General features: G+C 38.4%; 2 protein-coding genes across 2 annotated transcripts; one reads left to right on the top strand and one right to left on the bottom strand.

Annotated features, from left to right (window-relative positions):
* The first annotated feature begins 13,657 nt into the window (after positions 1-13,657).
* LOC103661476 (elongin-C-like) lies at positions 13,658-14,011 on the top strand. Its single transcript, XM_040625594.1, has one exon. It carries the CDS (start codon positions 13,712-13,714, stop codon positions 14,009-14,011), a length of 300 nt encoding a protein of 99 aa, XP_040481528.1. The 5' UTR covers positions 13,658-13,711.
* Positions 14,012-35,572: 21,561 nt separating this feature from the next.
* Positions 35,573-143,876, bottom strand: SLC26A7 (solute carrier family 26 member 7). Its single transcript, XM_008689134.2, has 18 exons — positions 143,608-143,876; positions 118,696-118,806; positions 116,733-116,905; positions 97,753-97,917; positions 85,132-85,284; positions 81,344-81,426; positions 79,095-79,242; positions 76,961-77,074; positions 68,814-68,891; positions 67,708-67,803; positions 61,086-61,192; positions 59,985-60,051; positions 56,295-56,432; positions 51,982-52,030; positions 41,703-41,803; positions 36,954-37,008; positions 36,768-36,871; positions 35,573-35,719 (listed from the first exon to the last, which is right to left on the bottom strand). Exons 1-18 carry the CDS (start codon positions 143,798-143,800, stop codon positions 35,684-35,686), a joined length of 1,971 nt encoding a protein of 656 aa, XP_008687356.2. The 5' UTR covers positions 143,801-143,876; the 3' UTR covers positions 35,573-35,683.
* Between the last annotated feature and the right edge of the window lie 303 nt (positions 143,877-144,179).

The raw sequence follows: 144,179 nt of genomic DNA, 5'->3' as shown, positions 1-144,179 counted from the left end.
TTTTCAGTGAGATTGCCAAACCCCTCAAATGGGGAAAGGACAGTCTTAAACAAATGGTATTGGGAAAGCTGGATATCCACATGCAGAAGAATAAAGTTGGACTTCTCTTATACCATATATAAATATTAACTCAAAATGGCTCAAAAACCCAAAAGTAAGACCTGAAATTATAAAACTTTAAAGAAAACATAAGGGAAAAGCCTTATGACTGTGGATTTCGTGATGATTTATCAGTCATGAAACTCAAAGCATAAGCAACAACAAAAAATAAATTGGACTAAGTTAAAATCCTTTGTACATCAAAAGACATTATAAACAAAGTAAAAATACAGCCCACAGAATGGAAGCGAGTTTTGCAAACCATATATCTGATAAAGCACTGGTATCCACAGTGTATAAAGAACTCCTATAACTCAACCATAAGCAAGCAATCCAATGGAAAAAACTGGGTAAAGGACTTGAGTAGACATTTCTCCAAAGAGGATATACAAATTCTCAGCCAGTGTATGAAAAGATGCTCAATATCACTAAAAATTAAGAAAATGTAAATAAAAACCATAATGAGATATTACTCTATACCCATTAGGATAGATATTATAAAAAAAAATAAGAAAACAACAAACATTGTTTAGGATATGTTGAAATTTGGATCCTTGTGCATTGTTGGTGGGAATGTAAAATGGTACGGGCATTGTGGAAAACAGTATGATGGCTCCTCAAAAAAATCAAAATATAATTACTATATGATCCAGTAATTCTACTTCTGAATATGTATGCAAAAGAACTGAAAGCAGGGACTTGAACAGATATTTGTTCATTATTCATAGCAGTACTATTCATAGTATTCATAGCAGTATTATTCACAATTGTCAAAAGGTGGAAGCAACCTAGTATCTATGGAAGGATGAATAGTTAAGCATAATATATTATATACAATATATTTTATTTTACTATATTATATATAAAACACACACATATATAAGATGATATATATACACAATGGAATATTATTCAGCCTTATAACAGAGGAATCTGATACATGCTATAGCATAGATGGGCCTTGAAGACATTATACTAAGTGAAATAAGCCATCACAAAATGATGAATATTGAATGATTCCACTGATATGAGATACCTAGAATAGTCAAATTCATAAAGAGAGGCAACAGAATGATGTTTCCTAAGGGGTGAGGGGACAGAGAATGTAGGAGTTATAGAGTTTCAGTCGGAAAAAATGAAAAAGTTCTGGAGACAGATGGTAGTATGGTGGGGATGGTTGTGTAAGTAATGGTTGTACAACAGTGTGGATATATGTAATGCCATAAAATTGTACACTTAGAAATAGCTCAAATGGTAAAATTTATATTATGCATATTTTACCACAATAAAAATTTTTTTATGTTTATTGTGGTAGCAAGCATGGAATTTACTAAATCAAAGATGGCGTCACTAGAAAACAGAGCTCAAGAAGCTCAAGAAGGTTATCCTTGTGGTAAGTCCAGAACTAGGTACTCAGGGAAACCAAGAAGAGTTGAAGCTGTAGGCAACACCCTGAAGTTGATATCTCATAAGACCCCATGCAGCAGTTTACGAAGGCTACCATAACAGAATACCATAGACTTGGTGACTTAAACAACAGAAATTTATTTTCTCACAGTTCTGGAGGCTGGAAGTACAAGATCAAGTTGCCAACAGGGTTGGTTTCTGGTGAGCCCTCTATTCCTGGTTTGCAGATGGCTGTCTTCTCACTGCCTTTCCTCCATGCATGCACACTCCTGGTGTCTTTTTTCCTTCTTTTATGAACACAGTTCTTTGGATTAGGGCCCCACCCTTATGACCTCATTATTTCTTAATTACTTCCTTAAAGGACCTATCTCCAAACACAGTCATCTTGGGGGTTAGGGCTCCAACATAAAAATTTTGGAGGACACAATCCAGTAGATAACAGATCCCTATGTACTCTCACATGGCACCATCATCATAGACAAACTGCTGACAAATTCTATTATTATGCTACCAATTATACAAAATTATTTGTTATTTGATAATAAAGTAACTGATTATGTTGCCAACTAAATAGATATTTTCAAGATAGTAAATTAGTTGAAAATGCAGTGTCTAGTTATTCTCTTGGGGAAAATTCAAGTTCAATTATTCAATAAGAAAGCACAGAGCATTGCACCTTTGCGAGACCACATCCATCAGACCAGATAACCGCATCTTCATCCATCATCTGGTACAGTCAAAATAACATTGTTATAACAGAACATCAATGTAGACTGCTTTGAAACTAAATACTTCATTTCAATAAATGTCTTGGCTGCTCCTACGATTCCATCTTACAACGCATTAACATTATCTGCGGTCGACATCCCATCCCTCTCCTATTCTCTGTTAATTAAAGTTTAAGAACATTTGATTAGATAGACAAAACAGAAGCTTCTTCAAACCCAGAGGCTGTATACTAAAAGCATATTTTCTGTCTTGGCTAGTTTTTTACTGTCCAGCTTTCAGAAAGCGGTAGGTTGCTATCTCGCAAGTCACGGATCCATGCCACATAGTCTGCCTCGTCTTAGCCGCATAAACCTGAGGTCCAAAAACACGGACTCACTCTTGTCACTTAGGACTTATCCAGTTTTTTTAGTTCATCCCAAATATTTAAAGATCCTAAAGTTATTCTCTATCATATCCAACATTATAATATTTTTAAATCAGGATTTGCCAGTCGAGTGTAGATAATTATTTATATTAATAAAGCAATTTTTAAAATTTACTTATAGGAAGAAATAAAATACAGGAAATGCTCCATTTCACAACTGACTTCTCACTACTGCAGCAAACTTAAAATATTTCTTTCTGGATAGTTAGGTTTTTTGAGGAAAACTTTTAAATGCTTTTTCTGTGGCTATGTTATTTAAAATAAGTTTATTTTGCAAACAAAACTAACACTACCACTAATATGCATCATTATGTTATCAAATTTTGGAGTATTGATAACAGATGCTTGCTGATCATTCACTTTTTTCCTAAGAAATTAACTGAGACTTCTGGAAAGCCCTATTATTATGAAGAAATACCCAGTAATATATGCACATTACAATGCACATTACAATTACAAACTGAAGGCACACTTGATAATTATAATAAAATAATTATTATTATATTGCTCTTTCATTCTGTTCTGTGACTAAGATTCAAGTAAAACATTATTTTTTATATAAAAAATATATATAGATACAGTTCCTGTCTTCAATAAGAAATCATTCGACATAAAATTACTGGGCGTCCACTATGAGCTAGTCTTAGCAATGACCCCTGAGAATAAATCAGTACATAAAACAACAGCTTTGGAAATGGCTAATAAAAAAAAAAAAAAAAGATTCATTTTTCTATTTACAGATCCTTTGGAACCCCCTTTGCCCTCATACAACTTAAAGCCAATCTGCATGACTTACAACATAATATTCTGAGTGGGATTTTTCCCTCAGTACTCCATCACCTTCACTAGTACAAAATTACTACCAGTATCTATTTCTTTATCATGTGGTTCTATCACTGCTGGAAAATATTAAAGACATAAAGATCTGGTCTCCATTTCTTCTTGAGGGCTCTTAAATTTGACTCACTCTTCTTCAACTCCTCCAGCACTTCCTGAAAGAGAAAAATAGAAGTGGTTGGCCAAAGGCAAGAATATCAAATGAAGAAATTGTGCTCGCTCAACTCTTTTTAGCTCACTGACATTTCACATACATTAAAAAAAAAAAAAAAGAGGAGAAAAGAAAAGTGATAAGAGAGATAGAAAGAAAAAACCACCTCTTCTGAGCTGCAGTAGCCCAGTTAAAAAGCATAAGAACAGTCAGCTCTGCTATAGTTCTCTTCTGAGAATTTGTAGTTGGAGAAAAGGAAGATCAAAAAGGAAGAAGTCCTCCTCCAACATTATGTTTTGTAAAGAATTTCCCAAAGATTTCCAGCTTTCCTATAGAAAAGAATCAGGGTTCATTGATTCAACTGGTCATCTCTGTCTTTGGGATTAAAATCCGAAGAACCTAGATCTTTATTTTAGCTAAAAACCTTAAAAGGTGGTGGTTGACTACAGATGAGAGGGGGTACTGGTTTAATTCAGGGCTTTTCTGCAGTTCAATGAGAAAAGTTTTCTATTATAATTCCATTGAACTCAGCACTGCATTGTATTACCAGGCCAAAAATATCTTCAGGCATGCTTTAAAATGTAAGAATGTTGTTATTAGAGTTAAATTATATAGTTTATTAGTATTTAATCTCAATCTAGTTGACTAAAATTATACACATTTATCAATTTGGAGATTAATTAATCTCAAGTACAATAAATAGCATTAAATCACCAAAATGATTTCTTTGGATCTATTGCAGTGAACAGTACGACAGAATTTGAAAATAAAATACAGAGGCTGTCTGATGCAATTTCACATGGACTAACTTAGAGTTTTGTTTTAAATATCAGAAAACTGACCAAAATTGGGATGCTACAGAGCTTTCTTTGAACGATTGCACAGAGGTACGCTTACTTATCATTGTTAATCTTTGAGAAAAATGAATGTGAAGCTTAACTCTTAGGCATTTATACATACCTTGTGAAGCTGATAATCACAAGGGTATTTATTCTGAAAACTTTGCCTCAAGACTTGGCTGAGTCTCCGCTGGATTGCTGCATGTTAATATCAATCTTCCTTTACAGTGCCCAGAAATCCAAGTCCTAAAGGAGATCTCCTTTCAGTTTTAGTCCCATTTCTTTTGTTAACTTATATTTTTGAAAAATTCTATAAACTGATTTATTTATACCTTTTATAAAATAGAAACAATAGCATTTGGTTTTTTTCTTTGCTCAGATAGAGCATAAATGAAATGATAAAATAGGGAGTTTCAAAAAGTACTATCCCAAAATCAGTAAGACTTTTCTCTGAGCACAAAAATGATCCCTCTCCAAAATAGTGAGCATAAATCATGAAATCATCCATCATTTAACAAATATGAGTTGAACACTTTCTCTATCTCAGACATTGTGATTGATGACATATTATACAAAATGAATAAGGCAAGGTCCCTTTCCTAAAAATATCACCACCTAATAAGGGAAATACATAAATAAATACAGGGTGGTAAATTCTATAGCTAAATTTAGGCCCTCAGAGCTTAATGGTAAGCTTAATCTGAAGGGATCAAGAGAGAATTTGGTAAGAAGTGATGTTCAGAGTCTTGAAGGATAATCCTCCAGTTCATCCACAAAACACGAGGAGGAATGTTGTGTGCAAAGGCACAGAGACACGGGGCATTGTGAATGCGGTGTGGTATGACTAAACATTAAGTGTGGGGGGGGATTGTATGAGTCAGTGCTCCTTTTTTGCAAGAGACAGAAATATAGCTCAAATGAACTTAAACATAAAAAGGAAACCTGTTGACTTAAAAGCAAAGGTAACCTTTGGGACAATGGGATCCAGGGACAGAATTTCTATTAGGATTCTGTTTCTCCATCTTTCTTTCTTTCGGTCTCTAATCTCTGCTTTGTTTTACATTTTGTGAGTCTTTTTCACTATACAGGGGGTTTCCCAAAGGGTAGAGAATGCAACCATGGGGAGTTAAAGGCTCACATCCTACCCATTCCACTAACAGAGAAGAAAGCCAGGTCCAGAAAAAGGATTTCCACAGAAGGACTCATAAAATAGGCCCAGTTTTGAGTCTTATAGAAGGGAGCAAACATAAGAGCTACAGCAGGATAATAGAAAACAGAATTCCAAAGGTAGGCCATGATCAGATCTTCGAGAATCTTTTATGCTACACAAAGTTTGGATTTCATCCTCTAGGTTAAAGGGAACAAGTGAAGGATTTTAAACAAGGGAGTAATATGATCAGATTTCCAGACTTAGAGCATGGAGGATGATAGGGGATGGGGAGAGGGTATTGGGTGATGAGGGATGGTTGCAATGATTTATGTGTGAGATGATAATGGCTTGAACTGAGAAATAGGAGTAGTAATGTAAAATACATAGAACACATGGAAATGAGTATTTACTAGTCATAGGTATCTAAGAGGGAAAGCTATATAGAATGACTAAAAGATTTCTGATTTGGGTGCTAGGTAATTAATGGTACCCTTAATCAGAATGAGAAATATGCAAAGAGGAGGGAGATGAATTCATTTTGAACAAGCTGAGAGTCATGTGAAATATCAAGGTGATGTCCAGGGTCATCTTGGATGTTGAAGTGTATAGCTCAAAAGACAAATCAGCTAAGTTGGGTGTATAAAATTGGGGAATATTCACTTAGAAGTCAAGGAGAAGGATGAGGTACCAGAAGAATATGTAAGTTGAGAAAAGAAGAGAACAAACTATGTAACTCTATAGACTTAAAAGATGAGTGTGATGAGCCCTCTTGACTAGACTGAACTTTATTTTCCAGAATTCCTTTCTCTCGTGTATTTCCAGTTGGAGTGGACTGGAGATTCTCCCGCTGTAGCTACGGGGCAGAAAAGAGGTGGTAATTATTTCATTTTTGTGGCTGAATGTGTGATCTATCATGGATAATATTCTCTATGTGCTTGAGAAGAATATTCTGCTCTCATTAGGTGGGATGTTGTACTTGTCTATTAGGACCAATTGGTCTATAGTGTTGCTCAAGTCCTCTGTTTCCTTATTGATCTGTCTGACTAATCTACCCACTATTAAAAGTAAAGCATTGAAGTCTCCTACTGTTATTTGTTGCTCTCTCTACCCCCTTCAATTCTGTCAGTATTTGCTTCATTCATTTGGGCGCTCTGCTGCGAGGTGTAAATATATTTACATGTGTTTTATCTTCCTCGTGAGTTGATTATATATGATTATATAAAGCCCTATTTTGTCTCTTGTAAAAGCTTTTGACTGATTTTGTCTGATATAAGTACATCCATCCCTACTTTGTTTTGGTTACTATTTGCATAGAATATCTTTTTCCATTCTTTCACTGTCAGCCTGTGAATGTCATTATACCTAAAGTGAGTCTCTCAGACAGCATATGGCGGCAACTTATTTTTTCATCCATTCATCTATTCTATGTTCTTCGTTTGAAGAGTTTAAACTGTTTATATTTAAAGTAGTTAGTGGCAGGAAAGGACCTTATATTGCTATTCTGTTCATTGGTTTCTGTAATTTCTAGTTATTTTATGCTTTTCCTCTCTCTTGTTGCCTCCCTTTGTGTTTTATTGATTTTTTTTTGTAATGACATATTAAATTCCTTTCTCATTTTCTTTTGCATGACATCTAAAGGTGTTTTCTTTGTGGCTACCATGCAGATTATGCAAAATATCTTCTAGTTATAACAATCTATTTTAAATTGACAACAACTTAACTTCAGTCACATGAAAACTCACTCCTTTTCATCTCCCTCCACCATAGTATGTTATCGTCACAAATTATAGCTATTTAATGTTTTGTATCCATTAACATAGTTTTATAGTTACATATTTGTGTTTTTTAACCTTTAAATTCTATACCTAAATTGAAAATGATTATGCAGCACCATTCGTGTTACGGGAGTCTTCTGTATTTGTCTATAAATGCACCTTTACTAGAGAGCTTTATATTTCATACCCTTTCATGCTGCTGCCTAGCATCCTTTCATTTCAGCTTGGAGGACTTCCTGTAGCAATTCTTGTAAGGCACGCCTAGTGGGGTGATGAACTCACTCAGCTTTTTTCTTTTTTTTTTTAATCTGGGAAGATCTTTAATTCTCCTTCATTTTTTGAAGGACAATTTTGCCCAATAGAGTGTTCTTGGTTGACAGGTTTGTTGTTATTATTGGGATTTTTTCTTTTTCTTTTACACTTTGAATATATCATCCCACTCCCTCCTGGCTTGCAATGTCTTCTCAGAGAAGTCTTCTGAGAATCTTATGGGAGCGCCCTTGTATGTGATGAGTCACTTTCCTTTTGCTGCTTTCAAGATTCTTTTTCTTTCTTTCTTTCTTTCTTTCTTTCTTTCTTTCTTTCTTTCTTTTCTTTCTTTCTTTCTTTTGTTATGATATGTCTCATGCATTTGTCCTCTTGAGTCGCATTACCTATGGATACACTGAAAAATAGAATTCCTGGACTTACAAACCCAAGAACCAGACCTACATTCCTCATCAGTTTACTTTCCTGAGTGGCTCTTTCCAAACAGCAACCTGTGAGCATCTTGAGGGTCTTCCTTCCTTTTACTCGCCTCCTTACTTCTCAGTCGATGTTTGTTAAATAAGGGAATGAATGAATGGCCAGACAGCATCTTTAAATGATTGTTCTGTAGTCCAATTCAACAATATGGATTATATTTGTAGGATTTTGAGCTTCTTTGAAAGAAGAATCATTTGAAACCAAGGGAGTGTAATGAAATAGGGCATAAATAATATTGTCCTAGAAATATTTTTCTAACATCTTGCTTTCTTTATGAAGACAGTTCTCGCAAAAATTGTTCAGGCACTGACAATCCTGTTGCTCTTCTACACTATTCTCAGAGAGAAGCACTGAACCAGAAGATGGTTTTAGCAGTTGTACGGCATGATGGTATCCTCTCCAAGTTCTGAGGTCTCATGTCCTGACGGGTTTTGCGTACAGTCATGGACTTAACAGGTTTGGCTCACCTAGGTATAGATGTTCTCCCAAGCTTTCCTTTTGTAGGAGGTTGCTTGATTTCTAAAAAACAAGATCTTATCATTTTCATCATATGCAAATAATACCGGTTGCCAAGTATTTGTTCAAAATATGTCCTCTGAAATACTTACCCTGGCTCTACAGTTCATTTCAGAGTAATATCAGGTTATATCTATGAGTAGATCAAGTGATCCACATAGTGATTTTCCTTAAGTATCATGACCATAGATAAGAAAATCTCTTATTTAAGTTTTAAAAATAAAATAACAACAGAAAACAGTGGTTTCTTGGTGATATAATCTACTTAATATCCTCAATCTTCAATACAAAACCCATATTGACCAGGATATAGATAAATTTTCTATTTAGAAAAAAGTCAAGTGCACATATTTTAGAAATCTCAGTCAATTTGTATTAAATGAAATAAATATAGAGATCAGGCTATCTAAACTCCTCTGGTTTAGTTAGTGTATGCAAAGTAAGTTGATGCAGCTGAATTAATCACAAACTCAAGCTAATTCTTTTTGCATCCTTATTAATCAAGTTAGGGTTTCTGTTCTACGAATGTAAACACAGAAAGGTCAACAATTTTGCTAGGGGCATGTTGCAGGGCATGGGAATTAAGTGAAAAGTCATCTTTCATTCCCTTGCTCGACTAAAAACAGCCTCAAACCTCAATACTGAATTTTAGATAATATGGAATGTGCTGTATTCACAGAGCATATAAGTTTCTGAGCAACAATGAAGATAATTTATTAGAGGATTGTCAGCCAAGTCCGCAATGATTCTTTGATTAGTGGAAAGTGGTTTTGCATGTTATGCCCTGGGATATTTCTTTAAATATTTTTTTTCCTCCAAGAGGATTCTGTGGATTGTACTAATGCTCCACAAGCTGATTTTAGTATAAGATTTGCTACATGATGTGCCAAAGGTGATGAACAATAAAGCTTAAATTAATTTGGAAAGTTTGTGTTTTTCTCTAAGGGAGAAAATATTATTTTAGAAGCCCTCATAAAAGACAGCAGTGGGAAAATTGTCTAAAACAGAGATCTTTTTAACTCTTAAAGTTTTAGAATGTGACCATTTTGAAAAAATTATAATACAGGGGGTAAGTTTTTTCATCTTAAACTTCTGCCACCTGCACCTTTATATACCATAAACCCATCAAACAACAGCTTCGCTTCTTCATTGTGGGGAGTACAAGGCTTCATCAGATCAGACAAAAGAATTTCAAGTGAGAACACTCCTCAGCTCCAAATCTGTGCACTAGCTTTAGACAACCTATTACTTTGGGTCAAATAATTAAGTATGGCTTCTAAGAAATACTGTCTGCCTTTTGGGTTGGGTTGCAATTCCCCTCTAATTTCTACAACATTATGGTTTAGTCCAATTTTCTGATATTCTAGTTATTTAATAGATCCCTGAACAGATAACCTGCAGTTAAAGTCCCCCAGGGCATTTGAAAACCAATATATTAGGGGTGCCTGGGTGGCTCAGTTGGTTAAGTGTCCAACTCTTGCTTTAAGCTCAGGTCTTGATCCCAGGGTCATGAAATCGAACCCCACATCGGGTTCCACGCTCAGCATGGAGTCTGCCTGAGATTCGCTCTCTCCCTCTCTCTTTACTCCTCCCCCGCTCACATGCACACTCTAAATAAATAAATAAATAGAATCTCAGAAACGTAGTAATGCTTGAAAATGATCCTTAGTCTATTGGACCCTTCATCAAGCTAGTCACCATACTAGGTATTTGAGGTATGGCTATGGATGTAGAGTCAAATGAGGCATTATTCCTATTCTCTTGAAGTTTATAAATTAACGGGCTTGCTAGTGAACATGTATTTTCCCAAAGACCTTCAGAATGCTCTTCCATGGGAAGTCTCAGTTCTATGTGACCCAAGTGGTTCCCTCAGTTTTGCCAAACACATGTTTCTCTAGAATCCTCAACACTGGTGAGCACAACTCAATAAGGACAATTGCTGCTGTGCAGTTGAAATAAGCTGTCTTATCACTGTTGCTACATTGCTTACCCAATTCCCCCTTGAGATCCAAAATAGTTCCCACAACTGAGCCAAAGGACATTCCCTTTATCTAAACAAATCTGTGGAGTCCTGTGTCTTTACTGTGCCCAATGAGCCATGAAGCCAAACGTCTGTCCAATGAGAGTTAGAGCCTCTTCCTTCCCCAGCTTCTAAAAGACACTTGCTAGCTGAGCTTCCACCAGCATCAGTACTAGTGAGGAACTATTGCTGTCTTGGGATGGAATCTGCTACTGCTGAGACAGATATCACAACTTCTGCCCTAGTGGGTCTTATAGCTTAGTTCAGGACTTCAGTGTCACTTCCACTGCCCCTGCTTTAGGACTTTCTCTCATATCTATGTCTAGAGCTTCCTGATACCCTGATTGGCACTCCCTCTTGGATCTGATCACTGGAATATGGACACTTTATCCCAGGGTTCTGTTTTGGGAGCAGACCTGATCTCAGACACTTGACATCCAGATTGGCAATATGGAATAGATAGACCTATGGGCAATTGGTCAAAAGGGATCTTTGCAGGCCTTGCACTAAGGCGTCCGAGTAACTGGCTCACTTGTCATGGGCTCTAGGAGTGGTACATGACCCCTCAGCTTTACTAGGCTGAAGGCAGTTCATCTGTATCACCCTGTAACCTACAGCAAATGTAGAGTGCTCACCTATTCAATGCCTACCAGGAGCCAGGCTCAGTGCTAGGAATTCAGCATTCATTAGTAATAATCTTCATTTAAAAATACTTTTTTTTAAAAAAAGATTTTACTTATTTATTCGACAGAGATAGAGGCAGCCAGCGAGAGAAGGAACACAAGCAGGGGGAGTGGGAGAGGAAGAAGCAGGCTCATAGCGGAGGAGCCTGATGTGGGGCTTGATCCCATAACGCCGGGATCACACCCTGAGCCAAAGGCAGACGCTTAACCGCTATGCCACCCAGGCGCCCCTCATTTAAAAATTCTTATACAGGATAGATACAGAGAAGCATTTGTTGCCCAAAGACACAAACCCAAGATTCAAACCGGCTTCAGTTTTCTGGTTGTGGTTCTAATTCCCTGGTGGGGACAATGTGCTATCAAGAAACCAGCCCATTTGCTCAGACATGTTTAACTTTCCTGGTTCTTGCCAGTTCCTTTCCCCAAGACTGAAACCTGTTCTCTAGTACCCCCAAGACATTCTCAAAGATCCTGCTTTCATTTGTAAAGACTCAATTGAGTCCTGGTGCTGCAATTTACCTGGCTGAAATTACCACCATCAGCTGGCAACTGCTGCTGAGTCCACCGCCCACCCTCTGCCGGATCTGACTCTTCGGATAATGTAAACGTGGGTGATATTGATGAGAGTCACTGGTGTTGTAAGTATCAGACTCTACACTTTACATTTAGGATCTTTACAATTAGTAGGTAATCAATTCCTCACAAAACTTCTAGATTATAGTCATTGTTATCTCCGGTTTACAAATGAGGCCCAAAAATGTTAAGCCATTAGCCCAAGACTTATGACTAGAAACTGGATTCAAACTCAGTTTAGCTTTCTCCACAACCCATGTTCTGACCCTTAGGGATTATTGTGATACAGGACTCGATGTAGGATTTAGGGTGGCAAATCATCCTTATTCTCCTAGGACTTTCCTGATTTTAACTGAGACCTACATCTTGGGAAACCTCCCAGTCTCAGGAAAGCCAGGCCTGCTGGCCACCCTGGCCTGTGTTAGAAACCTTAATTCTGGCCCATTCTCTCCTCTCGGTGGTACAACAGGGCCAGGCCTGCGGTAAGCCCAATGCAGCAGTGGGCATTTGAGGGCAGAAGTTACTCCTTCTGGGGGTAATTGAGGGAAGATTAGAGGCTTCTAGGCCTCTGGCCTTGAGAGTCACCAGATTTTGAGTAGTAACCTTCAGGCTGCCATGGCAAGGAACTCGGGGAGCGTTGAGAAGAAATGTCTCTTTACTCACATATTTGTTCTTTGCACTATTGGTTTATTTCTTCAGTAGTGAACAGAAGGGACAACAGTCTCCAGCTGAGCCCAAGTTGTCACTCTTGCCAGTCTTCAAATCTGAACCAGTCCTTAGTGAAATGGCCTAACTTACCTTCCTTTTCTCCCTTTCTCTGTCCCATGCAAGGTTAAGAAGGTTCTGGAATGTATTATCATGGACGCTACCTACAACTTCAGAGCCCGTATGCTCTTTGGATTGCTCATGGCTAGATCCATGCTCAGGTGGGTAGCAGATGACCATTTACCAAGAAGCTATTGTACCTGCAAGAGTCCTTTCAAAGTCCCCGAGAAAGACTTTGGTAATGTGTTGACGTGATGGAAGTTTGGGGTTCAACACTGACAAAAGTAAGATATATTAACCTCAGCTGATGAAGACTGGTGTCTCTTTTGTGCCTACTACTCCTTCATCACACTTCACCTTTAGTAGTTCACTTCATCATGGCTGTGACTATCTTTTGGGACCTGGATACAGAGAAATTAAGTTGGGAATAAGCCATATTAAATGAAATATGGAAGGATATTTTGGAAAGTTTCAATAAAACAAATGGAAAGTTCAGATAATTTGGCTTTCTATTTTTTCTGTTTTAAAATTTATGTACAAAGTCAATTTTAAAAACTCAGATAAAAATCAGTGGTGTAAGACAAAGAATCAAAAATATGTGCAAGGAAATCAAGAGCAAGATCCTACAATGAAAACTGAGTTGCAGCATGCAAAAATTCACATAATATCAAAAACCGTATTTTTTATATGAAGAGATCATTTCCAAATAGAAATAATAAGTAGGCACTTGGTTTGTTTGAGAATCCAATTAACTAAAAGAAGTAAATCATAATAAAACATTTTTTAAAAGCTGTGTGAAGTCTGTTATAACCAATGTGAACACAGCAACAAAGATAATAAAGTACTCAGACTTTCCGTAGATGGAAATGGGTGACAGACTCAGCGCGCCCCCACCTCACTTAGAAACTACTAAAGTTCCATGGAAAGGAAGTGGAATTTCTTAAGAACATAACGGGTGGAGAAGAGAAAACTTACTGTGGCTGTGAAGGCCCTGATGCCATGTCTGTCAAATCGATACCTTTGGATGGTCATGAATTTATTATAAAAAGACGACATGCACTAACATCCGGAACAATAAAAGCCATGTTGAGTGGCCCAGATCGGTTTGCTGAGAGTGAAATTAACGAAGTCAATTTTAGAGACATCCCTTCACACGTGCTGTCAAAAGTACGCATGTATTTTACCTACGAGGTTCACTACACGAACAGCTCCATGAAGATTCCGGGATTCCCAACTGCACCTGAAATTGTAGGGGGATGGCTGATGGCCGCCAACTTCCTAGATTGTTACACAAGATAAATTATAATAAACTGTTATCTTCTTTCAGTACTTAATACCTACAATTCAGTTAGTAATTTTTTCCTACCTAGCATGTTGCCTGTGTGCAGTTGAACCTCAAAGTTCATGGCAAAGCAGATTATCCTCTGTTCTTTTGCAGAGCAATCGAGTTGAAATTTGTTTGCTAAGTTCATTTTCACAAATTGGGAAATAAACCAATATGCCAATTTATTAAACAAAGATAATAAAACACTCAGAATATTACACTACAACAAGAGCGCCAATAACATAGTAGTTAATGCTAATTGTCAATTCGAAGACTGCTTAAGAGTAGTCATTGCACCAGAAAACTTGAAATGCCCTGAAATAGTTCAGCTGACACATGAAAGAAATTTTGATAGATATTTTCACAACTTTGACAACTATACTAAATATCCACATGACATTTCTAGTATCATATTGGGAATCTGAAGTATTCTAAATATTATTAACACAAAAATACAAATTTTACTCAACCATGCTGAAGGAAATAATGAATTTTCTTTTTTTCTCTTTAAAACAGGTTACATGACTGCTGTCATATGAGAAGGTAATCAAAGGGTACAGCAAAAAAAAAAAAAAAAAGTGTTGTAAAAAATAGTATGGACATCAATCCAGAAGTGAATTAATTAAAAATAATATTATTTTTCCGGTTCTGAAGGTATTTGTAGTTGTCAGTTTTGTAATATTTTAAAAATGTGATTTATTTTTTCCTCATTCTAAATATCTATGTTCACACCTAATTTTGTAATCTTTTTCTGAATTAAAGAGAACAGTTCCAACAGTGTCGGCTTCAGATCTCTTGGCGCCTAGACCTGCCGTCTCCCCGCGCAGCGCCTGAGCGCTGCAGACCCAAGCACGCAGGCAGGCCTGGGCTATTTTTGCATGCGGAGTCAGAATCCATCTTATGTAACTGGAACTCCCACGTCTCTTTTTTTTCAGGCACTGGCTTGAGAATTGCAAGTGCTCAAAACTTTCCAATTTTAAGACAGTGCTTCTCCAAAGCCACAGTTTCCAAGTATCCTTATTTGTTCGCAGGAGCGCACCGCCGCTGCTATGTCCCACAGTACATTTTAGAGTCCGTTGTTATTTCATAAAGTTTTGGCCTAAATACTACAGAGCCCCAGTAGAGGCTCAATCATGTATTAATTATTTGCATGCAGTTAGAAAATGTGATAGTAAGCAAAGTTCTAAAATGTAATCAGATTGACTTAGTGGAATCAGCTGGTTTTGCTTTATTTATTGTAACTATGCTATTGTAGCAGTTCCAGCCAGGGGCTTTAGAAATGGGGGAAAAAAAAGGCACAAAACCCTAAACATAAGATATCAAATATGCCCAACAGGACTCCTCCTCCCCATCCGCCTCAGGCCATCTGGTCCCTTGCTTGGCCTGGCTTCTACTCATTTATCTATAGCGTCGAACAGTCTGGCAAAACTAAATACTATTGTATGGAAAAATAAAGCAAATTAAATACACCATGATTCAGTTTATTTAAAATAATGTCAACCTTTTTGGGCTATCTAGTTATTTACTAGTATGAACAATCAAGTTTATTTGAAACACCTTATCTTTTTCATTAGAAACAGCCCAGGTCCCATGATACCCAAGGAAGGCTCAAATGATGACTTAAAATCCTGATTTTACTCCAAGTGTCTGACTTATGATTTCAGAACAACCATGCAGCAGAGTGAAAAGTGTGAAAGAGCCACCCCTGGAGGTAAAAGACTATACTTCTAAGAACAAATGTTTTAGCACATAAAATTTATATCAGGAAATAAAACTAACACTAAAATACTGACAGCAGTTATTGGTCTTAAGGTAGCTGAATTGGGACACTGGATTTAGGACCAAACAGACCTGGGTTCAAAAGCCATCTAATACAGGCAGGTTAGTGCATGAGCTAAGCCTAATTTCCCTGGTGTGCAAAAACAGCATAATAACACAGACCGTATAAGGCTGCTGAGACAATAAATGAGACAAATGTGCTCAACCGATTCCAGTAAATGGGAGTTATTTTTAACGCTGCTCTAACAAGTTGATAATAATTTCTCATAATAAGGGCAGTGTCTGTATTATCTATTTTAGAATACATTCCATTGTTTATTATACTTTGCCAATCTACAATTTTTAAATGTTTCGAATCAAAACAATTTTTTTGGAGGATCTTTCTAAAAACTTATTTGTCAGGGAAGAATCCCAACCTTATGGAAGAAGGGAGGGAACAAATCTGAGACCATTCCTTAGATGTTAAATGTAGATGAGACAGTGTATTGCTCACAGCACAGCACATAGCGGGAGCATCAGCATCACCGTGCCAGGTCCTGGGTCTCCAAGTCCCATGGGCGACACCGTGGGGCCAGATGGATGCTACACATGTAGTTGGTTGTACAGCAGCTGAGTGACCGGGAGCCAAGGGACCCGCAATTCCTGAGCAAGCAGCCAACAAGCCTGTCCCCTCCATAGGTGACGTGGAGGCCATGCTGTGGTCATCTGCACCTGCGTCGTGGCCCATGTGGCTAACTATGAGGACTGCTCAGTATCAGGCGATCGCTATACCTTGCCGTTTATGTACAAGAACACACACGGATGATCACGGCTCAGGATGAACTGCTTCCCCTAACAATGTTAGTTTCAAGAAACCACAATCTTCCTTTGAACTTAAACACTAACTTGAGATGCTATTGTTTACATAATCTGATTCCGATTCAATGATCTTAACTGTCTTGAAAATCTAAATCATTTCACCTTTGTACAAATTAAAATTTGTGAAATAATGAAGAACCTTCTTCTTCCATTCCCACTTATCCAGAATTCTCTAGCTAATTAGCCTTTACAGTGTAGTGCCATATTTCAAACTATGCTATTTGTAATACAAAGTAACCATTTCACTTTGGCTATTGTGTTACTCTCTAACATCTACACCTGTTTTTTCCAGATCAGTTTCTGCCTCCGTCCTCTACTCAGCCACAGAAGGGCATCATACCAGATGACACAAAAATACAAAAATCTAGTAAAAATCTACAAAACATTAACAGCCCCAAAACAAGTAGGTTGATTCTAGGTTTTCTCATTGCTCCTGTTCCATACCTTAGTAAACTGTTGACAACCAGAAAACACATTTTTTCCTCCAAAGTTGCTGGAAGACTCAGCGCCATTTTTAACTTCTACAAAGCAAAAGATGGAAAGACTATGTAAGATTATGCTAAATATCATTTAACACCATAGATTTTCAAAAGATCAACCGCCTGATATGATGTTAAATATAGTTGAATGTGGTCCCACATCTCTGTGCCACTTTGCCAAGTTTCCGTCGGATGCAATTTGCAACAAGCAACATATTAAACCCCCATAAATAGTCATTATAACGTAAACACTGAACACTCCTTATTGTAGCAGTGAAAGCAGCCTCTCCAAAAGATAAAAAACAGAAAACAAATCCTTGAATTTCATCTCAGGGCAGAAGGTGGATTTGAATTTGAAGACATGCCAAATGGTAATTTTGGGCACAAATATTTCAGACAAAGCTGATCTATTATGAGTAATAACAGCATATGTTAGTTTCTAAGTCAGTTTGCATATGTCACAGGAAGCACACCCAATTAGCACGTGAGACCGGTTACACTTCAGCAAAGTTACTAACAGTAAATCATAACAAAGTAGGTATGATCAAATTATACATTCTATTTTAAATATGCATGAAAGTCTGACACAAAAACAGCAAAATAGAGACAGGTAGAATCTTAAATGTATTAAATCAGCATATTAGCTTTTTTCATATTATTATTGATGATTATTATTATTATTTTCACATAGCTGGTTGCTGTAGCTCTTGACAGTTGCCTTTTAGCTAGCTAAGCCTCGGAGGATTAAAGAAGACATTTGGCCTTTATGGTTTTCTGTGTCTGAATGTGTATGTCCGGAGGAGAAAAAGAGCTGTGCAAGAAGCTATTAAGCACCAATGAGCGAGCATGGATGTGGAAAGCCTGAGTTATGTTCACTGAAACAGATGTCGCGTCCCACAATTCCCTGAGCTGCCTCAGGCTTTTGCTGGTGTCAACCCTGTGGTAAATGGGTTTTCATAATGAATTTACTGTGAATTCTCACACACACACAAACCATTAGAATCACATTAAAGGGCTGACTAAATGCCACCAAGACTCTGAGCAGGCCTGTCTTTTGTTCGTTTGGAAGAAGCTCTGAAGAATCCAGAATCTCAAATCAATCATTCATGAGAGTGTGGAGAGAGTAACAGGCCTCTCTGTGCCTGGAGTGGGACAAACACATGTTTTAGGAAGAGGAGGGCTCTTGAACCCCACTCAGTGCAGGGCTCCCAATTCCTTCTTCCCAGATAGCGACAGGAATGGTTACTACTCTCAATACCAACGGCGAGTATTTGATCAAACTAACCTGAGTTTTGAATTATTTTCTTTGGTCGCTTCTCTTTTAAAAAAATGTTTTAGTAAATAAACAAAACGAAGAACTTTGCAATAAATGATGCAAATATGTTGGAGAAACAAATCTTCCAAAGGGGCTCCCAACCATGCGTGGACTGTCTAGAGGTTACGACAGCTTCATCGCGGTGCTCTGAAGGGATGGATAAAAAGCTCCCGGAAGAGTCGGAGATTATGACGAAACAAAGATACATAAGAGCGTGATCAAAAGGAGAAACTTGAAGTGTGATCTGTTTTTCAGAAAATAACCAAGCTACATGTACTGCTAAAAATAATAACCCAAACAACAATATTCTCTATTGGTTGAGCACCTGTTATGTCTCAAGCGGCATACTCTATGTTTTAAATACATTGTCTTGTTTTTTCCTCATAAACACGTCAAGAATAAAAACTAAAAGCATTTGTAGACGCTTCCTTCCTGCCAGGCTTTGTTCTGGGGGCCTCCACTGATGAGGAAACAGAAAGCTGGCTGAAGACAAAGCCGAATCTGACACCCCCCCCCCCTTGGGATATATGTGACATTCCTCAGGCACTCCTGGCTGCCCTAAAGCTAAGGAAGGGAAAAACGAAGAGTTAATTTATAGAGATCACAATCCTGCAAGACGTGAGTCTCCCTCAGTTTACAAATGTGTTAGCAATCTACAAGGACAAAGCATTTCTATCAATTACCTAGCTTCCAGAAGGAAATGCAGATACAATTAAATGTCCTTATAATCTGCAGCCTTTGACAGATACTTGAAGCAGGCAGAGTGTAATGTTTCTCCAGGAAGTTCCCAACTATCTTCATGTTAATGCCTTGCTAGAGGGAAAAACAACCTTAACTTGACAATGGCAAGGCCTCCAGTATCCTGTGAGTCTTCTTTAAAGTTCGAAAGTACTTTCTCAACCTCCCTTTTTCCTTACCTCCCCCAACCCCACAGTATATAATCAGCAACCCCTCCCAACCCTGGGGCAGCAGCTCTTTCTGCCCATGGGTCCTGTTCCTGCACTTTAATAAACCACCATTTTGCACCAAAGATGTCTCAAGATTTCTTTCTTGGTCATAGGTTCTGGACTCCACCCCACTGAACCTCACCTATATTCCAAAACCACATCACCACCATCACCCCCGGGCTATACTGTTGTTCTCTCAGCCTTTTAACACTTGAGCTCTTTCCTCCTGCTGAGAGTTTGTGCCTCAGTTTTCCTCTTTTGGAATCCTCTCAGTCTGCTTCCCTTGCCCTAACCTTGCTTTATGTTTGGGTGTCATCCTTTCCTCCATAATGTCCCACTTAAAAATTGTCTCCTCCAGGAAGCCTTCCTGGAGTGCCTTAGTAGGAGTCGGTTCCCAAGTGTTTCACCTAATCCCTCCTTTACCCTCTTCCTTCCTGGTTGTGTTCTTCTCTACCTTGGCCATGCATTGCTTAGATCTCCAGGGCATTTTCTCAATTGGCAAGTATTTATTTGCCTGTTGACTTGCCTGATTTTTGTCTCTTCCTTACTAGGGTAAAGCACCACAAAGTCAAGTTCCAGCTCCTTTTTATTCGCTGATCTATACCTAGCCCATAAGCAAGAATTTGGCTTATGGCGGGCACTCAAGAAACATTCACTAGATGGAAAAAAATGTGCTAAATGCCTTGAATTAATTCTTTCACTTAATGAGTGATCCTCCTCTTAGCTTACTGAGGGCAATGCACCCTAAGCCTCACAAAGAGTAAATGCCTACGTGAGACCCAAAACCAGTTCTGCAGGACTTCAGACCATGACTCTAACCATCATATGCCCATTTGACCGGTCTCACAGACTTGCAGTATCAGTTTGATACAGACCTTTAGAATTGGTGTGTGTGTGTGTGTGTGTGTGTGTATTTTTAAGTCTCTTTCACCATCACAGTCTTGGCCAATGCACAATCCTTTCAGTGTTGCTTAATACCACTGCTCTTGGGCAGCCATCGGCTAGTCAGCCCAGTAGCGCTTCAGCAGCTGGTGGTCAGGCGGCTCAAGCAAGGAAAACGCAAAAGCCTCCCACCAGATCTGCAGCTCTAGGTGTACACACGGCCAAGCAAGAAAGACTTCACCCTGCGCTAACACCTTGCGTTGGCTTAAAGCCACATGAGTGGTAAGGGGGGCTTTGTTAGGTGGGGCCTTGGTTGGATCTTAAAGGAATCATCATTCCATTTTGCTGGGGCTTCTAACTAACTTTCAGCTACCATGATATATGGAGAAAGGAAGGAAGGAAGAAAACAAGGAAAGGAAGGAAGGAAGGAAGGAAGGAAGGAAGGAAGGAAGGAAGGAAGGAAGGAAGTTTCTGCTATGGACTGAATCGTGTCTCCCCCAAACTCATACGTTGAAGGCCCTAACCTCCAATGTGCAGATATCTGAAGGCAAAGCCTTTAGGAGGTAATTAGGTTTACAGGAGGTCATAGGGTGGGGCCTTAAGATGGGATTAGTGCCCTTACAAGAAAAGACAGCAGAGAGCTTGCTTCCCACATCTCTCTCACCCCCTTTGTGCACTAAGGAAAGGGCATGTGGGGGCATAAGGAAGCAGTCACCAATAGCCCAAGGAGAGAGCTGTCACAAGACACAGACCCTGCCTGCACACTGATCTTGGACGTCCAGTCTCCAGAGAACTCTGAGAAACAAATTCCTGTTGTTTAAGTCACTCAGACAATGGTATTTTGTGATAGTACCTCAAGTGACTAAGGCAGTTCATCTACCAAAAGTAAAACCCAGTAAGTGTGATTACTAGCTTTCGCTTCCCATTACATCATTTCTCTGTGACTTTGGGTCATGTCTTTATGGTGGTACATTTTCCTTCTAGTCATTGACCTTTGAGATATTGGGGAAATTTAAAGAAACCCTTAGACTACTTGTACATTGGCTTCTAAATATTTGTTTGGTAACAGAGCATTATCCATGTCACCGGACCCAAGCATATTTCTATGCTAGGAAATACCACATACAAAATTTCCACAGAAAAGTTGATATACCACAATATTATAATACTATCTCTTTTTTCTCCCCCAATCCCATCTTTATTTCACCACTAATGGGAGAAATGAGCAGAAGGAAAGATTTTTTTTTAAAGATTTTATTTATTTATTTGACAGAGAGAGAGACAGCCAGCGAGAGAGGGAACACAGGTAGGGGGAGTGGGAGAGGAAGAAGCAGGCTCCCAGCGGAAGAGCCTGATGTGAGGCTCGATCCCAGAATGCTGGGATCCAGCCCTGAGCCGAAGGCAGATGCTTAATGACTGAGCCACCCAGGCGCCCCAGAAGGAAAGATTCTTAAATACACTCTTATCTCCCCTAACAGTCCAAGATTTTTATCTCTGAATTTGTACATTATGCTTTGAAAACTAATGGTTTCAAGCTCTGTAAATCCATAACTTAGAAATTGGCCTCAGGTATAAACCAATTACATAGAAAGAGAAAAAGCAAAAACTAAAGCAAAATCATGTGCAAAGTCCAGCTAATTTTGCCCTTAGGGTAAATAGATACATAGACACAAGTACAGACAAGAAAACGTGGATCTTCTTGAAATGTTTACAGATGAATGTTCAGATTTTTGGACATCTTAACCAGGGTTTAAAAAGATAAACTCCAAATAAGATTTCTACCTCACGGAGTTGCTTTACAACTCTATGCTATATAATTTATTAAATCATATAATACTCGCCAAGTATTTAAGACAATGCTGCCACAGCGAGTCATCAATAAATGATCATTTATATTTCACTTTTAAACATTTTAGACATTGTCCTATAAGATGAATCACTTAGGTTTACCTCATAACCTAAGAATATATCCAACTCTTTGTATCTTCCACCAGGTTAGGCATTTTCAGTGTCTATTTTGCCTCCTCTTGGAGATGGAGGTGAAGGAGAGAATAATGTCTGGACAAGTTTTATTGCCCTTTGACAGTGGCTTAAGTTAGGGCTATTATTATTATTATTATTATTATTAGTTTTTCTTTGGTGTGCCTTTTCATTCTTTGTCAAGGAAGGAAGTGGGTTACAACGCAGATTTCCTGGCCAAAGGATTTTGCTGAGAAATTCATGAGATGGGGCAGTGGCAACTAATTGTTTATGTCAAAGATTGGAGAGTGGGAGTTAGCAGGAAGGAGGGGACCGAGGGGGCGGGAAGGTAGCTTTTTAGTGGCCGCTGGAGGAGCGGTGAGGAAGCACAGTCAGAGGCTGGTAAAAAGGCAACTCAGTTATACGGAGGCAAACAACTGAGACAATCTTGCCTGCGGAAACTTGGAATGTAGAAAATGAATTTATGGTCTGTCTAAGGGGAGTGTCAGGCATTATTGAAAGTGCCATTTGGTTTTTTGTTTTTGTTTTTTGTTTTAGCTGCTTCGGATAAGGTGGGGGAGAGAAAGATGAACCAAGAGAAAGCTTAGCAGTTGGAAAGTAGAATTTAGAGGAAATGTGGAAGAGCTAGGAAGTGCTGGGTTGAAATATAACAGATTCACATTTCCATCCCATAGAAGGTTCTTTGTAAGAAATGATCTTTGCACAAAGACCTGTTTAAGTCTTTATAACTATACTTACAAAACCCTTTGTTAAGATCGCAGACAGACTTCAGTTGGTGACTAGTAGACTTCTCATCAGTCAAAAAGGTTTCTAAAGTTTGAAAATATTGTCCCACAGCACTTCTGTATTCCCAAAGTTGATAGAGTTTGTCCACAAAAGAATCATGGATGTCACCTTTGGGGCATGGCATCAACCCTGGTAAGACTGATGAAAATTTTAAGGAAATGGTACTGACACAAACCCTGCCTCCTTGGACCAAAAGAAACAAAAATGGGGAAGAAAATTTAAATCATAAGAAAAAAAAAAAGTCCTCTGGATCTTCTACGAAAGAAGCAGGCTGAGAGAGCTACCTAGCTGCAAACACCAGCCACTTTTGATCAAAAAGAGAAGGCATCTTGGAGAGCAGAACCAAAAAGCCAGAGCATGGAGCCAAGATCTGAGAACAGTGGATTGATTCATGAGTCGTTCGCAGACTACAGGGCTGGACCCTGACCGAGGAGCAAGTCTTAGCCGCACAGAAGGGAAAACTGGTGATGTGTACCCAACGGCTTTTCCGAATGACTGCAAAATCCTGACTACTATATGCTTCTCACTCTTCACTTTTATTTATTTTTTTTAGGATTTTATTTATCTATTTGAGAGTGAGAGAGACAGCGAGCATCAGAGAGCATGGCGCGGGGCGGTGGCGGGGGGGGGGGGGGGGGTTGTTTGAGAGCCGGAGGGAAAGGGAGAAGCAGATTCCCTGCTGAGCAGAGAGCCCAATGGAGGGCTTGATCCCAGGACCCAGGGATCATGACCTGAGCGGAAGGCAGATGCTTAATCCACTGAGTCGCCCAGGCACCCTTCCCATTCTTACTTTTTGTCTATTTTTTTTTTTTTTTTGGTTTTAGTATTTCCTGGGAAAATGCAAAGATGATACAGAGTTCCCACATACTCCTCATCCATTTTCCCAAACTGTTAACATTTTACAAAACCATGAAGCATTTGTCTCAACTAAGGAACCACTGTTGGTACATTACCATTAATTAAAGTCTACAGTTTATTCAAGTTCCACTACTTTCTCCCTTGTGTCCTAATTTCCCTACTCTCCTAAGGCTCTATTTCAAGATACTCCGCAGGGTCCCACAATACATTTCAATGACACCTGTCCTTCACTTCCTCCGCTGTGACAGTATCTTAATCTTTCTTTGCATCAGATACCCTTGACAGTTTTGAGGTGTGTTTTGAAGGTATTTTGAAGACCAATTAGAGGTCTCTGACCCTCAACTTGGGCTTTTATGATGTCTGGCTTGTTTGTTTGTTTTTTACGCTTAGCCTGCTCCAGCCCTAACCAGATTCTCTAATGGAGAATCACCCATTTCTCCAAGGAGCGCTGGTTCCCTCTCCTGGATGGTGGTCTTTGAACCCAAGACCTGGGTACTGGGTGTTCTCCTTGCTCCATTCTTACTGTTTTTGTGCACAGGTGTCTATCGTGGTTACTCTGCCCCTGTCTTACCATTGTATCTTGAGTGTATAGCTGGACGGTCACTTGTGTTTCTAGTTGGCGTCTCTCAGCATCGGAAGAAGCTGCCTCTGAGGAGCTTCCCCCATACCGAACTAGACACCGGTCATGAGATCCTGGACCTCAAGCTTGTGCAATAAGTGGTGTGAGCCTTGGAGTCCCTGCATGAGAGTGAGCGTAGTTTTCATATTGAAGGAATGTGCATAATTGGTGTCATCAGAAGTGGACTCTGAAAAGACTTTGGTTTTAGAAAATAAACTAAAAGTAGGCATATTATTTCATGGCAACAACACTATCCACATCCCTCTCTGCAGAGTGGTTTTGCTGCTCCTTCCACCCAGAGGTGGAGTCTGTTTCTCCTTTTGCTTGAAACTGGGCTAGATTTGTGGTGCACGTGACATGTTTTGAGTTCTTGAGCTGAAGCCTCAAGAGGGCTTACAGCTGCTGCCTTCCTTCTCGTAGAAACCTGAGACCACAGGCTGATGAGGAAGCCCAAGTGCAGACCACGTGGGTGAGCGAGCCCACCCCTCCGGCACCCCAGCTGAGTGCAGCGACCTGGGTGAGCCCAGGGGAGACCAGCAGAGTCCAGCCACTCGCACAGTCATGAGAAATGATAACTCACTATGTTTTGGAGTAATTTGTTAAAAAGAAATGGATAATTAATACGATACAATTGACTGCTAAAAAGTTCATCTTTCTATTGATCCCAAATCTACTACCCAATAGGTTCCAATGACCCAGGTCAGGGTTGTTAGTAGGTAATGAAATATAGTAAATTGTAATGGTGAGTTAATACCTTGATTTTCTCTTTTTATATGACAAGTCCCCCTTTATCTGTGGTTTTGCTTTCCCTGGTTTCAGTTACCAGTGGTCAAAGTCAAAGGCTGTCCAGAAGCAGATGCTCCTCCTTCAGAAAGTCAATCCTTAGCCTAACACTATGGCTAAGTGTTGCCAGAATGCCTGGGTCGTTCACTTCTCTTCATCTTATCATGGTGGTGTTTTGCCATCTCGTGTCGTCTCAAGAAGGGTGTGAGTCCAGTACCAGGAGATATTTTGAGAGAAGGACCACATTCATATAACTTTTATAGAGTATATTGTTATAATTGTTCTATTTTATTATGTGTTGTTAATCTCTTACTGTGCCTACTTTTTAAATTAAACCTTATTATGGGCATTATGTACAGTAAAAAAAAAAAAAAAAAAAAACAAGGTATACAGGATGCGGTGCTATCTGTGGTTCCAGGTGTCCACTGTGGGTGTTGGAACAGATCCCCCCATGGATTCAGGGGGGTGGCTACTGTATAGTATTTTTACTGAAGACATATGGAATTAGTGCTTTACTAGAAAAGAGTTTTATCAGTAGACATGTTGAGAACCGTCACAAATTGGCAAAGTATTTGAAGAATTGAAGCTTCTGATTCCCACTCAGATGGCACCTTAGAGATAACTACTGACTCCACCTGAAAGTAGAGATTAGTTCTCTAGGAGGTAAGGTTAGCAAACTGCAATGTAATTGTGATTAAAAACTGGCAAGCTTAAATTGCTCAACAGAGATAGCAACTTTCTCATGAGGAAATTTCTATTTCCGTCTCCAGATTTACCTCAAGGCACTGACCTTGTTCAGCCTATCCTACATACACTGACCTTGAGTTTTCTTTTTTTTTTTTTAAGATTTTATTCATTTATTTGACAGAAAGAGAGACAGCCAGTGAGAGGGAACACAGGCAGGGGGAGTGGGAGAGGAAGAAGCAGTCTCCCGGCGGAGGAGCCTGATGTTGGGCTCGATCCCAGGATTCTGAGATCACGCCCTGAGCCAAAGGCAGACGCTTAACGACTGAGCCACCCAGGCGCCCCTGACCTTGAGTTTTCTAAAGAGAGATGTCAACCTCTTTTCTTTAGTTGATTCCTAGGTTTTTAATATCTTCATATAGTTTTAGTTTTGATAGATTGACCATTTCATTCATTCATTCAACAAACACATATTAACCATCACATTTAATGGGCAGGGAATACAATAATTCCTACATAGCTGATGCCTTTAAAAGCATATAAATGACCAGTTCGGTAAAATATTATCAGTGTAACATTAGAGGAAAGAACAGGAGGGCATCTAATGTAAAGTGAGTGAATTGTAATAAAGAATCTAAATCCATTTTTGATGTCTGCCTACTGCTGACAGCTTTTAGGCCCCATACCTCACTCTCCCTTCTGCCCCACATCTGGGAAAGCTGATAAGAAAGCCTGGTGTTTCTTCCTTTGTTGTGGGAAGTTTAACCTTTTCCCCAGCCACACCCCCTAACCACCGTAAAAATCTCGGGCTAGTCTTCTTCGCTTGATCTCTTCAATCATTTCTGACCAGCTTGGGAGGCCTGCCCTGCTCTCTTCAGGAAGCTGATCATGTAAGTAATAAACCTTTTCAAACCCTTTTGGTGCCTGTGTGACCTCATCATTCTTTAACCAAATTTTGGATAAGGGTAGCCATCTCGTCTCTAGAGAATGATGACAAAACAGGTGCTCATAAAGGGTAGGATTATAATTAGGATTTTAAGAAGGCGATCATGGTTGAGTATGAGAAACAGAAAATCAGTAAGAGGAGGGTTGAAAAGTAGTCACTAAGTTTGGGAATTTGGAAATGAATGATAATTTTTTCCAGAATCTTTTAAAAGTGTGATGGGGAACAAGACCAGATTGCAAAGGTCAGAGATGAGCAAGTCAAGGGAGAAAATGTTGACTCGTTTCAACAAACTGGAAATTATTGGAGTGGAAATTATTCAGCAGAAGCTGAAGATGAGTGGAGAGAAAAGGCAGAGAAGGAAGCAATAAGACAGCAAAGATTTCTTTATAGTCCAAGGTTACATTCAATCAAGTAAAAGAGGTTGAAGACACCGGAAAGAGGGATTGATAGAACAAGATGGAAAAGCAAGGTGAAAGTTTTGATTTAACAAAAAAACAAAATCAACTATCAAAGCAAGGCGGGGAGGAGAAAAACTCCATGTGGCAGATTTAATCTTGATTAGAAGAAAGAAAATTCACTGGGTGTTATACACAAACAATGAATCATGGAACACTACATCAAAAACTAATGATGTACTGTATGGTCACCAAGATATTATAATAAAAAAAAATTCACCCAGTGATACTCAAATAATACAAGTGTATAAGGCCTTGGATGTATGTATCTTTGGGTGGCCAGGATCAGTAGGAAATTGATGGAGAAAAATGCATAACAGCTTCCTAAAGGTGGAGGCATGGTTACCTCCGGAAGACCCTTAGGAATGGGATTTAGAAGGGGGTTAAGGATGTGGTGAGGGTTGGAAATACTGGAAAACAGGGATGGTGGAATGAGCAGAGAGGAGGGAAAGCATTGACAGACAGCTCTAAGGCCCACCTCAGGCCAGGGATGGGGGATTTTCAGACACCAATCTGCAGAAATGTGATCATTTAACTATAGGGAACAAACTGAGGTTGCTGGCGGGGAGGTGGATGGGGGATGAGGTAAGTGGCTTAATGGGCATTACAGAGGGCACTTGCTGGGATGACCACTGGGTGTTAGATGCAACTGATGAATCACTGAATTCTACCCCTGAAACTAATAATACACTATATGTTAACTAACTTGAATTTAAATTTAAAAAAAATATAAAAACAGAATTTAAAAAAAAAAGAAAGAAATGTGACCATCTTCCAGCTACTTCATCTGGATACCAAACAATCTGGTGGTCTGTGTATACCCCAGGGTTGGGATCCAGGATGTCAGGACCACACAGATAAGATACCCCTCCAGTCCGCAAGCCATTTTTCTAACAATTATTATGTTGTTTTATTTTACTCTCTCTCTCCCTCACACTGGCATCAGCCTGGATGGTTGGCCCGGGGCAAGAGAGGCAGCTGAAGTTGTGCAGTGGGGCCCTCCTCACAGCTCCTCCGGGACGCGGGTTGCAGGACATTGTTACATAACATTTACTTTAGAACAATTTCTGATTTCTTTCCTTTTTTTTTTTTTTTTTTGATTGTGAGATGGAGTCCAAATACGTATCCTATTAATTTTTGATCTTCGGCATATGGAGGGCAATTAAATCTATTACCCGTAGAAAGAGAATCACTTAAAAAGTAGATAAGGAAGACACTACAATAAGCGGATTCCAGAAAAATGGAACCCGAAGACATACATTCACACATCTGGCAGTGATTCATAATTGAATATTATTTTCTCTCTAGTTATGATGGTTTACATCAGCCTCAATCCCCAAACTGAAAGTAGCTGAGCAATATTGCTGGCACCATCTCTTTATCCCCGTTGCATATGTGCAGAATAAAAGGTTTAACTATAATTCACTCTGGTAGCATTACACAGGGAATTTCAATGAAGGTGTTGAAAGAAAATAATTACCCACGGAGCCCGAGGCTAGAAGGGAAATCTCTCTCGCTCTCTTTTACAATATGTTTCTAATGGCTAATGTGTGAGCAGCAACCTGGACGAGGGGACCATTTTCTTACGTGACTGCATCAGTACCTGCCAGAAACAGTATAAATTTGTGAAACGAGAAGGAGACTAAAATTTTCCATGATGAAAGGTATTAAACACAAACTTCCAGTCTTGGGAAACTCAGCCAAGAATATATGAATAGGAATAGTATGTTTCTGATACTTTATGAGTCTCACACGGTCCTCTGCCACGTGACGAAATGGTACACCCAGTTCTGCTTCCTTAAGAATGACACCACAGACGCCTGGGTGGCTCAGTCGGTTAAGCGTCTGCCTTCAGCTCAGATCATGATCCCAGTGTCCTGGGATCGAGTCCCTGCTCAGTGAGAAGTCTGCTTCTCCCTCTCCCTCTGCCTGCCACTCCGCTTGCTTGTGCTCTCTCTAATAAATGAGTAAAATCTTAAAAAAAAAAAAAAAAAAAGAATAGCACCACAGATCCGCTATATATCTAGAATACATAGTGACCAGTGCACAGTCCCAAATAAAGCCTACCAGAGTACAGGGTTTCTTTCAAATACCAGACTAGAGACAGCCTTTGTGACTAGGATTACAAACTGTAGGTGCGAAACTAAAGCAGATGATTGTTAAAAATCCTTACTCCCAAGCCCAGCTCAAAGAAATTCTGATTCACGAGATCTGGGGTTGTGTGCTTGAATCGGCATATTTAGCAAACACCCATGGTGATTCTGGTGCAGATATCATCAGGATCACATTTCGACTAAGATTTAGGAGAAATCTGGCACCATCGTTGGATTGGTTTTAATTGATAAAACCTCTACTCTGTTGAGCGAGACCCTTACTACTTCAATATTTTCATTGGCAGTATGAAGAGAGGCAACTGAAAAAAAGAAAAGGTTTACACAAGACAAGAATGGTATGTCAATCCGGTTTTTGGCAGCCACACTGCTATTCTCAAATTTTGATTCCAGAGCCAAAGCAGAAGGCATAGGTCCAAGCCCCAGGAAAAGCTGCTATGTGGGAAGAATTGTTTGGCTTCGTGAACTCTGCTTCCACTGTGTCTGCGTCTTTGGGGTGAGGGACAAGGAGGGCCCTGATTATCCCCAAACGCCAGGGGCATAAGGCTCAGCCTGCCTCCCAACATCACCCTCGGGACCCCCTTGCCACACCGCCTGCATCCTAACACCACACCAGTACTCCTAACCCTGCCCTCAGTGGCACCCTGAGCTCCAAACTTTCAAACCAGCCTTCCTCATCGAAATTATGACAGTCTTATAAGCTGATAAGATGAACTAGTCCTTCCTGGGGCTCACACAATGGGTGGCAAAATGGCTTGCATGTGTTTTTCCTTTCTTATAATATTTACTCCAGCTTAAATAAATGACTCATGATGAGAACTTCAGACCCCTTAAAAGACTGGTAAAGCAAATAACTAGACTCAGGAGACATCTAGATACAGCTGAAATCATACCCCTGTAGAGTCAATCATGTCAGCCAACCTCCTCCTCACAGACACACTCCCCTCTGCAAACCTGCCTGATCCTCCATCTTTCTTTCTCCTCCAAACCCATCTCGTGCCCAGGCACTGTGTTCCCTGCCCTCCCTTCCCTGCACGCTCTCAGGCTTTGTTAGCCCAAGTAAAGTCACCTTTATTTAAATAGTAACTCCCTTACTACAAATATAAGAAAAGAGGGAAGCTTGGGAACCCTGGCAGGATGTAAATCAAAGTGTAAGGAAGTATAGAAACAGGGGCCTTAACTGTGGAAGTTGACCTGGAAAACACATTATAGCCCAAAAGAGGCTCTCTCTCTTTCCTCACTTTTCTATCCTCACAAGGGCAGAACTTACTTCAAAACCAAGAAGGAAAAAAATAACTCTAGAAGCAAAGGAAATAAAGATAGAACTCTAGTTTTATTTTCATTTATTTTACTATTGAAGCATTTTTTTTTTTTTACTGTAGCAATTAATAAGTATACATTCTTACTGGGTTTATTAATTAGCCAATTTCTAAATGTGGCCATAAGAACCAGAGGCTCAAAATAGGAAAAAAATACTACAAAGTTTCCTATACTTAATAGAGAGAATGGTCCTTTGTAATTTAGGACCAAAAAAAGGTACATTTGAACAAAATGACCTTCCTGTTGCTAAATCCAGAGAAAATGAGTAAGCGTTTGTATGTAACACTTACTCTGAAGGAGATCATTTCAGAGCACTTCGCTAGTTTGTAGTCACCTAGCATCCTTTCCTTCTTAAAAAGAATAAACAACAACAAAAAACTCAAAGCAAAGAAACAAACAAACAAAAAAGTGGAGCCTCTCACTGCAGTTAGCATCCAAACTCTGTTCTGTGCCAGTCTCTCTGACAACGGGTAGAATTAAGCATGTCTCTGTTGGTATTTTCTTTAAAACAATATGATAGCTGAAAGGAAATTAACTAATTCAATTCTATCTTCTTTAATTAGATGGCTAATCATTAGGAACCATCACCAAAATATATGGCTCAACTTCTGAATAGCCATTGGTGTATTACAACCCATTTCTGACCGCTTCACTCAGAACCTTCTCTAAGTAGCAGATATGGCTAGCAATGTCTATGCTACCCTGCTGTCTCTAGTATTGGAGTGCTTTAACCACACAGTTCTCATTATCACGGTTTTGATGCAAAAACATTACATTTTATTAAACATAAAATTCTAGTCAGCCTGTTTTTTGGACATAAAAAAGAAACACAAAGTTCCTATGTTGAAGCCCTACCCCCCAATGTGTGATAAGGGTATCTGGAGATAAGGCCTTTAAGGAGGTAATAACAGTTAAATGAGGTCAGGAAAGTGAAGTCCTAAGCTGATACGATTAGTGTCCTTATACAAAGAGATAGCAGAGAGCGTTCTCTCCCCCTCCACGTGCAAGGACCCAGCAAGAAGGTGGTCATTTGCAAGCCAGTAAAAGAGCTCTCACAAAAAACCTGCACCTTCGTCCTTATCTTCTCAGCCTATAGAACCGGAAGAGAGAAATGTCTATCGTCAAAGTCCCATGGTCTGTGATGTTGTTACAGTAGCCTGAACAAACTAAGACACTCCCACTACTCACTGTTCCTGTCACCTTGTCTAGGACACCCACTTTCTGCCATTCTTCCTATCCTCTTTCCTTCCTTTATTCTTATTATTAGCACATATTATCATCTAACTTACAATAAGTGTATTTTACATTTATCCATTTACGTCCTGTTTTCCCTTGTTAGAGTGTAAGCTCCACGAGGACAGGGATTTTTGTTGTTTTATTTACTGCTGAATTTCCAACACCTAGAAGCATACCTTAGCTTCTGATCTTTGGAGCAGCAACCTTTAAAATGCTGAAGAATATGGCCTAAACACTCTGGAAAGACAAACAACACATAAATGAAGAACCCAAACAAATAGGAAATGAGTACAGACACCTTAACGACAATTAGAACGTAACGGATGGAAACCTGATGAAAGGCTTGTGTAGATGTTGTCCCGTAGCAGAAAGTGCCCTAAATATTATTAGCTGTCCATAAATGAAGGGATAATATCTTACCACCCTAGCTTGATACTTTGTAAGAACAAATTACCAAGCATAACGGATACTTCCAAGAATTTTCAACACACCCTGGTCAGTCTAGGAAAGCAATATGTATTATTTGCTTTGCAGGGGAATAAATACTTTGAAATAATGGACGCAAATCTATTCAAGCATAATAGTTATCATATTTCAATTTATTTCCATGTAAATTGCTTGTTACATGCTGAGTTAGTACAAAGAATTATAAAAGAGATAATTGAATGCATTGAAAAATGTAAAAAAATAAATGTGGCATATTAGACTACATGATTTTTAACTAAAAATCTTTGGATTGTGAAGGCATCACTTAACTCCCTATTTGAAATCTGGCAACAAACTCACTGCCAAAGAACATATGCTATATCGAATTAGATCATCATCCCACAGAATACAGAACGTGCATTTTTAAGGCATATGTATGTTCAACAACATACTAATATATTTTGGTAACCACTAAATGTCAAACATTATTCATACAGGGTATTAACACATTAATGTTTTCATTAAAAAAGAAAGATCTCTTTCCTCATTACATTACGCATTTATAGAATAGAGACCTGTCAAATAAATTACCGCAAAGTAGTTCAAGCTAGACCTTATAACACTTGAATCATATAATCGGGGGCAAATAACCTTTAAAATGAAAGACAAATGGTAAAATTTAAGGGCATTTAATTTGCATAAATGTAATGTTAATGGTCTTTTCCTGGTTTCATATTTTATGCTTAATTTATATATGTCACTCTATTAGGTCCTTAACAGTCTTATAGGTCAGTTTTAATTTTTTCTAATTTTATTTTACCATAATAAGTAATATGGAAGTAGTTTATCATATATAAAAATAAGGTGATCTCATAAAAATAATTTAGCATGACTAGAAACATTCTAGCATCAAGACCATATTATAGTTCCTTCGTTAATGCTTGCTTTGAAATAAATATGTGTATTTTAGAATCTTGTGTGTACAAAACTCATATTCAACTTTGGACTCTCAGAACTTAATTCCAAGGAATTCTTCCAGGGTAACAGTCATTGTGACTTTGGTATGCCATAGAAGACAGAACAAAGAGCTCTACCTGGCACGTGGTTTGGTCTTCCTTTACTTTGAAAATAACATAAACATTTGACACTCAAGTTCCCGTCTTTAAAGTTTTATCTATTAAACTTCTACTTTAAACACTGAAACACATTCAAATACACCTGCTCAGACAATACTGTGTCACCCTTAACAATAAAATAGAACAAAGCATCCACTGATTAACTATAATGATTTTAAGGTCATCCATGGCCCATAATCTCTAACAAATTGCAAAATGCCCTCAGTGCATGAATTTAGCTATTGGCCAAAGTTGGACAGCAAAATATCAATTTATACACAGCAAAATATATTTTCTTTTCTTAACTTTCTTTGACTTATCTTTATGTGCCAACATCAATGGATTCCAGATGGTAAATGTTGCCACCATCCACCACTGGAATAATTTAAATGGACAAAACAGAGTGAAATTCCTTTCTTTAAGGAAATTTTACCTCCAACTATTACCTCCACTTTTTCTTGAAACAATATTTGATGAGAATGAAAGTTGTCCTCACTCATTTCAATCCAAGTCAGTGATGAAAGGATTGAACCTTCCTTTAAGACAAAGACTTTTCTTTTTCACTTGTGTCAACCAAAATTAAAAAGGGGGGGGTAAGTTATGAGATTGCAAACCCTTATTATTCCCCTTCATTTTATTACACTGTCCTACCTATGACTTAATGTGAAAATTAAGGGCCACGTGAATGTTCACCACACATTTGCTAGGGACCGTTATATCTTGGGCAGGCAAATTCTCATACAGATGCCCACAAAAAATACCCAAATGATCATCAGTCTTTAAGTTTTATTTTCAACCTACTTTTCAAATTCGCTTTAAAGTACTTGGCTTTTTGTTACACTGGTAATTTCAAGAACAGTTCCAATACCTTCAAACTGAAACAGACCTATCTTTGAAAACGAGATTTCATCATAAGTGTATCAAATTGCCTGATAAAAATATGAAACTCTGTGTAATTGTACATAATTGAAAATACATGTACAAGCATGAAAATAATAATTTATACAGGCCACCCTGGTCTATGGTACTTGTGAATTATCCAACTGATAGTTTTACAGATAATCACATATCTAAGTTCTACTCTAGCAAAAGAAAAAGAAAAATATACTATGGACACCTATCTATCTACCTAAATGGATAGAGAGATAAATACATTATATTATATTGACTGTCTCTCTGAAACAGGAAAGTCCCAAACTACTAGAGTTCATTGTATATTAGAATAGCACACAGCTATTCTACTGGTGGTACTTATTTTCTCCTCTAAACATCATATTTGTTACAAAATTTAAAATGTGCAACTTCCGTATGCTCTGGCTCCAACAAAAACTAAGGTAAAAACAGAGACTTTATGGAGTTGGAATGTAGAATTTAGGGCTAAGCATTTCCAATATTCAGAGTAAAACAGACGAATATCAAGAACTTGGTTTCACTGGAACACGGGTTATCTTGAAAATAATCTTGAAGATTTCCTTTCACGGAAGGACATGAAGAACAATGGTTTCTAGTTTGTCATTTGTTTTTGTTTGACTGAATTCTGTGAGTTTCATATCATACTGTATAAAGAAACATTTAATCTTATTGATGTTTGATGGCTCTTTTGTTTTTTGGAGGAGAACATAGCACATTTGCTAAGTTGCTTTTATGTATTAGTTACAGATGATCCTGGATTTTTACAAATGGCTTGTAAATGTTCTAAATCTCTTACAACAAAGTGTTTCTCAGTTTTGCAAGTTTACTTACAACAAAACAGAAATAAAACAACACAAAATACCTTGGCAAAGGAAATAAATTCATGTTTACCTTTCAGTACACTAAAACTAAATGCATACCAATTTTTATAAAATAACTCTACAATAACCTACGAAGTAAATCTGCTTACTAACAAAGATTAGGAAAAATTGCTGGTGAATCTTGACCAGCGGCTACGTGGTTATTAAGTCACATCATCCTTATAGTTGAGGTCTTCTGTAGGATCTCAACAACAAAACAGGTTGTGCAAAACGCCAGAGTATGGCCTCTGCAGGGCAATTGCTAACGGCAAGAGCTGAACTGCAGCAAAACGGTCTCAGACTTCACTGTGATCACTGAGTTTGCTCAAATTCTAGAATAGAAGAGGAAGAAATAAGCACATGTTCGGCTCTTACATTGGTACTATAATCAAAGGACAGTAGGAACTGATGCAAGCTGTCCAGTCAAATGAAGCAGACAGACATTCTGTGAGGCATGGGAGTATGGTGGTTTAAAGCTCCAAGTCCAGGGTCAGACTGCTGACTCTGAAACCGGCTCTCCCACTTACAAATGGTATAACTTCCGTGGGCCTTAGTTTCCTCATTTCTAAAAATAGGTTAAATAGTAATACTACCTCATAAGGTTGTGGCAAGTCTAATGAATTAATATAGGTAAAGCTCTTAGGATATTTCTGCAATATGAGGAACAGTCGATAAATGTTAGGTATATAATAATAATAATATTAATAATAAATAATTAATAATAATTATTGTGTTATTCTTCTTATTATTATTTTGTAAATAGTGTTCTGGTTGAATATGATAGGGTTGACTCTGGGAAGCACCAAATGCTGTTCTAAGGATGAGGAAAAGCAAAACGATCCAAAGTCAAAGAAAAATTGCAGGAAATCAAAGCTCTAGGAACAGCTCTAAGACTAACTCTAAAGCCCAGTATTTGGAGGATAATGGTGACACTTTATATCATGCGAGTGCTGGGCTCTGCAAATAATATTTCCAAAGATGGCAATATAAACTTAGAGGCAAGGGCATTGGAGCAGAAAAAGCTATGTAAGGCTAATATAAAGGTTAGCACTTGACAGAGGTGGATTCAAATTCCCAGGATAGTAGATCCTGGAAGAAGCATTTATTTTACAAGCAAGCGTTTGCATTTAATAGGTGATCCCCAAATCCTCTAAGCCGTGGTATCGCGAGAAGACCCAAATTATTAAACAATGTTCACGACTGATCCAAGTAAGGAATGGAAACATTCCTGTACTGTAGCAGAGGACTCTGGGGGGGGGAAAATTGTAGTTGATTTTAAATACCAGTGAGGTAATACGCTAATACAAAAAAAATGCAAAGCCCTTGATTCTACATTCTAATTTTTCTTATAACTCCTGCATGCCAACTTGCATGGCTCACCTTATTTGAATAGATGTTACTTAGTGCAGCAGATACTGAGTCAAAAGAAACTGGTTTCTCTGAGTCTGGGTTTCCACAGTACTTCATTGCTTTTATCAAGGAAGCTACAAGAAAACACAAGTAATGTAAGGCTAGCTGGAGCGGCAGAAGGGTCACGTTCAATGTTGGCCAGGAGTCCTCCCTTACCTGCGCAATGCGCCAATGATACATCCACACTCCTGCTCCTACAGTTATTGTAAACCTGGAGGAATGAAAATAGCATACCCGTAATTAATTCAGGAGAGCAGGCAGGAAAGAAAAAGTTGGGCTTAAGAAAGGAGCATTACTAAGTTAAAACAACAAAAAGCCAATGTTTACGATATCACACCAGCAGAGGGAGGTATTGGTACACAGTCGAGCGCACCCTGGCAAACTTCTAAAAGACTGCCTCAGCCAACCATTAATGCAGCAGGAGGGTATTTACCTTTCCTGCAACTAAGTCTGGCTGCTTATATGCTCGTTTAATAAATGAAATTTCATTTAATGGAAATTAAAACACCACAATTCCTTCCCTGTAAGAATGATAGAAAGCTGTTCTCAAACTTCTTTTACTGGAAGTCAAGGATCCATTTATAAAAGTGATGAAAACTGCCGACCTACTGCTTAGTTTAATATTTTACGACAAGTTGTGCCTATTCATGGACTCTCAAAGCCCATCCATGGATGGTAAGCTGAGAACTAAAATAATCGAAGCCCAGTTTGATTGTCCAACTTCCATTCTTAAAGGTCCATCAAGATGAGAGATCCTAACTAACGTGCTTGGCGTATTTTAGAGTCTTGCCTCATTCACGTCCTAATAAACACCACAGAGGAACAACTTATTGAAGGCTCGGATTTTAAATTCACCCAGAAAAAAGTCAACCCATGAAACTCAGTGAAAATAAATTGAGAAGTTTTAGCAACCGTAGGAAGGATTTGGTTATGTAATAGAGAAATATCTTACATATAAAATATAGAAAGCATTTACAACACATTCTCAGAGTATGCACGATAAATTCAAAATTTTTCCCTTATGTTGTTTCTGAGTAAGCAGTTATACGTTAGAAGAACTGCAGAATAATGGGAGATGTGCCACTCTGAGCAGGAATAAACAAGCAAACAAACGAACAATACACGGACTGAAACTCTGCCAAGGTAAACGGCTCCTGTTTTTATAAAGTTAAAAGGATTAATTCAAGGTGACTGGTCAGTGTTTGACTTTTTCTCAAGCTCAAAACATTGCTACAGGTGGTTTATTGATGTTGATAAACCTAATCTCCAGTTCACTGACCTTCCCAGTGTCCTAAGCAGAAGAATAAATAGAAATCATTCCATTTCCTTCAACCTATAACTCATGCGGGAATATTCCCAGCACTACAGTGACTACGGAAATAATCCAGGAATGTTAGGAAGCAAGAAGACAAGCAGGACTCAAGAGACTCTGTGGTTCTTTACTCTGGACCCTCTTTCAGGGGCTGAAACTAAACAATAATATCAATCACAATGATATTTGCATTTTAAGAAATGACATTTGCAAAATGAAAACAAATAACAAAAGCTAGAATTGTTGAGTTTTTACTAACTTCTAGAAACTTTGTTGTGTCAAAGCTTCACCATTTGATGAAGTGGGTATGTCTACTTTAAGCTTACAGAAAAGCAAATATGTAAGCCCACGTCATGGAACTAGTTATGTGGCTAATATTAGGACCCGGGATTTATCTATCTTTAAAGCCAGTGTTCTTAACATACATCATAATTTACTGTAACCATGATGAAATAAACCAAATAGTAACAAGGAAACTGAAAAGGGCAAACTGACACAAAACTGCTGGTGTCCTACATACAGATAGGAAACATCAGGCCAAGAGCAAATGTTCTGTTTTGCTAATCTAAAAACAAAATGCATCGGTTGATTTATCCCATAATTCCATTGTGTAGTATTTTTTTTTAAGATTTTATTTATTTATTTGACAGAGAGAGAGACAGCCAGCAAGAGAAGGAACACAAGCAGGGGGAGTGGGAGAGGAAGAAGCAGGCTCCCAGGGGAGCAGGGAGCCGGATGAGGGGCTCGATTCCAGGACTCTGAGATCACGCCCTGAGCCGAAGGCAGACGCTTAACGACTGAGCCGCCCAGGTACCCCATTGTGTAGTATTTTAAAACTGTGAAGATGAATGAAAAAAACAAAAACCAAAAAAAAACCTCTTTCTCAACATGCCTAGTACCTGAATTATTTGGATTCCTTTGAATTTTCAACTTTATTTATTTATTTATTTATTTTTTAAGAATTTATTTATTCGACAGAGATAGAGACAGCCAGCAAGAGAGAGAACACAAGCAGGGGGAGTGGGAGAGGAAGAAGCAGGCTCACAGCGGAGGAGCCTGATATGGGGCTCGATCCCATAATGCCGGGATCACGCCCTGAGCCGAAGGCAGACGCCCAACCGCTATGCCACCCAGGCGCCCCTGAATTTTCAACTTTAGATCCTAAGCTTGGTGGGAATAGGTAACCATGTCCTCCTATTTACTAACTCTAATCCTGATCTGCAGTATCTAGAGAGAGGGACATTTGAGCAAATTCAAAATAAATTTAAAATACAATTACACACAAGCTGTACATCCTGGTCTTTCCCAGTAAAGAAACAATCCTAAATCTAGTGTTTCTCAGAATATGATCGTGGACCACTTGCCTCAGAATCACCTGCGGTAAAGATTCCTGGACCAAAACTAGGACCCTGAAGAGTGCATTGTCGATGAGCACCCCAGGTGAGCCTTCCTTCGGCACATCCCCTGAAGACCCTGGTGACGCAGAGGAAATAGAAAGGCCGAACACAAGGAGCCCTCCAGTCAAGAACTATCTGTCTACAGTCCAGATTTGGATGCAAGAAAACATGACATACTCAGGTTGAACTATGCCAAATTGTGCAAAGTTTTTATAGTGAACAACAAGAAAACAAAAGCATATTATATGGAGAAAAGGGGTGACATACCAAAAATAGCCACTAGATTCAAGTCTAGGATATCTAAAACAACCGTTTTTGCATAATTTGCTTTCTAAATATCAGCTCCTACTAAAACAAAATCATCCCCTCGCTTTTACGAGGTGAATAAACGGTGATCCAGGAGGGTGAATGATTTCCCCCACGCCTCACACCTAGTGGGGCAGCACTGGAACGACACCCACTAGTGTCAAACACTAAGCATTCTCCTCCCCATCTTCTTACCCTTATCTTCATAGGAAAACGATACTGAAGTTGACCTTTGCACTGTGTTTCTTGTTTTTGTTTTTGTTTTTACTTTTGCACTTTCTTGAATTTGGAAGTTCGGACATTTCAAATTTATATTTATAAATGAGTAGAGGCACAGTTATGCAACAGCACAGAAAACAACCAACACGCATAATGGGAAACCTTCTAGAAACTACTGATCTTAACTCTTTAAAATTCTATTTCCAATTTCTGCATCTCGCCCTAATGAGTAACTAACACAACACTCTCCCATCCTCCATAAATAAGTAGATAACCGAACAAAAATATATGAACAACTGTTTTCAGTGGGAAGAAGGAGCACAGGACTGAACTCCCTGAGAGGAAGAAGACAGATGAGACGAGCTCTCTAAGAGCTCAGCTGCCGGCACAAAGCAGCTTCTGGGCCAGAGCGTGATGGGTGCCTGAGTAAAATGCAAGAGCTTCACTGAGCTGAGCAGACGGAAGTAGAGTTCTGGAAGGATTAGGCGGGTGAAATCTGTGGGGAAGAGAAATGGAAAAGAGAGAGATAAGCAGAGAAAGAGCTCCAGAAATTTTCACAGGATTTTTAAGTTTTTGGCAGAAAACAAAGCTACCCATGGGGGAGACTATGAGGCGAGGGTAGAGAACCCCTGGGGGGCAGACACCCAGAGACAGGCAAGCTGAGCTCCATGCAGCAGAAGCTGGTGCGGGACAAAGGACAGTTGAAAAACAGATGTTGCTCCATCCTCAAGACCCTTGCCCAACAAATTTGAGACACTAAGGGAGAGAGCAAATGAAGAAAGGAGGTAACTTCCCTATTGACATAGTATTTACTAAAAAAAAAAAAAAAAAAAGGGACACCTGGGTGGCTCAGTCAGTTAAGCATCTGCCCTTGGCTCAGGTCATGATCCCAGAGTCCTGGGATCGAGTCCTGCATCGGGCTCCTTGCCCAGCTAGGAGCCTGCTTCCCCCTCTGCCTGCCACTCCCCCTGCTCGTGCTCTCTCTCTCTCTGACAAATAAATAAATAAAATCTTTAAAAAGTAAGTGGAGGAAAAAAATTCCAGAAGTGTCAGTTTTCCTTGAATTGGAAAAATTAGGTGTTTGTCTTTCTGTGGAAATGTCCTGTGAGCCATGTTCATTTTAAGGAAATAAGCAGTTTTATTTTTTGCACACCAGGACCATGGAGACACCACGAAGATTATGGGGTAGAGAAGTAAGCACCACCATCAGATAGAATGGAGAAAAGCCCCTGCACTGGGGACTGCCTGAGAGGTCAGATATGGTATCTGGTGAGACTACACCCATCCATGAGGGCAAGAGAAAACATCCTGCCATCACCAGGGCCACTTTCTCATGGAGGGGACTTTTCTTTCTAGAAGCCTGTGAGCTGACTGCCCAGCAGGCACTATGCTCACTACATCTCAACCCTGTGTTCTGTTCTCTCTGACTACCTGATGTGACTACCCCCACCGCGCCCCCACACATACACACACCAGAAGCTTGACAGGATCTCCTGAAGACAACTCTATGGCAGTGGGAAGGGTCAAGTTCTATGTCCTTTGGGGAGAATGGGTGAGACGAGTATTGAAACAAGGGGCATCAAGACCCCAGGGCTGAGAGAGTAGCTGGTGAAAACCCCTGCTACTACAGAAAAGGGAAAGAATCAGTCCAAACACAAGCTATGCAAATACCTCAACAAGCATGGAGACTCCAGAATAGTCAAAAAAAGTCACTCCACTGCAATCCAGGATTAAAAAGCACTTCTCATTTGGGCATGGCTGGGAAGCTTCCTCTGCAGGAGAAACAGACTCGAGTTAGGGAGATTCTTAGAAATTTCTGCTGCTGACTGTGTTGAATGTGGAAAGGTAACAGTGGCCTCCCGTGTAAGAAGACTGATTCCAAACACTTCCATTTTTATATTTTTCACTTAATTACAGATTACTTCTGAACTCTTTAACTTTTAATTATTCAGACATGATTTCAGGTAATTATGACAGAACTCAGAGAGGAAGATGGGATGGGTTAATTACGTCTCATTTCACAGGGAGACAAACTGAAACTCAGCAATCATTTTAAAGGGTTTTGAAAGAATACTGGCAAGTCTGTGCCAAAGACAGGCTAGAATCGAGGCCTCCAGGCATTCTGAATAGCACTCCTTCCACACAATCACATCATTTGCTTCATGGGAATGCCCAGAGGTAGAGCCCTGCTTTGTGGTGTCTGAGCTTATATAGTTTGGCGGTCACATTTTAAGGAAAAGATTCATTGCAGGGGCTTGTCTATTGGCCTTGGAAGGGATCGGTGTGAGAGACCCTAAAAACTAAGCTTTATTTGGTTCACAGTAAATCTGCCTCTGAATGTACCCAAGGGGGAAAAATTTACTCAGGACATCATGGATCGTGACCTCTTATTTGCTGATGTCTTCATGGCCACAGTTCCCTCATGTGAAATGACTTATTTCTAAAGAATGACAGGCCATGTCCGAAGTCCCTCTAAGGAGTGATATGGCTCTCAGAACAGACCATGTAAGGTAAGATTCCTCCACTGTTAATAGGCAAAATCTGTCATATAAACTCCAAATCATTAATGATTATGAAATTCTCTGAAGAAATAAATTCTTAACTGGAATAGTGTAGATATTTAAAATACCCATGATTTTCCTCTATAATGGCTACAAAAATGTGGGAATATCGTTGTTTCTCAGCACCGGAGGGAAGTGTAAGGGAAATTATGTATTTTTTAAACCTGCTGCTTAAAGGTAAAACGAAGTGGAAAACACAGAATACATACTGAACATTTAGTTATAGCAGTAACTGTTAGCACAAAGAGAACTGCTACAGAGTAATTTTAATGTATTTGAAAAATGGTATTCAAGCAGAGCATTTGCTTCCAAATTTCACCTTTTGATCTATATTTACATTTATCATTTGAAATAATAACTATAGAGCAGGTACTCCTTCAGGGAATATTTTTGAACATAGTTGCTCAACCCTAGTTCCAACTTCGAGGTTTCAACATTGTAGCAGGGGATACAAATGTAAGCAAAATACTACCCCTTTCTTCGAGGAGCTCATCCTTGAATGCCAAGAATAGCACTGGTATGTACATGACATGATAAATGAAGACGAACGGGAATTTACAAGGAGAAGTCTCTGGAGTGATCACTCAAGGCTTCGTGCAAACGTAGACTCGTAGGATGTGTATGATTCCAAAAAGTAGAAATGATGCGCTGTGAGTATTCCATACGGACAGCTGTAATTGAACACTAAGGATAGTTTGAGATTCCAAACTCCTCCTTCTCCCAGTCAGCCAGCATATACTGAGGACCTACTGTGTGCCAGGCACTCCAGGGGTGCCTTCTGTTTTCCTGCTTCTCTCATAGAAAGGAGGGCTAAGAAGTAAGTGTAGGTTCAGGCTATGCTTCCATTAGCCTAAAACAGCAAATTAGAACTTTAAACGAAATTGAAGGTAATAACTTAGCTCATCCATGGACTGCTCAGTAGTAATCATTATCATTCGCCATTTGCTTAATTAAACATAGGACCTACCTCTACTAATGCTCTTATTTATATCCTCAGATATAACGTGCCCTGCTTGTTATCAGAGATAGTAAGGGATTTCCTGTAAGAGCACAGGAAAAAGAAAAATACATATCTGAAGCAAAGGTGAATAGTGGCATGTTGATTGACATTTATTCCTTCTATCTCCTAGTCCCATAAATAGACACACACACACACGCATATGTTGGCACTATAATAACTGGTGTACATATAGTGTTATTTCATTTTGCTCAGAGTTACAGAGACAGAATTACTAGATCAATATTAAAAGAGTTGCTAAGACATTTGGCTCATTATTTGATCCATGACATGTATTTCCTTGAATATTTTTTAAGATTCATAAGCACACTTTTATCCAATTTGAACATTTTACTGAATTTCCAGAGGATAAAAATTTCCTTCTAACAATTAAATTATCAGATAAGCTTTCTTCCAAATGTTCGATAATTCAGATATACAAATATAAAATATATACACTAGATGAGATATTTTCTTACGAAGGTAGATATGAAAAGTTTTAGTAAGACTAATGTTTGCAATGTACCGTGGAATTCAATATTTAAATGGTTCCTATGCAGATACTTTTGAGTATATCTGTCTCAGAAAATAAAATTTATGTGGGGCGCCTGAGTGGCTCAGTCGTTAAGCGTCTGCCTTCGGCTCAGGGCGTGATCCCAGAGCTCTGGGATTGAGCCCCACGTCTGGCTCTTCCGCTGGGAGCCTGCTTCTTTCTCTCCCACTCCCCCTGCTTGTGTTCCCTCTCTCGCTGGCTGTCTCGCTCTCTGTTAAATAAATAAATAAAATCTTAAAAGAAAAAAAAAGCCTCTGGCCAGGCCAAAAAAAAAAAAAAAAAAAAATTATGTGATTTCCTTAAAGGCTGTAGTGGGGCGGAGCCAGCTCATACCAGCTCCTTTGACATCTCTTCAATATGTCAATGTGTACCTATCTCCTCAATTCCATGATTAGGGACAGCATGTTGGTAGTTTGGAATCAGCCATGGTAGAAATATTTACACCATGGAAATGGGCAAATACTACACATCAGTACTTTTCCACTAACTTACCTCATTGCCCCCTGTTCCAAGAGTTGCTTGTTAAAGATTTACTAGCGCATCACTGTTTAAAGGTAGAGATTCTTGTTAAATTAAGAAATACAATCAATAATTTTTAAAAAACCCAATGGCTTTGACTAAATACATTTCTTAAACCACTGCCATCTTTAGCAAGAAATCTTAAAACGACAATGACACAATTTGATATCAGAATTTCGATAGCCCATTTTCCATCCATTTATACAGCACCATTCTTAACAAATGCCATATATCTTTTACAAAATAGTATATATTTCAAAATAAGCTACAATTTAAATTCTTAGTTCAAAAAATTCTGTTGAAAAAATATCATTAATATTTAATCCCAAAAATTAAAAATTAAAAAAAATGAATTTTTCTGAGATTTTTAAGACTCATTCTTTACTAGAAAACTTAATTGTCATTGGTACTCTCTACAAAGAGGCTTGAAAAAAGTAATTATAATCGGAAAAAATATTAGCAATCGTTGTATTGAGAAATGTCCAAAAAATGTCAATGCCTTGCTTTTCCTGAAAGAAGCCACATAAATCATAATCTATAACTATTACTACATGGCATGAGTTCTATCATCCACATTCCTTAGCCAGACAGACATGGCTAATCAATCACGGTACTTTTTCCACTGAGTTCAAAGATCTTAGAATTTTTATCAACTCACTGCTTCAGAAGGCCACTAGCTAGTTCACAAGAAACATACCTGTCAATCTGATCTCAATACTACTGTGAAAAAACAATCTATTTAGATATTTAGAGGGACTGAGTATTGGATCTAAATGACCAGAAAATGGTGGTAAAAGGTACAGAAAATTCTTTAAGAAACAAGTATTTCTTCTTCCCTAACCTATCACACTTACTTCACTTGTAAATTGCACCTGTCATTCTCTATATTTTCCTATAGTTATTTCATAATTTAAGTGCTGATAGGCTGTTAACTATAAAAATGTTTGCGTTTTATCAATAGCAGTACAAAAATTTTCCTTCTATTGTCTCAATGTGCTTGCTTTGTCTTTCATTTTTATACCCAGTTTCCTCTTTCCCTTCATCAAAATAGGGCATATTTTCAGGCCATTCAAAATGAAACAAAATAAAATAAGAGAATTGTGCCATGTAGTTGTAGATAATAATTTAAGTAAGCTATTTTAAGAGAAGCAATTCATGATGCCTCTTCCAAATAAAAAAGACATCTTAAGTGGTAAAGTTACCAATTCACTCAAATGAAAATTTAAATACAATGGACACTTCTGAAATCTTTCCACAAATAAGTGAAGTTTTCTTTTACACAGCACCCTCTCAGTTCTGCCATTGTACTGATTTTATGGCTATAACCTTGTGTTCTAAGCTTCTAAGTAAATCAACCGGTGCAATAAAAATCACATCATCGTAGAAAAGAGTAAAGTGAATTCACAGCTAATATCCTGCCTTAAGCAAAATGAGGTAAGCTTGGAGCATGTGCAAAGGAGACAACTAATCTATACCCATGTGGGATGTGGTAAATGATGGGCTTTATCTACAAAAAACAACATTTCAGAAAGAAATTAACCATCAGGTGTGGGTGGGCAATTAACTCCAGACTGTGGAAGCCAGCTCTTTCCTGTAGAATATTCATTAACTCCTTTAATTAAAAAGTATTCATAGTTGCATAATTTAGGAGTGCTTTTCATATACTTCAAAAGGTTCTTGACAGTCTGTGAGTCACCCATAATTTTTTAGGAGAAGGAATTTTCTGTTGATATCAATTAACTATTGAGAAGCAGATTTACATCTCTAATTTTTCAAGAAAACAAGGAACTATGAAATATGTAGAAAAACCACAACATTCTCTTTGGAAAACGTGCACATATTATCAAGCATCTCATTTGTTCATTCATTCATTCAAGCAGTCAGTCAATACAGACATAGTTGGGGCTCTGAGTGCTGTCCTAAGTAAGGCAAGTAGAATGGTAAACAAGAGAGATGATGTTCTCTGCCCTCATTGGACTCACAACCAAGCCAGCAAATCAGCTGATTGAACAACTAATTTGAAATATTCTGAAGGCTGGAAAAATTAGGCACAAAGTGCTAAGGAGATATAGGAATGACCTGGTGTGGGGGACAGAATAATGGCCCCCAAAGATGTCCACATCTTAATCCCCAGACCGTAAATAGGTTGTATTATGGCAAAAAGAATTCTGTGGATTTGATTAAGTTAAGGACCTTAACATAGGGATGTTATCCTAGATTATCCAGGGGGTCCAATGTAATCACAAGGGTCCTTATGACAGGAAGGTGGGAGGGTGGGAATCAGAGAAGATGTGGTGGTGGATGAAGGGGTCAAAGAGAAATTTGATGATGCCCCCACGAAGCTGGTTTGAAGGAGGAAGGGGCCAGGAGTCAAAGAATGCAGATGGCTTCTAGAAGTTGGGAAGAGAAAGGAAATAAATGGACTTTCCTCTAGAGCCTCCAGAAGAATATAACCCTGCCAAAACTTTGATTTTCTCCTGTTGGATTCATTTCAGCCTTTGTCCTCTAAAGATAATATGTGTGTTGTTTTAAGCCACTAAGCCTGTGGTAATTTGTTACAGCAGCAATAGGAAACCAATATAGCTGGGTTGCTGGTTTGGGGAATGGGGAGTGGAGGTGACTGCAGGGAACTTGTTTTAGACAAGTTTTAGGATCTGTGATAGCAGAAATCATGCCTGCTTTCTTCAGCCTTGAACACGTAGCCCCTGTCATGGTGCCCAGGACTTAGTAGATGTTCAGTAAATACAAGAAACATTTGCTGAGGGAACAGGACATGAAACAATTAATGCAGGAATGAAGAGAAAAACAGAACATGTGAGTGGAGATCTGGAGGATAAGTAGAAGTTAAGCAGGTGAGAAGGAAGTGGAGGTACAGCTGGCAAACCAGAACCCTAAGAGAGACATGCGCAGGAGTGCCTCTTGGGAATGGCATAACGTGACTACAATGTCTTGGGGACACAAACCTCCACATGATAATGGAAGATTTCTTCACATTTGAGTAATTTTTGTTTTCATTCAGATAAATATGATGACTGTGATCTTATCATTTATATAGCTTGTTTCACATATTTTGATTATCAATCATGTGCTCAACTATAAATCTTCCCCTTCTGTGAAAATTATTATGGGGGGATGGATTTTTTTATTCTCTTCTCTGTTTCCTATTCCCTTACTCAGCTATGTCTCCCTTTGATTTAGTTACTTGCAGATCTCTTTGGTGTTCCCCCCAAACCCGCTGGATGTCTCTTGTATGACCTCCCAGCATCTTATATTCACCATCCTCCAAAGTAAACTTATCTTCCCTTTTCCTTCCCCCCATGTTCCACGTCATCCCAGTATGAGAAGTTCAAAGCTTCAGAATCATTTTTTGTTGTGCCCTCTCCCCTCCTCCAACACCCAAACAGAGCCAGCTGTGTTCATGACATGTTGAAATCTCTTTCAAGTTCATCCTCTCCCTCCATTTTCTTAGCCTTGTGACCAAAGTAGAGGGATTCACAGTGCTTGTCTCCCTGCAGACTGCTTTCAGACCAGGCTCTCCTGTCCCAGCTCTGAGTATCCCTTCCTATGCCTGCCCACCTGCAACAGGGACCTGAGTCCTGCCTCTGTTCCTAACTAACTGCATGATTCAGAGCAAGTTAGTCATCCCCTATGGGCCCCATCTTCTTCATCAGTAAAATGAAGAGTATCCTATCACCTGTTTGAAAATGGAAGTATAGTATTTACTTAATACCTATTTCAGAGTTATCAAGAAGAATGTCTTTTGAAAACTGTCAAGTGCTGTACAAATATCATCTATCATTATAATTTTCACTCAGTGACCAAGTGTTCATTGGACAATGAAGGATAATGTGGTGAAAATTCAAAATGTATTTCTTGCCTTAAAAATCTAATTAGAAGGAAAATTTGCAGAAAAAGAACCACCCTATAACCATATAAGACATTATGTGACTGAGTGAAGCATGTGGTACCTCTGCTTTTCTATTACTATGATCTCCATTTCACAGCTGAAGATACTGAATTTCAGGCTGTGCTGACAGCATGTTCCCCTGCATGGGTCTGGTTGACTTCTTTTTCTGCCTAATGGGATTGCCAGGCAGTGTGTCCTTCAATTTACTTTACTTCTCTATGAAATCTTGAAGACAGTATAAGGTTTGGATTGGCAGATCGAGGAGATGGTTCTATTTGGGAGAATTCAAATAAAGGCTCAGAGCCAGGGATGACTGACTTAGATACAGGGACCATGAACTGACTTATCTGACTTGGATAGAGGACTGGTATGATGTGGAATAAAAGGGAAAGCAGTTCAAGAAGAGAAGGAAAGGCTTTGCTGAGGAGGAGGGGGCACTTGATCTACAGAAAGGAAACTTTATGATGAATCGTAAGACAGATTTTAAAGTACAGGTGATTTAAGATTAATCTGTCATTACATCACAAAACAGAGTACAACCAGGATGGCAATTACATCTCACCTTGCATGTCAACACCCACCATCTGCAGTAGCTTCCTGCAGCCCCCGGCTGAGAAGATTCTCAGGCGACCCTGGCTCGTAGGAGGAAGTGCCTTGATCTGCTAGTTCTGTCTGAAGTGAGCATAGGACACTGGATATTTCTCTATCCATGGATTAGAACCAAGAATGTCTCATAGCAGAAAAAAAAAAGGACTAATTCATTTTGCACACGATTAAAGACAGACTCAGTCACGGAAGTGAAAATATAAAGGTAATAAGACCAAGAGTTATAGGTTTTAGTAATTAAATGGGAGGAAAAAAATCAAGAACATGAACAGTAAACACATCCTTAGCATTTAAAGTTCAGGGAGGGGAGAGGAAGATGGTGTTTCTGAACAAGAAGGAGAGATGGGAGGACCCAGGGCTGTCAAAAGAGGGAGAGGAGGAGGATACTGGAAGAAACATTCTTTCTACTAGTTCTAGTAGAAGAGGATTAACTACTGAGCCAGACAGAAGGGACCCAGCAAAGGTGATGGTGCCCATCAGTCACTGCTCTGTGAAAAGGGGGCCTGGTCTAGTGAGGCAGAAGTGAGGACACCCTTAAAAAGTTTCCAGTGAGCAGAAGAATAAGACATTCAAGAAATGATCATTAAATCAGTACTATACCAGTGTTACGCAAGCGTTCTTTGAGAGGATAAGGCAGGAGAAAGTCAATTTGCCACAAAAAGTCAGAGAAGACCAGAAAATGACATCTGAGCTGCATCCATGTCAATATGGGTCAATGCCGTTGATTCATGTATTTATATAACATTTACTTTATATGTGATATATTCATTAAGAATAAACTTGGGATGTACTGTATGGTGACTAACATAATAAAAATTATTATAAAATATATTTTATACAGTAATACAATAAGTATTATAATATGTTACCTCTTATATAAACATTCCACACATTCTTTATCCATTGTACTGGTAATGGCTATTTCAGTTGTTTCCAGATTTGGGGGAATTATAAAGAAAGCTACTATGAACAATCTTGTAAATGTTTTCAGGCATAAATATTAACAGATTCCTATTTTATTTGTCTTTAGAAATACAAAAATTAATATGTCAGAATTTTCTAAGTTTATGTAAGTGGACTTGGAATTTTATAATACGCTTTCTTTTGTCTTGCTTTTTTTCGCCCTATTATGTTTTATATAAGACTTTTTCAATTTTCTTTATTGTAGAAATATATCAAATAATAAATATATCAAATAAAAACTCAAGAGCATAATATACCATCATTTACATGTATATTTGCTACCTTTTTTGGAAATATAAGTTGTTTTCAGCTTTGGACAGTTTTACAAATAATACTGTTGTGAATATTCTTGTTTGTATAATTCGCTATACACAAGCTCTCATATCTGCAGGTTGCATAAGTAGGAGTGGAATTGTTGATCATAGGGTATGTATATCTTTAACTTTAAACAATTCTGCCAAACTGTTTTTCAAGGTAGTTGTAACAGTTTACACCCCCACCAGCATTGTAGGAGACTTCTTGTCCTACATTCTCACTAACCTTTGGCATTGTTTGCATTGCTCCAGTAACTACTGTAATAGGTAAGCATATTCTCATATGTTTACTGGTAAATTTGAAAATGCCTGCTCATGTCTTTTACCCATTTCTATTGGGTCATCTCCCTTTTTTTATTCTTTGATTTGTAGAGGAGTACAGTCCTTTCTTGTTATATATTATATCTATCTTCTCCCACTCTGGCTTATCTTCTCATGCTTTATATGGTAGCTTTCATTAAACAAAAACTCTTAATAATGATCTAGTAAAACTTAATGATCATTGTCTCTATGCTTAATGCTTTGCATTTCTTGTGCATTTTCTCCTACATTCTCTTCTAACTTTATATTTTGTTTACCACTCTTAGGATTTCGATTCACCCAGTACTGATTTGGTGGTATGGTGTGTGAATTACAATGAATAATTTCATTCATTGTAGACACATGATTTTCTCAACATTGTATATTAGTAAGACTGTCCTTTCCTCACTGCTCTGCAGTGTCAGTTTTGTCACAAATCGAACACCAATATGTGTGAGAGTTTTCTCCCCTTCTGGGCCCCCTACTTTGTCCTATTTATCTGTTCATTTATCTTGGAACCAATACTATACTGCACTGATTATGAGAGCATTATACTATATCTTGACAGTTAAGAAGACATTCGCTCCCCCTTGTTCACATATTTCAAGAGTGTCTTGGCCTATTCTCTGTCTTTTGAATTTCTATACAAAATTTAGAATCAGCTTGTCAATTGACATTAAAATGTCCTATTGGAATTTTAATAGGGATTAAATTTATATTTACAAATCAATTCAACATAAATAAAACTGGCACCTTTTCAATATTGAGTATTCTAATCAAATGGACATTGTAATCTCCTTCCATTTATTTATAAATACCATTTCCTTAAGCGTTGCAAGTATTTTTTTTGTTATAAGTATTTTTAATATCTTGTAATAAAGTTTTACACTTCATCCTGTGTAGGTCTATACATCTTTACTTAAATTTACTTGTAAAAGAGAGCATGAGGTAAGATAAAAGGAGGAGGAGGACGAAGGGAAGGAGGAAAAGAGGAAGGGCGAGGAGAAGGAGGAGTGAGTGAGGAGAGAGAAGACAGAGGAGGAAGAGAGAAGTAGAAATAGGAGGAGTGGGGAGAAGGGCAGAACAGGGAAGGGAGAGGAGATGGAGCGGAGAGAACGAAGATGAGGAGGACAGTACAGGGAGGCAGAATGGCAGGAGAAGGAGAGAAGACTTATCCTCTGGTCTACATTCAAGTCACGACACTTAGAGGTTTTTTTTACACTAACTCACCATTGCAGTTGCCGTTGGATAGAGAATTGAGCAACGTGTTTTGTTCACACTGAAATGAAAATGAATATAGAGAAGAATAACATTATAACGATTCACTTCTGTCCCTGAAAACAGCACACCTTTCTTTTCTCCATAAATATAAAAAATTAGGCTCGAAATATTATTTTTCACTAGTCTTTTTTTTTAGAATGATAAATACAACACATTGAAATAATAAAATGACCATTGGTTCTAAGTATTTATTTATTCAATTTTATTACGCTATGTTAGTTTTTGAGGTAGTGCTCCATGATTCATTGTTTGCGTACAACACCCAGTGCTCCATACAATACGTTCTAAGTATTTATTAGCTCAGTAAATAACGTACATTACCAAGTCAGACTATCTTGTTTAGAACATTTTCTGCAAGACGTAGCTTGTTTTGACTTTTGATCAGGAATTAAACATTTGCTTCTGTTTTCATGTAGTGTATCCAATCAGAAATTAACCTCATCCACACCACATTCTCTGAGAGAGAGCCACTAACCATGTATTTCATATTACATGGAAGTGAACTGTTCATCTGCAGCTCCATGGAAACGCCTGAGAAACAGTCCCGATTTATGGAAATGCTGGAAAGTGAAAATAACCTGTATCCTACAATCAAAGTTCTTTGAAATTGACAATAATTGATGCCTCTAATGAGATCACATGCTATCTACCTCTCAAATGTTGATGATGAGAGTAATTGATATTTCTGACTACTTGCTACATACTAAGGACTCTATATTAATTATTTGATCCTCAGAAAAATCCTACGAAGATACTAATCTCATTTTTCATAAGAGGGAGCTAAAGATTGGAAAGGTTAAATAACTTGACAGAAGTCACAAAGCTAGTAAGAACCTCGGCTCAAACCCACGCTCATGCTTTTTCATTCAGAACTTCATGCTCCCAAGCACCACATTATACCACTTCTCTGAGACATCACATCAGTTTCATCTTCAAGGCTGACTAGAGAACATCTATTTTCTCTTCTTGATACCCAGTGTGCAGCTTATATACTTTAATTCTGGGTCTGACAGTTATCAGCTGTATTTCCACCAGGTTATTTTACATTTCTAAGTCTCAATCTTCCTTTTTTGTAGCAGTCAGGTTAATACCACTTACATCATGGGGCTGGTGATGATTAAGTTGGCCTAGTTAAAGGGACTAGTCCTTGAGAGACATTCAATGCATGTGAGTTCCTTTTCCCTCCTCTTATTTTTAATCTGTGCAAAAGAATTTTCAATAATTTATGTAGATACTGCACCCTCAAGGAGGTGAAGCATAACTCCACACTCTTTACGTGTGGGCTGCTACACCCTGATCTTACCACGCTAAATTCCAAGAGAAGGATATTCTACAAAACACCTGACGAATACTACTCAAAACTGTCAAGGTCAACAAAAAAGAAAAGTCTGGGACATTGTCACAGTGAAGCAGAATCTAAGGAGACCAAAAATAACGTGATATCCTGGATGGAATCCTGGAACAGAAAAAGGACACTGAATAAAGCGTGAAGTTTAGTTAATGACAATGTATCAATATAGGTTCACTGATTGTAACAAATATGTCACACTAACCCAAAATGCTAATAACAGCAAAAACTGTATTGTGCGGGGTGTATAGGAACTCTCTGTACTAACACTTTCCCATTTTTTTGTGTGTCTAAAACTGTTCCAAAAAATAAAATCTATTTTAAAAAAATACCTGGTCTGAGCAAAAGAAAATTTTGGATAAACAGCAGACTGAAACTTCCTTTGTAAAGTGAAGTCACAAAATGGTGATTATTATATGAGTATCCATCTGTATATAACCTACGTAATAATGAACATGAATCCACTAAACACTAGCACCCTGAGATCATCACCCAGAAGCTTCTACATTCAGGAAGATATTTAACGATGACATGTAGGAAATATATTGTCACAGTATAACAAAGCAGGAAATCCTTTATCAGTTTGAGTTTTGAATACAGTATGATTCTTCTTGCCCTAGGGTGTTTTAAATGCCCTTCCATCACTGCCATCTGTTGAAAATACAGCTGGGAGAGAAGACCAAGGCCCCAGCAGAGCACCCCAGTTTAAGATGGTACTGTGGACCACTGTACAAAGTGCAGTGAAAGGAGGTAAAGCTGTGGTAGACGTTAACTGATGCAGACTTGTTACTCTAAAACTGAAATTGGAACAAGCAGGGGCCTTAGAACAAGAAGTAGATATCTCAGACAGACAGTGTATGGTAAGAATAATAGGAGATGTCCCAAAGAGCATCCACACTGCTCAATCCACCCATTTAATCATTCTGAATAAAGGTTTATCTCTGATTCCTCAGACAGAAGAGCTTCCAGATTACCATGTGAATCCTTAGTGTATCCTTTAAAACTCACAGTCTGTAAATACACACAATATTTGCATTATTCTCATTATAGCGAAACATACTCTCAAGAAATCCTTTCTCACCACCATAGAGTTCTGAGTTAAAGAATCCCTTTGGATGTCATTATGTACCAATAACCTAGATTCATGAACACTCCTTGATTATTAGACTCAAAATTCCTAAGTCCCAAGTAGGTGGAATCATATATGTGGAACCTCCTCCCAGAAGGCTCCATTAATGAGATTTATTTCTGACTTGATATGCTATGAGAGAAACCATATGCCAATTTTCAATTTCTGAACACACGTTGGAATAACCTTAGTCTTGCAGGAAAATGCTAAGGAAAATACTATCAGCTATCAATAAATAACTGCTTATAAGAATATTCAAGTCGGATACTCTACTAGACATGATAAAGCCTACAAAGAAGCATATCATTTCAAGAAGTAAACTTATATTTTGGTAAAATAAGACTACACGTTTCTTACTGGTTAATTCGGTTATTTGGAACTGTGGACAAATTTTCCCACAATATTATTGTGCAAGGTAGTTGTGAGTTTACGTCAGCCACAAGAACCTGCCTATCTCACAACAGAGCTAAACACTACTATGAATTAAGCATGGCTTTGTAAAAGAAAGAAGACTTGCATCCAACTTGAACAACTAGGAATGTATGTCCATCTTTGGCATGAGTGCAAGTTCTTCTCAACCCAAAATCGCAGGTGGGGTTCCTAATAATCTGCTGAAAATGACACCCTAAAGAGTGAGGGGAAAAGGCAGAGCTGGAGATATACAGGCAGGACCAGTCTTGTAGGCATGCAACCTGTGTAGTCATACAGGTTCCCATGCTTGGAAGGGTCCCCTACTTGATTTAATGCTCTGTGAATGCCATCTTGAAATTCTCAATAATTGTTAAACAGGGGACCTCACATTTTCATTTTTCACTGTGCCCAGTAAATAATATATCTGATCCTGGGTTTAGGGCCTCTATGGTGTGGATATGAGGCCCTAAGATAGAAGCATAAAGCTGCAAGGAACAGGAATGTGTTACTGGACAGCTCCTGAGATGCTAGAAATGAGAGAGTCAATACTTCCTATGTACTTGAGCGACTGGGGATAATATACACTCAAGGATACAAGAGAAAGAGACCTTTGTAATCTGAAGTAGTCACAGAAAGCTTCATGGAGAGGGTACTACTTGCACTCAATCAAACTAACAATATTAGTTAAGATTTTATAGTATTGAGTAGGACAGACAATATTCTGACTGCCTTGCATATTTTAACTCATTTAATCATCCTGATTATAGATCAGGAAATCGAATCACAAGAGGTTTAAAATCTCAGTTAAGTTGCCACAGATCATCAACAGCAAACCCAGGCAGCTTAGCTCCAAAGTCCATGCTTATGGGCTTAAGGATTCAGATAATCACAGAGAGCTTATTTACATAAAATCAACCCGAAGCACATTTGATGTCTCTGTTAATGAAGATAACTTGTGGAGATAAAGAATGCTAGTCTTTTTATATAATAATGTTATAATGATGGCAACAGTTTATGCTTCTCTGAAGTCATTTATCAGATTCTATGTCTTTTAGATTTGGATCTGACTCTTCTTTCTCTTGGTAAAAAGGTCCTTTAAGCTAAATGATTTGTCTTATTTATTCTTTTCAGGGTTATAGTACCTAGTACATATGTCCACTAGATAAATGCTGAATGAATGAATGAATGAATGAGTGATTACCTAAAAACTAATTACAAGAACCAAATGAAAAGTATAATACAATAGAAGGCTTTGCGGAGGGAGACGTTCCTAAGCACTCTTATAATGTATTATATTTCATGATTCATACCTTAGTATCATGATATAAGGGTATTTGTAGTACATTATTGTAATCATGAACTAGCTGATCCTACCTTGCTGACATCATCCAGTAGCTGGTTGCTTGCATTGTCCTTTTGGATTATGTTCATTAGATCAGTATGAAACTTCTTTGCATTCAGGAAAACAAGTGGATTGTTTATTGAGATAATTTTCACCTGCTGCAGGGTTTCCTTTTGGAGGAGAATAGGAATTAATTCAGAGTTCTGAATGAAATAAAAGAGGATAACTCTATCTAAAGAGTCTAAATCTTACAAATCCAAATGTCACTCAATGATGAAGCAATCTCTTAGCCAAGGTTGTCATTATTAAAACTTATTTGGAGAACTTACTATACTATCATGCTTCTTGGGAAAAATACGTACTTCCTCTTTACTACGAAACATTAACAACTATGAGATGAGTCTGCATCTTTTCAGAAAGTGGCCCTTATTCTTACTGATTTGGAGAGGGTAACACTCTAGGATATCCAAAAAGTACCAGGAAGCCCTGTCCTCCCAAAAGTACCTCTTTCATACAATCTAGAAATCAAAAATTTATTCACTGGGTCATCAGTATTTTTTCAATGAAAATATGTCCTAAAGGGTCAACTCTCAGTCATTTACCTCATAATGACATAGCTTTCTTTTGGCTAGAATTATAACCTTACAAGTGACTGATAGTTCTAAATAGGAGAAAGAAACCAAGAGGTAGTATGGGGAATGTGGTTTCACTTTGGGCAGGCCTAGGTTATACTGGATTGCCAGGATGCAGGTAAGAGATGCAGGAAAGGACAAGAAAACGCTTCCAAACAAAAGTGACTGCTTTGGCCACTGCCCAGGTCTTCTGGCACCAATTGTTGGTGTGCAACTGAAATCATGTTCTCCATGATCTTTGGGACAAGGGTCTGACCTAGAAATGGAAAAGATGGGAAGTTCTATGAAATAACTCCTTACCAACTAAATAAAGCATACTCCTTCAGGTTTTAGTACTTGCATAGAAGAGGAAACCCAGGGGATAGTGAAGCATACAGTCAGAGAAAGAAAGATAAAAGAAAGAAAATATTATGTATTACTCTCAGCTTCCTCATCTTTTTTTTTTTTTAACATTTTATTTATTTGACAGACAGAGAGAGCACAAGCAGAGGGAGAAGCAGACTCCCCGCTGAGCAGGGAGCCTGATGCGGGGCTTGATCCTGGGATCATGACCTGAGCCAAAGGCAGGCACTTAACTGAGCCACCCAGGCTCCCCCAGCTTCCTCATCTCTTAAAGTAGATATATATTTTTTAAACTACATAATCTCAAAATGTTTCTATGGCTATACAACTAATTAAACTCTAGAAAGTGAGATTTGCTATGAATAAACAATTCCAGAAAACAAAAACGTTAAGTTATCAAATTAACTTTTAATCAAGAGTAAACTTCTTACAGAGAAAGACAAATCAAGAAACAGACTCTTAATTATAGAGAAGAAACTGATGGTTACCAGAGGGGAGGAGGGTGGGGGTTGGGTTAAATAGGTGATGGGGATTACGGAGGGCACTTGTGATGAACACCAGGTGATGTATGGAATTGCTGAATCACTATATTGTACACCTGAAACTAATATAACACTGTATGTTAACTCACTGGAATTAAACTTTTTAAAGAAGAATAAATCTCTTACAAACAAAAAATGAAACAATTCTTGGACCTGTCATATTTAGTTATCATAAAGCCCCACATCAGGAGCAGGTGGCTCAGTTGGTTAAGCATCTGCCTTCGGCTCAAGTCATGATCCCAGGGTCCTGGGATGGAGACCCACATTGGGCTCCCCGCTCAGTGGAGAGCCTGCTTCTCCCCTACCTCTGGTACTCCCCCTGCATGTTCTCTCTCTCTCTCTCTCATGAGCTCTCTCTCTCTGTTCTGTCAAATAAAAAAATAAAATCTTAAAAAAAAAAAGAAGCCCACATCTTAGACCAACCCACCAATCATACCACATGATTGGGCCAACGTGTTGTTTAAAAGTTAATTTTTTTTTAAACAAACAGGCATTTGTTTAGGAATAAAGATTCAAATTGTGTCAGAAAAGAAATTCTCAATGGGGTTGAATTCACCCCAAAAGAGGTCTCCCACACTGAGGATGTGTGTTTCATGTGAAGAAGGTGGAAGGGCATGAACTGAGGAGGGAAGTGGCGGACCCCAGCCATGCTTGAAGTTGGCTAAAAACTCCACCTGACAGCTCATGTTCAAATCTTGCTCTGAGCTTTCTTTCCCTTTATTTTTAATACAAAACATTAAATGATTAGTGAAGTGTAATGTTCTAATAAAATTAAGATTTCCATGTGACGCGGTTATTATTCAGGTATGTGACTAAACCAGAACCAGTGTTTAAAGACATGGAAGAATTCTGGCATTTCTATCTTCCCTCATTCACATGCCCACATGTTTAGCCTGAAGAGAAAGAACAGATTAGATAGAATTTATCTTCTGAATAGTCTTTAAGCTGGAAAATGGTCAAAGTGGAATTCTCTTTCAAAGCTACGAATGTCGAGGCTAACGTGCATAACTGTTTGTGTAGGGTGGATACAGAGAGGCCTTGAGGGGCTCAAGGGACTTTGTGTGAGCACTTAATTCTCATGGAAAATTTAAAGAAAGAAATGAAAGGCATCACTGGTGGAAAACTTGAGTCTGGGACACTCTTGGGGTTCTGGATTCTAGTAGCTCTCTATGAAGCAAACTTTTTCACACTTATTAAAAACACAAGTGATAATGTATATAATATTGAATCGCTATGTTGTTTACCTGAATCTAATACAGTAGCATATGCTAATTATTCTTCAATTTAAACACATACACACAGGCACACACAGGTGCATGTGTAAACACGTGCGCCATTTCCCTGGGTGTCACAGAAAGACTCCTGGTGCTACTTCCTACTCCCAATCTACTCAGAAATACCCTGACAACTGGTCCTTCTGGTGGGAGGCCAGTTCTCTTTGTTCTGAAGGCAATCATGAGGTACTGAAACAAGTAAATATCATTAAATAGAGAAAAAAATGGTTAGCCAAACATTTACAAAGCAGGTTCAAAGTGAAGCCAATTTTTTTAAATTGGTAAGATATTTAAGTCAATTATTTTTTTCCCTCACTTTAAACTTGTTTTGGTCATTCTTCAGAATAAGAAACTAGAACTGGCCTGTCTAAGCATGGACAGGGCAAGACAATTTCCATAAGCTGTTTCCTTAAAAAGGTGCCCACTGTGCAAGAAACGAATCCTATTGGCATTCCATAACCAGTGGACTTAATTACCCTCTGCTAATAATACAATCTCATTGACTCTGTTAAAAAAAAACAAAAGCATACCATGATCCAACCTTGCTTTATTCCTTTCCCTATTCCCTGTCTTCTTCCATCATTTAATTCAGAATAGACTATTTGTTTAGTTTGACTATTTTATGCAACTTAGTGAATGGAAAAGAGGTTTCCAAATGCCTGAAGTAATCTGGACCATGATTCCACTGTGAGCTGTAGTTCTATGAACCATGCTATCATCTTAGCTGAATGCTAACATAAGATTTTTGTTGTTGTGCTGTTTATTTTGTTGCATGTCCACTGCACATGGATGGTGGTTACATATACCACTGAAAGTTCATGCTAATTAAAAATAAAATTATTATGTCTTTAAAAACATACCTTATCTACTTATGATACCTTAAAACTAGCTGAATTATAAGAATTACACAAAGGAAAAGAAACTAAACTTACGCCATCGGTTTCTATCTTCACCCTCAATTCCATTTCTTTCATGTTTTTTATACTCAGAGTCTTTGCCCTAGAATTCAATTAGATAAAAAATAAAGTGGCATTTCCTAATCACTACAGTAACAAAGAAATGTAAAAAGGATGTTATTTTATTTTAACAATTAGAACATATCCATAATGGTTAAAATCCTATATTCCATTTGTTCATAAAACATTGGTAAATCTGTGTTTCTCTGGGATCCTTGGGAATAGAAAGTAACACTGGAGACATCTAAGAGATTAATAAATATAACTTACCTCATCTTGGTTCCCAGAGCCCCATATGTCCAAGCCACAAGAGGTAGATTGACAAAAAGAGTTATAAGAAAATATATAGTGTTTGGGAAAATCTTGTTTTAGGATAAAAAGAAGTAAAGAGGGAATCAATGGCAAGATAGGACCAGACACTGATGATCTACACAGGTAGATTTCTACGGAAATCTCTTTGTAGAATCTATAGAAGTGAAACTTAAAATTTTTTGAAGTATGTTATTTCACAATTTCAAGGGAAGAATGAGAAATGAATAGAACCATTATCAGATGATGAACACTCAGAAAGTAGAGAAAGCACTGGTCAAAATAGGGGAATGGTTTACAGACGTACAGTAGAAATCTTCGATAAATTATCTAGAGTTCTTCAAAAAATTATCTAGAAGAAATTTATATAGATATATAAATCTGGCTTCTGAAAAATTAAATATACTGGTTATTTAATTTTCTAAATGATTAGATTTTATGTAGCGATTGGAAAATATATCCCCATCACTTGATTAAAAAAAAAAAACAAACCAACTCTGTGACACAGTGTATAGCTATAGGTTAATTTATTTACTTTGATAGAGTTTATATATTATACTTTATAGTGTGGACAAGGTATTTCTCCTCATTAAGACCAATACTGTTATAGATCATATGTCGATAAACCTTTTCTTTTTCATCTCTAATTCTCTGATTCCAACTAAAACATGAGCGTAGCACTAAATATTCCACAGAAATAAAAGTAACTGGCAATACCATTTACGTTTCTGCTGTGTCAAAACAGACAGCATTTAAGTTAGATCTTACCTTGGGAAGCGACCGATTACGATAGCTATGGTACAGACCACACCGAACAGCAGCCCCACATTGGCAGCAAAGCATATTGTAAATACATATGTACTGACCCAGATGCCCTGGAAGAGAAACAGGAAACAAGATGCGAGCCCTCTGATAATTCTCATTTTTGTCATGATTGTTAAACTCCTCACAATCTTATTCTACAACATTCCTGTGACCAAATCTCTCACCAAGAATAGATTATTTAAAAAGTGGTAAACAGAAGCCCGGGAACGGAGAAACAAATCCTGGTCCCTTTGGACTCCCAGCGCCAAAGGTGGGGAAAAGACACATTCTTTCATTTCTAGAAACTGCCAGCCCTTAGTTCAATCCCCAACAACACTTTCTTTCAGATCTGCAAATAGTTAGTTGATGTGTATGGTTCAAAAGCATGCCATCATTTTCCACTGTTTTCTCATTTAACGTAATAACATTACAAGCAATTGTAATTGGTCATTCCCCACAATTTCTAGGATTGCTATACAAAGAACTAATGTAGTTTATTACTATATAAGACCCTCTAAGCCTAATGGTTAAAATGACCGAATCTAACACTACCAATGCCACTCTTAGATCAGCCACTATAGAGATTGTTGTAATTTTATTTGGAAGGGACAACTTCTTACGAAATTGTGAAAGCTGAAAAGTCTGGGCCAATTTAGGCCTTGGGAATATTTCAAAAGATGGCAAGGAAATTCTTTTTCTCCTTTAGTTGGGATTCCAACATTATTACAGTTTTGTCCACCACCTGAAATGACAATCTATCATAAAATATTGTATTATAGTTGACATTTCTAAGTTTATTACTGGCAAAAAAAAAAAAAGATCTTTAAAAGTAAAATAATTTGTGAAATCCAGAAGGTCATATTTTCTAAACACAATATCCTGCATTTATCAAATGCAGACCAACAAAATGTTTAAGCTCTCTTTTCCCCAAATTATTTGCACTACTTTACCTATGCATACAATTCTAAGTTGATTTCTTTCTGTCCCGATGGCTATATTAGAGCTTTAAAACATCTTCAACAAACTAATTCAATTTCATATGCAAATGAAAAAGTTAGAAACTTCTCTATAATCTGAAGATAGCACAGATTTTTGTGGGGCGGGGTGAGACAAGTTTGAAGTGAAAGTTTCTAAATAGCATATTTTACTCAAAATGCTTCTCCTTTGTATTATTTATCTAAATGGAGCTTGAGTGGTTCTTCATGATGGGCTATTTTGAAAAGCTAAGCTCTTGGAAGCAAATGGAGGGATTTTTATCTATAAAATTCCTTTTGATACAGAAGAAACAAACATTCTGGAGTAAAAAGAGAAAATATATTTTAAGTGTTCTCGTGTTCAGATCCATCACCAAGAAATGTAATGCTAAGTTAGGACTTATTATGACATCATCCTCAGCCTGTCATCTCATAGGTTTAGACACAGAGATGCTTTTCCTCTATTCAGGTGAAAAGACAATCATTCGAGTCTTTTATATGTATACAGTGTAATTTTTCTTCCCTAATGTATTACATTATGCTCCATCACATACAAAATAAGGCTGCAAGTTTTTGATCATTACTTCAACTTGCCATGATTGCTTTGTTTCTTACTCATCTCTTAATGCTGACTGACCCGCCTGGGTGTGGCAGGATAAGACCTCACCAAAAGCTTAAAAGTCCAATTCTTAATGGCCGACCTCCATGATTCAATATAGCATAGAGAACTGAGGATCCTGGTCCCTGCCATTTAAAAAAAACCCACAGAGCCCAGAGGCCATGATTCATCAGAGCAACCAAAAATTTTGGTACCATCTGGTTCTATTTTTAAAGCATATTTACTCTCCCACAGCATCATCTATTGTAAGTTGGGTTCACAATGCTTAGTTATTTCCTGGGGCTATATTTATAGCTTTGAAAAAAATATCAAATGTAAATTATAACAACATAGACCAGTAAACAGTTACATTGGTTAAAGTAAGTCCCAACACTATTCTGTAACAATTTCTATTAAAGATCCAAATGTTGGTTGTCACAGTTATAAGAAATTAGTTAACTCCCAGGCTCCTATTTTTTTCATTATGTGTTCCCACTTGATCCCTCCTCTATTAACACGCACAGCCCCTAAACACAAGCTAACCCCAAAGCTGACCTCAAGTAGGAAATACATAAACATATAAACCCTTACACAGCTGTGCAGCCACTCAATCACTTCACCTCTTCCTGATCTGTTCTGGTGATTGATATATATTATTATATTTCTGTAGATGTGAATTCTAACTCCACTGTTCAGTGACTCAAACTCAGCTCTGAGCCCGTGGCCTCCCTTTTGGATTCCTATTTCCTCATTACCTCAGACAGGGTTTTTATCTATAGCTCAAAGTGGAATCATTATTAAACTATAAACCATTTAAAGAAATAAAAATTTCTAACTTTTCATGTGATGACTGCTCACATAATTTTTTTAGACTTTCAACTTTCAAATTATTTTACATATATACACAACTTTGGTAACTTCACTTCCGTGATATTTTAGGTATATTCTATCTATTGAGTAATCTGGACATATTCTGTCTACTGGGTAATATAACCTATACCCAAAAAAGTCTGTGCAATATTCTTACTATAAATGCTATCCCCAGCTTGTATCTCAATCATCCATGGCTTCTCACTGTTGAATTCCTTAGCAACTAAGAAACACCTGTCCACTTCAACCTTAGGAAGTTTTGTCAAGCTAAATGAATGAATGTCTCATTCAACCATCATGCATCTGTTACATTCGTGTCACCTTACTCAACCATAGTTTTTGCCAACAATGTACTATTTACTCCAAAATTTTAACTACCATCTGTATATAGGAGACTACCAATTCTGAGCTATTAAACCACTTTTCAAACTGTCTATCAATACCTTCAAACTCAAATGCAAACTTACTAACTTCACCCCAAAGTCTCCCATTCCTTCAATGTTCTCTTTCAGTTATAATACTAATATTCTTTAAGACACTACAATCAGAAACTGTGGGATCATATTTATTATTTCTCTTTTCTCACCTACTTGTCCAATCATTTCCTATCAATTTTTAATAAAAAAAAAATCTCAAACCATACCCTCTTCTTTACTATGGCTTGCTCAAACTATTCTGACAGCCTCCTACTCAATTACCTGCTGTTGTTATCAGCACTGCAAGCCATTTGCTATACTGCTGCCAGGATTATCTTTTTAAGTATAGATTTAGACGGGATAGTAAAGGCACTTTTACTCTACTACCTTCTGTTGAAATCCATCCAAAACAATACAAAAAATGAATATATAGGGAGGAAAACCCAGCTTCAATGAAACAAGAACATGGTCACAACTCCTAACTACAAAATATGGTGTAGATTTGCCAAATACTGTGAAAATCTGTAAGAGATCAAGGAGGACACTGGAAGCCAACACATTTACCCTCAAATTTCAATCAATTACAGATTTCTTCATGAATGTCACAGTTTTAAGAATTCTATATAATAATTTTCCGATAAGAGTTCTAAGTTCTTGGGGCAATGGTGGACCACCAGAGAAGAAGGAAATGTACCCATATGATATCTATTTTATACCATAGAAAGAAAAGCAGTAAAATGAAATGCCAGTTGTATCACTTACAACCTAACTTCCTAACCAAAGGAGACTGACAGGGGTGAAGCAACAGGAAGAAGGGAGAGAAGACAGTAAGTGTCAGGTCACAAAAGAGCCTGTGATTGTGAGGCTTTGTTTCAACAAGGGACAAATCTTCTGATGATATACCTAAATCAGAGCTGTGGGCTGCTCTGCCTTACTTCCTACCTTCTGCCCTCCCCACATTACTTTTCAGCAAATAGCTGGGTCCACTAAAAATGCATTATAATCATAGAAGAATCATCAAGCGACTTATTTACAGAAATGGGGAGGGAAACAAAAGAACAAAACAGAGACAGAGGGTAGGTTTAGACATGTAATAGGCAATATAACCCCCCCACATACACACAAACCCTCAAAAATAGATGTGAAGATTCAAAGAAGAAAAAATATATTTAAAAAAAGGAAAACTGAAAGAGATTTTTCAAAATAAGCTGGAAGAATTTAGGAAAGGACATGGATGGAAATAAAAACATTATAGAGATAAAAAAGCCATCTTTCTTCATCAGAAAGATGAAGAGAGATAGAGCTAGAAAGAAAGAGAGAGAGATAATCATAACTAGAAATCCGTAACAGAGATACAGTAAATAGTTCAGAAAAACCACACACATGCTCCCAAAAATAAGCATGGGAAAATGTATAGATACAAAGACAAAATAAAGTCAACAAATACATAATTCATTAAAAGAACATACAGATTTGAAAAAATATAAAGAGATGTATTAGAAGAAATTTTGTATATAATCCTTAATTCTGAGATCAAAAGGATACATCACTCTCATAGAAACTTGATACTGGGTGTTCGACCACAAGAAATATTCTGATAATATTACCAGACATCACAGGCATGAAAGAACTTCACTGAACATCCATGCAGAAAAACTAATTCACATAAAATAACAAAAAAATCATGTTGACCTGTGATTTCTGTCTCATCCCTCAATACCTGAAGATAGTGCCAAGTCTAAAAAGTCCTGTGGGAAAGCATTTTAGACTCAGCCAGTAACCTCCTTCTAGTATGGGGAAAAAAAAAAAGACATGTAGATATTTTTACCATCAGCAGCTCAGGGAATATAAAACATATAAGCCTTTCTTGAAAAACTACTTGATGATGACATACAGAAAACAAAGGGATGAATTGAAATAAGTAACTCAGGAATGAGAACCTGTATTTAAGAGAGGAAAAAAAAACTAAAGCTAACGACTAAATACACTTAAACAATCTTCTATGTTCTATAACTGAATGACATCATCTTCCTTCAGTGATATTCCTAACCAGAAACTTAAAAGTAGTTCTAGACTGATGCACTTTATATGATGAATTGGTGGTGAGGACAAATTAATGCAATCTCTTAAATATTTTTCAACTCTATTTCTTCCTCTTGAACCTCCTGGTCTCAGTTGTGTTCCAGGCCTTCCTCACTTACTTAGCTGACTTACTAAAGCAGTTTCATCCATCTTCCCCAAATTACTCAAGCGACTCTTCTAATACATAAATCTTATTCCTATTTCTCCCTTTGGTGATGTCTCACTGCCTTCAGGATAAAGTCTAGTCTTCTTTACAGGACATGAGCAGCCTTTCTGAGTCCCACTCATTCTAAACTTTTGCAACCCCATCTGTTACTACTCCCACCCTCACACTACATGTTGTACCCATCATTTCCTGGAAGAAGCCTTCCCTGACATCACACCCCTTCCAATATGGTAACATGCTCCCTCTTATGTAACTAGTGAGTTCTTAGAAATACCTTAATCATAGGGTTATCAAATAGCTTGTTCAGTAAGTCTGCATCCTCTAATTTCCCTATTTCCATGTGTTACCTCACATATATCACCTTAAAAAAGTCATGATCTTCCATGAGTCTGGCTAATTTTAACCCTTTGGCCTGCCTATCAAATACTGTTCCTTCAACTCTCAGTTCACATTTCAGCTCTGCTGTCAGACTCTTTCATATGGACCCAGTCCAAATTAAATGCTCCAGCCTCCATTTTCTTTCCCCAGAGCTAAGTTTGTACTTCTGCTTCCAGGTCATATTGTGTCATGCCTTGCATAATAAGTTGATGTTTCTATGTCTGCTTCCTACACAAATATAAGTGTCTGGAGGGGACAAGTAGTTCTTTATTTATCTCTGCATTCCCCATGGCACCCAGCCTTGTACTTTGGTAAAGTAATACTGAGCCTTGGGAGAAGTATTATGAAAATAGGCACCAGCACAAATAATCCCCCCAAAGTCTCTCTGAGCAAAGAATCTGAAGGAAAGAAAATACATAGATAACTGCGTTTCAATATGGGGAATGTCATAATAGAGCTAAACAGAGGGTACTTATGAAATACTTTACCCATATTGGAAAGCAAAAGTATTTTTGATGCTCCTGCATAGATCGATTCCTATAGAATAAGTATGTTACACATTTCTGTTAGTAGAAGCCACATTTAATCATCGCCCAGTAAAATTTAATCTCTTGCTGGCAACATCCTATTAACAGAATGCTCCGCTCAGTGTAACCCCTTTAAAACTAAATTCATGAGACTTTATATTTAGAAGGAATATGATCACTGTTAAGATGTTCAACCTATATTAATGCAACACATTTCTTAGCAATTAATGGTGGTTTTTCATATGTGTTCTATTAGTGTGTACTGCCTTGATGAGCTTCATTTCCAGAATCAATGCATAATGGATACTGAGAATCCCCAATCCATTCAAGTTAGCTAGCATTTCATTAAAAGTTCTCAATCAACACCAGTCAAAAGTTGACAAATTTCCATTTGTTTCTTATAAAGACATTTTATATTTTAATGCCTTTATTACGAGCTTGAAAAAAATGGTAGTTTATGAAGGGCACAAGTCTCAAATGGCAAAAACTATTTTCTGCAAATAAAAATATTAAAGTTGATTTTGCAATACATGTTAAAGCCAAAGAGGGAAATTCCAGGTCAAATTTCTACTTACCCAGTCGATTTTATCCACTTTCCAATATTTTTTTAGGTCCCGAAACTGTATTAGCATTCCCTTCAGTCCCACGACAATAATACTTGCAAGAACACACTGCAAATAAGAAATAAGTTGATGAAGAAGATAAAGATTTTAATCTGAATTTAAAAGGACCAAGGTATTTTTAAGTCTTTGTTTGTTTTTCAAGTACTTACTAGAGAAAAGCAATCATCATTTAAAAGACTAAAGTAATATTCAATTTGTTTAGAACTAACATATTATTGTACTTTAGGAATATAATATCAATTCTAGAAAATCACAGTGTAAAATTTATGCCATTGTAAAACACAAGAAAGAAAAAAAGAAAAGTAATGAATTATAAGGGTGCATTTTATAAAGCTGGATGTCCTCTTAACTTTATAATAATTATCCACTGCCATTTGAAGTTTGTTACAAAAAATTAAATATTTACATTATATATTTCTTCATAATTGCCTTTGACACCAATTATCTGGTTTCACATGAGGATATTTATAACTCTCTTGAAAAGTGAACTTGATTATTACAAGATCCTGCTGTGGAAATGACTGATTTTTCACTATATGAATGAAGAATTAGAACAGGACAGGATTGAGATGGTCTCTGGCTCTCTGAAGACCAGGATCTTACTTGGGTCACTTTGGTGCCCCAGGTTTATGAAAAGCACACTGGTGTTCTGAGTCACTTTGTATAGAGATATCAAGGATGGCAAGATGTATTTTGTTCCCTACTCTTTTGCTCTACACACATTTTTCTAACAGTCCAAGTTCTGACAACATTCTTCCAAAGTCTGCTTTTTATATCAGAGATTGCCCAGTTCCACCCTCCAAACAAGCACAGACTAATTCTAATTCCACAATGCCATTTTTACACATGAGCCTAAGAACAGAAAACAGCCATCGTCCCTTCCCATTCCTCCCTCATCAAATGTGGTCTCTGTCCAGCCCCCTCCATTCAATCATTACTTCTGTCACATGGTTTTCAGATGTCGAGCCATTGAGGCTACTCTTCTAAGACATTTTAATATACAATGATTTCATTAAAAGTAAAGTTAAAAAGTAGATAATGAAAAAGTACTACTGTACCATGGGCAGCCAGTAAAGCAAAGGTCCTACTGCATAGATGACTATCAGGACAAGAATGCAAGATATTAAACAAGCCACCTGTAAAATACAAGACAGATGAAAAAGGAAGACTTGAACTTTACTATTCCAAAGTTATAGGGGGAAATAAAATTCTTAGTTCATCTTGACTATAAGAGACCAAATGTTGGTGCATGATTGCTAAATTGCATAGACTACCATTACCTATATTTTGCAGGTCAGGGAACCCAAACATGACAGACTGACAGCTGACAAACTGGTGCAATCAGATTAAGTCAGTGATGGGAGAAAAGGAATTCCACACAAAGAAATAGGACACTACCAACTTGTATCACACATCTCAGCAATGGCTTTTTGTTCAATAGTGAAAGTGACATTTCAATTAGAAGTCCGTTAGCCTGTTGTCGTTCAGCTTGACTCTCCTCATTTCCTAGCGAGTTTGAATAATAACTGAATATGCAGCTTAGGGTTTTTCTCCACTGATGAAAAATTTCCACTGAAGCATTTACTCTCTTTGGAGTTCTTTGTTTGGAAGGGTTCTAGGATGAAGCAGTTATATGGGATTATAGGAGCAGTCTCCGCAGTGAAGTAGACTTAACTTTATTAATCCTGAAGAGTCACTAGTATCATGTTCCAACCAAGTCAACCTGCTGACAAAAGGCAATTCAGAACACCTGACTCCTAGCTGGGCTCCACTTGATGGAGAACCTGATTCCACATAAGCAAATGTGCATGACTTAGTAAAAACATTTGGCTAAACTGTCAGCCTCACAAGAGAAAGAGGGCTTTCACAGGACCACAAAGATGCCCAGAATATCATTATGGAGATAGCAAGGGAATCAGGATCTAGTAGGTGGCTAAAGTTAAAAATAAGTATATGAACAATCAATACCAAGGATTGGCATGGACGCAAAGCAATGGGAGTGACATTGCTGGGGGGGGGGGGGGGATGCAGTAGAGTACCACCACTTTGAAAGGAGTTTGACAGTTTCTCATGAAGTTATGCATACACCTATATGTGTCCCAGAACCATCTAAGAGAAAGGAAAACATATGCCCATGCAAATACCTATATGTAAATAGCTACAGCATCTTTATTCATAAACACCAAAAACTGTAACTGAAATGTCCACCACTTGGTGAATAAATAAGCAAATTGTGGTACATCCATACAAGAGACTATCACTCAGCAATAAAAATAAAAGAACAGACTATTGATATATGCAACAGCATAGATGAAACTCAAAACCATTAAGCTGAGTGAAAGTAGGCACAGGTTCCTTTCATATTTAGTGGAACTCATCTCCAGTACTCCCCAGCATATAAGAAAAAAATCCTTCTGTGGGAAACAAGTCATTAGGGAACAAAAATCACTCATAAAACAAGTCATAGTATACCAAACTGTTATGGTGATCATTTAGGAATACCTGGTGATTTTACGTGAGAATTTTTAAACAACAAAATATGTCTGACATTCCACTGGGTAGTGTCAGAGAGCAGATGATTGTAGGATTCATTCAGACAGCTCAGTTAAAAGTGAAGTATGTTTATGGAAAGAAAAGGATACCGAATGCTAAGGTTTATTTATTCCATGACAAAGGATAATGAATGGCATGTACCCCCTTTTGTGGGACTCTTCAGTCAATACACTTACAGTGTACTTGAAAATAAGACTCTGAATCTTAGCTGCAGATATGAACTTTGGACAGCTACAGCTAAACTCCTTTGGAAGGGTTTGAGGCACAGGGAGGCAAAGTGACTTGCCCAAGGTCGTAGAGCTTGGGAATTAGAAATCATACGGATTATGAGCCAAACTGGGATCCATAAAGCCAAATGTCTTTTAAGGTTCCTAAATATCTTATAATACATTGAAACTGTTATAGAAATTACAGCCAAAGTAAATAATTCTATTTAATTTTTTAATGATTTTTTATTATATTATGTTAGTCACCATACAGTACATCCCCGGTTTCCGATGTAAAGCTCGATGATTCATTAGTTGCGTATAACACCCAGTGCAGCATGCAATACGTGCCCTCCTTACTACCCATCACCGGTCTATCCCATTCCCCCACCCCCCTCCCCTCTGAGGCCCTCAGTTTGTTTCTCATAGTCCATAGTCTCTCATGTTTATTTAAAAACAGTAAATTACAACTACCTTTGGGCTTTTCTCTAATATTTAATATTAATTTGTTATTATTTTATTAATTATTAATAATTAATTTTCTCTAATATTTACCTTCGATCTATAATGAAATAGACCATATAAGCAAATGGCTTAAATCTTTTAATGCACTTGCATCAATCCTGCCGATGCCCTAGCTCTAAAGATAAGTGTACCTGATTGGACAAGAAATCTTTATCAGTTCTGCCCAGTGTATTTACTCCTCAGGCATAGAAATCAAGAATATAATAGTTTCTGCCCTCAAAGCTCTCAAAATACTGACATTCACTGTGTCCACAATCAACACCCCCAGATGCTGAAATGTAGATTTGTAAAAAAAAATCTTTGAGACCATGCAGTCCAAGTCATCATTCATAGATGGCCAACTCAGTAACTGTGCAAAGAGGTTGAACAGAGATCAGATATTTGCAGTGCTATCACAGACTTCTCTAACTTCAGCTTTCTGGAATAACACAAACTATATTGTCAAGTATTACCCAGTTTCTGAATATCTGTTACTTTGCATATGAAATGCTGCTTTTTATATATTTCTGATCTACCAAGAGAAACATTTTAAAGGCAAGCTGCCACCAAGAGAGAACCTTGTTCCTTTTTTTTTTTTTTAAGATTTATTTATTTGAGAGAGAGTGAGAGAGAATGGGGGCAGGGGGTGGTGCGCAGGGAGAGAGAGAGAGAGAGAAAAAAAGAAAGAGAATCTCAAGCAGACTCTCTGCTAAGTGCAGAGCCTGATGCAGGGATCAATCTTGTGACCCTGAGATCAGGACCCAAGCCAAAACCAAGAGCTGGATGCTCAACCAACTGTGTCACCCAGGTGCCCCCCCTTGTTACTTTCTTTCAAACCTCAGAAAACAAATGCCACTGAAGCGTCCTCTTCTTAATAAGTTTCAGGTTGGCTTATATTGTTAACCAGTAGCGAAAAGTGTTCACACCCCTGGTTATGCACAGGGCAAACACTGTCTAGGTATTTTATTCTTATTCAACTCTTTCCACATCATACTAGCTAAATGGCTAGAGACAATTTTTTTTTTTTGCTCTAAAATCTAACTACTCATATTGAGTTAATTCTGCATAAAGGATAATGAAATCTACATTTTCTTCTTGCTACATTATTAACATATTGTATATGTTGTAGGTTGCTTACAAAGATGATTCTGCAGGCATTCCTGTTACCCATAGCTATATAAACGGCTGGAGGATGGGTGAGATGCCAGCCATTTCCTCCCTAAATAGTTGCTAAAAATGCAAACTCGGTCAAGAGCTCACTGTGTGCACAGCTTTGTGGAAAGTGGTGGAATGGCAAAAGTGATAAGAAAGGGCACTAGGGAGAAAGAGGATACTGGGTAACTAAAGCTAGATTTTAAAATCTTTAAAGAAGTTGGAAGCAATAAGCCAAATTTGAAAGAATAAAAGAATATAGCTTGGCAAATTAGAACCTGGAGGCAATCTCAGTGTTGCAGAAAAACACACCAGCTGTCATTTCCGGCAGTGATCACGCTTTGCCTGCAGCCAATGCTGCCTCTCATCCTTCATGGTTCGGTTATGCCTCCCAAACTGCCCACAGAGCACCAGTATATCTACTCTGTTGGAAGCAAAGGGAAAGGTGTAGGGGAGAGAGCCAAGGCATACTGTGCTCTCTCCCATAATTACCATTCCTTAGACGGAAGGATGGAAGGAAGACTTGTAACACTTCTTTGTGCTGTATGTCTAGGCAGGACCAAGACTTTCTTATTCCTAGATAGCCATGCTCAGCATGTCACATCTCAAGGGAATCACTCTAAAAATGTTTTCTACATGTGGAGGACGGAAATGTATTGGCCTCTTGGGCGCCTGGGTGGCTCAGTCAGTTAAGCTTCCAACTCTTGATTTCTGCTCAGGTCATGGTCTCAGGGTTCTGGGATCAAGCCCCAGGCATGGGTTCCATTCTCAGCAGGGAGCCTGCTTGAGATTCTCTCTCCCTCTCCTTCTGCCCCTCCCCACCCAACTCTCTCTAGCTTGTGGGCTCTCTCTTGCTCTCAAATAAATAAATAAAATCTTAAAAAAAAAAAAAAGAAATGTGCTGTTTCTCTGACCATGGCTCTTGGTATTAAATGATTAGTATCTTTTCTCATTTCAATTCAAATATTTTAATTTAATTTTTGAAAGCACTGAAAGGTTTTACCACCAACTCTCTTGTATGTAAAATGTTCCTAGATACACTAATATAGCCACATGTAGCTCTTGGGCACTTGAGATGTGGATAGCCCATATTAAGACAGGCTGAAAATGTAAAATACACACCAGATTTTGAAGTCTTAGTACAAAAAGAAAATAATGTAAAATACATCATTGGCAATTCTTAGATTCTTCATTGAAACAATATTTTGACTATATTGGGTAAATCAAATGTATTATTAAATTAATTTTAGCAGCTTCTTCTACTTTTTAAAATGTAACAACTAAAAAATTTAAATTACCTATGTGGCTCCTGTTACTGTTTCTATTGAACAGCACTTTCCTAAAGTCTGTGATCCTAAGCCTGGTTTCCAGTGGGATTTTCCTGACTTCAAACATGCTGTATTAAGTCCCAATAAAAACTGCATGGCTTCACTTGTCCCTCTTTAATGTCAGCAAAACCAACTAGCTTTAACATTATCAGATACTTTTATTTTTCATTCATTCTTATCACACATAGTTACCAAACACCTACTATGTGCTGAGTCCTGGGCTAGACACTGAGGATGTAGTGAACCAAAGCAGACACAGACCCTGTTTTCTAGGAGCTTCAGTCAGGGGTAGAAGGCAGGCATCCATCATATAAATCACAGTGATGAACGTTTAATGTGCAAAAGAGCTTAGGACCCTGAAGATAAGAACAGTTGTGCCAGAAGTGGCAGTGGGATCTGAAGGACGGGAGAAGTTATCTTAGAGGGGAAGGGGAGGCAGCCGCAGCAGAGGACACAGACACTTGTGGCCCACAGGAATGAAGAAGGGTCACAGGCCCGAGAGCTGGGAAAGAGGAAGAGAAGAGTCCAAGATGAGGCTGTAGAAGAAAGCACTCAGAACCTTGTAGGTAACGTAAAGGTGCGAATTCTAAGGCCTATGCAAAGCCTTTTAAGGGCTTTAGGAGAAAATAAGTTTATATTTACATTTGAAAATGGTAACTTTCTACAGATATACCAGGAATATTTCCAAATAAGAGTCTGTTGGTGAAATAATTAATAATGGAAGGTGGTTCCATTGTTCCTTTAATTAGTTGTCATTAGCCTGAAAGTTAAGAGTTTTTAGGTCTTCTAGATTAATTTACTGGGGATAACTCTAGTTCCTAAAAGAGACAGAACCATTTAAGGGGTTGTTTTGTGAAGTCTTGTCACACAGAAAATGGGTTTCACAAATAGCCTATTTAAAACAAAACTTTTAAGACTTGGCTTCCCCAACTGCCTTTTTCAAGTCATGTCAGTTACCAGTTATACCCACATGTTGAAGGACTAAAACGACTTCAATGGGAAAGCATCCTCAATCTGGGTATGCCCATTAAATCAGATTCCTTCTCTGTGCAATTTAATGGGAATTGTTGAACAGATTAGTGACCATCTCAACAAGCAGAACAGCATGAAAATACTCTCCTGCTGAGCTTCGTTTCTCTGAACTTGCGTTTTGTTAGATTTCTTTCATTTCCTCTGAAGTCTAGACACCATGAGAAAATAACCCTGAAAAGTAGTTAGAAAAGTTCTGTTGCTCTTATCATTCAAACATGTGGCCCTCAGAGCAGAGAAAGTGCCTCTCCATCCCCACCCTATTAGTCGAACACATGTACGTCCAAATAAAATGAAAAAAAAATCCAAGACTTAAAAATAACTACGTTTTCTCAATGTATTACCTCCTTAGACATTCAATATTTAAAGTTACAAAGATTAATGAGACAGTTTTGTTATTACTAAAACAGCAATTGGAAAAGTAGTAAATGCCTAAGGAAACTCCAGGTGTGATACAGATTCAGGTGGAAGACATTTCACACATTCTATTCCAACCTTCTCTTGTCCATGTGATGGATGAAGATGCTAACCCGTCCAACATCTCCAGCAAGTTGGAAGGACAACTTGGAATAGAAACTGCCTTACTGCATCACCACCAAACCAGGATGTTTTAATATTAAATGTCAAATGAAAGGTTCTGGAAAGATTTTATTATAATAAAAATATTTAACAATAATAATAATGCAATCAATGATCACTGTTAACATTGAAGGAGTATTTATTTAGCGCTCAGGCTTTGGACAAACTAAGCACATATGAACTCGTGTAATCCCTATAACAAATACTTTACCAGCCAAGTCCAATTAGGCTAGAAAGGTCAAGTTAGTTGTGTTAAATCACTCCACTACTAATGGTGGACCTAGAACACAAGCCCAGGCTCTGGAATCCATGCGCTTAGCCACTTATTTTTATCTAGCCTGAACATGAAGAGAGCAAATTGAGTATACTTCCCCCTGGTGGGAAACCAGGTGGAAATTACGATAGAATCCTAGAATTTTATCGGGAAGAAGTGTCCTCAGAGTCTGGGATGGTACTTGAGTACACTACATATTAAACATTCACATCTAGCCCCAAACACTTGAGAGTCCTGTTTGCAAGTGTTCATGCCAGTGCTCGTGATAAACCTACGCTTGAAGTCTCTAGTTGCATAAAAGCCAATCAAATTGTCATGTAAAACAAGGTTGAATGAGAACGTCACATCTCAGCTCACGAGTTGCGGCAATTATCTCTGAAATTATTATACATTTTGAATTTGTTGCTGCTTCTTCTCCACTCTGTAGTACATTCATCAGTAATTTTATTAGTTACTTGTACGCTGTATTTTAATTTCTATTTAACCATCTTTCTCTTGCCACTTGCCCCCAAGGTCAAGAACCATATCTTTTTCAAATTTATTCTTCTACGACCCCCCAAAATGACTTAATATAAGGTAGATCCCTAATAAATGTTTGAATCATCACATAAAATGTTTTAAAAATTCTCATCCAACTCCAATGTTAATAAACGTGAATTATTTTAATAATGGTTAGCTGTTAATATTAATTTCTTGTAGTAACATGTGCCTAAATTTTCATATATGAAACAGTACTTTAAAGTGAAAGATAGGAGGTTGATCTATCTGGGTTCAAATCCCAGCTCTGCCACTAACGAGCTCTGTGACCTGCGTAAGTTATTTTAACCCTCCTTTCCTCATCTCTCTCATGTGGAAGCTGAGGATAATAATTATACCTCCTTCATAGAGTTGCCTAAACGTTAAAAGAGTTCATTTATATAAAAAGTATGACATATACATATGACATATACATTTATATAGAAAGTATGACATATTCAATATATGTTTCCACCAACACTCCCACCATCATCATCAAAACAACATCTTCATTATCACCACCGTCTGCCTACCAGTACCTAACATAATGCCTGGTATATAGCAGACCCTCAACAAATGTTGAATTGATGTAAGTTCCTAAAAATATATAATTGTTTCTTTAACCTAAAATGTGCACAGACGAGTTATCACTGGTTTATATACTTGTACATCTCTACAGACAGAAATTTCAGCATCAAGGACAGATTTTGCATATAACTGATTTCATTTTATACAAAGGAAATGAACAAGAATGGAAAATTTTCAAGTTGACTGGTTAGATTAGCAAAACACAAAACCAGCAGCACCACTAGAGGGAGCATTCTTCAAACGCTGCAAACAATAACGCGGGCGCTAGTAGGACTTCTGTCTGCTCACTGAGTCACTGGGCTTCTGGAAGGATCATTCATAAGAAAGTGAGAGAGATGACCTTCTCGAAACTAGTTAGAAAAAAACTGAAGGAGTGAAAATATTTTCAGGACTTTAGAGAGAAGCTCAATTCTCCCCCCTTTCCGAAAAGGAGAGTAACCAGCAGTTTTCTGGTCCATTCTAAAATATGAAGTTACCTGAGTCTTCGCCCCTGTGCTGTACAGGCCCGCAGTCCTTCCCATGGCAGCAGCACTGGGTATGCAGAAGAAAAATGAAGGAATCACATTGCTGAGGCCATGGGCCAAAAATTCCTACAAGATTGATAATAAGAGAATATATTACTTAATCACAATCAACTTCTGGAGACCACAAGGACATCTTGTCAAAGGATGAGGTTTGTTTGTATTCAACTTCTGTTCTCCCCATTTGTTGTGACTTAACCATTATAAAAAAATAATAATAATAATAAGCTAACTTTTATTGAGTGCTTACAATAAGCCGGAAACTGTTCTAAGCATTTAATGCTCATAGCCACCTTCTAGGGAAGAACTCCCACCACTCCACCAATGACCCCCACAATGCTAACTCCAGTGGTTATTTCCTACCTATCTGGCCTAAAAGTGGCCTTTGAGATAGTTAGTTGCTCACATCCTCCTCCTTAAAGGTTCCTTCTAGGTCCTTCTAGGACCTCACACCCTCCTGTTTTCCTCCTACTTCCCTGGCCACTACTTCTCCACTTTCTTATGGTTCCTTCTCATATAACCAATCACAAATACTGGACCACTTCTCTCTCTCTGATCCTAGCTACCCAAATACACGTTGACAACTCTCAAATTTACATCTCTAGCCTGGGTCACTCTTCCGTACTTCAGACTCATATGGCCAACCTGCTACTTAGCATCTCCATTTGGATGGCTGACAGGCATCCCAAACTTAACCAAATCGGGCTATTGCTCTCTACCATTCCTAACCAGGTCCTCCCACATTCTTCCCCACCAAGTTCCGACTGCTTAGATCAAAAGCATTAGAGATATTTTTGACTCCTCCCCCTTTTCCCAGATGGCATCCACATGCAATCTAGAATCTGTCTACTTCTCATCTCCTGCATTGCTACATCCAGGACCAAGTCATCAAATGTCACCTGGATTATTGCAAAAGCCTCCTGATGTTTTCCTGCTTCTGCTGTTGCCAGTAAACAAAACAGACAAATATCCCTGCCCTCAGAGAGCTGGCACTCTAGTGAGTGAATGCTGACAGTAAACAAGATTAATACAAAAAGCAAAGCAGACGAGGGAATGGAAAAATTTAGAGTTTAGGATTTTAGTTTACCAAGGAAGGCCTCCCCAAGAAGGGAACATTAGAATAAAAGAGGCATGCAGATGTCTGAGGGAACAGAGTTCCTGGCGAACAGGAGCAGCAAGTACAAATGTCCTGAGCCAGAAACATGATTAGTGGGACCAAGGTAAAGCAAGGCAGTAAGTGTGGCTAAAACAGAGTGTAAAAGGGATATGAGATCAGAGAGGAAAGGGGAAGTGGCAGGTCATGTAGAGCCCTGAAAGCCTTGCAAAAGACGCATTTCGTCTGCACATGATGGCAAGTCACTGGGAGGGTTTGAGATGAGGAACGACATGGTCTGTACTGTAGACCATTGCATCCCTTGTTCCTAGACCAGTGTCTGGTTCATGGTAGAGTTCAATACACATCTGTTAAATGAATAAATCTGGTTTTTGTTTTGTTTTGTTTTTTTACAGATGACAAAACTGGGACACAGAACCGATTAAGGGCACATAGTGTCAGAGTGAGATTTAGACACAGGTAATATGCTGCTCATAACCCCCATTCCACAGCTGCCTCTGCAGACCTGTGCAGGAATGTAGGTCCACAAGGACTGAAACAAGAAACTAGCAGAAGCAGATTCAGAAACATGATCAGTAAAATCTTCATTCTTTGGTGTTCTTAGAATGAACCCTTGCACCCTTTAGTTTTTACTAACAAGAATAAGTAATATTAGTGTTATTTTTACTTTGAAATCCATGATTTTTGAAAGTCAGCATGCAATGATAAATATATATAGATTCTATCCTAAAATCAAAAAGGACATCAAGATGTCCTTCTCTCCAAGGGAAAAAAAAAAAATGTATATTATAAACCAAACCATAAAAGCCAGATTTTCAGCTTTCTATGAATGATTTAAAGATTTTTGTTTTGTTCTACCCATTCTTGCTATACACTTTGGAAAGTTATATTTTTCCTAAGTTCAACATTCTCAGGGTCTGGGGTACAGAGTACCATGACACAACAGTCATGGAGGGGGGCTGGGTCATACTCCACCTGGTTGTCATCAACTGAATATTTGTATTTTTTGGCAGATCCTTGAGCCAGAGCCAGGGAAGCCACATAGCCGACCAGCGCTACTCCAAAAGCTTCAGTAATTACTGCAGAGAGGACATTCATCGGGGGAGCTCTAGGTGAAGGGATTCTGTGGAAAGAAGGACCATACTGAAGTCATCAATTTTCATGTAATTTCTGTAACAACTTGCACTGAATTCAACTCTGGTCATGATCATGAAGCTTACACAGAAAAAGTGAAACACTCATGGGAAAACCAAGCAGCCTTGCAGTTTGAAGCCCTTTGTTTTCAATATTATTTAGCAGAAAGGCAAAATAACAAGGATCGCCACGGTGATGGGCTTCATGAGTCCATCAGCATTGATGCCCAGGTTACCTTACAGAAACTCCGACTTGACAAAAATTTCCTGTATCAGAACAAAAGCAAGTCTGGAGTGTTCTTTCATTCGAACCTTTCCAAATATGTAATTGGCAGGCATTAAAAACTATACTTCCTGCCCTGAGTACTGCAGTGTTGTAGGCAAACAATGGTTTACTGTGAGCTACAATTCTTGAGCTACTCCCTAAATTTGCCATTGAGTTCATAATCTTAATTACGTTTTTAACTCAATCCTTTCGTAATACACTTAACTATGCATCACATATGTTAAGAAAAATGTGTCTAAAGGCTCCATCTACCCTCTGTTGCAAAATACAGTTCCCCGCTTTTAAAGAAGTGTTTTAAAATATTTCTTTCAATACCCAGCCATTGTCTCCTTGTCTTTTGAAAACCACTTGAGCCAAGGGATCACTGTTTATTTATTCCTGATGATGCTTTGGAGGACGACTTCCTTCTCCTCCAAAAACAAACAAATGAAAAATCCCTCTGGGGAAAAAGTAGAAAAGGGAAGATAGATCATGTTGGCTTAATATCTAGCAAGAAAGTGGAATGTTCAGCCCTCTCAATTAGCTGTTTCATTTAATCGTCCACACAACCCTACACTGAGTGCCGCTCATGCACTCTATGGTGGAGAAAACATTTTAAGAGAGTTTAGAGAAAGCATTCAGATCAAAAGGTGAATGGCAGAGCTGGGGTTCACTGTCTCTTTTCAATGCCATGCTCTTTCTATAATTTCTTCAGAGAATGGGTCTGGAAAGGTCACTTGAAATAAAGGAGAATTAAAGCAGGTGGGGGAGAGGCATGATTTCTTTTATCCACTTACTAAAGTTTACACCCAAGAGCAACTGATTCATAACATTACAGGCCTTAACATAACTTAATATGATATACAAGAGTGCTGCCATTTCAAAGTATAAGAACTTCTGTGTCATAAAAATTGAGCTTGCCTAGTTATTAACAATAAGCTGACCCAGAAACAATAAATTGACTTTTGAAGGTGGAAACATAGAGAACCCTGCAGAAAACCCAAGTTGATTTAAATAATAACCATTAGCCTGCGTCTACATAAAGGTTGAAGACAGGATTTTTTTTTTTAATTATCTTTTAACTTCTGAGAATTTTTCTACTGTTGCTCCATTTGCATATAATTAGAAACCAAAATTTGGGACTGGAAGATAAAAACATGGAGGAAACAACTGTAACTTTGCCCCACATTTATAAATACCAGTGTATATACAGCCCATTAAGACGGAATAACCCTATGACACCCCTCTCTTCCCTAAGATGTCTTTGTGTTCCTTCAGGCTATATTTGGCTCAACGTTTTGCCCTTTTAGGGTGAACACTTTTGTTAACCTTCCTCTTAGGGTCCAGAGGAAGGCTTTGAGAAACCATTCCCTCTTCTCTGCTTCTACCCTCTCTCACCATTATACACCACCCAGGCCGATGGGGTTGCTATTTCAGATGACGCTTGTGTGCTTTTACTATGTTTTAAGTGAAATAAAATAGGGAACAATAAATCCCAGAGCATGACTGTAATTTGGAAATTCCATGCCCTCCTTTTTTCCCAAATAATATCTTTGTAAACAACCTCCAAATCTTTTACCTGAAGCAATGCTGTATAAAATAGTTGTCAACTTCCCTAGTAATAGGCAAACAGTTTAAGAAGTTACTCTTTCTCCATATGTGTATTGTTTGTTTCTATCATCTTCAAATAGAAATTAATTAGAATTTGTCCTACAGAGGGCCTTTGAAAGAAATGAAACCCATAGCCGCCTACGCCAAGACCTTTCCTCCATCAAAAACAAACAAACAAACAAAAAAGAAAGAAAGAAAGAAAAAGACTACATTACCCTTTTGGAATATGACCAACTACTTCTAATCCATATGTGATTTCCATATTGGTACAGTAACAAGCAAAAGATGCAGCGATAATCTGTGGGGTTCCATTTGAAAAAAGAAAAAGAAAATTATTACTGGCCTCTCACACCCCTTGAAACTATTTCTAAAAGTAAACATTGTTTATGTGTCCCATGATTGTCAAGAGGAATGTAGTAGTTGCACAGACTTTTAAAAAATTAAGAACATTCTAAAAATCAGAAAAATGCCTCTAAAATTTGAAAACACTTGATTTACAGTCTCAAAAATCAAATGGCATCCCAATAATAGGACTTTTCTAATATCCTTCCCAACATGTCAATCCAATTATGACTGATTTTGAAGGGGCGTGGAACAGAATATGGGAGTGTACGTGTGTGTGTATACAGATACCACAACCAACCTAAATCCTCGTGTCTCAGAACACGAAGGAAAGCTTTATAACACAGCATGATTTCCCTCCATGACACCAACTTTTCAAGAGTTTGAGATACTGCATTAATATACCTATATAGCTTAGTAACCAATGATGATGTACAGTCTCCTTGAATAATTTTGAGTTTTGAGCTTTTCCTATTTCTTGAAGTAAATTACACTAGTTAATAACATACTGGACTCACTGTTTTTAAAATAATCTCCATGGAGTCTCAGGTTCCCTATGCTCTGTTAAATAACCTATGAGAGGCAAGGTCAAGCGTTCTTCTGCCTGGAAGCATAATCACCTTTAAAATCTATGTTCAGAACCCACTTCAATCTCTGTTATTCTACCATGCCACCCCCATGTTTTCCAGCCATTTTCACATTCTCTTTTCATTCTTTTTTTTTTTTCTCATTCTTCTGATAATTTTAATAGATACCGGAAATTTCACATGGTTATGGCAGTTTGGTATTGGCTTGGAACTACTGATATACTATACTTTTTGTTAAAAAGAGACATACCAATTACCTATTTAAAATACAAATTTACCATGCACATGGCCAGAAAACAGGTATAACAAAATCACACTAGCAAATTAAGACATATTTAACAATTAATGCCCAATAATATGATTTTGTAGAGATTTTTCCTGTGTATTTCCGTACTCTGTAATGATATTTAACTGAATTTGCAGAGGGTTTTAAAACATCAAATACACTTAAAAAGCAAGATAGCCTTGAGGATTTTTTAAAAAGGCAACAAAACTGTACAGGTTATACTGTTAAACTTAAAAAATATTGTGATGTAACAGTGTTTTTAAAGAAGAGAGTAGTAGTTAAAAATTCAAGCTATTAGGTTAGAATCAGAAGCATTAACATATTCAAAAATTTCTAAGATGATTAATAAATTTTAATTGCTAATAATTTCCATGAAATATTTATATCAGGTAAGAAAATGTGAGCTGTAAAAGAAAAACCATAGCCACAAAATATTGGTTCCTTATTGAAAATGGAAGAATACATGATGTTCAATACCTACGGCCAATATTAAAATTAAGTAATTCAAGCCACTGAATTGGATTTCAGACAATGTCTTATTGCCTCACTCTATCTCTTTGACAAAATTAAACTTCTTTTATCAGCAGAATCATTGGTCCCTCTTCAATATGATTTTAATATTATATGTGTATATAAGACCAGCACTGCCCTTAGACTTGGGCAACAGGGTATCCCAGTCCAGGCAGGCCCAATGCTTTAGGTGGTTCTAATCTGGCCCTCCCCTAACTGTAGCCCTCCTCTAACTGTAGCCCACCCCATAAAATGAGAGCTTTGCAGGGTCAAGGGGATGTGCCTAATTCACCTGTACTCGTCTTTCTGAACCACACTTTGGGTACTCAGGAATCTACAATTTCCTGCTCCAATGGCCCCAAGCCTGCTCCCCCAGGTTCATCCTCCCTGTGTGGCCCATGAAAAGGCCAGGGGACAGTTTTGGTGATGAAAGAGTGGGGATGTGTTTGGAGCATGGATACTGGGGCTGGAATAGCCACACATATACATACAAATCCCCTTGTGGGTGGGACAGAGCTGGTGTAGGAAGAGAAGGGCCAGGCCAAAGAACCCGCTCTCCCCATGCTGCCTCATTCTGGCAGAACTCAAAGGAGAGGGAGAATTCTCTATTCTGACCTTTCAAGGTAATCACTATGGTGTTTTAGTCAAAATAGGAAAATAGAACCTGTTTTTTTGTTTTGTTTTGTTTTTTAAGAGAGAGAGAGTGTGCAAGCGGCGGGGGGGGGGTGGGGGAGAAGCAGGGGAGAGGGAGAAAGAGAATCTTAGGTAGGCTCCACACCCAACATGGAGCCCTACATGGGGCTCGATCTCACAACCCTGGGATCATGACCTGAGATGAAATCAGGAGTCTGCTACTTAACCAACTGAACCACCCAGGCACCCCAGAACATGTTTTCTTTAACACTTTGATTTATAACTTTCAAGTATTGGGGCCTGCATTAGTACTTTTACCTTGGATCTTGCAAATATTAGGGGCAACCTTGTGTAAGAATTACCTCTCCTTTTTTTTATAAGGATAAAGGATAATTCTTACTATTTTTGCATTGAATAAGTAATTTTTTTATTACTAGTTCAAGGGCCTTGTTACCTAAGGAGATTTTCAATTTTTGGTTTCATGTAACTTACATAATAAAGCTTCCCAAGATATAATAAGATTTCTTAATACCTATAGGATTTTGGAATAAAATGGTATATTTCACAGTTGTTGCTGTGAAAACTACTAATAATCACAGCACCCTCCACTTTTATGGCTTATTTGAAATACACACAAACACACACACATTGTGACATATGTAACATAAGTTACATGGATCTCCATAAATTCTCAGGAGTACAGAATCATACAAGGTCTAGCTATGGAGAACAACCATCCGTCTTAGTTCTTCAGAAGTAAGTCACAGTCCTCAGAGATAGTTTCCAACGTGCTAGGCTTATCTATTTCTGTGAACCTATACCATTGCAGCAATATGACTGAATATTTCAAGAGGTGAAATTATTTTGACACCACTTGTTCTGTACATGTGTAACCCAAAGACCATTAAAAAACTAAAGCCAATTAATGATTGGGTTAGAAGACTGTGGTTGTGTTAACATTTCATTCTCTACTTAATGCTTTGTTTAATTAAGAGTGCCCATTAGAGGCTCTTAAAATTTCAAAATGTGTTTTTTAAATCATAATCCATAAACCTTAAACCATAAACCTTACTCCTTAATGCAAAGTATAATTCATTGTTTTGCTAGGTATAGCAACAAAAATATCTTAGAGAATCTGCCCTGGCCAGTGAAAACCATGAGTATCACTTCAATAAAGCAAAATTAGTTTAGTAAAAAAGTGTTAATAACTTTACCAATTATTAATGCACATTTGTCAACTGATAATACTTCTGTGCATATCATACAGATGCCACCTCAATAGGATATGATATCCCTTTTTATTGCTTCACAGAGAATCATTCCAGAAATCTTTTGAGTCTCACCCTCAGAAATGTCTCCTTATTTAAAATCTGAAGCTATAGGTTCTATTATTTATGTAAAAAAATTACAAGCGCATGAGAAATGCTGTGCAAATTGAAAACATGTGTTTCTCCTTTTTAAAATTATTGACTCACAATGTTTCCTGTTCTTACATTAATGTATAGCCACGCAAAATTAGCCCTCCTTTAATGAGAGACAGGAATAGCTGTGGGTTACTGCAGACAATAGAGTGAGCCTCTGCAGGTTACCCCAACAACTGGCAAGCGTTGTAAGGCAGAATGCTAAATGCTGATTTCATACTTACCAAAACTAAATCGACAGGAAGAACAACTTTAATTTTCCTTTTAAACTGTTGGTTCAGCTCTTTAACCAGAATGAGCACGACGATACTCAACAAGGATAACAGCAGTGCTTCCAGTCGCACAGACTTGATGTTTCCAAAGACGTATGCGTAGGTCTACAGCGACGAGGAGACATACAAACAGAGCTCAGGGTCATCCACGACAGACCAACACCGAAATCCGGCTCCAGATGAGCTCAGTGATGTTTCGCAAGAATATGTTAAGGGGTGAGGTGTGAAGGGTGGGGCGTCAATGGTGGTCAGTGCTAATGCGGAGCAAGCTATAATTGATTTGCATGCACAAAATTGCTTTGTCGTTGACTCTTCCACTAAAGTCAGTGTTTGCTCCTTCCTACGTAAGGACGCTGCTAGAGAGAAGACTCCTCCAGGTCCTTCAATGGACAGAGATGCTAAAACTCATTACCTACATGCAGAGTCATCAGTAAGAACAGTGAGGACACGATAGGCTCTTCCTCAAACTCCAGGATCAAACATGCACATGCACTTTAAATATCTACGGATGCATCTGGAAAGTTAAGAGCTCTGCATAAGGAGATATTTGCATTTATCTCTATCTTCCAAATTCTCTCTTGCGAAGATATATCACTTGTATAATTTTAAAGGTTTTAAATAGGCCCTAAATGCTTATCTTCAACATGTCCCTTAACTCCTCCTTCTGTTCGATCATCCTGACTCTGAGTTTTATAAGCTCATTTCTATTTGTCCACAACGGATTCTTCAAGTCATTTCAGGTGATAAAAAACTAGCTTTTACTCCTGCTCACAGGCCTCTCTGTGACCTCTCTTTTTAGTATCTCAAATATAAGTTGACCGCAACTAAAAATACTGGATCAAAATATTGCATACACCATAGATCAAAAGAGCTCATATAGACTAGGTTCTTTAGCATCTCCTAAAATTCTGCTCATGAGGTTTCCTAATCAAAGTACTTAACCTGTCTGGTCCAGAGATCTGGTCCAGAGATGGTGTAAGAAGGTACATCAGGCTGTCTGAGCCTGAATTCTGGATGTTAAATGTTATCATTAACACTGTAACTCTTTCAAACAAACAAACTAAATAAACTCAGTTAAAATGGAGCCTCACCGAGTGAAAGGGACCAGAGTATAATGTAGGTAATCCAGAATTCCTTTTGTCCACACAGTTTAAAAACAAAACAACAACAAAAACCAAAGCAAACAAAACAAAAACAAAAATAAACAAACAAAACCTCCCCACTACTTGTGTGTCAGACACATTAAGGAATAATTAGGGATCAGAATAGCTTTACCTGTTATCTTTTTTTCGCAGTATTCTATTTTATCTCACACTACCAGGAAAGAAAATTAGGTACTACAATATCATAGTTATCTGAGGCGTAGACAATATTTTTTTCTGTCTATGTTGTGGATGATAATTGTCCACAGAATTCCTGCAGCAAATGAAGAAGTCACCCCTTACTCAAAGCCAAGGACTAAAATCCGAAATGCTAGTCCATGAAATATATTCTATAGGGGATGGGGTTAGAGGAATGTCAAGAAAATTTTGTCCAAATACATAGCTTTCTGGTGATTTAAGGACAAAAATGAGAATATCGTTCGGATGATTTGTCAAGAAAAAACACAAACATCCAAATGTTTTTAAGCATTTAGAGGATTATTCCTTCTGTTTTATCTATGGTATTAAAAGTATGCCATGACTGTGTCTGTATAAGAAAGGGGGGGGACTATGCTCAATTGCCAAGCCATACCAAATTTGCTGTGATGTGCATTTTGAGAACATGTGTTTGCAGTAATAAAAATGACCACCCCAGAATGAAAGGAATGAGAAATGCCCCCTAGGGTTTTTATTGTCTGTCTGGGTTAAACAACAACTTGTAGAGCAAAGCACGTCCCACAGGATGCTCCAGAGGAACGTGGGGGTGGGCAAAGGCTTGTTACAACCAGCATGAAGAACACAACAGAAAAGCAGGCTGATGAGGAGTGCCATCCTAATGCCTGCCATGTGGTCCCATGTCGAGAAGTCACAGCTAAAGTCAGCTTGTAGGCCATGAGTGGCCTATGGAGACAGAGATGGGAACAGGGATAGGGGTACAAACACGCATACACATGCACATGCCCGTTTAATGCAGGTCTAGGCATCCTAAGCACACATTAAAATTTCTCATTTCTCATATAAATCCAGTCATCTGAGAATGCTATCAGACACTAAAAATTCCTCCTGAAGAACATCTCTTACTTCTCAGACCTCAGAAGGGCAGAGGCAGTGTATATGTGTATGGATAAATAAATAAGCTGCTTCATCAGAACTGACCAATCCATTTAATAAAATAGGAGTTTAGCTCATTTTGAAACTATAATACTAGTTCTTTAAACTGACCATTACCATAACTTGACATAAAATGAAAAATATCGATATGTATAAAGAGATCTATTTGAGATATTTCAAAGAAAAAAAGTAGCCGATTCATAATACAGTTTCTTATTATTTTCTTTACAGAATAGACTTTTCTGAAGCACTTAACCGACATTTGCACCCCACACACAATTTTTTTAAAAGATTTTATTTATTTATTTATTTATTTATTTGAGAGAGACTGTGTGTGAGTGAGAGAGTACAAGCAGGGGAGCAGCAGAGGGAGACAGAGAAGCAGGCTCCCCCACTGAGCAGGGAGCCCAATGCGGAACTTGATCTCAGGACAGTGGGATCATGACCTGAGCCACAGGCAGCTGCTTAACGGACTGAACCACCCAGGTGCCCCAACAAGTTTATTTATATAATGTGTTCTTATCTGAGTTGGCCATTCCTGTTTTTTTTTTCCTTCGATGAATTCTCAACTTTTAGAACAGTGTCTGGCAGATGGACACTCAATAAATATTGCTAAATGAATAAATACTTTGGCCTAATGTAGTAAAAATAATAATAAATCTGTAAATAGGAGACTTTAACTTGAATAAGCAGAATGAAGAAGAGAGGCAGGACCCAGATTCTTCTTTTCTCACTATCAATCCTTGAGCTATACCACATTAAGGGCATTTGTAGTTATCATTTATTAATTCACTCAGCATGTTTATTGAGGTTTTATTATGTGCAAGGTCTTGAACTAAATATTAAAGCTACTATTGCAGGGATGCCTGGGTGGCTCAGTCATTAAGTGTCTGCCTTCAGCTCAGGGTGTGATCCCAGAGTCCTAGGATCGAGCCCCACCTCAGGCTCCTCCAATGGGAGCCTGCTTCTTCCTCTCTCACTCCCCCTGCCTGTGTTCCCTCTCTCGCTGGCTGTCTCTCTCTCTGTCAAATAAATAAATAAATAAAATCTTTAAAAATAAATAAATAAAGTTACTATTGCAGTAAATTTCAAGTAATCAATTTTTTATATCTTCTATCATCCAAATCATCAGATTTTTAATAACTCCACTTTTATAAGAATGAAGCAAAATCCAAAGCTAAAAAAACTCATATTCAGGATTTAGTTAAGGGAAAAAAAACAAGCAAAGGAGGTCATACCCTTTCAATAGTTACTGAGGTCAGATCCATTCAACAGTTTCTCATTATGTAACTGAAAAAGCTAAATTATGTCCATTTCGTTAAACTTCGTAACGCGAAGAGAAAGATCTTAAGTTTAGAAATATTAATAAGTATTAAAAATGAATGGATTTTCTGCCCAATACTCAATTAACCAGAAATTTCTATCAACCAAATATCCTTTTCACCAGCATTCTTTTTGCTTTAGGTTTTGCTATCATGAAATCTCCATGACAGAAAAAAAAATGAATTTAATATTTTAAGTATGTAATCATTGACAATTCTTCATAGCAACGATGAGTATATTTCTGAACTATCTATATTTCTGAACTATATAATATGCTAACATATATTTTATGCCAAAAAGAACATATAAACCCTTTTGTATTATTATTAATCGTTCCTGTGCTATTTCTGTATTAGGAATCTGTCATAAATCACTTTATGTTTCACTAGAGAAACAACAGAGTGATGGCACAATCAGCAAACCTTAATAAAGCTGTCAGCATGCTCCTTTATAGTAGGTATAAAGTACTAATCTGTGATCCACGAGTCTTAATTCCCAATATACGACTTTGAGTCTGTTATCAAACACAAAACCAGGAATATCTCCAGAAAAAAAATCGTCACATTGATAAACGCTTGCTACCACGTGTTCAGACTGTGGTCTGAAAACACTTGCGGCATCATCTGTGCGCAGACGTGTGTCTCAGATTCAACAAGTGTGTCTATGAGAGACAGAAGAGGAGGGGACAGGAACGCAGAGCAGAGGGCCCTTTGTGGTGACAGAGGCACCGTTCAGTTGACGTAGCCACTAGCCAAGGAATGCCTGGAGCCACCAGAAGCTGGAAGACAAGGAAGGGTTCCCCTAGAACCTCCAGAGAGATCATGGCCCTGCTCATACCTTGATTTTTGGACTTCTGGACTCCAGAAACATGAGAATAAATTTGTGTGTGTGTGAAGTCACCAGGTTTCTGGTAATTTGTAACAGTAGCCACAGGACACTAACATAGTTACCAAGTCAAGTGCTTCTCCTTGCTGAGACAACTCAAAGAGGGTGTTAGAACTCAATTGTATTCCCCTAGAATTCATATGCTAAGGCCCTCATTAAGGTGACTGTATTTGGAGAGAGGGGCTTTAAAGAGGTAATTAAATTAAAATGAGGCCATTAGAGTGGGCCCTAATCCAATCTGACTGGTGTCCTTATAAAAAGACGAGATAAGGACATACAGAGACACAGGGTTGTGCATGGCCAGAGGGAAGACCACGTGAAGAGGCAGGAGGGTGGCCATCGCAAGCCAAGGAGAGAGGCTCCAGAGGAAACTCCCGGTGCTGGCACCTGGATGATTGATGTCCAGCCTCCAGAACTGTGAGAAGATCCACTTCTGTTGTTGGATCCACCTAACCTGTGGCCCTTTGTTACAGCAACCCTGGCAAATGAACACAGAAGGTATAGGCGACTCAGACCTTTCGCCTTTGGGATGTCATATATACTAGGAAATTCCGCCCCCCCCCCACTTCAAGTTAACTAAGATATAAGTCTTTTTAAAACACAAAGTGAAACTAAACAGAAAGCTTTTAATGACTGTCACTAAATGATTAGCACCATTAAGAGAGAAGCCAGCTGATGGAAGCATCTATCCCAGACAAACAGGTCTGGTGGACAGCTGTGGTAAGGATCTCAACAAAAGTGCCTAATAAAGGCAATATTTAGAGGACACATGTCAGAGCCCAAAAGGCCTCAGAAATCAAGCTGTTGAACACACTCATTCTATTGATGTAGAAATCAAGGCTCCAAAGACTAGTGACTTATTCCAGGTGACTTGGCTTGCAAGTGACAGAGTCAAGACTGCGGCACAGCTTCCCCAAACAATAGACCAACACATTCACCATTTTACCAATGCCTCCCTCACTGTCTCTTCTTTCAGTCCAGCAAGCAATTGTTCCAAACTTCCCTGGTGCTTCCAGTTTGCCTTGGAATGTGGGGGGAGGGAGACGCCACCCCTTTGAAGGGGAAACCACGTTGCAGCATGCAGTCTTCGATTCTGGTTGTTAGTGGTGGGATTTGGTGGCACGGGGCACTTCTCAGGCAAGCCAACTCTTCTCACCCTTGGCTTTGCATCTTCAACATCAGGAGCGGAATCATGCAAGGCAAAAAAGCCTTCTAACTTGATTTTAAAGCTGTGAGGACTGGGACCACGGCTGTTTTTTCTTCACATATTCATATTTGGCGAAAGTCTCCTTGCATCCAGTGCGTTCATCTTAACCCCTTCTCTCCACACTGAACAGAGAGCAATTTCCATATTTTTACTATCACATGCAGATGTGGGGAGGGCAGCTTGTGGTCGAAAGAATGGGAGAGGCGGTTTCGATATCATCACTCTCTAGAAGAGTAGGGGGACTAACATTTCTAGGCACTAGGCTATCTTATATGCAGTGACTCATTTAATTTCCCAATTAATACAAGGTGAGTATTATTGTTTCTCTTTTGCTCTATCCCATTTCCCACCTTCAATTACACGACCTGGCTTCCTTCATTAACATTATCTGGGATGATCTTGTCCACCAATCTCTCTCCTCCTGCTGTATTTCATGCCCTCCTCAGTATTTCGATAAAACTCCATAGGAACGGGGATATTATTTTTCAACCACATCCGCAATGCCTAAGAGGCAGTCAGTTAATATTTGCTGAGTGAATCTATTCTAGTGGTTTTTGAACCAAGGATGCATGCATACTAATCTCTTCCCATCCATGTGTAGTTCCTAACATCTCCCCAGATTAGTCTGTTGAAGATTTCTGGTTTTGAAGCCTCACACTTAGTCCAACTCTCCCACCTGGCAGGTGGGGAGACAAGCCCGCTCAGCCCTGGCTCTTATTCTTAAAGGCAGCTTTCACATCCTTGGGCCCTTTAAACAAATGCCCAGACATGCCCTCTTCCTGCCCCAACTCACTTTCAATTTCATTATATTTGAATCCCACCTCTAAGCAGATATAGATTCTGCTTGGAGATCCCTAAAGCCATATCCAATCCCTGCAAAATTGATGTTGGTACGAGTTCTCTCTGTTCTTAAGAATTTGATGTCTCCTATAAACTTTGCCTACATATCATTGTATCATTAAACATTTTAGGATACGAATTGTTAAATCAAACTCCTCAAATCCCTCTACTTCTTACAGTAGTGCAAACAGAAAAACAAGAGAAATATATTAAGCTGAAAGCTTAACCCTAGGCTGTGTTTTCATGAATACAAACAAAACCTCCAAAGGTAGAAAAAAAAACATTCTATTATTTTTTTTTTACACAATTATATGCAAACTTCTGATCAACAAGTGCTTGTCACACTGGGAATAAAGCCATTCACTATTGCTTTAAGTGATAAATTAAGTCTGCAACCAAAATGTGAACTAGGCGAAGTATGGTATGTTAGACACTAGAAACAACACAGCACATAAAACTCATGACACGTACAACCAAGCTCGCACGGCCTTGGTGGCACCCAGCCATCCCTTGTTTAGAATACAAAGTTTAATTTGAATTACTTGAGCATGGATTTTGTAGTGCTGCATTTTTCAGTGAATTGTGGGGCATAGAGAGACTCAGCCCAAGATGGTTGAGTTGCAAAAACGTCTGCCCTCTGATTTAGAATTTTAAAGTAACCTTTGTTACAAATTCCCATATAATTGTTCCATATCCAAATTAAACCTGCCACATTTTCTAAACCCAGCATCACTGATTGAATCAAGCTGCAGACGAACATTCCTTTCCTCTCCTCTTCAATTTATTCTGTCCACTTTTCAGGGTATATTGAACATCCCTGCAATTCACAATAGACATGTTACAGTAACTGCAGAGAAAACATAGGCTTTCATAAACCACCAAAGCGTGTTCTTGATTCAGAATTCCCAGAGGACCTAGGTCTTCAAAGTAGATTTATTCTCCACATATAAACCTCATTTGTACATATTTAATTGTGATCTCATTCGCTGTTAAAAAAATGTTTCATTGGCTCTGATTTCCTTCTGACGTTTCTATCCCATTTTATTAACATTCTTCGTTCCTGCTCTGCAGCCTTCAGGGATGTGCAGACTAGAAAAGCGCTTTGCTTGTACTTCAGGGATGGGGTGGGAATGAAACTATTTTTCAGGCCTGAAACTCCTCAGATTTAAGGAAGGAAATAAAAACTTCCAAGAAGGGTAATTGAATATATTGCCAAGCTTGCCTTGTGCTCTTGGGTTGAATGTACAGAACTGTACATAATGATTGAGAACCGTACTCATATAAAGCCATGCCAGTGAGGCTGACTCTGCCAAATTTATCACATGTTGCTACAGCCTGACACACTGGCGCCATCGCAAAGAAACCCACATGTGCTAATAGGAACTAGGAATTTTTGTAATTTTTATTGTGCCTTTCAGGGAAACATCCTTTCTAATAAAAGATACATCATCATTTCTCAACTTAAAAAAAATATTCTATGGAAGAATTAAACTTTTCCCTCTTCTCTGTGTGGGGAACCAACTATCAGTCAAATATTTGAATCTTAAGAATGACAGGAATAAAACAGTGTTAACTGGTGAGCCCGAGTCCCAAGACAGAATGTTATTGCTTCTGCTTAGTGTGAAATGTATGCCGGCACTGTTTATCATTTGTTAAGCGAGTTTTTAACTATTGGGGTGGTGAGCTGAATAGATGGAAATATTTTTAAATAAAAATAAAACTAAAAAACATAGCGTTTCTTCAATTCCGATGACTAACCCTTTTATGAACAGCAGATATAGTAATTTTTTTTAAGTTTTATAAATTTTGAAGTCATCTTTCTAAGTTGCAAAAAGAGGTATAAGTTTGTTTTACTGTTTAGCTTTGGTTATCTGGTGGAGTCCTCTATAGATTACAGCAAAAGCATCTATTTCTATCTTATTATTATTAATAGATAAAAGTATCTCTTACATAAGTAGCACTTTAAAACATCTTAAATTTGTTACATCCAACTATACATTACTAGTACAAAGATAATGGGTTCTATTTAATGAACACTTATTATGTTCCAGGCATTTCATTTAGCCAATGAATCCCAATAAGTATAATTATCACCAATTTATGGAACGGGCAACCAGAAGTCAAAGATAGTTGGTGGTTTGGTCAAGGCCAGAGTTATGACCTGAATTTGGGCTTCTAAGATTCTCAAGTTCTTTCCCCTGTTGCCTCTTTCTAAGGAAAAGAAAAGATCAATTAGTGTCTACCTGATTGTGTGGGCCCTAATAAAATCACCAGAGCTAAAAGTCAACTCAGAGAAAAAAACTGATTTTTACCCAATAAGTAACTAAAAAAGAATGTGCAATACTTCAAAGATCATTAAGAAATGGCCATAATTTAAAATTCATTAGAGCCATATGAATTTAGAGATAAAACTTGCAGAACAAAGGGAAAAGTAAAACATGATGTGTGAAGGGATTTAGGAAGGTTAAATAAAAAGATGAATTTGACCTAATTCTATCCATTTTTCTTGGGAATCAAGGAGCATAAGGGTGTACCCAGGGATCTATCTGCATATGAAGACCCTAGGAATTCTGAGAGAGGCGCTCAAAGGACCAGGGGCTGAAAGCTTTAGCAGGCTTTAACACTTATGGAAGATCCCTCATCTGGTGAAGCTCCTTAACAGGTAGAAGAGAAGTGGCCCAACTCTCTGATCTTAGCGGGCGTGGTGGCAAATGATCTACATGCCAGCTGTAGAAAGGGGAGAAGCATTAGGGCACAGCTACTTCTAAAGACCTATCAGAGGTCTGTTCTATAACCTGACAGGGCAGAACCTGCCACCACCTGTATCTGACTCAAACTGCCCTCTACAAATGTTCTGCCAAGGCAAGAACACCCAACAGCCCAGAGCATCCAAAGGGATGGAGATTTTAGATATTCAAACCAGAGAATCAGATTCTTCTAGTAGCACAGCATCAGGCATTCCCCAAGTAGAAGACACTGAAGAAACCATCCCAGTGGCAAAAAGGAGAGACCCCAACCTCCAGTGACCTCAGAACAGGATAAAGGCAGAAGGCTGTGTTTTCTCTCCCAGTTGACAATAAGGATAGCAACTATCAAAAGATATCAATACACATTTTGATTGGCCAAACTTGAATTCTTTTAAGAAAAATGAGTGTTCTGGCTGAGAAAATGAGGAGTGATCACTGGCTTATTGTGCAAGAGTCTCAAATAGTCTAGATATTAATTTATGTTCCAAAGATGATCAGCTAACATATCTTTATCTCCCACCAGCCTGAGTAGCTTTCAAAAAGGACAGAACAGTTGGGAAACCTCAGAGGCAGGAAGCATTATCGAGAAGTGAAAAATCCCCGAATGTGTTAATTCGCTCTCCTCTGGCTTCTCTGGTCTAATGGCCAAGGCCTCCATTTTTCCTCTGTTCTATACCTCAGTGCTGAGCTCAGCTCTGCTTCTGCACACACCCCCAAAACGATCCAGGGTCAAGTTAACATTTACATTATCATCATCAGGTTCTTCAGCCTAACTACCCCAAAGCTCACTTTGCAAATGCCCCAGTGCAACCTATGCATGATGCAAAATTTATTTCTTAATCTAAAGCTCAGATCACCACAGTTTTTGACATTAAAACATCCGCATTCGTTTTGAAACCCTGGCAAAGAATCAAAGCACCATTCCAACCCAGCAGCCTAAACAGCACAGGTCTCTGTGACGCTGAAAAGCAAAAGCAACTTTCTTCATTTTCAATCAGCACAAATAATAGCGATTTCCACCAACTGCATACTGTGAATTTCAAGCCAGCCATCTATAAATATTTTAAAATCTGATTTGGTTTCACTGTGAGAACTTAACCCCTGTCCCCAAAAGCTACACAGTATTTGACAGACAAGGTAAAGATTAAGTAGCTTGCAGTTTTCCTCACAAGAAAACTAAATAGAAAAAAACAAAAAAAGTCATACACAAAACACTTTAACATAGCATTTTATACACCTTACCACAAGAGAAACAAGCTGAAAGACTTAATGTCATTCTATCAGGCTACCCTGCTTCTTTTAACAGAACTAGAAAAAGGAGGAATGATTATTTGTGTGTGAATATTACTGAAAAGGCTAATTTGTAACCCGTTCACATTTCCTTACACTACACATGCACAGATGACCCCACCATTCAAGGAGGTCAAGACAGAATCCAATGCTGGTATGGTTCTCTGGTGTAGACCTGGTGTCACCAAAAGTCTTAACCGGACCAGTCACCTGAGGACTTACAGCTACTTTGGTCTGCTTTTGTTTGATCTGGAGCTTGGAATTATGTTGCCTCCAGGCTCGGTTCCAGGGTTCTTGTTTAGTTTAAAGCTCTCTATAATGAATGAATCATTGAGCAGGATATTACCTAAATAACAAAAATTCAGAACCAGCTTCCAGCTCCATGTTGCCAATTGCTGTCTTTATTGACTGCTTTATCAGTTACTCAGAGAAACACACATTTACGCAGATAAATAACACTACTTTTCACATACCAAAATGACAAATTCTAAAAAACAGTAATAATTAGAGTTGACAATGATACGGTGAGAGTGCAGTATTAATTAGCACAACTTTTCAGATTGAAATTTGGCAAAAATCTTACACCCTTTTGATCCGGTAATTCCATTACTAGGAATTGATCCTAATGAAATAATTAGTGATGCAGAAAATAACATACAAATAACAAAGACCTCATGAAGCCATGTATACTAGTGAAACACCGCAAACCACCTCAGCATCAGGCATTAGATGAAGAAATTCTTGTACTTGTGTGTTAAGCTAATATTTAGCCTTGAAGATCAAGAAAATTGAGGGGAGGAGTACTCTCATTATAAAACATTACTGTTATTTAGAATGCAGCATTACATTGTGGGAGCTCAGAATGTGCCACCCCAAAATATGCCGCTTCGACATAAAGATGATCTTTAGTTTATTTTTTTGAGAAACAGCAGACACAAGGAAGCCCTGGACACAGCATATAAGTGACTCTTTTGTAAGAGGAATTTACACTCATGAAGGAAATCTCCCCTTGTAAGTGTCTCCCTCTCTGTACCAAGAAGGAAAGGATGACTCTAAGTCAAAAAGACTCTGATCAATGAAGAAGGAGCAACTTCCATCACGATAGCAAACCTTACCCTTGTTTACAGTACTTTTCCTGGTCACCTTCCCATAACCTGGCTCCCCACACCCTTGCCTCCTTTGTGTTAGATGAAGATGGTATTTACGCCCCAATTCGAGCCCCCTCTTTCAAGTTACTCATCTCTGAGTTTCTCCCTTGTATATACAATATACACGTTAATAAACTTGTTGGTTGTCTCTTGTTAGAATCTGTTTTTTTGTGAGAGGGTCCACAGCTCAGAACCTAGAAGAGTAGAACGAAAATCTTTTTTTCCTCCTCTACTACATAAAATTAAGTAAAATGAATCTTGCTTGCCCTCCAGTTAGTTTATTAACAAAACATGCATTTTCTTATAAAGCTCCATAGGATGTGACTCCCTGTGCAGTCCAAGAGTTTAGGTCAGCTTTAGAAAGAGACAAAAACAATGAAATATTATCAGGGTAATATTTTGAAACTGGCCATAGGTTCCTCCCTCAGGTTCAAGTGCCTTTTAATAACTGATTGTTGGCTATTGGGGCCCCAGCCACCAATTGTGACCAGGCCTGTGACTGGAGCCAAACCAGAGCTCACAATCCTGAATGAATGTGGTAGAATGTACTGTAGTTAAATTGGGCACAGTCCCAGTAGACGGCTTCCATTAGAAGTTGGCAACATTATCTGGCTCTCAAAAAAAATTCCAGTTATTTTTTTTTCTAATCATGACCCCAAATTATATCATACTCAATTTTTATCAAGAATTGCTTCCAAAATTAGTAGATAGAACTCATTAAGCTAGTTTCACATCCAAAATTACATTAAAAGTATCCAAAAGGTTGTATTTAAACCCACGCTCCCTTCATACCGAAAAATCTCAGTATTAGAATTCACCAAAATTCTACTTTGTGAAACACACTCCCAAAATATACGAACAAAGACATATGGAAAGCTCACGTAAAAGAATCCAAGTGGTCCAGATATATATGGCATTTTCATTCCCAAGAGATACTTGACTTGTGAAGTCACGACGTGGGTGGCAGCCCCGGTTGTCATCGCACTGATCACGGGCTCCGTAAGCAGGAATGTGGCACTGCCCAGTTGCAGCACAAACATGGCCACCTGAGAGGACAAAGGAAAATGACATTTCCCAGGGTCCCTAGAGGAATTAACATCTGACACATTTTCATTTTCATTCCATACAGACATAAAGAACTACGCGAAATGGGATTCTTAAATCTTATATATTCAATATCTTGAGTTTTCTTGAAAACATAATTAGGTTCCAAGACTTACCCAATGTTATTGGGTACAACGTAAGTGCTCCAGTTAAAAGGAACACATTGTCCTCCCTGAAAACTGACTTCTTTTTTTTCTCTCTTCCTAATCACATAAGTCACAAAAAGGGGAAATAAGCTCAAATCAGTTCACATATGGGGCTCTGTGGAGAAAAATTAAATTTGCATTATCATATTTTAATTTAAGAAAAACTCAGAAGGACATGATTCATGGCTCCACACCCAGTAGGCTTAAAACCTCAAAAGCACTGCAGAAAAAAAAGCTATTTCTTGAGTTTCTCCCAGGTTCTGAGAAATGGAAATACTTTTTTGACTAGAAACTCTGTCAAGTAGCTCTAAATGGCCAATACTAATAAGAAGATATGAGGACTTGTTATGTGGAAAAGAGCAAAAGACAGAGACAGATTAAAGGGATGTGAATTTAGAAACCCAGGAATCAGGAGAAAACTCATTTTCCTTAAACAGTCCCTTGCTACTCATAGCATCACGCTCCATGGCAAAACCACGTCATGACCAGACAAAATGATCAAGTCTGAACAGAAGCTGTGCATTGAGTTCTGCTGGGCACAAGACGACCGGAAGAATCAAAACTCTCCTCTCTCACTATTAACACAGCAGCAGTTAGTGTTCTTCCTTCGCCGGAGAGAAAGCTTTCAGAAGATGGCCCATCCTTTCACTGAATGCAACTGTGTAAACTCAGAGAAACTACAAAACATAAAATTTAGTATTTTGAAAGTAACATTAAATTACATCCATGAGTATCCCCACACTGGAAAAGGGACATCAAGTGGGTCATGTTGATAGAGGCTCTCAACGTGTTAATTATAATATTTAGGTCAGGTCTTAAAAGTCCTGCTGGAAAATAAGATTGATTACTAAAAATCAGAGGAAAGACTAGCAATGAGATCTCATTCCCTGAAAAGCTCACCGTGATGACAAAGAGAAGTATAAAGTGCTGATAACCCTAGAGAATAAATTGCAAAATACATCACTGTTATCATGTTGCAAGGGGCTTTGACCAAAAGGGATCGTGCTCTAAACTGCACCAGAGTACAGCTTCCCAGGCTCAAATCGGAAAACCTAAGTCCTAATCCTGGCTCCTAGCCTGACAGCCTAGCTGTGTGACTATAGAAAACCTCCTGAAATTTTCTGGACCTCCTCACCAACTATAAATCATCCCAGCAATGTCTATGCTGTCTTGTAGAATCATTATAAAATGAATATGAAAGAATCTAAGAAAGGGCTTCCAAACTGTAAAATGTGCACCAGGAACACCAGGAGGTGCCGTGCATGTTTACCCAGTATGGAAAACCAGCCACAGTTTTGAAAACATACAAGGGGCCACACCACCCTTCCCAACTCTGGAAAACTTGAGAGAATTTATCAGTGCAGAAGGACATGTATTCAAACTGTTTGCAGTTTAGCACCCCCCTTTTATTCAATATGCAATAGAAAAAAATAATACGGATCGCCAACACAGGAATCAGGCAACGTGCTTCTGCCAACATAGGAGACCAGAGTAGCAGCTTCTGCTACTAACATTTTTTTTCCAGAAACTATGTGTGTGTTTGTCAAAGCAGAATTGTCCTGAGGGAAATATGCAATCAGTGATATAGGTACAAATGGAACCCACTGATCTTCCTGGCGACTCTTGATTCATAGTCTGTTGATTTTCATCCTGAAAACATAATCAGTTAAGAAAAACATTGAACCAATTTTCCCCAAGCGTCTATCTACTAGTAAGTAAATTCCAACTTATGACATTAACTCTTACAGGCCCTAAGGATAAAATTAGCATATTATTGGGGTAAGATGAACACCAGAGATGGATTTTCAATCCGGCTAAATGCAGCCTACAAGCAATCCAGATCTTTGAAATTGTGAAACCTGTTTGCATATATGGAATTTTATGCATATGTGGAATGTTGGAAAGCTCTTATCTGGATGACAAGAAATCTTATCTCCATTTATTTTGAGAAGCAAGCTCTTTTGGGAGGCCTTGTATAAACCATCACCATTTTACCTTCTGTTTATTGTTTCCTAAATTCTAGCACCTTTCTAGAGGAGATAATGAGTTTTCACGGCTGAGAAACAAAGGTCACTTAACCTGAAGCTCCACTTGACCACTTCCAGCAGCCACTGGCCGTTAGTAGCAGCTTCTTAGTCATCTCCACGGCCTGAATGTTACAAATGGAAGGGCCCAGGAAAGTACAAGATATAAAGAGTTCAGCCTTTTCACACACTGAAAATGCATACACCTGCCTTACAAGAGAAACCAGAAAAGATGGAATACCCTCCTTTAAAACTTAGTCAAAGATTCAAAATGTTTCTGTAATATTCTACTTGTACACATTTTTATGCTTTAAAAAAAAAATCTTCCCAGCAAGAGATAAATCCCTAAAATGGAGAATTCTTGACTCCGAAAGGTCAACAAGCCCCTTAAGAGCTCATTTCTGATACAAACCATTGGGTATGTGAAGGATGACTGCAAACATGTGAGCTTTAACTGAAGAAAAATTACTCTTTTCTGGATGACGACCTTCTCCATAACCCAAGACAATGGCAGATATTTTAAGAAGGACAAAGAGGAAGAGGAAGAGGAAAAAGGAAAGAGAAGGATCAGAAAGAGAAGAGGAGAAATTTAAGAACTCTTCTTTTCCCACTACCCAAATTTGAAGTTTATTCACATCAAAATTAGGGGTCTAGCATATAGCGGCTGATGTACGTCAGCTTGAAGATGGCAAGCACCCATGCAACGCAGGTTTCTACGAATCTAAGAAGATTATTTTAGAACTTAAGTATATGAAATGAGGATCCTTCTAGACTATTTTGCTTGGAGGCCCCATATTTAAATTTTATACCAATGTTAAGCATTTTTTTTAAGCTCATGACTTAATAAACAGCCACCTCAGCTCCTTTTACTAATAATATAGATGACAATAATTCTAAGCTGGCTGGCCAACTCCCAAAATTGGCCATGTGATGCTTTATGAGAAAATGATTTTATGCAATCAATATATTTCAGCTGTTTGTAGTAAAGCTGATGATCTGGGCTAACGCTGAAAACCTCTGACACACATTATCAAGGTTCACTGCGTGATACTATTGGGTAATGTTTCTATAAACACCATGTGTTCTATATAAATTGAATGCATCTCAGATTTCAGGCCATTTTTTGCAAGTGGCCTTCAACTAGTGAAAAAAGAAAAGAGTACATAGTAAACAACTGTCCTACCCAAGCAGATGGAATACAGCATGCATTTCAGGTTTTGTCAGTTCCTTTGCAATCTGGTTTTTACATTATACGAAGTCATTTATTTGTCTGCTCAATAAATATTTACTGAATACCTACTAGGGGCTAGCCGCAGCATTGCTGCAGAATACAATGATAAAGATACAGTTCATACTATAAAGAACCATACAAGGAGAGGGGAAATGAAAATGTTGAGAGGGGGCACTATTAACCAAACATATAAAGAACTGTAATGGAGGTGGACTAGGAAAGTAAAGTCTGAGAAGCTCTTTGGGTGGGAGCTAAAATGCTAAGAGCTGGGGCACCTGGCTGGCTCAGTCGTTAAGCGTCTGCCTTCGGCTCAGGGCGTGATCCCAGAGTCCTGGGATCAAGCCCCACATCAGGCTCCTCTGCTGGCAGCCTGTTTCTTCCTCTCCCACTCCCCCTGCTTGTGTTCCCTCTCTCGCTGGCTGTCTCTCTCTCTCTGTCAAATAAATAAATAAAATCTTTAAAAAAATAAAAATAAATAAAATGCTAAGAGCTGTGTTCTTTACTGAGCAGTGTGTGCAGGTCTGGGGAAGAGAGCTACATTGCTCATGACAATAGGAAAACAACTGAGTGCTGCAGAGGGATAGGGCAAAAAACCCCGCGTGGTGAGAAAACTTGAGAATCAAAAATGTCAAATGGATACCTATAGTTATACGCTATGGATTTGAGAATATAAAACCCTCCTCCATACTGTTCAGTGCTAAAAGGGAAGGAGCTATCAAGCCATGCAAAGACATGGATATATCTTAAGTGAATGTTGTAAGTGAATGGGGACAGTCTGAAAAAGCTATACACTGCACGATTCCATTTACATGATATTCTAGAAAAGGTAAACTATGGAGACAGTAAGCAGATCAGTAGTTGCCAGGGCCCTGGGAGTGCGAGAATGTGTAACAGGTACACTACAAGGAACTCATTAGGATGGTGGAACTATTCTGTATAAGACTGTAATGGTGGATACGTTAACAGGCATTTGTCAAAATCTGTAGATCTTTACAGCACAAGAGTGAGCCTTAATGTATGAAAATTTTAAAAAGAAATCATTTGGAGGTCAGGAGATCCCAGAATGGAATGCAGAAGATGACAAAGAATCTGCAACCACTGCTGTGTTTTCTATTTCTATAAATTTTGCCTTTTCCAGAGTGTCATTCAAATGGCATCACATAATATACAGACTTTTCAGACTAGTTAAATGGATGAAATAACCTCACTGAAAGGGGTGGCAAAAAAAAACTGCTCATGTGAAAAACTCTGGAAATGAGTAAAGTCTGTAAAACCAATGATGAAAAAGAAACACTGTAGTCCAGCTGATAATGTTATTTCCCATGGGAAGAGGCATTAACAATTCTGAAACCACTATACATATATACTGGAATTTAAAAATTAAGTAGATGGATGGTGAATGGTGGGAGCCAGGTTTCTCACTGTTGGAGAAGTTACAGAGCAGCAAGGGGAGAAGGCTAGGTTGATCACTGTGGTAAGGGATTAGACTTGGGGATATCTGGGAACTCATGTTTAAAGACAGATACAGGTAGTCTGCCTCTAATTTTTTTACATTTAGCAGACTGTGCAATACATTTCCTCTTTGTATTACTTTTAAAAGCTAACAAGCCTGGGAAAATGCGCACTTCAAGTTCTGAAATATAAACTCAGCGTGGTAGGCAGTTATTCTCCAAATTTCCACTCCTGGTTATTCAATAAAACACTAATTTATGGGGGTGCCTGGGTGGCTCAGTCGGTTAAATATCTGCCTTCAGCACAGATCAAGATCCCAGGGTCCTGAGATCAAGCCCCACATCAGGCTCCCTGCTCAGAGGGGACCGTGCTTCTCCCTCTCCCTCTGCTATTCCCCCTGCTTGTGCTCTCTCACTCTCTGTCAAATAAATAAAATCTTTTTAAAAACCCACTAATTTATGAAGGGATTTTGCAGATGACATTAAGGTTATGGCCTTTACAACAGGGAGAGTATCTTAGGGAAAAAATAAAAATAGATACAGAAAGATACATATAGAAATATATATAGATATGTCCGCATACATAGGTTAATAGACATACATATATTTCCTCACTCTGTCAGCTGACAGGGCTAGAAGCAACAACACCCCAGTTGCAGTGAGCATACCTAGCACCCAGATCTTGATCTCAGATGCTATTCCCCAATAAGAAGAACCAGGGCTCCTTGGAGAAATGGTTGATTCTAGGACTGGGGAAGGAAATACACATTATGAGTCTGGATTATCTTGTAGAGTCAGAAAGAAAGGCATTCCTCCAAAAATAAACAAACAAACAAATAAATAAATGGGGGGTATGTCAAGGAGGGACATAAGAGCCATCTGAAAGATCTCCCAATGCCCAAAGCTAGAGCAATTTGAGGAATAACATAAATAAAGTAGCATTGGACTATAATCCAAAGGATAAAATAAATATCCTTGACTCTATACTGATATAAAAAATTGATTACATTTTTTAAATAGGGGAGCTGGGAGATCTCCTGTGTAAATTATTATTCCAATAATCTACATAGACATTCCCCACTCCTTATCTCAACTCCCCACTTAAGGTAACTCCCACCTCTTAAGTGTGTGCTCTGCATATTGACTTCTTTCCAAAGAATACAGTATGGAAAGGGGGGGAATAAAGAAATTTTACATTGGAGTAACCTGACAAACACTAGTTCAGCCAAGTGATTAAGGTTAACATCAAGAATAAGTTATATTGATAGTCTAAACTTCGGATATGAGGTAATCAGAATGCCACTCTAGCTGTCTTCCTCCTAAAAATCCATAACCCCAGTCTAATCATGAGAAAAATATCAGACAAATCCCAACTGAGGGACATTCTATAGAATACTGACCAGAAGTTCTTAAACTGTCAAGGTAATCAAAAACAAGAAAAGTCTCAGACATTTTCACAGTTAAGAGAAGCCTGAAGAGAGACAGGACAATTAAATGTAACATGGTGTACTGGATACAATTCTGGAACAGGGGCGCCTGGGTAGCATAGCAGTTAAGCGTCTGCCTTCGGCTCAGGGTGTGATCCCGGCGTTATGGGATCGAGCCCCACATCAGGCTCCTCCGCTAGGAGCCTGCTTCTTCCTCTCCCACTCCCCCTGCTTGTGTTCCCTCTCTCGCTGGCTGTCTCTGTCTCTGTCTAATAAATAAATAAATAATCTTTAAAAAAAAAAAAGATTCTGGAACAGAAGAATGACATTAGGTAAAAATTAAGGAGGGCTGAGTACTACATATGGACTCAGTTAATAGCCATGTATCAACCTGGGTCATTAACTGTGACTGATATACCACACGAACCTAAGATGTTACCAACAGGGGAAACTGTAGGTGGATGGGGGAAGTGGCAGCTCTGCTCTCTTTGCAACTTTACTGAAATCTTAAATGATTCTAAAACAAAAAGTTTTTAAGAAGGGAAAGAAAAGAACCGCCTCCACATCTTCCACAGAATCCTGAGGTAAGTCGACATTTCTCCGCAGTGTGTGTACTGCGTCTGACGAGTGCCTGAGTTCCACACACATGGGCATCGGGGAGGAGGACCTTCAGAGGGGCTTCAGACAGCTGGGCTCCAAAGGCATGACGTGTGTGTAAATAACCACACCAAGACAAATGTGCACACGTATAAAAGAGAGGACTAGAAAACACGCCACAGATTTCAGAAGGAGAAGGGAATTATGCTGGATAGGGGCACGCTTGTGCCTTGACACATAAGGAGGCATCCAAGCGGGAGAAGTTATTAGAAAGCATTCCAGAAGGGGGAATGAAACATGAGAGACTATGGACTATGAGAAACAAACTGAGGGCCTCAGAGGGGAGGGGGGTGGGGGAATGGGATAGACCGGTGATGGGTAGTAAGGAGGGCACGTATTGCATGGTGCACTGGGTGTTATACACAACTAATGAATCATCGAGCCTTACATCGGAAACTGGGGATGTACTGTATGGTGACTAACATAATATAATAAAAAATCATTATAAAAAAAAAAAAAGAAGAAAGCATTCCAGAAAGAGGGAAGAATAGGAGTATAAAGGAGGACAGCGTGGATATATTCAGAAGACAGAGCTGCTAGTTCAAAAGGAGCACAACTTGCCTAAAGGGAGTAATAGAAAACAAAGCAAGACATTTTGAAGTCAGAATATGGAGCACCTTAAAAGTAGTGAAAAGAGAGTTTTGCAGGAGTGAGTGACATCACTCTTCCATACATTTATTAAACACCTAATTTTGCCAAGAAGTGTGTTGCATGCTGGCTCAAAAATAAGAGCTGGGCGTTGGTAGGATTAATCTGATGATAAAATGTGGAACAACTGGCCATTTAAACGTGTCAGTATAAGAGGAGTAGCTGAAGGAAAAAGGACAGAAAACACCTAAACTGGACACAGCAGGAATGGAGAACAGAGATGAGCCATGTGTTGGATAATCTAGAGGCAAACTGATCATAGGCTTAGGAAACACAGTTTATTTTATTTTTTTTAAGATTTTATGTATTTTTTATAATAATTTTGTTATTATGTTATGTTAGTCACCATACAGTACATCCCAAGTTTTTGATGTAAAGGTCCATGATTCATTACTTGCGTATTAACACTCAGTCCACCATGCAATACATGCCCTCCTTAATACCCATCACCGGCCTATCCCATTCCCCCACCCCCTCCCCTCTAAAGCCCTCAGTTTGTTTCCCAGAGTCCATAGTCTCTCATGGTTCATTCCCCCTTCTGTTTACCCCCTCTCCCTTCTTCCCTTTCTTCTCCTACCGATCTTCCTACTTCTTATGTTCCATAAATGAGTGAAAGCATATAATTGTCTTTCTCTGCTTGGCTTATTTTGCTTAGCATTATCTCCTCCCGTCCCGCCCATGTTGCTGCAAATGTTGTGAAATCGTTCTTTCTGATGGCTGAGTAATATTGCATTGTATATATGGACCACAACTTCTTAATCCAGTCATCTGTTGAAGGGCATCTCAGCTCCTTCCATAATTTAGCTATTGTGGACAATGCTGCTATGAACATTGGGGCACCTATGGCCCTTCTCTTCACTACGTCTGTATCTTTGGGGAAAATACCCAACAGTGCAATTGCTGGATCATAGGGTAACTCAATTTTTAACTTTTTAAGGGACACAGTTTATTTTTCATTTGATTTTTTATTGTCAAATATATCTGAAATTCACTGGAGTTAAGAATTATTTTTATTTGGAATTACATGGTTGAAAGGGGCACCATAAACTTTTCAGTTCTCAGGCTTTTCTGGGAAAAAAAAAAAGCCTCTCATGCAAGAGGTGATGAGAATCAGAAGTGCTAGGGGTGGACAGTGAATTGACCCTTCTGCCTTCCTTTCTGCCCCAGTTATAGAAATCAATGACATTATAGGATGGGATGATTGGAGCATGATAGTATTAAAAGACACAGGGGCACAGGAAGTGGTTGTATTTTTATTTTTCACTGGGTGGTGGCTGGGGAATAGCTGTGGGAAGAGGTGGGAGATTTCACTGACTAGGTCTTCACATTTCAGCCGGACGGATCTGACAAAATCCATAACCAAACTAGAAAATTATAATACATTTTCTTACTCCTTTTTCATTAAGAACTGTTTACAGTTTAAACAGATATAAACACATTCCCTATCTTCTGGTCAGGGATAGAGGGAGAAAATGGTAAATTAATAAAAGTTAAAAAAAATCTCAATTTAATTTTGGCTACTTAACATAAATGATATCATTAACATTTAATTGACCTTTTTCTTATTCAAGTTATTCAACTTGCATTTATTAAATACTAGCTACTGGAATTACAGAGATAAACCGTCTCCACTCTAGAGACTCAAGTGTAGAAAAGCAAGTGTAAATATGGGGGTAATATTTCCTGGTAGATAGAAAAGTCCTATCACGTGAGTCATGAGCCATGTCTTACCAAAGGAAGTAGGGGGAATCACTTAAAACCATGTCCAGAGATATCAGGGAAGGGTTCTCTGAGATAATTTTATTTAAGCTGAGCCTAGAAGGACATGCAAGTGACATGGAAAAGGACCTTGAAGGCCTGGAGAATGGCTGGCACACAGTTGTACAGCCAAGGCCATTATCCCACCATTCAAGTCATGCATAGTACACAGGCTGATGCTGCTATTAAGGAGGTGAAACGTGGGAAAGAACACACAGAATGCCAGGCCTCAGAAGTTACTGGATGGAGTTTCCTTGCTTCCTGTCTCAGGATGAGTTTAGAAAGCCACGTAACTAGCATAGCAGCTAGCAGGCTGTGTACTGGAGTCCAAATCCTACTTGGCTAGTTCCTGATTATGAGATTCTAAACATAGATCACTTCGCCTTTCAGTATCTTCATCTGTATAATGGGAAAAATAAAATGACTTATTTCATAAAATGTTGATGGGGATTGAATGTATGAATACATACACTAGGATGAGAACAGAGCTTGGCATATAGTAGGATAATAAATATCGTTATTATTTTTAATGTGAAGAATTTTCACTTTTATAATTTTAAGGATGTTATAATTCTACTTTTAAGTGTATTACTTCTCAGCTTCGCCGGGTACAAATACAGCTGGAAAGACTTAGATTAAACAGAGTAATGACTTCCTGACCACAATGGTTGTGAAATAGTGAAACACCATCAAAATAAATTTTAGATTATCTTCCCCCTGCACTTCAGAAGAATGAAGTCAATGATTTTTCTGGAAGCAGTATGTATGATGTGTTGAATAGGCAGGTTAACCAAGTCTATATCTTAAATATTTCCTATATTCATGATCCCATTATTTAATATACCAAAAAATGTTTAGTACAAAACCTAAAGTAAATGAAAATCTCCTATTTGGGTCTGCAGTTGGTTTCTATTATTCTTAAAGACGTAAGCCTGTGTGTTTGCAGAATGCACTGGTACAGTAATACAAGGCTTTGCCACTTAACACCCCTGCCTGTGTCACCCCATGCTTGTGCAACTGTCAAACAAAGGCGCTGTATATCCCCATGTCCTCCAGGGCAGAAATCTTCAGAAAAGTAGAGCTTGGGAAAACTTCCAGAAGTAAATGGGCAGGGGACAATCCCAGACCCCTCACAGTTCTTGGAAAGAGGAATGGGCAAAATGTCCAACATGAGAATAATAAAAGCTACAGGGAGAAGAGAACAATGGTTTTTAAAAGTGCCTTAACTTTTATTGAGTGTTTGTTTCCCCAACAGAAATGCTTACTGATATTGGCATTTTAAACTGCTCCACCTTGCCTTGAAATTAACACCTCATTGCTATGAGTGAGCAAGCAATTCCTCTTGGATGCTACTGTTTTTTGGCTAGAAAATGTTTCCTTTTTATTTTTTTTTCTGAAAAGTAACACTAATAGCACAAAATTGCATCAGTTACAACAGAAACACTTTCTCTGCAAAATGAGACACTTAATGTACCTTAGAAATAGATGGTACAAGTGGACACAAAAAGATTCTCAGACCATAAAGTTCAGTTACAGATACTCCATGAGTTCTAATCACAGAGGTCCTTGCTATGTTACAAAACCATTTACCAAAAAAAAAAAAAAAAAAAAAAAAAAAAAAACCTTAAAAAAAAAAAAAAAAAAAAAAAAAAAAAAAAAAACCTTGAAAATCAACAACAGTGAAATTACACAGAGGGGAAGAAACCAGACAAAAAAATAATACAGTGAATACGTTTTTATGAAACTCTAGAAAATGCAAACTAATCTACAGTGATTCATGGTTGATGGGAGGTGGGAGTTCAAAAGCAGTGAGAAGGTCAAGTGTCAAGGAAAAACTGGGGGGAGTCACAGATATTTTCACTATCTTGATTGTGGTGTTGGCTTCATGCATATGTCAAAACATCAAATTGCACACTCTACATATGCTGAACTTATGTGTGGTAATTATACCTCAATAAAGCTGTTTTTAAAGGGCCCATAATCTCATCTACAACATAGAAACCTATCACATTACATTATTGTGGTTGTATAAATGCACTTTATACTAGCAATATAAAAAAAAATGGTAAGGAGAAGAGAAACAGGAATTACTTCTTTGCCTAAATGACAATGAATGAGAGATATTTGAAAGCATTTATGTTTATGATGGACACATAAACAGCTTACCTAAAAGGTAATCAAACCGCTACAAGGCAAGTCTGTTTATTTGGTGAAAGCAGCCTACAGAAATGAATGCATCATTCTCAGGGCAAGAAAGACCAAGTAGACAAAAAAAATGAATAAGAATATTAAAAACTTAATAACTTAATCAATAAGATAGAACTTACAGCTATACACTAAGAGACTATGCCTTCTTCTCCCCAAGTGCTCATGAAACATTCACAAAAATTGATCATAGATTAGGTCACAAGGAAAACATCAGTAAATTAGAAAATGTAGAAATATTACAAACAGCTCTCTCTGACCACAATGCAATAACAACAGAAATTATTGGCAAAATTAAAAAACAAAAAGGCCCATTTGTTTGAAAATATAAAACCTTTTCCTAAATAATTTTTGGGTGAAAGGGGAAATATAAACTGAAAATACTGCATTTCTAAAAAAATATTGACAGTTAAACACTATCAGAATGTATAGAAAACATTTCAAACAATGAGCATGGGAAAATTCACTAAATGCACTAAATGCTTTTAATCAATAAAAATTTTTAAGTTATAATAAATGATTGAACTCAAAAACTAGAAAAAGAATAACTACACTAAAAAAACAGCAAAAGATAGGAAATAAAAGTAGAGGTAGCAATAGAAAAGAGTAGACATACTGTTTCAAAATCCTAGTTTTTTTAAAATAGAGAATTAAAATAGGCAAACCACTAGCTAACTTGATCAAGAAAAAAAAGAGCAAAGTATAAATATAAAACTAAAAATGTCAAAGCAGAAAACATTTAAACAAGAAAGTGTTTAACAATCATAAGATATCAAAGACCTACATACAAGTAAATTTGAAAAGCTAGATAAAAAGGACAATATTCTAGGGAAATACAGATTACCAAATTTGACCATACGGGAGTCAGAGTGCTGCAAATGACAACTTTATAGAAGAAATAGAGAATGTTATCAAGAAATTACCACCAGGGGTGCCTGGGTGGCTCAGTCAGTTAAGCATCTGCCTTCGGCTCAGGTCATGATCATCAGGGTCATGGGATTGAGCCCCGCATCCTGCCTGCATCTCGCTCCGTGCTCAGTGGGGAGTCTGCTTCTCCTTCTCCCTATGCCCTCCCCCGCTACTTGTGCTCTCTCTGTCTCTCTCAAATAAATAAAATCTTTAAAAAAATTAATGAACAGAATCTAAAACCACATTAAGAACAAAACACACCATGATCAAGTGGGAGTTATTTGAGTGATTTAAGATTGGTTCAATGTTAGGAAATCCATTAATATAACATATAATAGACTTCATAGGGAAAAAATCACATGATTATCTCTATAGATGCTGAAAAAGCCTGCAGCAATATTCAACACTTTTTCTAATTTCTATTAAATACACAAAAATGTAAAACAATAAATAATTCCTTAACATGGTAAAATATATACACTCTATTCTCAAGGCTAACATCTTAATGGAGATGGCTAATGGCATTTTTAGCAAGTTCAAGAAAAGCCAAAAAATACTCTACTGTTTCCACTATTATTTATCATTATAGCAGAGGTATCATCTAATGCAATTGAACAAGAGAAATCATGAGTCATATTAATTTGTAAAAAAAAAGAAAAAAAGTAAAAATACCTCCTGAAAATACTAGAAAATCAATGAATAATAAAACTCATTTAAATAGCAAAAAAACAAAAAAACAAACCAAAACTCAATAAGGTATCAGGATATATAATGAACAGACCAAGCTCCATAAGTACACGTACGCAATACTGGAGATTGCTTATTCACTTTCCTCATCCAATAAGAATACTATTCTTTCCTGATAATGGCATGCTCAGTTACTCCTCTCCCCACTAGACTATATCTTCTATGAAAAGTGACCTGAGCTGTTCATTCTCTTTCTCTGGTTTTCCCAATGTCTAGCAGATAGCTGGCTAGAGTAGAGTTCCAAAAAGTTATTTTGTGTCTGGCACTGATGTTTAATATTTCTAGCAACTATCACATTCTTTATCACTAGCAGAATCCCAATTTGTTCACTTTTCTTTTAGTGAGGTATTCAAGGAAGGAGTTCCTTTCTACATCCCAGAAGTGAATTTTAATTAGTCTAAGACCATTATGGTGACATTATCCCTCAGCCCACTGGCAGTTCATTTAAGAATGGGCACGTGATACTTCCAAGCAGCAGAAATCCACCAGGGACTTTCTAGTGTCGGTTTTTACTCCTGACAAAGAAATGCACAAGGAGAAACTGCCATTTTTCTGAGTCTTGATGTGATTGTGTGAGGACATGGTGCTTGGCACGATGGCAGCGTTCTGAAACCGTGCAGTCATGGACTGAGAGGTCAGCCGGGAAGAAAAGTAACCAGTCAAGGATGGCATAGCAGGAAGCTATAAAAAATACAGGCTATTGAGAAAATTATAGTTACTGAATTAACAACCAGGAACTCTGCTACTACCAGAATTCTTCTTACATGAAACACTAAACTCCATCTTTTAAGCCACTTTTGTGTATAAATTATATGTTCTGCAGCTGACAGCATCTTAACAGATACATTTGTTAAATAAAGAAATGAGTGGGAAAAAATCAATAGCTTTTATAGACAGAAGCAATAACTAGCTAGAGGACATAATGGTAAAGAAAGCTCCGTGTATAATGGCAACAAAGATGATGAAGTACTTAGAAATAAATGTGCAAAACATGTATGAGGAAACACTCCTGAAAGACTTGAAAGTCTAACAAAAGTAGACTCGAACAAAAATAAAGGCACCTGTTCTTGGATAAGATAACTCCGTGTCATAAAGATCTCAATTGAACACAATCCCAATGAAAATATCAACAAGTTTTTTTAAATGGAGCTAGACAAGTTGATGCTAAAGTTCAGGAGAAAGAAGAAACTTGCAGGCATAGCCAAAAACACACTAAGACATGAAACCTACAAAGGTGGACCGGTCCTACTAGATCAAACCACAGTACAAGTGTCCATACTTAAAACAGGATGCTACTGCCACAAGAATACACTTACAGCGCAGGAGAATAGAACAGATCAGATTTAAGTAAATGTGGAAATGGTAAAGGTGGCATCAGAAATCGCGGAAGCAAAGGTAAACCCTTTCATGAACGTCACTGGCTCAACCGGGCAACTACTTGGAAAAAGAATACAATTAGATCCTTATTTCCCACCACACACAAAGATAAACTCCCCACAGATCAGGAAAGTAAACGTTTAAAAAAACTCATATAGAAAACAATTTAATACATTAAATTTTTAAAAATATGGTGAATTCCTCTATACACTTAGTGTAATGGAAAGCTTTCTAATATTGACAAAGTCCGGGGGCAATGAAAAAAATGACCGATAAATCTGACTACATAAATTTCTTCATTTGCATGGTAAAATAAATTGCATGTTGAATTAGACTAAAATACTTGCAGCATATATCACAGATGAAGGGCTAATATCCATACTATATAAAGAACTCTTAAAATTTGAGGGAAAAAGGACTAAAACCCTAATAGAAAAATTAGAAAAATATATGAATATAAAATATAATCCACAAAATGGATACAAAATGGTCTTAAACATAGGCAAAGATGTTATAATTTTCCATCACTCATAATTTAAGAAATGCAAATTACCCTCGAATATTATTTCTTACCTACCTAATTAATTAAAACTTAAAAGTCTGACAACACATTCTGTTGGTGAGGCTGAGGGTGTTCTCATGTATTTCTGTGGGAATCCAAACTGCTACAACCCTTTTGGAAGGGAATTTGAAAATATCTAACAAAACTACATATGCATTGGCCTTCTGATCCAGTAATCCCATTCTAGGAATTCACCCTGAACAGACACCACCAACAATATGAAAATACACATGCACATACACAGTAGCATTGTTCACAAAGGCAAAATGCTGGAATCAACTGAAATGCCCAATTACAGGACATATGTTGAACAATGGCACATCCGCCCAACCCAGCACAATGCAGCAATAAAAAAGCATGAGGGGCATCTCTAGGAGCTGACATGGAATGATTTCCAGGATATACTACTGTTAAGTGAAGAAAAACAAACACAAAAGAATGCTACCTTTCATGTAAGAAAGAAGGGTAAATAAGAAAACACTCATTTTGCAAAAGTATAAACCAGAAATGAACAAGACAGTTTACCCATAGGAGGTGGGTGAGAATAGAGCAGAAAGGAGAGGGAGACTGGAGGTGGGCTGGGGAGAATGACAGTTCTCTGATGTACCTTTTCTCAGAGTCTCCTCCTGTTATAATAATTAAGTCTAACAAATGTCAGACTCAATTCTTTTAAAATCACAAAATTATTACCTGGCATGATGTCTGCTATTTCTTGATTTTCAGATTCTGAATAGCTCATTTTTTAATTCACCAACTTTTCTGCAAATCTACCATGTGTGGAGTGCTAGGCTAAGTGCTATGAAAGTTGGAAAACAGATTAAGATACTGTAACCTCAAAAACCTTGTGTTCCAAATAATGTCTTATGTAGAAAACACAGCAGAATATTACAAATGTGCAGAAAGCTGAAAGAAAGACAAAAAAGGAGCAATCTCAAAATAAAATCAGAAATTTTATGGTTTGAAAACAGTTCGCTATAAGTATACATCTTAATTCTAATTCCTTTATTATTTTATGCCATAGTTTCCTCTAAAAATAACACAAGACATGTCAAAATTAAAGAGAAAGACATGCTAGAATCATTAAAACAATGTTAAGGAATATAAGTCTAGCAAAGAAATAGAGAAATGGTTGCATGGGAAAGGAAGTTAGATAAATAAAAGCAACAACTTAGTGGAAAAGGTTAATGATGAACTACCAGAAGAGAAGGCAAAAGAGGAAAAGCACTAAGTCACAGAGACCTTATTACCTAATAAAAAAGGCAGATCAGTTCATCAATTGAATGGGTTGCCAGACAATGAGAACCTGTTGCCTGCCATGACCTCTTGCAACACAAAATGCCAATAGATGTCTGTATAAGTAAGCATCTGGGAGTAGGGATCTCTGTTACTTAGAGCTGAGGGCATTTCCAGCCGATACACAATCTGTGAACCAGATTGGATGTGACTGTTTCAAACACCTTAATATGATCTTATTAACCTAAATAGTTCCATCAGGTGGAATTAGAAATAAATAAAACAAGGTAAACAAACACTGTCTGTGTTTGTAGAAGCTGTAAACCTTGGGACTGCCCTCATATTCAGGAGGTTTCAGATCTGAAGGAGGAAAGGAAGAATGACCGAAAAGCTGGATCCAACAGACCCAACAGACCCTAGGGTTCTGGTTGACAATGGACAGATGAGTTTGGAGGTCAAATAAAGTCCAGCCATCTGTTCGAAAATTGGCTAAAACATAGGTCACATATCCAGGATCAGAGCAAAAGACAAAGGAAAGCAGATGTTTGATGAAGTTATAAGACAAAACATGCGACTCTCTGGATCAGATTTTACATGTAATAAAAGTCCATGAAAACCAAATTATTTTTATTATCTTTAATAATATCCTGTTGTACTCTCATGATTCTAGGGAGTTTCGTTCCGAGAAATGAGACATTTATTTTTTATGTTGTTAGAATCCTGGCTTTTACTTTTATATTTTATTATCATTTAAATTCTTAATCCAAATATGCTAGATAATAACAAAATACCTGATGACTGTTTTAAACTATGGAAAATGGTTAAAATGAGATGAAGCAGAAGGTTGCTGGGTCTTACTGTTAGTTATACAATCTCCTGGATTTTTAAAAATACTACCATACACTTAAAACTACTTGTTTCATGCTTAAAAGAATAAGAGTAAGTCTAAACCTAGTAAAAATAATAAATTCAAAGAGAGATATGAGTGGAAGATAGTGGGACCAGAAGGAGCAGTGATATTATCTTTTTGTGTTAATATAGAGATTTTTATTTTATTTTAAATGAGCAGAAATTAAGGAAAACCTACACCAAATCTATGACAACATATCCATTTTTGAATCGCCAATTCACATGGCTGATTATTTCTGAGGCGGACACAGATGACAGTTCCATTAGAGGGCTCACAGTGGCCAGTCGAGGGAGAAGAGCCCACTACGCTTGCCTGCCAAATCTCAGAATACAAGAACATCATCCACGTTTGAAAAAATAAAAGGAAGGCTGCAGGGTACTCAGGCAACCAGTCTGTATTTCATGAAAGCACAGCCATCACCATACACAACACCTATTGGCCTTCTAGTCTGGTAGTCTCCTAGGCAAAGCTGTCCCTCAGAGGGTCTATTCTCTAAAGAACTGGGAAGAGTTGAATTAATATTGGTTTTACATCCTAAATTCTCCCACCCTTTTTACATTGCTGGAAGGCAATGTAATTCTAAGAATTTCTGTTTCCTTCCCTCTAGATCACATCTTTTCTTCTATCCTTCCAATTCCAGACAATCATCAGTTATTTTTCTCCCTTGTTGGCCTTTACATCATCTTTGACCTTGTAAATAATGTTAAATGTTATAAAACAGAGCCTCTACCAACCCAGAAAATGTCATCCAGGAAGAATTATAAAACAGAAGAATAAGCCAAAAGGGCTATCGACAAATTCCGTGTCTAAGAGTCAGCACTGTCCTACATTTATCTTATATTCACTTCTGAATTATCTAATTCTGACAACTGACTAGAAACAGCAAATTACATAGTCCAATATTTTGAAGAAATAGAAAGACTAGAGCAGAGTAGACAACAAAACAGCTGCCTGAGGCTAAATGGGGCCAAGTCTGGTGCAGGTCTGAGTCGAAAGACCTCACGCTGGCCCGTCTTCAGCACAAACGAAATACCACTTGCTACTGCTGTAGGGAATTAACATCATAAACTCCGAAAATTGGGAAGGACCTGAGAAATCTGGTCACGTCTCTTCCCGTTGTAGGAACTTCTCCTACCTTATCCTACAGTGATGATCCAGTCACTGTATGAACACAAGGACTGCCTCACTGCCATATAAGGAAGCCCATTCCATTTTGTAAAATATTTTTAGAAAGCTCATTCTTGAAAAGTCAAAAACTGCTTCTCTGTAATTTTGATTTCTTGATTCTGATTCATTTATTCAACTAGCACAGAGTACTCTATGTAGTAGACAGTGTTTCCATAAAGATAAAACACATCAGCCCTTCATCCATCTATAGAAACAAAGACATGAACACGAATAAAAGCGAAGCACCAACTGCCTTTCTTTCCATGGTCTCCTTTTCTTCATTCCCAAGTCTCAGTGCCACTTACCTGAATCACACCCCCCAAGAAGGAAACGGCTGCAGCAACACCAATCCTTCGCAGCTCGAAGTCCGATAAACCCAGTGTACTTGTGTTACTCTGTGTGGTGAAGTTCTGGCTGCTCAGAGGGACAAGCCGTTCCACTGCGTTGGCTGATATTAAGGATGTCAAGGCAAAGGTGCCTAAAAGGGCGTGGGAGTGGGGGGAATCTTCTGTTAGTAACGGACTCAATAATAATGGATGGATTCCACCATTAAGTTGACTCCATGGTGTAAAACCAAATAGATCTATTGGAAACACTCCTTTCAGCATCCCGACTTGTCCACCCTTCATTCCACTCCACAGAAGAAGCAGACACTTTCCTACATATACACATATTCCTTCAACACACAGCCACACCCACCTACTTGCTCTTCCCAGGCCATCCGTACATTTTCCCACCTCGGCAGACCTACCTGCACAGAGAATATCCTCAGGGCAGGGATTAGGATCACAGCTTAGACTTTCATGCAAGTCCTCTATTTATCAATAATATGACTTAAAGCACATTACTCTGAGTCTGCATTACTTCATCTGTAAGCTGGGGATAGTAATACCTACCTTTCAGGATTTAGGGGAAATATAAATGAGATGGTAAATATGAAAACCTCAATAGGCTCAGGGGTTAACTGGGAGCTCTTCCATTTCAATATTAGCCCCGTGCAACTCATTTCAGACTTCTGACTTCTAAAACTGTAGGATAATAAAGTTATCTTATTTCAAGCCACTAAGCTCCTGGTAACTTGTTACACATCAGAAATAGGAAACCAATGCAATCAATAACACAAACTGACCACTGAAGAAATAGACCCACACTTTGAGGCTGAGATCTTAAGTACACAAAATACATAGAAATGCCTCTATGGATAGTTCTAGTTAAAAGAATTTTTATCATTATTACCTTAATACTTAAGATGAAGGTATCATTTTTGTAATAATAGTAACTAACTTACTAAATCTTATGTAGCAAGTACTAAATTAGACACTATACATTAACTATCTCATCTAATTCTCACTACAATCATATGAATGTTTTTTTTTTTTTATTTCACTATCCAGAAAGTAGCAAATGGGCCTTTAAAATGTTTTCCAAGGTCATACAACAAATAAGACAACAAATAAGACATACACCCAGAACCACATAAGTCTACAACCCAGGGTTTTAACCAGCTTGCTCTATTATCAGACTATTTGCGATAGTTCACATTTTATTTAGTAATGCAGAGGTAGACAAGGTAAGAGATACACTAATTAAAGGGCATTATGGATTCTAGCTTCAAAGAAACCTGAAAGATCATTTAGTCCAAGTATCAATTACATAAGAAATGTTTTTCAATATTTGAGTAACTAAGTTTGATAGCTTTTTCTTTCCCTCAAAGAACTTACCTTCTCTCATTTCACTGTAAATTCAAAATATATGCCCTTCTCTCATGACCTTTTTACAACTTAAAAATGCAAAGAATCTTTAAAATAAAATTGGTTATGTAATAATACAGCAATAAGTCACAGTACATATTGAGTAACTGAGGCACAGAGAGTTAAATGCCTTGCTCTAATATTTGCTGAGGTTTTCAGAAGTAAAGTTAGAATTGCTTTGGAACTGTAATCAGTAACTAACGAGCACTTTTTTTTTTCAAGATTTATTTATTTATTTTAGGAGTAGAGAGAGAGAGCCCATGCACATGTGCACACACATGAGCGTGGAGGAAGGGGCAGAGGGAGAGGGAGCGAGTGTCGTAAGCAGTTTCCGTGCTGAGTGTGGAGCCCATTGTGGGGTTTGATCTCATGACCTTGAAATCACAACCTGAGCTGAAACCTGGTTTATAAGTTGGAAGCTTAACCAACTGTACCACCCAGGCACCCCTCTAATGAGCACTTCTGAGTCCTTTTCATTAGTAACATGAGAAGCATAAAGAGAGACAGAAATTATTACCTGTGGCAACATGACGTCCCATTCCAAATATGGCGTAAATGATGGCAGGAAACAGAGACCCATATAAACCAAACACTGGGTGCACAGATGAGAGAATGGCGAAGGCCAACCCTGTCAAGCAGACCCAGGTAATTAGGACCATTTTATAACTCCAAGATACAGTCTACTACAAAGCAGATTGGATATTGGTTTTTTTAATGACAAAAGGAACTATGACTTAATTATTCTACTTGCTCAATGAGATTCGAGTGTTACTATCCTAAATAACAGGAAATTCCCTCAATTAGCTCACATTTAAATTTCAATTCTAAAAACCATTATTTTTGGACCACTGTCTTTCCCTTGATTACAGAGATGTCTACAAGAAAACATTGGTTCAGAAAGTCCTCCTGGTAAAAGTGATAACATCATAAGCAAAATATCTCCACACACACTTCGAAAAGCGTTTCTACATTTTTTGTGTCATCATTGGCATGGTAGCATCTGTGGGACAGGCAGGCTAGCAGCATTACTGCTGGCAGAGGAGAAGATCAGGAAGGCTGGGGCAAGAAGGATGTGCACTCAAGGCTGATGGCTGGCAGCTGGTTGGCCGGCCTTACACTGTGTCACAGCGGCGGGGCAACGTGTGAACCCACGCACTTGCCATCCTGGACCCCAACCTATTTCAGATATAGTTTCTTAGAGTGAAAAAAAATCAACTTTGTTTATTCAAAGAGTAGGTAAGGAGTAACCCATAACTGTTCATTTTTATTCCTCACAGATACCACTGCCTACATAGTTTGTATGTTACACACACATTGAAACTTTACTTAGACATGTCGAAATGACCACTAGTGGTTTACATGTGACCAAAATACATGTGAGTATGAGCTCATTAAAGTGATCTTGCTGGTGGCTGGTCCTTGGCATTAAACGGCTAGTTAAGCTAGGTGCTGATAGAGCCATTCAAGTCTACACAACTTCCTGATAGGCATTTGATTGAACATAATGCACTTCCGAAGGTACAAAGACACTTGAGGAAGGAGGCAGCATTAGAATCTAGATTACCTGAATATGAGGTTAATTCATTATTCACACGAAGGAGCCTGACAATATGGCTCCAAGATCAATATTTTTTACCGTTTAACTTTTACTGTTTTAAAATTAAGTTTAATTTCTTTCTAAATAAATAAATGGTACTTATACATCAAATATTTTTTCAAACACTACAAGACATTTTAGCTTTAATTAAAATACATAAAATGTCTACCAATGTCCGTCCCTTCTTTATTTTTAAAAACCTATCTGGATTGCTATTTGCTTACCATGTATTCCTAAATGGTGAAAATGAATAAAAAATGGTTCTAGAAGGGGCAGTGGTAGAGGCTGCTCCAGGATTTCATACACGCAGGATGAGAGGCAGCATTCTGGTTGTTAGGAAGGATGACGTTAAGTATTCCCCCACCCCACCAACAAGCCCCTCCTGGCATTTATAGCTTATGCAACGTTGTAAAAATTGTACATTATATCTGCCACACAGAAACCTAGAAAATAACTTTTCCCTTTCATTCTCAGAATGAGTTACCTGAAAATATTACCTAGCAAAAGACAGAATGCTGAGCGTGTCCAGGTAAGAAAAAATGTGGCCCACATTTCAGAAGATCACCCAGACCTACTAAATCAATGATGGGGGCAAAGGGCAATTGCATGCAGCACCTTTAACAAAAGCATCTTGTATGAATTACATGCACACTAAATTTTGATAAATGTGATAAATATCAACAGGGTAGGAGTTGCCCTACTTGGCTGCATTTTTATTCTGTCTGCAACAGGAAACATATAGACAGAGCTAGAAACAGTGAGATCCTCACCTTTTGCCCAGTGAATAGCTACCTGTTTATCTGTTTGCTTTATTATAATACTCCTCTCTCTCTCTCCCTCTCTCCCCCCTTACTCTTTCCCTTTTTCCTCTCCCTCCAATTTCCCTCTCCCTCTCTCCTTCTCCGTCTCTCTTTAATCCCATGCAAAATCTATATATGGCAAAATCCGTTCAAAAACAGAATTTCTTCAGATCTCATACTCTTATCAAATTAAAATGGGAATAATCATGTAAAACATGTTTAACCCAAATCTTTAAGAGATCTCGGAACCTAAAAATGTAAAATATTACTTCAGTAGATTCTACAAAAACAACCTCAAAGACCAGAAATCCTGTAGACACTTCCTTCATCTCATCCGACACTGATGCTGAGCTTTCCCTTTGAGCAACAATGTGTTTCACCCTCAGCCAGAATCTGCTTCTCTGCTAAGCTGGCAATGAGCAACGGCCAAAATAAAAGAGGAGTGGATGGATGCAGACAAACGGTGCTTTACAATGTCAAATACTCTTTCCACAAATAAGAACCATAAAACCCAAGCCATCCTTCCATACAAAGCACGGGGGGCTGGATAAAGTTTTCTTATTCTGATTCATTTATTTTTCTGGGTCACAAAATAAGCCACATATATATTTTCATACCCGCACAATCACCCAGCTAAAATATGGTAAAGACGCCAAAAATGATAAAAATATCAACTAGTTCGAGTCACTTACAAATTACCAGAATTACCTACACTCTCCTCCATGTTTATGAAACAGGGTTAAGAGCAAGATTACAACTCTCCAATTCTATTATTTGGGGAGGAAATAATGCAAATGCTAATAAATATATGTATTACCTAATCTAACTTAGATTAGAAGAGAAACAAGACAACAAAAAGAAGGATCAAGAAACAAAAACAAAGTAAGTATCAGGCCAAAGGATTCCAAAAGGGGATAGGGAGGAAACAGAGAGCAAAGGGGAAGTGGGGGGGGTGGAGAGACAGGTTGGAGGAGGGAGCCCAAACCTTAAGGTCTTTAGATGGCTGATTATTTTTAAAGATCAAAAATCATATATTGGTAATGCAAGTCTGATATAACCACAAAAGAATGGTCACTTTCTGAAGGGTTTGAAAGATGCGATTTTTAAGAAAACATGTTTTGTGGGTGTAGTAATGGCTATTATAGTACAGAAACAGAAAAGACTCCTTATTCCCACATCAACACCATTAGTAGCTTCAGGGCTTGTGAACACTACCATACTTTGGAGGGGCCCTGAGCATGAAGTCAAACATTTCCCACCATTCCCCTTGCCCCTCCACCCCAGGCGGGCTGCAGTGCGGATGGTTTCCCTAAACACAGTACCTGACCCCTGAGCGAGAAGAAGCACTGAGGCTGGTAGGTCGCTCTTGAGTCTCTGCCTCTGCTCCTATTATAATCTCTTGGTTGAAGTGGCTAGAAAGCCACACAGTCGCTACTGATGAGAAAGAGAACTGTTTATCACAGAGAAGATGATGTTTAATACTTTAAGATATAGTTTTTTAATTCTGTTTCAGCCCTTTTAGCTGGATTTACATGATAGCAATTGTTCAGAAAAATCAAAGAAACCTGGAATTGCAAAAGATCCTGTCTAGAAATTAAGTAATGTGTTGGAAGTTGGGGATCGGGTGCTGGGGTTACACGTGGAGAGCCACTCTGTTGGAGACTCCATGTTCTGTTGGCTTAGTGGCCTCACCTGTTTATTCTAAGGTCAGGCAGCTAGGACTCAGAAGCCCTGGTTTTACTCCCCTTAGAACTGTGGTCAGTCTTTCAAAACTCTGTGAATTTCTATAGGAAGTAATACAATTGAATTGTCTCATTAATCTCTCCAATTTCTAGTACACACAAAAGAAAATACTCACAAAAATATCAAGAAGGCTGAACCCAGGCTGACTGCCTCATGCAAACACCCTGGCCTCTGTCCAGCCTGCAGCTAACTGAACGGAGCTGGTGCAACGTCACTCAGTGCTCTATGCAAATTAGAAAAGGGTGCCCCCTACTGGATGATCAACCCCGTCCTTATTTGTGACCTGTGACTGAGGAACGACCCCTCAGAAAAGTATAGATAGCTTTCCCTTATCTTCTGTAAAAATGGGAAGCTTTTAGTCTGGTCAATCTCAAAAATATTCATTTCTCAAAATCATGTAAAAGCACTGTATTCAATTTAAGTTGCCAAGCAGAAAACAAACATTACTTTTCAGTTCTAAATGCTGAGCCCACAGATGAATCGTTGCATTTGGATATGATAGAGGAGCAACTCTAAGATTTGAGATAGAAGCTAATAATCTATTCAACCAGGGGGCAGGTGGTGTTTGTCACCTGCCCCCCTAACCCCTGGTTTTATTTTAAAACCAAAGCCGAGATTCTTATCCAAATAAGTCTTACCACTTAATAAATAATAGCATTATCCAAATGACACCCGCTCAGTAAAGATACTTCATAGGAGTAAAAGCCAATAACAAAAGCTTAATTATTTCTTATAAATGCCTAGGGGCTGGCAAGTGGAGGTGGCAGAGTGATGTCATGAATATTGAGGATCAGAAGTATTTTTGTGTGCATTTCAGAACTTATTCTGAGCCCAGAATTGCTAAAGATAGAAGCACTTAAAAGTTCTCATTCCGAAGAGTAGGACTAAGCACCGATAATCCCAAGAGAGTAAGAGAAAGTGTTCGGAATTTAGAGAAAGCACTAACAATAAGACTCAAAGGAAGGAAGTAAAGGATCCAGTCCTGTGCTGCATTCCTTAATCACCGACTTAAGGTTCTTATGACTAGCCTTGTTAATGAAAATGAAAGGGCAGCTTGTATGGACAAAGGAAATGGAAGTCAAGGTGATCCTGAGGTACTTTTCCAGGTTAGCAGTTTAAAAGGAGAAAATACTACCTAATAAGGTGTTATATGGTTCTGCTCTCCCCACCTTCCTCCCTCGCTGTCTCTCTCTCCCTCCTTCTCTCTTGCTCTATTTTCATAGCATCTTTTAAAGATTATATTTATTTATTTGAGAGAGAGAGACAGAAAGAGCAAGAACCAGGTAGAGGGACAGAGGGAGAAGCAGGGTCCTTACAGAGCAGGGAGCCCAATGCGTGCTGGATCCCAGGACCCTGAGATCATGACCTGAAGGCAGACACTTAACCAACTGAGGCACCCAGGTGCCCCTCTCTTTCTCTGTTTTTAAAATAATCTCATATTTTCTGATTCAGAGAAGGTGGCAGAAATATCTAGAATCAAGACATTGGGACAGTGGGAAGACAACAATATTGAATCCCTACAACTGGCCTATTAGCTACACATTTTATTTCCTGTTCAAATGAAGAGTCATTTGTCTCAAGAGTAAAAGCAGAATTGGTCTGTTTATAAATGGAAAAATAAAAACTAACTTAAAATATGTGGCCATACACACATGCAAAGTCAGGACTCACACACAGTGTGGAATGTTTCTGCGCAGGTTACTGGCAACATGAAAAAAGGGAATTTTTCATATCACAAAGACCACCAACAATTAGGACCTCAAGAGAAGCAAAGCCTAGACATGCCCTCTCTTCATCCATGGATTCTAGCAGGAAAAACTCTGGGTCCTTACACATCTCAGTTGATTAGTTACCACTGACTCCTATATATCGCTGAGAATATTCACTTCTCAATTTTAGATAAGGCATATAGCCTCCATTTGTAGAGCAAACAACATGGACAAGTATCCCCAAGTTGACCAAAGCCACCACCACAGCTTCAAGCCAACTGAATTCTTCCCAAGTCAGACGTCATTGCCAAGGAGATAATATGGAACACTTCAAAGTATTTCTGTTCCTCCTCCACTCCCATAGGATGGAATCCCTGCCCACAACATGGGAATCACCACCTGCCCCCAGCTGAATAGGTCATTAGCTTCTGTGGTAAAACATTTGCTGTTTTTAGCCACCCATCTCCAGTCTCCCTTCCTTTGGTAGTAAGACACCAATTTCCTTCAGAAAGTCCCTCCTGCCACCCAAAGAGCATGGGCTGAGAAAGGGCAGTTGACCCCTGCCTGCCCCAAGCTCTAGGCGGGGACCCACGGCTCAGACTGGCCAGTCAGAGATTTGCATTCCCTTCACCAAAGCATCTGGTTTAGAGAAGGACATGGGATGCATGTATGTTTTATGAAATTCTAGTACACTTTTATTGGAATTGTTTAATGAACACATAATCACTTAAGAATGAATATTTAATCCTATGTATTAAAACACCTTACATAGTAATTAAAGATGAGAAGACCTGAATATTCTTCAATATGGAGACCATTAGATGAATTGCGGTATAACAGAACTTCTATGGAATATTATGCAGCTATCAAAAAGAATGAATTAGACCCATATCCATTAACCTGGAGATATGTCCATTATATATTGTTAGACATGACAAACAAGTTATAGGGGTATATTTTTTTATGTAATACTTTATGTAAAAATCCGAGAAAGAGATTATACATCTTTTTATACATCTTTGAAATCTTTTCACCTTTTACCTTAAGTTTATAAACCTATACGACTTATACATTTTTGCTACTTTTGAAAGCAACCTTAACATTATCCTGAATGTTAGAGAAGTCATTAGATGGAAGCAAGGTGATGTGATTTGCTTTTTAAAAGTGATCACTCTGGCAGTTATGTGGAAGACACACAAGATCAGTGGAAAGAAAACCGTTACGGAGCTCCTGCAGATACCCAGGTATTTGCAGTAGAGAAAGGAAATGCGGTTCCATCCCATATAGAGAGGCATTACACACAGTCAAAAAACAAATCAGTTCCTTGGCCTGTGGCTTTAACACAGAGCATTTTCTTCCTAGAACATGTCACAGGGCCAAAGGTGACTGACTGAACGTGAGTGGATGTAGCAGGAACCAGCTAACAACCTGGTTAGCAGGTTAGCATAAGAAGGCTGAAGGTGTGATCAACAGATCAACACCGAAATTAGAGGAGTGAAGGAACTGCCGGATGCATAGGAAGAGAATTAGGGGAAGAGGGCGTAAAGAACCAAAGCCAAAGTCTGTGGCAATATGCATGACAAAGACCAGAAATGTCCTTTGAATTGGATAACAGAAGAGCCGCTGATGACCTGACTGAGCAATCTTGGCGAATAGTAAGCTGGGGCGGGGGGGTGTTAAGGAATGGACTTGAGTGAAGGGAGAAGAGGCAGGAAACATGAACCAACCCCTGAAAAACCTTATTAGTGAAGAGAAGAGAAAAAGGCTTGGGGCCAAATGAAGACACGGGATCAAGGAAAGCAGAGTTTATTTTCTTATTAGTTTTAAGACAGGATACACATGAGCCCTTGGGCAGTCAGATTTTTTGTTGTTTTTAGAGAGGGAGGGAGAGAGAAAGGAGAGGCGCAGAGGAAGCGGGAGAGAGAGAGTCCCAAGCAGGCTCCATGACCAGTGCAGAGCCCAATGCAGGGCTTGATCCTACAACCCTGAGATCATGAACCGAGCCGAAATCAAAAGTTGGATGCCTAACCAACTGAGCCATCCAGGCGCCCCCAGGCAGTCAGGTTTTATGAGCCCTAAATCTTATACATTTTGAAAGGCTTCCTAGAAAAAAGATAAAGTTACAACACAAAATTAGTTACAAAGGTGAATATTTATTTACACTGAGAAATTACACTAAATTATAAATTCTAAAAAGCCGACAAGCTCCATGACCAAATATCCATAAAAAATAATATGCTATTTTTATTAATTAACTGCCTGATGTAACTCTATACATCTTTATCCCCCTTATAATTTTAGGCTGGATATTCTTTGAACACTTCTTTATCTGACAATGATATTTGTAATTGTTGCTATAGAGAGAATGGAAAGATAAATATGGCTTTCCTCTTGCACATCAGAGATTTTTAATATATCATTTCAGGTGTTCTTGGCCTCGGCCGTCTCTCATAGCTCTGCAGGGGCTGTCAGACTCCACGCAGTGCAATTTGACAGTTTCTTTTTTTCTCACCCTGCCGTTTCTCTGTTGACACCTGCTCTGCGATTCTGTTAATGCCCAGACTCCCACATGTCAGCTCAGAGGAGCACCCAAGGGGTGTGACTTTGACCAGTGACAGAGTAAACTAGTGAATACACGTTTCCTCATTTCTCCCAACTGAAAGATGGTCTGGAGGTGCAGTCGATAACTTTGGGGGCACGGCCCCCATGCCAGTCCATGTGACACCCTTGGAGAGAGCCAACCCCATTACAGGCATCCTCCTGTTGTCTTCCCTTCACAGTCCCTCCCCCTGCCCTCTGGGCTTAACATTCCCTAATTACAAAGTTGCACAGAAGCTCTCTGACTCAGGCTCCAGTTTCTGAGGAATCAGACTAAAGTAATCATTGTGTATTTAAGTTTGTTTTTTATTACTGATAGATCAGAAATTTTTATTTTAGCTGTATAACTAGTTATTAATATCATTTGCAATTCAAACTGTCAAATTGAGAAAGCCTCTTTTGAGATTTTGGATAGCTGTAAGATTTCAGGGCATTTCAAGTTTTCTTGTGCTGAAACATATTATTTGAGAACTGCTGACATTAATTATCCAGTTTCTTGATAATGCCCTTGTTATATTACTGTCTGATTAGTGTTATTTCATCTCTGTCCGTGTCAGCCACTTGTGGCAACTTCCTCTTAGCCAGATCCCAAAAATATCCACAGTCATGCCAATGCCTCCCGACAGAAGAGGCATGACCCAAGGGCAGCTGAGTTGTGAAGAGGCAGTATTCTTAATCAACTTCTACTAAAAATACCTCACTTTGGAAATTTTACGAATATACATGACCATGGAAGACAATTGACCTTGAAGGGGCACAAACAAATGGAGATGCAGTACTGAAGATGATGGATTCAGCATGGAGCTACAAGTATGATGTGTTTTCTATGTGAATTACCAAAGGCTATGGGAGGACGATGAGCCTCTCCTTGAGAGGAGTGTCTGGGGGATAATGCCCTTGAATGAGACAGCAAGCTTTTAAGAAAGACGAACAGGTTGAGAGAATAACTTGTGAACATTTTGCAAGTGTGTATTATTATTCCCTAAGGAAGAGGGGTTCCTAAGGGTGCACTGGGAAAGGCTGGCTGCAAAGCTCTCCCTGGAAATAACTAGCCAGGGTGTATTAGAAGAAGGGAAAGGGAAAGGGGAGGAGAAATGATAAAGGAAGGGTCTGATTTTGTGCGGCGTTCAAGGATCACAGGAGCCAGAGTCAAGTGTGCAAGTATAAACTCAAATATACACAACATACGCCGCCGCTTCGTTTCTTCTTACGGTATTTACTTGGGACTCTGAGACCCCCTAATTAGGAAGAGAAAGAGACTGCAACAGGGGTCCCTGGTTTCCGGGTCTTGAACTAGGTCAGTTTGAAGGACTTTCTCCGGGTCACTTCCATCCTTTAATATTTTTAATACTAGAGTTGTTACCTAACTATATTCAAAACGTAATTTTCAGAGGGAAAAAAAGAAGTAATCCCTTAGCCTTAGTGACATAATTATGTAAGTAAATATCAGACCATGCATGTGAGATTGTATCACTTTTCTGGCTGTGATGGCTTCAATCATTTCAAAAATGGAGTATGTGTGGCCACCATGCTCGGAAAGGATTAATTTACTCTTAAACATAACCCAGCTACTTCCTGAATGGATTCATTAGCTCACCAGTTTCAAGCGCCTACGTGTGTTAAGAGCAAACAGAAAGGCCCATATGAAAACGAGGAACTGTTTGAGCAGAGGAAAGGCGCACTTCACTAATCTCTGACTCCCGACAAAACTGAGAAGCCCTTGTCTGTGCAGACCAGCGCGTACAGCCACAGTGGGGCTGCCGCTCCCTCCTCACACGATGCAGCCTCAGAGCCAGGCGGCTTGGCCACACTGATCCTACCAAAGCAAGAACGAGCCTCCTGTCTGCCCAGTGCCGTCCTCCAGCAACACCCCCAGTTTACACACAACAAGCTAAATGACAGTGATCATGAACCCACGGGGTACAAATAGTCATTAAAACGTTCTTTGACCCAGTCATGGATGTAAGTGCTGACTCACAGGCCTTGAGACCCAAACAGAATGATACAATGAGCCTAAAATGCTAATTCGGTTATTTGGCACCTCTTCCCATTCCCTTTTGGATTTGTTTTCATTTCTGTTTCTGTTTTTTAACGGGGCAGGCAGGGGAGGGAAGGGAAGTGGGAGAGAGACAGAATACGTGCACATTCATGCACTGAGTGCCTGCAGGTGTTCAATGATATCTGTCTAGCAATTGCTATCAGTAATAGTTAGAAGTAAGATTTCAAGTACCCATCCTAGAGAATTTGGGAGGGCCCCCTTAACATTTTGTAAGATGCCTAGAATTTCTCTAACTTAATCGTTTTGGAAGATTTCAGGTAAAAACTGGTATTTTCCATCTTCTTACCTTCTTTTTACCTTTAGTTAGCAGAGCTAAAACCTAGACGTAGGAAGACATCTGTCTTAAATGAAACCCGTACTATGTGCCAAGCACTTGACGTATATCGATTAACAACCCAGATAAAAATCCCCACCTTTCTGGAGTTTACGTTCTCATGGGAAATAGAAGACAGCAATCATAGCATTAAAATAACATTTATTAAGCACTTCTTTTGTACCAGATTCCGTCCTGAGCACTTTATTTTCTCTCATTTAATCCCCAAAGTAACTCTATGTATTGGGTGTTATTATTCCAATTGTACATACAGGAAGCAGCTAAAAAAGTTGAACAAGTGATGTAGCTGGAATTCAAAATTGAGGTCTTTCTGACAGTTACTCTGTAAGTACTTAAACCTTTTACTGTGTACCCAAATCCACATTCAATTTCATTAGAGATACAAAGGAACATGAGATATGAACTCTACGGTTCTTGCCTGAAACAAACAATTATACGTGCAGTTTATAGAATCATCAGTATGGTCAGAGTTCAGAGAAGATAGAGAAATATGGGAGCCATAGTCACAGAAAGTTATATTGAAAGATAAGAACTGAAGTGGTGGTTGAGGATAGAGAGAATTTTTTTCCACAAGTTGCCCTCATTCCTAAAGAGCTGTGAAGCACTTTGTTCTGGTACATCTGAGTTTATCATTAAAAATATTTTCCAGGGCTCTTGTCGAATTTCACATTCGGTTCATTCTTTATGTCCTGGGAACTCTATGTTTCATACATACATTCTACCATGTCAACCACACTCTTCCTAGAACTCTGACCTACTGATCCCAGGGCACCATGATGCTTAGGGGCCATGTGTTATTATTCCCCTTTGCTAGCTACTCAGCCCCTGAAATGTCAGTGTTCCCCGAAGTTGCTTCCATTCTGGTTTCTCTTTCTGTTCTACAAACTAATCAAGAATTAACCCATCCAACCCCATGACTATACTCTTTCCTATTTAGAATTTCTCCTAACTAGTCTTTCCTAACTAGTCTCTTGCCTCTGCCAACTATGTAATAGAAGCTGCTGCTAGAGTGATTATTCAGTAACACAAACCTTTGTCACACCCTGGCATCCCTCAAGATTCACCAATGTTCTCCATCACCTTGGAAAATAAGCCCAAACACTTTGTCCATGTTGTTTGAGCCTTTTACGATGTGGGCCCTGCTACCCTCTCCAGCTACAACTCCCATCAAATGAGATTACCAATGAGTATTTCAACAAACTGTGTTCTTTCATTCTTCTTACCCTTGCATATGTTTTTTTCTCCTGTCCATAGGGCCTTCATCTATGGACTACCTGGGAAACTATTATTTAGCCTTCAAGAGCCAGTCAAAGTATAATTTCCTCTTGAAGTTTCCCTAACTACAAACCTCAACCCCACTCCAGCAAGACTTGATCGTGCTATCAATGTAATTACCATACCTTGTATATTCCTCATTTATACTACCTCCAAAATTATTATAATTATCTGCTTTTGTGTCTCGGTCTTCAATTAGATTGTGAGATCTACTGTTAAGGAAGATAAGAAAAATTCTTTCCATTTATAAGTAAACTATTATGTGTCAAGCAAAGTACTGGGATCTTTTTCACGGGGCCCTAATAAAGACGGAAAGGGTCCTAGAAATAACACGATACATTTACCCAGATTTGTCAGATATCCATTTACCCAGGATATGAGGAGAGAAACAAAGGGTCAAAGCAAAGAAAGGTACTGGTTATCTGTTGGATGGAGGCATAAGCGAGGTCAGGTAGTCAAGAAACTGTAAATAGTTCAGGAAATGAGGTTAATAAGCAGTTCGTTGCAGAGGCCAGTATCAACCCAACGGTGCTGAAGGCCAGTTTTCTGAGAGGTGCTAACCACATTGGACCGAGAATGCCTGGGAGCTTTAAGACTTCTCATAGGTCCTGATGTTCTTTCCCCTTGAACATTCTACCTGAGTAAATCTGAACAGGAATTGCCCCATGGCATCTTTCAGTGTTTTTTCTGAGGACCACATTTCCATAACACCCATCTAGACAAAACACTAGACCACGGAGCAGCAGAGGGCAAGAACTTTCGTCCCTCTTTATGTTAACTGCTGGCTAATGCTTCTTCCCTCTCTTTGCCAGCCAGGAGTATTTTCTCACTGCCTCCCATGGGCTCAAGTCCAACCACCGAAATTTGAAGCCTGCTCATATACTGGGTAGAAAATTAGAAAAGACATTGAGATCTGTCCATGCTGCTGGTTTCCTAGACTATAACTCAGACCCTTTTTATCCAGAATCTTGGACCCAGGTCCTAATCCTGAGTTGTTCCTATATTTCACTTTAGCTTCTGACACTTTAGTCCCCAGTTTTACCTTTTGTGTCCTGCTCTCACTGGTGGACATCCAGGTGCTAAACTGTATACCCACCAGGCTGAATTTGTATGTCTTAGCTCACTTCCTGAACTTGACCTCAATCCTACTTTCTCAAATGGCTTGATTCTATCCCACTCTCTCCAGTTACAGCTACGACCTCAGCTCAAGCAGTGGAGCAGAAGTTCTCAGACCCCTTCTCCCCACCACCCTCCACCTCCCCCACCCAAGAGGAGGGCTGCTAATTGGAGATGTCAAAGTTGAACACTCCGATGAAGACATATTTCTCTTTTTTTTTAATTCTAATTCTAGTATATTTAACATACAGTGTTAGTTTCAGGTATGCAATATAGTGATTCAACAATTCTATACACTACTCAACATTTATTGTGATGTGTACTCTTAATCCGAGGACACATTGCTTGATGGGCAGGTATATCCACACATGTACGTTTTTCTCTCTTCTACTATTCCTTTATCCATGCTTCTAATATGATAAAAAGACCGGGGCCTGCCTCAAGGTAAGCTCTGATATATGTCTCTCTTGCTCTCTTTTCACAAGCACATACAACCCTTAGCTTTACAAGAAAGAATACCTCTTCGGTCTCAGGTCAAAGCTGTTTTTGATACAATCCAGCTTAGCTAGAGCTGTGCTTGAAACAGTAATGCAGCAGAGAAGGTGGGACACTGGTTGCCCTTCCCTAAATGTTACCTGTGTATGTAGTTCCCTTGAGAGCCTCTCCAGAGAAAGAATGATGAGCAGGACTCGATTTCTTAAAATGCCATTTCATGTAATACCATATGTCTATACTGATCAAGTCTTGCCAGCTGTTTAAGACTGCCACTTGGATCTCTATATTGGTCCAGTTTTTACCACCAACAATTCATTTCATATTATGTTATATAGATGGGCTTGTACTACTTTTCATGTTCCTAAATAAAAACACATTCCTTGGCAGCTGCCTAGGTTAAACAATCTACTCACAGCAGAAAGTGGCTGAAACCAATACTCAACAAACTTTCATTAAGAAAATGTTCCCACCCTTACATACCCACACCAGATTGAGATCTTCAAGGCTGAATAACAAGATCATATTCTCATATACTTTGTACAAATTTCTGAGGAAGGAAAAATAATAAGGCCCTTGTGGGCTGGATTGTTGTCTTATACTTCTCTGTCTCTTTCCAAGAACATAGCAAAATACTGTGTATTCTTTCAAGTATGTTTTTTAACAGAAATGAATAAAGCACCCTAGGAAGACAGATTAGTATTCTTGAAAACAAAATAATTAGGTGGCAGTAGGTACTTCCAAGAACTACACATAAGAAATCAAACCCAAACTGTGTGGGTAATGATGAAAGTTTATTTCCCTCTGGTAACTGGTTTGTGGTGGTCTTAGAATCGTTATTAGCAAACCACAGTATAATCAGCTGTCTGATTCACAGCATCAGTGGGTTCAGGGCTAAGCGATATTACAAGTGGGTCTCCCAGAGTAGATTTACATATATTTAAGAACCACAACTACATGCAAACAAAATTCCTACGGACACACATTCTCTAGGTTCACAAAGACTGTTAATCAAAGATCATTGGTTCTAATCGCTAGAGGGCTTAAGACAAATCACATCATTCTTTCACACCATACATACCATACACCTGTTATACAGGTGAGAGCTCACAAGAGTGAAAATAAAAAATTACCATGACCAAGAAGCTTCAGGACCAACAGACCTAGAAGCTGATAAAGCAGAAACAGTGAGAGACTGAAAGTTTCCACGGGGAGAGTAGCCACCAAAAGGAGAGCAGACATAGGAAAATTCTGTCTTGTCATCCCAATTATGATTTTTCACTGTCAACAAACATTTGAATACCTACTAGGTACCAAACACTTTGACAGGAGTTGAAAATGTTTCCTAGGCTCAGGAACTTCGTTGCTGAAACCAGGCTGGTTGATCACCCTAGACTTTAAATAGTCCCTGTCTCAAGGAACTTATAACTTGGGGGGGGGCGGGAATCAAATATAAATCAAAAACAAATGCAATAGTTAAGTGGACCAGTGAGAGTGCTATGGGAAAACAAAATACAGGTACCAAGCGTTTTGTGAAAGCCTACAATTCTCAACCCTAGCTGCTCGTTTTACTTCACTTTCTTTATTATTAGTTGAGGAAGATAACTAAGGCCCAGGAAATTAAATGATTTGCCCTAAATTCCCCAAAATTCTAATTTAATTGGTCTAGGGTTTGAGCACGGGTTTTTGTTTTGTTTTGTTTTGTTTTAAGTGCCTAAAGAGATTCTAATATGCAGCCAAGGTTAAGAACCACTGAGCTAAATCCAGCTCTGATAGATGCTAAGATATAATCAGGTGAAGATATATAATCTATATAGAGTGAATGAGGGGGGAAACACTCTCCATTTAAGAAGAAGCAGTATGTGCGAATGTCCTGAAGCAAAACGGGTATGATCCTTTAGAATGCTAAGCAGTTCAGTGTAAACAGAACATAGGATGACTAAGAAGAGAAGTGGTGGGAAAAGTGAGATCCAAATATTGAAGGGCTTTGAAAAGATCTTCAGAAGTCCAATGCTGTCTAATGAAAGAAAAGCTGGCTATTTATAGCCATAACTACCTTCTAAATAATGTTTGCTTTTATAGTAAATATATTGTTCTTTTGAATATTGTCACGAATTTGGGAAATCACGGTGTCCGTGAGCTGAGTCTGAGAATATCCTGCCCCAGATCTAAAGAGAATGAATAACAGGAATGAGGCGGTACTGATGGAAAAGAATAGCAAGTGTTGAGGAAAATGATAATTTGCAAAGTCCACACCCACAGAAAGGGTGTAAGTACCAATAAACTTCAGCCTACAGTGTCCATGGAGGAATATGAGTCATTTGTTTTTAGATGATTAGATTTAAATGAAGGGGGGGAAACCTCTTGGTTTTAAAATGAAGTCTTCTGATATTTAAATGTTGGCTCCCAACATGATACAAGTCAATAAACACACACCTGTGGCTTCAGCTCCAAGGAAGCAGTTGGAGTTCCAGGAAGCCCTGAGGCAAGGGATGAGAAGCCCATAGGGGCAGTGAGAGAGAGACCACCAGATGCTGTGAAGCAAGGGTGTTCTATGGAGCGAAACACCAAAAAAGGTCCAAAAGCCATCGGCAGAGGCGTAGCTGAAGGAATTTAAGACAAAGATCCCCATGATCTAACTCAAAAATTTTTTGTTGTAGTTTGAAATAAACAATAGAGAGACAAAACTATAAACAAGAAGACATTCTAACTGGCATGGAAGGAATGACGGTGGCTTTTAATTAAGATAAGAGCATGGGTTCAGGAGCCAGAAAGACAAACATCAAAACACTCCCTCTATTAATTAATTAATTAATTAATTAAAAAATTTAAAACTTAATAGCAAATGCCCTAGATTTGAGCAAATATGCCTTTAAACTCCTGCTGAGAGAAAACTTACATCCTTTCTCCGTCCCTTGAAGATGGAAATCTTATTATATTCTTAAAATGTAAATATCCAAGAAGATAACGTTCTTGGCTGAAACAACCACCTACAACCGCCTAGGGCTATAAAACAAAATAAAGCAAAAAAGAGGCTTTTTTGAAAAAACAAACAAAAACAAAAAAAAAACACTCCCTGTGCTTTATAGAAACTGTATTACTTGACACTACAAGCAAACTAATCCACTTTCCTTCATCTGGAAAATATAGATAATCATAGTATGAAGCTCTTAGATTATTCTGAAGTTTAATTAATATAATATACAATGCATCTTTAGTACCATTTACGGCACATTTTACACATTCAGCAAATAATACAATACCTATTAAACACAATAGTATAATATATATTAATACCAAGATCTAATACGTAATTAATATCTATTGATACCATTAATACTAGTGGTCACAAGGGCAACAGGTATCAGGTATATTTGAGAGACGTTACGAAGAAAGAATTTAGAGAACCTCCTCAACTAAATACATTTGTTAAGTGGAAACGGCAGTAGGATCATTCCCAGACTTCTGGCATAGACCATTGGGTAGACGGGGGTGACTTTCAGTACAATACAGAAAAGGGAATAAGTACTGATTTTGAGAAGGGAAAGCAATGTGTCCAGTTGTAAATATGTCCCTGGGAGATGTTAAGATGGTGCGTTCAATAGGCAGCTGAGTATTTATATCTAGAACAAAGAAGAGAAAATTGAACTAGAAATATATTTTTACAATTCACCAGTAGAAAAGTAGCAATTGAAGCCATGGAAATGGATTGATTAGCTCATGAGAAGCAAAACATATAGAGAAAAAGATGATTGAGAGCAAAGACTAGAGAAACAGGCTATTGTGTTTTTTATTTCTAGAAATGGTGTGAAGCTGAGATGGACCTATGCTGCTGAGCTCATGGCTACAGAGGGGCGTGGAGTCTCGCCTGGCGGGCAGACATCTCCAGTGGCAGACAGGTTAGAAGAGCTCCAGGTAGGCCTTCTTCTCTTGGACTCGGAATGGCAAAGGATAGATGTGCACAGTGCTGTTGTGGGCAGGGGTGGTGAGGGTTAGAGATGGCATCTCCTGGGCTAAAGGAGAGAGCTGAGATGAAGGGGAATAAACCACGTGAAGGTGAGTAAGCCTGGTTACAGACCCATGGCCCTCTGGTTTTCACTGTATTGCACCCCAGCTTTTAGTCAAGTGTCATCCAAACATCTGATCTGTGTGCTCCCTCTGCCACGTTCACTGATGCTCAGGGCCGGTGTTCAAGCACATCTCCCCTCCCTCTCTCGTTTGAAACAAGTCTCACAGCGGGCAGTGAGAAGCTCTCAAGGAAAAGAGCAGGAGCTGCTGTAGGGGTAATTCTTCCCAGGGGCAGAGCCCTCCTTCACTCTCAACTGGAAGCTCTGGGTTTTATTTCATAGAGCAAGGTGACATGTTATCATGGGAAGGGGCACCTGAGGGTCTGATGTGAAGGGAAGTTAGGTAGGGCATTCTATCACCCACAGTCAACCCCAGTCCTACTCAGGTTATGTCTATTATAGTCAAGCAAAACTGAGGAATGGAAGGCAGTGAGGGGCTGAGGGGTAAAGCCTGAAACAGTCAGATTTGAACCCCTCTTAAGCTGCACGTCATCTAGTGTTCTGAGCCTCGAACCCCTCTTCTCATAAAAATCTAAAGTACAGTGATATTTATCTTGCTGGTTTCTGTAGAATTAGAAAAAAATTGTGCAATATATTTAAATCGTAACAACACTCAAATGTGTAGTTAAGGTGATTAGAAGTAACCCAACTTAAACCTAATTAAGCAATTTAAAAAAATGTGCTCGCACATGCAAGTAAAAAGTTGAGGGTGTGCTAGCTGTCATCAGGACTGTTTCCCTCTGCTATGCTCTTTGCTGGGCTGGCTTCACGTTCAGGCTGTGGAGGCCCTGGGAAGCTACAGAGGCACGTCTTCCTCCCTGCCAGCGCTCCCAGTACAAACAAAGGTGTCTCTCAAAAGGTCCGCATAGACCCTGGGATCCAGACTGACTGAACCACTCAGGTCATTTGTATTACCATTGTCATTTTAAAACAAAACAAAAAAATGACTGACTTGTTGCATAGTAAATCCATGCCCTTGTGCCTACGTGGCAGATCTCATCCCTGGACCAGTCACTGGCCTGATGTATGGGATTGTACCAACTACCAAGACTTGGCCACAAGCCCTCCCCTGGACTAATCACTGTGTCTGCATCCAGTTCTCAACACTGTTGCACAACAGAATCTGGGACAACTTAAAGAAGAAAAAACATAATGCCTCAATGTCTGGGAACTCCACACAGGAAGTCTGAAAATTGCTTGATAATGGGACCCAGGTATCAGTATTCGTTTAAGCCCTAAGGTGGTTCCAAAGGTTCTGCAAGGTTGAGAACCTGGTTGAGGGGGACTTGGCCCATTAAATAGCCTTGACATCATCACTAGAGCCAAAATTACCACCTCATATACACATATACTAAACCACATAACTGAAAATGGATATAGTCACTAACAGAAGTAAGGATGGATCCTAGCTGGCAAAAATAGAAGTCTACTCGTAGATAGGCCACACACCTTATCCTCACACCACTGCCAATCTATTTTGTTGCTAACCTTGGTAAGGTCTGACACCCTAAAGGAAGGTCATGATTCTTCCATTGAACAACTCTAAGCATTATGAAAAGCATTACTCTAAGTGCAGAAGTACATAAATGGCCCTTTAATATACAGATCATCATCTTTTTATATTTAAGAGAAATAAAAAGAAAACCTAAAGTATCGAATGAAGCCTGGAGTTATAATGTGAGGATGTGTCACAGGATAAAGGGAATCGGAGGAGAAAAGCCCACGAAGAGTTACTAGCTTGTGGGCATACTTGTGTAAGGATCAAGGCAAGTATGCTTTAGACTTACTTAGCAATATTTTGCTGCCCTTGTTTCTGGAGAAGAGAAAAGTTACCAGCAGGAAGAAATAGTCTAAGGGGGTTAGGTTAGAGTTATGCAGCTAATGCTAGGATTCTGAATCCTCAAGGCTGAGACCATGCAGGGAAAAATTCCCAGACAAGCCTTTCATCTTCACGAGGCAGTATGCTTCAGGAATTTCCACACAGTGTTCCACATGTCCTGAAGCTGCCCTCAGGAGTGCAACGAAGCTCAGCTTCCACACAGATGTTTCGGTGCCAGTAATGCCACACATTCTGCATAATTATAAGGAATATCCATCTTTTGTCTGCGGCCCAAAACACTGTGGTTTGAACATCAGGCAACCCTATGGCAGCATAAAATTTTCATGGTTTGGGAACACAATTTCTAGGTGATCCCTTGGAATGCAAGGCAAAACATTCTCATATTCCTTCTCCATGGATTAGCTTCTTACATGGCAAGTCATGCATTTTAGGGCTCCGCCCTGTCTCGGTGCTTGAGTTTTCAGGTTGGAAACAAAGAAGTTTCCAAGTGCCTGTTCAGGCTAGAATGTGGACCAAATACCCTAGAGACCAGAGTCTTGTAGTGCTTAGGTTGCCCACCATGTTTGTGACATGTTTTAAGTCAATGACTTTCTCTACAATGTTTGCTCATCTTCTAAACACATTCCGTAGTGAAGTCCTACAAAATGTCAGTGAAAGCATATTGTGGTAGATGCAAACTCTAATGGCTTATACCTGATGGTAGTGATAAGAGCCTCCAGATTTATTAAATATTTTTAAAAATACAAGTTGTTTCCAAGAAATATTTGAACACGCTGAAAGAGGGTCTAAGATTTTTCTTCCTTTGAAACAAGGACATCCATACTTTTATTTATTTACTTTGGGGAATTGTAATCTCCCCTTTTAGCAGTCTGGCAAAGCCTAGGGACACCTTCCTAGAATACTTTTTTTAAAAAATAATTAACAGAAAATACAAAGGATTATAAAGAAATGAAGTCTATTGGAATACATTAATCCAGGTACGTAGACCTAAAGGTGCTGTGGATCTAAGTTAATAAGGAAGGGAAGAATGAAGGGGGGTAAACAGAAGGGGGAATGAACCATGAGAGACTGTGGACGCTGGGAAACAAACTGAGGGCTTCAGAGGGGATGGGGGTGGGGGATTGGGATAGGCCAGTGATGGGTATTAAGGAGGGCACATATTGCATGGTGCACTGGGTGTTATACGCAAATAATGAATCATGGAACATTGCATCAAAAACTGGGGATGTACTGTATGGTGACTAATATAACAAAATAAAAATTATTTTTAAAAAATAAGCTAATTTATGTAATCTCTCTGTAAAGGTTTTATTTAGGGGTGAGTTTGAGGCCATTTGATAAAACATATTAATGAGTGTCTTGGCAAGGGAAACAAATTCAGACATTCATAGGCCTGGGCAGGTAACAGGAACCCTAGCAGGAAGGGAGGCAATGCACAGGTGAGTGATGAAGAGTGTGGCAAAATGCAAAGTGCGTGCCCTGTCTAAAGGGGGAAGCCTCTCTGAAGTCCAGCAGATTTTTGCCAAATGGAAATGTGGGCCCTGTATGGCCATGTATTCCCCTTTTTCAAGAGAAGCCAGGCATCTGGATTTACATAAGAACTCTTCATATTTGTTGATGTTGGCTGGAGAAAAAATTAATTAACACTGTTTGGGGACAAAGGAACTCTTTTACCAGATTTGTCTGGAGGGCTGCAAGTTTGTAACTTCAGGAAAGTAAGAGGAATTGGAAGAAATTAATTACTCATATTTATGATGTATTTTTTTCTATTAGTATCTCTGTTGCATTTATTCTGAAAAATCTAAGAACTTAAATTTAATTTCCTCCCTCGAGTGGCAACATGCTACAATGGAACAATCAGAGGCTGCAGGAGCTAAAGTGTTGCTCATACTTCTAACAGATATGTATTGAAAACCTACCTCTACGCAACAAGGAATATGCAAGTTGGTAATAATATGAAGAGTAGAACATTATCTTTGTTTCCAGAGCCTACAGACCAGTGTGGAAAGAGTTGTCTCGAAATATTATAATACAATCTGTTAAGGCCTATCATAGAGATACCTAAAAAGCACAGAGGGAGTAGGAGGGAAGAAAACATACATCTGCCCAGGAGACTGAGAGGGATTCGCAGAGGAGAGATCTCTTTGAGTAGACCTTAGTATCAAGGGGCCCAGATTATTAATGATCTAATAAATTATTCTGAAGAATTGGGTTTTTACCCTAGAGGAAAGAGAGCATTGAAGATTTCTGAACAGAGAAGTGGTATGTTCTGCTTTTTACAATCATTCCGACTGCAGTACAGAATATGGCCTACAGAAGGAGACAGGAAAGAAGGAAGGCCCACAGAATGATGACTGCGATAGTTCAGACAGTGAACTAGGGCCGCAGCAGGAGGCATGAGGAAGACTACCTGGTTGGAAATAATCAGGGACTGGAAATAACAGAACCTAGGGGCTGATGGTGTGCTAGTGGGCTAAGTGGCAAAAGACAGGGAAGAGTTGGAAATGACTCTTGGGAGTCCCTGTGAGACACAGTCTAATCTAAAATGACAGCATAGTCCCTGGAGCCCGACTACTTGCGTGCAAATCCTAACTCCTTTGCTGTGTGACTTTAAGCAAGTGACTTATTCTCTCTGAACTTCAGCTTCGTATATAATGTCAAATGTTCTTATAACAGTGTCTACATTTGTGCCTGAAAACTACTGTTATTATTATTAATTATTATAATTCTGGTTAGGATGGTGGTGTTATTCAGCTTGCTTGTTTATGAAGACTAAATGTTGCATTTGAAGTTCTTTTAGAAGATTCCAGGTTTGCACAACTGAATATGTGGATATCATAGAGATACCTAAAGTTTCATTCGAAGGATGTTTGAGAAGAAAGTTTCATTTGAAGGATGACGGTAGTTAAAACCTCTTATGCTGATTAAATAGCCTCCGGCATTCTTGGAGAAGGCAGCCAGGGTTTGAGTCTCTAGGTCACGGATGCTTAATGGGTAGACTGCATAGGAGTCAAAATTCGCAGAGACTCACAAGAAGAGAAGGCCAGAGAGGTAGGAGGAAAAAATGAAAGAGCAATGTCTCAAACCAAGACAAGAAAGTTTTAGAAAGAGTACAGTCAATACAGAAAATGTTGTACATGAGTTAAATATGATAACTGACAATCATCTATATGTAACAATTGGGAAATCTTTAATAAAGTAATTCAAAATACATAATTTAAAATATCTGACATATAGAATACATTCAAAGGTTAGTTTCTATTATTCTTCTTAATTTTAAATGCATTTCTAGAGAGAGAAGAATGAAAAACTACTGGACTGAACCATATAACCTTCCATACTTATAGGTAAAAAATGCTGAATTCAACAATTTCATATAATTCAACTATGTTGCGTAACTGAAAAGCTGCTTCAAAGCTCAGTAGAGTGAAAACAGGTATTTGTTTTTCTTGCATTATGATGCAAGAGCAAAAATTACCCCTTTCTTCTGATTTTCCTAAAGAAATAGGGCTGATAATGATTGCCTATATTCACATAAATAGAAGCTAATGATATCTAAATACCATTCTTACTTTATATTCTATGGTAGTTATTTCCCTCGTCACTCACCTTTGATTCTAAAAACTCCAGGGATGAAACCTAAATGCAAAAGTAATTTGAAGGGAAGGATATTCATACCTGTCCCAAGAAATGTCTTCCATTACTAATAACATTGGTATAATGAAAAAGTCTAGTTATCTTGGCAGGGTAGTGCATAAAGCATAAAATGTTAAAAGTGTTGGCTTTGGAATCAAGTCCTAACTCCACCACTTATCAGGTATGAGGTCCAGGAAAAATTACTTGCTTTTCTAAGCCTCCATCTTCTCACATGGAAAATAGAGAAGAGACTGCTGTCTCTTGGGATTTTGTTAGGAAAGGGGAAGATAATGAATAGGGGAGTTTAGCACAGTGCCCCTTACAACAATGGTAATGTATTTATATTTCACTTTGTATCCCTCCACAGTGCGTAAGCATGAGAAAGTTTGAGAGAATTGTCTTTAAAAGAATAGGTACTTTTAGGAGATTAGTCTTTTCATACATCAACGAAAACCCTAAAGTTCTTTCTAGCGGTGTAGTCTTGTCCAATCACTGGTAGCTCTCCAAGAGAACCAGCCGCCAGATCCATCACTCCAAGACACAGGGCTGAGTAAGCTTTGTGTTTCCCCTCAGTCAGGGGCTGGCCAATGTGTTTCTTTGTAACCAATGAAATATAGGACTCATAAAACAAAATCCCTCAAAATCTACATCCAAGTGAAAGCCGTACAATTAACTACCAAAGACTTATACATAAATACTATTGCTAAGGGTGTATCACAAGCATCTTTATCACATCCCCAGATTGTCCTATTAACTTGATATTTCACAGAGATGAGCCAACAAATTGTTTTAAAAATATACTTCTCTTTCACTCTACATTAAATTAAAGCGAAATAAACATAAAATATACTGAAACTATGTGGGGGAAAAGCCCTTGGAAGTCAATCACCCAAGATTCAAAGTACATAGTAGTGCCTCATTTTGAATTTAAATTTGAATAAAAACAAGGTTGAAAATGCCCTAACCTGTTATTTACTTTGCATTTTTATTAAAGATTATCATGCTTCACTATTGGCAAAATGGTCATTAAAAATGTAATATAAGACTATTCAGGGAAACAGAATCCCATAAAGTAGGATAATAGTATGGATCTGAAAGTGAAGCCACCAGTGCAGATGTTCCTAATCATACTAAAAACACAAATACACAAACCAGTTTGTTCCAGCTACAGAATAATTCAATTAAAAGAGTGCTTATAATTTAACAGTATGAATAATAGTTCAAGCCAGAGATGTAGTGAACTACAAGGAAATATAAATCTACAGGGTCTATGCCAAGGAAAGCGTTCCAAATTCTCAAGGTGGAGAGACTGGTTCCTTTCCTTGCTACAGGTAGGAAATTATTACTTGAATTAGCAGAAAAGCAAACAAACAAACAAACAAAAAAGCTAATAAGAATTCAACAAATACGTCTTTAAGGAAAGCACATAAGTACCCGCACATGACACACACGTACGTACTACTTAACTTACAGCTTTCACCAAGAGAAACACCTATCTAAATCCAGAATATCACTTAGAATCTGCTTTGGGAAAGTTAAACTCAGACTTCTCACCAGTTTAAATTTCTTATTGAGAAATAAATACAGTACGTAATGTGATACAGAATTAAATCAGCATGCACAGTAAAACATAAGCTCTAAGGACATACAGGATTCTCTTTGCAAATAATGATCTTGGCAAAGAGCCTCCTTTATGTACAGAAAGCTCTGTTCCTTGCTTATAGCAACTCTCAAGGCTACAACAGGTAATTGTGTGCTGCTAATTAGGTTTATAAACGATACGTACAAGCCAGGAGATATTTTATAGCTTGATTCCATGAAAGTAAGACACTATATCAGTAAGGTCAAGCTATAAAAACTCATTCTCCCACAATTACTAATCTTTTACTCTTACATAGTATGAATTTTAACATTGTAAATACATAATAATGCCATTCAAAAATTGGTTCAGTACTTAATAGCTTCCAAAAATAGCAAAAAAAAAAAAAAAAGACAACTAGGAAAGCCTTTGTATACAGATATTCAATGTGCTTATTTCCCCCAGAGTTAATTAACTATCCGTTTCACTAGCTAAATTAGAGATCTTGGGTCATAATACTCTTCCAAGAAAGCGAAGTGACATCTATTCTGCATAGAACAGGAAAATCAAATGCAGTACATTACCTTGTGTCACCTGTTGAACTGCCAACATTATCCCAGACACGGTGTCTGGAAGCAAGTTTTCTTTCAGATTGTAACGTGGTGCCCATTCCAGAATAGGCAGACGCCTTCTACACCACTGTTTAAAGTCTTCACAATGGGGGGTATGGATCTTGCTCCACAGCACGCCTTTCTTTTTCCTCTTTGCCCCTGTCATTTTTCAGATTCCCTCTTGTAGAAGTAAACTTCTTTAGACAAGAAAAAAAAAATTGTTGCAGAACACCTCCTTTCAATGCCAGGCTCCAATTCGTCTGTGGTTTTCAATGTCAAAGCTATCCAGAAAATAAATCAATGAGAGAGAGAGAGAGAGAGAGAGATATTAACAGCAGCACTTAAACATATACAGCCAGGCTGTATGCCTTATTATGGCGAAGCTAATTATTCTAGATTAAAGGTATAGATTAAAACCTTGAATCCTTGTCTGAACAAGACGGGGAAATGGTTCCTGTTAGTGTATAATTTTTCTGATCTTGGAAAAGTAATGGGTTCAGTGTTAAGCTGGTCTAGAGCTCTTTCGCCAGTAATTCCCCTTATAT

The sequence above is a fragment of the Ursus maritimus genome, unplaced genomic scaffold (genome assembly GCF_017311325.1).
Source record: "Ursus maritimus isolate PB19 unplaced genomic scaffold, ASM1731132v1 scaffold_9, whole genome shotgun sequence".
In the NCBI taxonomy this organism is placed as follows: Eukaryota; Metazoa; Chordata; class Mammalia; order Carnivora; family Ursidae; genus Ursus; species Ursus maritimus.
Note: the sequence above shows the minus strand (reverse complement) of the source record. Positions and strands in the feature narration are given on the sequence as shown.

Coding starts and splice junctions, on each gene's coding strand:
- SLC26A7 (XM_008689134.2), bottom strand. CDS start 143,800: ATGACAGGGGCAAAGAGGAAAAAGAAAGGCGTGCTGTGGAGCAAGATC. Junction 67,804..68,813: donor TGCTTTACTGGCTGCCCATG/GTACAGTAGTAC, acceptor TCTTATTTGCAG/TGTGTTCTTGCAAGTATTAT. Junction 61,193..67,707: donor AAGTGGATAAAATCGACTGG/GTAAGTAGAAAT, acceptor TTTCTCTTCCAG/GGCATCTGGGTCAGTACATA.
- LOC103661476 (XM_040625594.1), top strand. CDS start 13,712: ATGTCTGTCAAATCGATACCTTTGGATGGTCATGAATTTATTATAAAA.